The sequence below is a fragment of the Ylistrum balloti genome, unplaced genomic scaffold (genome assembly GCF_031769215.1).
Source record: "Ylistrum balloti isolate Yb309-2 unplaced genomic scaffold, AGI_CSIRO_Ybal_v1 Utg370298, whole genome shotgun sequence".
NCBI classification, from domain to species: Eukaryota; Metazoa; Mollusca; class Bivalvia; order Pectinida; family Pectinidae; genus Ylistrum; species Ylistrum balloti.
Genome location: NW_026782224.1, coordinates 867,829 through 1,003,733, shown reverse-complemented (window position 1 = coordinate 1,003,733; position 135,905 = coordinate 867,829). Strand labels below are relative to the sequence as shown.

The following is a 135,905-nucleotide window of genomic DNA, read 5'->3' as shown; positions in this document are numbered from 1 at the left end:
AATGTATATTGTTTCTCGATCATATTTTGAAAAGAAATATCTGTGCGTGTGAGTGTACTATTTTCTAATGTATTTTTCGATTTTTTATTTATTCCATGCAAAAATAAATAAAAATAAAATATTACACAATAATTCATCAAAATGTCGGTTATATATTGCCAATTTTTTTATACCAAACCACTTTGTAGGCGAATCAGAGATAGCTCATGTTTGTATGTCAATACAAAGAAAGGTTTCCGACATGCTATGTATCATTGCTGTCATTTGTCTGAGAACGAAATCTGAAATAGTCCTCGTTTTACGCTGATAAAGTCTCCGTTTTAATTGGTCTTTCTACGCATTGACTGTGTATTTTTAGCTCCCCTGGACACCGAGAGGACATACACGATAAAGCAAAGTGTAAATGGTGAAGTAAGATATTAACACTGGAAAACGGCTAAACTATAAAATGTTAGGAGGACTGTTCCTAGCTGTGTTGATAGCTTATGTTCTCAGGAAGTGTTACTCTCCTATTAGACGGGTTGAAACTGTTTTGTGTGATTCAGATGAATGTGTTCCATCGAGTTTCAGCATGTGTTACTTACATGTGTAATCTAGACACATCCTATTTTTAGTAATCGACTGCGTATATCTGTTCGAGAATTGATGACATTATTGAACGATAAAATGAAATCGATTAGAAATGAAGTAAACATCTTCTGACACTGTTTTGTTTTTACTCTAAGCTACATAGATATTTATGTAACATATCAAATACATGAGACATCATTGTGTCTCGATCGTATTTTCTAATTAGTGTATGTCATACAAGGACAATAGAAATGCACTTTCCGTCTGGATAACAGACGTTTATAGAAACTGTACCGTCCTTATATCTTATCATAGCGATATTCTTATTACACAGAACTGCATATAGACTACAAAACCATGATAGGGTCAAGTAGTCGCTGCCTTTTCTTAAACAACTATTTCAAACTGTGGTTATGAATTAGACAAGAACAATCCTGACAATGGTCCTTTATTAAAGATAGACCATTCCATCACATCGGTTCCATTGCATGGTTAGACATTACATAGAAACCCTAATGGATGTGTTCTGTGTCATCCTAACATCGGTCTATACCGGAATTTATAGTATAGATAAAGTCTACTATGTACAGTAGGGGAATCATAAAACAACACAAACTGTGTGTACAGATATTCATTTATTCTCTTGCCTCTGGTTTTAACAGTGAGAATTATGACTGGTCTGTTTCATCGCTGAGGTAATACCATATGACGTCCGCCAAGACATAGGAGAGAATACTCTCATAACTCTTTCGGATCCCATCAACAGACGCGCTAAGCTACCAAAGTGTCCCTGTGGCATGTCATCTCACGTCGACTAAACTGAAATAGAGTCTGGGTGTCGAATTTACATATGTACAGTAGGGAACAGAAACATTAGGAATGCCAGACATCAAATTTACATAATTTCTGTTTACAGGGGTTAAGTAGAAAGGTAAGGTTACGAAAACATGACATACCGTCTAAGGCTATCGGAATTAATTGTTTAGGCGAATGTTATTATACAAATACCTGTACAGCAGAATGTTAACAAGTTAATAAACACTCTTTATTAAAAAAGTTTAATGTTTTGGCGAAATATGTATGAATTCAAAATACTAATTTCTATCATGGCTTCAGAGTTGTCATTACCCTACTCTAGTCAGTGTCCAGATTACAGGAGGTTTAACATTAACAGATTTGTAACGCGACCCCTGTGAGATAGGTTTTATATCTTCTTGCGTTAAAGGTATGACACATTATATTCTGAACCCCATAAAGGTAACGTTCGTGAATGGTTACCAAACCTTTGAAGTAGAACGAGTTATATCAATATTCCCAGCGCACCATGGAAACCTTGACATGAAACATATCAACATCATTGACGAGCACCATGTGGGGTAATTCTGTCAAAGTGGTTTAATCAGTCAGTCCTATTGCTTTTAGTAACCCTTTCATCACCTCATAGTATTTCTAATGCTTGGCAGTTATTCAATTTCATCTTTGTAAGCTTCAGTTCAGCAGCTAAGAACCTAAGTGTGCGTATCATGAGTTGAGATATTTAGTACCCAGCTTACGGTTTGTGCTCAAGACATCTTATCAAAAGAGGGCGTAAAGCATATATTAACATTGTCTGTACATTTTATACTCGAATAGGCAAGTAAAGACTGGAAAATATATAATAATCAAGCTGCACTTTAATAATAATAAAAAATAATAATAATAAAAAAAAAAAACGAAAACGTTATACCAAAATCACAACGGAGTAAAATAAATGAAACTCTCAGTAAACAATTAGGACCCAGGTCTCCAATGGATAGCAGCAAAATGTCAAACATATATTTAATTTTGCCAGTGAGATATACATATAACTCTGATGCTTTGTTTTTAAGTCACTTGAGAAAAAGTCAACAATTTTGTGATTTTTCAGTAGTTAAGAATAATGCTTCTGCAGGCTTTCACCAATTAAAGGGTAGAATTCAGATGATCTAATAAAACCAACTTATAATAAAGCCCGAGACAACACTAAACTAGGAAACCTGAAAGGGTTGTTCACTTGAAATACAACATTCAATTCTATGGTAAACTTTCTCTGAAGTCAGCAAACAAAGCCAGCCAGGACCTCAAATCACCTTATCAGAAGTCAAACATATCCTCAGCTGAACGCCTTGAAAGTGGAGCTTTCAAGAGGATTCGTTTCAACGAAAGCGACAGCTATTTTCAGATCGCGTAGTAACGTTAAACTGTGTTTTTCATTTTCTGTTAGTGGCATTAATAAGTATCACTTTCTATGTGAAGATAAAAATAAATTATATCGAAAATTATATTTAGTTTTGTGTTTTTTATTTTTACATCGATGAAAAAACGGATTATATCTTGTCGCGCACTGCATAGTTATAATGAGAAAAAGTATCCGAGAAAAGTATAGTCAATATTTTACATTTATATCTGTTATAAATGGAATAAATACACACCGGGAAAATATATTTGCCATTACTGAAGACACTATTCAATATCTATATATAGCAACCCCTCCTCAATAAAAACATATAAAGGAAGAATTTGTTTGAAAATCTGATGTCTACTGAGTTTATATAAGAACCATATATCTAAGGTGTTTGTATGAGAACCATATGTCTAGTGTGTTTTTGTAAGAACCATATATCTAAGGTGTTTGTATGAGAACCATATGTCTAAGGTGTTTGTGTGAGAACAACATGTCTAGTGTGTTTGTGTGAGAACCATCTCTCAAAGGTGTTTATATAAGAACCATATGTCTAGTGTGTTTGTGCGAGAACCATGTCTCTAAGGTGTTTGTATGAGAACCATATGTCTAGTGTGTTTGTGTGAGAACCATATGTCTAAAGTGTTTGTATGAGAACCATATGTCTAGTGTGTTTGTGTGAGAACAACATGTCTAGTGTGTTTGTGTGAGATTCATGTCTAGTGTGTTTGTATGAGAACCATATGTCTAAGGTGTTTGTATGAGAACCATATGTCTAGTGTGTTTGTGTGAGAACAACATGTCTAGTGTGTTTGTGTGAGATTCATGTCTAGTGTGTTTGTATGAGAACCATATGTCTAAGGTGTTTGTGTGAGAACCATGTCTAAGGTGTTTGTATGAGAACCATATGTCTAAGGTGTTTGTGTGAGAACCATATCTCTGAGGTGTTTGTATGAGAACCATATGTTTAAGGTGTTTGTATGAGAACCAGATATCTAAGGTGTCTGTATGACAACCATATATCTAAAGTGTTTGTATGAGAACCATATGTCCAGTGTGTTTGTATGAGAACCATATGTCTAAGGTGTTTGTATGAGAACCAGATATCTAACGACTTTGAGTGAGAAATTGATGTCTAAAGTGATTCTGTGGGTACCTAGTGTACAGTGTGATTGCTTGAGAACTAAATCTATAGCGTGTTTATAGGAAAATATCTAATATGTTTGTATGATAACCCGGTGTCTAGTATGTTTGAGCGAGAACTTAATGTCTAGAGTGATTGTGTAGACAATTGATGCATAGAGTAACTGTGTGAGAACCTGGTGTTTAGTTTTTTTGTTAAAAAAACCTGTCTGATAAGTTTGAGAACTTGATGTGTTGTGAAAATGTGAGAGCCTGGGTCGAACGCAGAAAGGCTAAAAGTCGGTAATATTGGACGAAGAACCAAGTAAATAAATATATAAGATATATGATGCCTATTCTGTGAACCAGATGTGTAAATGCTAATGATTATGTTTGTCTTGACACTTTCTCTGTTTTGCCTTCATTTGAAAGTTTGTCCATGTGGCCTTTTTACAAGAGACTGCCGTGCGTTCTGCTCTCAAAGGAAAGTTGATTGAATATTTAATGCAAAGCTGTAACGTGAGGTGATTCTTTGGATCGTGGTATATGCTGTCGTTAAATAGTGTTGTCTCACAAAATACAATTTTGTCTAATTTAACGATTCCCGATATGAAGCAGCACACAGAAACAACTGATATAGAGTTTTAAGTGAGCGGTTTGTAGGATGATTAATTAAGTTTAATACTGAGCTGCTAAATCAAATCACTTCTACGTGTTCACGTAGAGGCCAGACCCAAATCATTGTAATGCTTGTGGATTACGCGACCATAAAGAATGCATATTACCATGACGTAAACAAAACAGTAAAACTATATTCTGCATCGACATAACTCTTAATCGTTTTTTTCCGACAAAGTCCGTTTCCAATGAAAACAAAACCTAGTCGGCCGGGAGAGGGAAATCAAGTATAGTTTGTTCCAGTGCATCAGACAGAAGTTGGTTACGAAAACCTTGTTACAAAACGTCAAACATGTCTCACATTTACTTATATCACCATTCGTCCTTCTTCTAAAGAAACAAACACACAATAGAAATAATTACATTGTAAGGCTTTCAGAATAAAGATACTAAAACAGGCAACTAGCCACGACAGCGGTCAAACGCTGTCTATCCAGCGGTAGTTCTGTATCGTTTTACGTAGGACTCGCTCAAATAAATCAGCCAATAAGCGACTCTGATTCTGGTGTGTCTTGTTAGAGTTCCTGTCTATATTGAGATTTTGCCGTCTTAGGTTTAAATTCTTAATCTATAATATCCGAAAAAAAATCTGCATTTATTTTACTTTACGAAAATGTATAGTTAAAACACATTTTAATGTATGTGAGGCGGATTTATTCAGGTGTAATATGTTGTTTTTGTTTGCTTAAGTAGGTAATTAGTTTCACTAGTAAACTTCCGGTTATTGACTTTTGAAGGCTATGCCGGTCAAAGACGTCGTTCAACCTGCTAAATTATGCCTTTCACAGGTATGTTTTTACAAATCTAGACTGTTATTACTAGTGCTGAACTTAATCGTTAATACTATTATGAATATTTTATTGAAAAATCAATTTCACTTTTAACCGGTTGTTGACTGGCTGGAGGCTCACAGAGCCAAATTCAGAGAGTCTTATCATGTTTACAGTCTCCAGGAAGCACGAGGCTATGTAAAACATACAGGTAAGTTAAATGTTTTGACAATCTATGCTATTTTAAAGACAATTTACATTGTACTGTAGATAATTATCTTATTTGAGCCTCTGTGACACGTTTACCAAGTTTCAGCACCAATTTACTCAACAAGGAAAACAATTTAAGAAAATACCAATATGTCTGCATAATCATAATCCAAACAAAAAATCCATAAACAAGGACAAATATGACCAAAAGAAAAAAAGTATCTTCTGCTTCATCGACGACACCACCGTTAAATCTTGGTTTATAAAAAATAATATATGGTACGTGCTCATCAACAGAACCAACAGGCAAACTTACGAGAACATGTCCAGCTTCAACAGCAAAGAAATATGACTTGTATCAATAAGACCACTATGAAATCGACCCTAAACTTCTCCAAATTTTTCATCAATTTGCACCTTTTGTACGAAAATCGTGATAATGGAAATAGGTCCTTGAATATCGAATCAACTGCAACATGTAAACATCATATGTTGAGGATGCAGGGGTATTGCTATCCGGAAATGGAAATTCACAAAAGGGAAATTTAAATCATGATGTTTATCTTACAGTTAAGTGGAAAGCTGTCCATGTTGGTTTCGTTGTTGAAAGAGATCGAGATAAACAGCCGTTGTAGAATATTGTCTTTGATTTCCAATTCTGGTGGATATATACGATGAACGTGGCCAAATACATTTTTTGTTATTTAAAGACAAGACGTCATCATTATATCTGAAAGAGACGTTACAAAGTAGTTGTGACTTATTTTGTTAAGCTCCTCAATTAGTCCAGTCTCGTGTAGAAACAAAAACGAGTTACTTCCCATAGGTATAACAATAGATCACCACACTCGACGAAGATGTTGTCAACCAGAAACTAATTCTTCTATGGTTTGGGCGTATTTTGACGAAATGCGATTCAGTGTAGGTCACTATTGTATATCTATACAGTTACTCGCCTTTCAACGAGAATGAAATTTTCATAACAAGAAAACGAACACATTCCTTTAGTTTAGAATGGAGCATTGTGATGTATAGGGTGGTAAAATCAAATGATGTTATTGAAGGCCTGTTTTTTAGAAGAGGGTATTAAACGTTGGTCAAAAACTCGTTGGAGTTTTTCAAAATCCACATTCTATTAATTCCACTTTTTGAGTAAACAGTTTCAAGATCAGACTGTAACTCAAGCCTTATAGTATTTAGAATGGTTGTCAGTAGTTGCTAGGGTAACAAGGATATATGTAACATGTAAATGGAGGGTATCGCGAATATATTTAGTCACGTAAATTACTTTCATCAACTGCTGACGAACTGTAAACCGTACGACCATCTCACTTAAATACATTGTGCTCAGTTGTAGTGTACCGTGGTTGAATATTCATATAATTTGAGTGACGAATTAAGATAATTTAGTTTGCATATTAATGATATGTACATGTATATGGACCTCCCTCGTTTATATTGGATTCTAAGCTTCATAAGTGTCAACATTGCAACTCAGGAAAAAATTATTAAAATGATATATTGTCTGGTAGACAATATCTTTTATGACTTTGATGGTAATATCTTCCACAAGACTAAAGGCGTTATTATTTTCTATAAAAAAAAGGCTGACTTTATCGAATAGCTTGCCATAAAAAGTCACAAAGGCATCACTTTCGGATATATTGAAGACGATGTCTTGTCCTGAAATGACAGTAAAAATGCGATGCCCTTGGCTTCTATTTTGTTGAATTTGTTTTTTTCCGGAACACCTGGTCTCAGTAACCTGTCTTAAGGAGTCTCCGTGTAAATGTTTCTTTTGTTCTTAATTTGCCATTGTTAAATCGAATTTGTGCTTGAATTCAGATTTTGTTACTTATCAAAACTGTTATGTTAATTTATCAGGCCAGAAACAAAAAAAGATCATACCGTTGATTTAAATACATTTCCCAATCACAACTCACCCTTCCACTTAAAGAAATATTGGAAGTCATATGCTAAAATTGATCTGTTTTTACTTTTAGATACATGTCGTTCCGTTGTGTATACACTAGTTATCCCAGCCAAATATATTCGTCATTTGAACTAATACGAATCATCATGTTCAATTTGACATTTGTAACAAGAAATGCAATTTACTTTTTTATTTTCTGATATAACGTATCCAATGAAAGTGCACAATTATATTTCTAGTTTTGTCATATTTACTAATGTACTTTTATATTTTAACCCATTTCGTTACATATCTATAAATTAGTCTGCCAGTGATATCTATTTTCAGAAAAGTGTGTATAGATCACGCTACTGATGATATACGTCAGCCATCACAGCAAGCTCGACTCTGTATGTATCGGGCTTCCTCCGCAGACTTATAGTCTACAGTTGTCAGATATCACAATTGTTACGTAATACCATGTAACCAATCAATTACATGATATAACATTTTACATTTTCACATAGAAACTTGTTCTGCGACTTTTAGGAACCAACCCCACAAACTCGTCTTTTATATGGCTTTGGTTTGTATATCTGTGAGTCTAAAGCTGATGGTAGAAAAAATTGTAAAGTACACATAGTATCATGAAATTTCAGATGTGAGGGTGCCTTGCAGCGAAGCATAATCTTACAAGCCTGTGTAAAATATCTTATGTGTTAAACCTGACATGTGGTCATTGTGAGGTGTTCTTGTGGAAGGTACTCAGTATTGTTACATCTTTATTGTAGAGGGATCGGGAACTAGAAATGGCACAACGAAGTGTCAAATTTTAAACATAATTATTCGGTTCTTTTATAAACATACTAGGGTGTCACCTTTGTCTTTCGTATGAGTAAAGAAGCTGATTTTCAGGAGTGCCATTTTCCTTCAAAGGAAACATTGAAGGGCTTCAATGACTTGCTATGAACAAAATGTGTGTCACATTTTTGTCTGTATATGCCGAGTGCTGAATAATGTCAGGTGTGCTTTCGCTAGACAATCTCTTAGGACCATATCACCTCGACACAGTTCACAAACAACGGTAAATTTGGACATTGCCGAGACATATGCCACAGAAGACGATACCTCTTGGTCTCTTAAGTTGTAAGATTTCTGTCGACACAACTGATTATCACTCAGATGCAATCCACTTAGGACGCAACCTCATAGTTTCTGATGCTGTAAGGTTTATGTTAATACAACAGAATATCACCTAGAATATATACCCTTATACACGCTACTCCATTGCCTCTGACAAAGTAAGGTTTCGATAGACAGAGCAACATATTACCGACATTAATTCCACTAAACTGCCTCCTTTAATAGTGTTTGTTTTTGGATGTAAATATAAACACATCTCCGTTTGAACAGTTTTAATTACCATATTTTAATAATGATATTTCACATTTGTATTTCACGTTTTTTAAAAGCTTGCGTTGCTGATTGTGTTACTGTGAAGGAGTCAGAGAGTCCTGGTAATATTCAGAGTCGATCCATTCAGCTATTGTGTCTGTCCAGTAGATGATGTATTCACTTCCCAGTATGTATACGTGTTGATATATGTTAGGTAGTAATGGGTTTGTCTTGTAGATGATGTTATGAATGAACCAACAAAGATAGAAAATTCAACTGGACATTGTGGTGTATACGAACACCGTCTACGGCGAGACCTGACATTCACCAATATCTTTCCCTCCTCCCCTTGCAAATACAAATCCCCACCCCACGGGCACGTAGATACATCAACTATCAATTACTGACAGACAGCAATGTAATGAAGTCTAGACCGTTTACATAGAGAGCACGCCGAGCTCTTTCCTATGTACCGACGAAACGGAAATACCATAATGGTTCCTATCAGTGTAGACTTCATGAAAAATATTATAAGGAAATTTATAGACCACGGAATATTCCACACTGAAAATATCTGTCTGGGCTAGATACACAGCGTGCTGAAGAAGACATAATGATAATGTAAAAAAAGCATCATAACAGAAAAATTTACTGTAAATAGACCGTGAACAAATTAAGTCCCAACACTTTCCCAAATGGACCAGTAAAACAAAGGAAATCAACACCAGCCGCCAAATCGAGGAATAAATTAAACTTGAACATCTAGGAATGGCATACAAACTCTTCCTCCATCCTCGTTATATCATCTTGATGTAGCCAGTGCAACGAAAATGTTTTTTTTCCATAGAAATTCGTTGGAAAAGGAAACATACCATACAGCAGCAACAATGTCCTACAGAAAGACTTGTTGACCTTAGAAATGCATTATGTTTTGATACGTTATCAATTCAATTGAGCAGCAATTTGCTGTAAAGTGCTGAACTATCTCTCCAATTTCAATGACTCAGTTCACCAGAGCTTTTCCAAGCATATAACAGAGAGAACGTGACTAGTTAGCATGTCTTCTACTGATATAAGACCTACTGCCATCAGTATCAAAGATTAAGCATTCTTTTTGTCAACACTACAGGACATATCCATGAACGAAACAGAGACCTGACGATGAATTCGATTAGAACGGGCACAGTACTGCCAGACCTCACCTAATCAAAATCACTTAACACTTTTGTATTCTTTATGAATATGACATAACGTTGATATGTGAACATGTTCGTATTAATATTTAGTAAATCCAGTATGTAGATATTTGTATTCAAGAGAACACAGATCTCTTTATCATGTATAAACTATCGAGAACTATCAAGGGTACATCGTATTCCGATTAAAGTAAATGTATGAAATACACACTGATTCACATATATGTACTCACCTCTGCCCCATTGAATTATGACGCAATGTCCTTTACACTTTAACAATTGTTTAAAAGATTCAGATATTATTATACATGTATAAATACCATTAGGCTTCTAACAAAAAACTTTCTCATAATTTGTAGGAAAATTTTAATCACACATTTGTCAAAGATGGTAAGAGGGATGAATTTATGGTAGGCTTATCAGTATAACTGTAAAGAAATGTTACCAAGGAGATATATTATTGACCAAGAACATTACTGTTTTGTTCATATTTTTATAGATTTACTTATAAAATATGATGGATAAGATGACCAACATTATACGTCATTTTCGCTACACTAATTCCGTCCTTTCAATGGCCACTGTAGTCATCTAGAAGGAAAAGGGAACAGGCTCGCTTTTCACAGTGTCTCATATATGGATGTGTTACGATATGGTCCGAAGTAGACCATATATTCACAACGCGGATATTTACACAATATTCCCCTTTAAACAATAATCTACAAACTGAAAATATCAAAGACAGGTTTATAGTGCAGAAATAACAATGTTTGTGTTATATCCTGAACATTATTCTCATCACTAGCCTGTAGTATATCTATTAATCTACTTTAACTAAGAGTCATACCGGTGGATATGGTTAACGTGTCTCGTAATTGACAATAAAATCAGTGTTCTATAAGCTCCTGGTGTTTAAGATAACCTATTAGGAAAAACGAACAAGGCACTAATTATTACGGTTCACTATCAGTTCTTTGAATAATAATCTACCATATGTATATGAAAACACACGACGAATGCAGGTGAAATGAGACATCGTAAACAGTCACGACAGAATGAATCTAAAAATCTCATAAGTTGTCTAGAGAGGGACACGGGTCAACGACATCCAGATACCATGAGCGGCCTTCAAAGGTCATGTAACTAAACTGATTATGGTCTGTACGTGCAGCCGTGTCTCCAAACCTCGCCGATAGCATGCAAATGAAGTATAAAGTAATTCTATATTCATAGGTGAATTTAAACAGTTAAATGATAATGTCAAAAAAGGAAAAAAGTCAATTTCATTCCAGATTATCGCTCATTAACTTAATAACAATGCAGTTACTAACATTCCATCTGAGTCTCTTGATTCAAATTCAAATTTGATGAAACGAGGGTAAACCATGAATAAAAGGACTGTTCAGATAAACAACAACGAATCACCAGTCTTACTAACGAGCATCAACCAGTCCAGTCCATCTTCATATCAAACAGATTTCCCTAAGAGATCATTATCATCACTACAAAACTTGTCTTTAACTTTCCACAACCTTAATATCTCGAAATTCCATAATGTGAGTTTTCTTTTCAGTAACCGTCATCTTGCACAAAAAGTGGGATATTGAAAACAGATCCATTAATATGGAACAAATTATGACATGTTTGGAATTTTGTCATAATAACTTACAGAGAGCCAAGGAAACTATGCTAGAGTCAACACAGACATCTAAAGCTGGCAAATATGTGCATGGAATGTGATTAATCTATTGAACTGCCTACATGCTAGTGTATAGGAAAAGATAGGACACTGCGAACATAAAGTTCTATCTGAACAAGGACGTATAGTATCACACGGTGCTGGTCTACATTATGGAAATATGCGTTTGTAACGAAGTGTTAATAGTGAATGCTTTCTTTGCTCCTGAAATTGACGACATCACCCTTTTATTTGCAATACCGATTTTATGTTAATACAAGGTCAAATTTCAAAGTCCAAATCATGTGCATAAAATGCTGACATGTTGAATTGAGGCATTTCTTGTCAAAACTTTGATTAAATCTCAAGGATTCATGAGTTAAAGTGTTGAAATCAATATTCTCGAAACACAAGGTCAAGAACGCAAAGGTTTCAAAACGATAGCTCCTATTATTGAATGTTTCTTTTCTTAAATGTGCATCTTAAATTTTCAATTTCCGGTTGTCTTGCTGTTTATTCCATCTTACTTTAATTAAGACTGCTCTGTTTAGTGTAGTCTGGAAATGAAAATTATTCTCACCACAGAACATTCATTGTAGTTGAAATCCGTATATTCTTACAGATTCAAATGGAAATCACACTGGGTAGCAATACAGGATTAATGTTCAAGTCTGCATTTAACTGGTATTGTTCGACCGTCGCTGAATACTCCTAGAACGCAGTTCAAACCAACGCACAAATCAGATTGGCTAGCGCCATGCATGCCAATAGGAATTAAATGATGGACGCGCCTGTCCTTTCCATCTAAGTCTGGTCTCCATCTCCCGCCATGATCAGGTGTCTTTCTATCCTAAGGGGTTGAGATATCACGAAGTCGTTCCCTAAGAGACCAAATAGACTGGACTTGAAGACAGTAATCGATCAACACTCGCTACAATGGACATCGATCATACCAATAATATGTCGTTGTTTATACATTCATACTTAATTACAACTGACAACAACACATTGACCACACCAATCATTCTACACGTATTGTTTTAACTGTCGTATCTAATCTTTGTAAAAAAGAATAGGCATTCTATAATGGAAGGGAGATAACTCGAAAGTCAAACCAGGTAGTTTCAAACCAATAGGATGTGTTAAAACGTATCAATCTAACAAATGAAAAACGTTTACGGCAGGGAGGTATGAAAGATAAGAAACCGTGAATATTAGACCAATGAAAAAATCCTGTTTTAAAAACAAACGAAAGGGGTGGTGAGAATGGAACAACCGGTGGACACATCGCCAATTTATACTCGAATCTAGTATGCTTAACAATTTGATCATGGAAAATCATGGATTAACATTCGATCTGCCAATAGTCATGAGAATCCCAATATTATAAACAAAAGCTGTGGAGACAACTGCTAAATGTTTTGATGTTACTACAGCTGTGGTACTGATGTCCTTGTAGTTATTTTAAAGGTTGTTGACTTGTTTCTGGAGATAAAATAACCCGTTTATGATACGGGATGAGAGAGTAGTATACCTGCCTGTTAAATGTTCTTACAAAGTGACAAAATCAATTATCAATACCCGCTGGTTTTACCCCAAGCTTTCATTAATACCACACTTAGTAAAGGTCACAATAGCACGAATTTATGTAAAAAAAATGGTCACTATCTCTGTCAGCCAAATTTTGATGTAGAAAAGACGGTAACGATCTTCGTAATTATTTAGACAAGACAGTCACTCTCCTTGTCTGTAATTATTTAGACAAGTTGGTCACTATCTTTGTCTGCCAAAATTGTTTCGGTATTCTGTTCTCTAAAAGACATAGGGTTGCTTCGTAAGCAGGGTGCCCTATTGATACTTATGTTTCAGCGTTTGATAACTAAACATATTTGGAACAATATGAAAGTATCCAATGATTTATCGGATTTCATCGCACATTAAGACCTCTCGCTCTCTTAAATCTTGGCAAACACGTGTGACTAGAATAAGTTTCGCAATTGTTGTAAAATAAATGTTATATTTGATATATCAGTATTTCATTACTTGTATATGTTCCCGTATTGCAGGATGCAGGAGAACAATTGTAAACACTTTCCATTGCATCAAGTTTTATTGGAGTTGTATAAAGTTAACTTTCCAACAATTATTTGGATCCACTGACGTGTGTCAATGTGGAGTGCATACTTCGATGGCTTGTTTGCAACACATTCCAAATAGCCTTTCTGCACGGCCGTCCAACACGGCAGAGGCATGGGTTCAAACACCCGTTTCATCGATATATCCAGATTTGAGTAAGGAAACTATCTTGTCAACATCAAACTATCATTTGCCCACGGAAAATAAGGAACTGTGGTCTGATGATCTACACACAGTTTAAATAGTCAAGCTGCAATCTTCAATAGGCAAATACCTATCTTATCCGTGATATTACATATCTGTGTACAATATGTACCCTTGTAAATATTACAATTTTTATTTCAGTGACGGCACGGCCCGATAGAGCACTGTCATGGCGTCCGCTCGTTCGTTGTACCCTACCCTTTCAGGAACACACGTCGTGCCTCACATTAGTACGCAAGCCTTACATATGACGCAAACCATACCAATAAAATTGCTGGAATATTTGTGATCGTGGTACCAATATGACTTATTTTGTTGGTTAGAAATCAACCTACGCATTGTGTTTTTTTAGAAACTATTACTGTAAACATGTGTAGGACACTTTATAATTTGATAAACGAAGATGAAATATTACCACACTAATATCGTGAAGTCTGTGAACCATCCATCACAAATCCCACGTGGATGTATCTGTAGTACAGACGACGAAGAGATTTGAAAGAAATTATCTCGATATCGATATTTCGGTTGCTAAACAAATTATACATACGGGTTACCTCACGTTAGGGAGTTTAAGTACTCAAACGTAGACAGCGTGCGGGCTTTTTCGTGACCGTTACGTACTGGTGTCACCAAGGATTACTCATAATATCTACATGGTATATAGATATATCACGTGACAGGTGTGCGGGCTTTTATTGTGCTTGTATTAGAGTTTGGAACCACACGACAAGTTTTCATAAACGGGTAAAAACAAGTATGAAATAACCAGTTTCTTAACCTCTGTACTATCGACATAGACGAGGCTAACATGAATAAGTCAATAAAACAGAGTAAGGCGAACATACTTTATTTTGGTGTTATGATTTATGTCTGGTCAAACAACTTGTAGATACAAACAGACGTTACGATCCGTGTGTTGCATACATTTGAATACGTTGATTTCTTTCCGAAGCCATTGTTTAAATGTAACCATGGTGCGAGTCGCTTACATCCCTACTTTTGTTTTATTGGGGCGGAGTCCTGAATTTCATAGACCCCAGACCATCATAGAAAGCGATAGAACGTCAGCAACTGTCGAACTGGCATGATGATTGTGTTTTGCTTGCTACAATAAGTGTTTGAAGAACATTTACCTGCTAGCAATATTGAAGAAAATTATTTTTGTTACATGCTTAGCACATAAAAGGTCTATATGACCATTCACCTGTAAACAAGACGACCCAAAAGAAAATAACACCAAACGAACTAAAACGGTGAAAGATACATATTAAAAATCTGATACAGGTATATCTTATAAAAATTCAAAATAGTAAATAATATTCTATAATAAACACCAGCCTCTTTCAGTTAATCAAGAATTTTATCAATCTAAGCTATTTCAAAACGGGTCTGTAGACTTGAAACATTGAAATAATTGTTTTCTCACGTAGACAGAAGGTCAATGCAGTCCAATAAAAACGTTTAACTGTAAATAGTTCATTACATGCATCGAGGGCCATCTTCGCCTTTCAGCATAGATTAATGTAGTGCAAATTGTATCCGTATGATTCGGAATGAAGTATTACTCTCTTTTTCAAGATTACATCCAATAAAAATATCAATTTAGGAACAAGTTTGTAGTTTTGTCAGGCTTTTTTCTACAGCTAATGCACATTCAACTACTTCAGATTTAGAAGAGATTAGTCATAACATGACAAATAATGCTTGACAATTAAAGTCAGGTCAAGTGAAAAAAATATCTAATGGGTTTGGATGAAACATCAATCATTTGATAGAAATACGGCATTCGTCTGACTAACATAATTGTTATGGTTTAAGGTTTGTCACAAACATCAGTTAGCATTCTGCTTCTTACTTTGTCTCGGTGGTTTTCTCGATAGCATGGAGATCATTCACCGATGAAAGTTTTTACTGAATGCAATTTGTAATCGGTATATTGATTCCATTCCTCCTGCCACTGAGCTCTTAAAATTGTTGATAAATGGTTTACAATCAGTAAAATGAAGTTAAAAATCAACAGGTGGAAGCGATAAAGCTTCCTTTGAGGCACAATCTGCGTTTTTGTTGCCTGGTATTGCTATGTGCTCTGGAAAAAATATGAAAAATATAGGTAAGTTCATGAAATAGTATTAATGTGTTACGAATAAAAAATATTGTCGATATTTCTATTGCAAAGACTCTGTAGTACAGAAAGAGAGTCTGAATAGATAACAGTTTTTATTACTTTGTTTGTTTGAATATGTTCAAGAGCGAGAGATAGCTCGCGCCTCCGCTGAGTAGACGTTGTTCAGTAGCCGGCATCCATAGACTTCATCTTAATTAATCATTGCTGTGGCAATTTTATCATTGTCTTTTGAACCATCAGTGTATTAATGTAGATTTAAAAAATATTTTGACTTCAATTTCGAAAAGGATAAAAGGAAGGTGTAACTATGAGTGTCTAATTTTACTATTTCATTTAGTGAAAAGTCAACTTCAGGTATATTCAAGCACGATGCTTGAGTTCCTGTCGTTCCGAGTGACTGAATGTGGTCTATATCAATATTTGCGTTTTGTAAAAGGGCGGAGATCCGAATATCGAATCGTGGAATGTTTAGAAAAAAATGTTTTTATTTTGGATCAAACTCAAGAGAAAAGTCTCTACATAGAGACTTGGAGTAGATGTAGTCTTAAAAACTGCGAGAACAAGCCTGAGACCTTGGTGATGAACACTGTCTAATAATTTGAGATGCGAAGGCCTAGTAGATCAATAAACCATGGAATCGTAGTCTAATTTTGATCTAATGAAAGCTCTATAAAGTCATTGCAAAACTTTTCTATCAGATTCGCAACCAGTGTGGGACACTACTTTTAGAATTTTCATTGTTTTAAGGCATTTGGCTTTAAGATATCTAATATGTGGAATGAACGATAATATCTTGTCGAATATTACACTCAATAATTTGGTTTGTCCAACAACCTAAATGGGTACACCACAAAGAGAAAGATTTGACCGTCGTGTTGTTTCTGCAATTGACAAAAATGCATACAAGCTGCTTTTAATTGTGAAAACTTAAATCCATTTTTATCTGCCCAAATTTGAAGTCGATTCAAACACTGTTTTAGTTGTCTTTCAATGTTGTTCATATGCTTAGATCGATAGCATATAATGAAGTCATCGATATCAAGGGCACCCTCCACTGAAATCACTGATTGAGAATTTGGTAAATAACCTCTGATACCTATACGTGCTGATTTTCCATCATGCCGTATTTCCACGTTGTGTCGTATGCCTTTCCAAGGTCGAAGGAAACCGCATCTAACGGTCCTTTATTTTAAAAAGCCCTAACGCACACAGTTTTCACGTCTAAACAAATGATCTTTGGTACCACGCTACGATCGAAAATTGTTAAACTCTCCATTTTCTGAAGGCTACACGCTTAATCGTGAAAAAGTGTTTCTTGTACTAGAGTGCTGTGGAATATTTGTCATAAAATTTTACAACCAGTTGTTATATTCAAGAAAGTATCATTTAAACAGATAGTTGTAAAATAATCTATATTATTTTTTTTCTTTAAAACATGTTTTGTCCAACAATTCTAAAATACTCACTTCCTGAAATTTAGATAATGATTACTATCTTTTTCCTTGAATCTTTATCAACTGTTTGTTGCTATATTGTGTCTGAGTGAATTAAAAGTTGATAAATTTGTCTTTAGTAGCAAAGTGAAGTCTAAAATTCTTATCAGCTCAGTATCGCGGTTGTAATCTGTATAATGTTTAGTGTGGTAAGGGGATAAGATGACTAACGGTAAGTGGAGCGAGATATTTCACATCAGATCTTCAATAACTCATGTTAATCTATCAAATTATATGGCGAGAAAATTAAATACACTTAATCGTGAAACTGCGAATTTGTTTATTTTTTAAAAATATTTTTTAAATTGCTCTACATCAGGAATTCTTGGTACCCGTTCATCCATCCTTTATGAATATTCACAGCTTTTATTATGCATGTCTTAACATGGTTATTATGACTCAACATTGCTTGACATATGCAAAAATGCAGGTGCCTCATTAAACCGGTCTTGTCAGTTGATCGAGATGGTGGTATGATCGGGATTGCCATGTGAATACGAATCATCTTATTATACATGTTCATAAGAATTTCACTAAATTAAGTATCTTACTTTTAAAGTGTTAATTACTGCTTTTTAGAATGCAGTAATCCAAAAATATGAATGTTATTCTTGAAGTAGCGTGGTAGCGTGTAAATCTGTCATCAATATAATAATTGTGTTTGTTTTATCATCATTCCTAATCCAAGTTTATCAGTCTTTATGAATTGTTAACACACATTGAGTTGGAATAGACACATATAACATAAATGTGTTAAAAAAATACGTAAAACAACATATGTTTCATTTTTATAGGTTTTTTTCCGATAAATGAACTAAAACGCCATAAAAATGTGTTTTTTTTACAGTCAAAACCTTCTGTTTAATTCACGGTCTATATTGATTTTAGAGTAGCACAAAATATACCTAGTATTCGGTAATGTTCTGATATATATCTTACAAATCCTAATTCATGCTCAATATATTTCTCCTGTTTCTTGTCGTAAGAGTATCAACATATATCGATTAAATTCCGTCGCAAAATTTCAATTGTTTTTTTTATTCAATATTCGTTTCATGGGAAGGCGAATGTTTTCTCGTACACAATAGACAGCTATTTATATATCATGTATGCTTTTGCTATTCACGTCACATTTATTGTTAACATCGCTAATTTGATAATAACAAAAATGCTGTTGTGAATACAGACACAGACTGGAAAAAGCACCTGCTTAGTACAAAAGGAACATGCTGATGATACGATCTGTTCCCATTATCACGATTTTCGTGCAACCGAAAAATACTCATATCAAATTTAGGCCATCAACTGCAGAGTCATTACAGACAAATATGGCGCCTCTTATTCGCACTTGGTCAACTGTGCGAGGAAAATATATGCATGCCATGTATAGACAGAAAAAAACCTTAGCGTCTGCAGTCATATCACGTTGAAAATTAAACAACGACGAGCCTGGTTAGTACTTGGGTCGGTGACCGACCGAGAATTCCAGTTGTCGTAATTTGTTTCCTTTTTTTTTTTTTTTTGATAATTTCGTTCTTTTAAAAAAAAGTCAGGCCTATTATTTATTAATGGTGTGAAGAATAGTGTGATAAATACGGATGAGCCCAAGATTTGGTTGGATGATTTGAAATGTGAAATAACGAGGTTTCACATGTGCATGGCAAGGTAATAAGAAGCATATGTCAAAGTGTTATAAAATTCATAAATAAGCTGCAGGCATTTTCTTGTGATATAGTGAAACGTTTAATTGTGATAAGTATGAGACAAAACAAAGTGTAGAATTAATTGAAAATGTAATGGTGCCGTTTTAAGGTAAAATGCCAAATTGGACTTGTTACTGGTTCATTATGCTGCTAAACTTCTAAGACTAAAGAAATATCGAAAAAAAATCTAAAATTGTGAGAAGATGTCTGATGAAAGTTTTGATTGTACATGTATAGATGTATCTAGTATTTGTGATGATTCCCATTGGTAACTTCGTTTACAAAACTTAAATGTTTATTTCATACTTTAAACCTTCGTATCCCTCCATTCCACATACCAAAATCAGTTCTTCTAGCGAAATCTGTCTGCAATTTCTAAAACATTGATCGTTCGCTGTCTGCATTTTCAAAACTAAAAATCATGACATTAGTTTTATTAACATTTCCGGGAACTGTAGTACATGTACTTCTATAAAATATGACAGTATCATCCGGGAACTGTAGTACATGTACTTCTATAAAATATGACAGTATCATCAGGGAACTGTAGTACGTGTACTTCTATAAAATATGACAGTATCATCCGGGAACTGTAGTACATGTACTTCTATAAAATATGAAAATAACATCCGGGAACTGTAGTACATGTACTTCTATAAAATATGACAGTATCATCCGGGAACTGTAGTACATGTACTTCTATAAAATATGACAGTATCATCCGGGAACTGTAGTACATGTACTTCTATAAAATATGACAGTATCATCCGGGAACTGTAGTACGTGTACTTCTATAAAATATAAAAATAACATCCGGGAACTGTAGTACATGTACTTCTATAAAATATGACAGTATCATCCGGGAACTGTAGTACGTGTACTTCTATAAAATATGACAGTATCATCCGGGAACTGTAGTACGTGTACTTCTATAAAATATGACAGTATCATCCGGGAACTGTAGTACGTGTACTTCTATAAAATATGACATTAACATCCGGGAACTGTAGTACATGTACTTCTATAAAATATGACATTAACATCCGGGAACTGTAGTACGTGTACTTCTATAAAATATGACAGTATCATCCGGGAACTGTAGTACATGTACTTCTATAAAATATTGATATCTAAGGTTATTTTCTCACACAAATTGTCAAGGTGAACACTACCTATTGGCATCATAAACACATTTATAGGGATACCCTCATACAGGACCACAACCAAATAAGAAAAAAGGATGATAAATAAGAGAAAAATAACGACTGCTTTAGGAAAATCTTGTTCAATGTAGATTGGTTTTACGAAATCTGGCCTGGGTTTAGATATTATACCTACTACACCATAGTTAATGTTAAGTCAATAATACATGCAATTATGTTTATCTAAACAGCTTATCAAAGTGCTTGCTCTGTTTAACAGTGTGAGCATTCCAATTGTTCGGTATATTATCAGTTTCAAATACCGAGTCGTAGTCTGTACTCATTTCCTTATCAATCAACGTTTCAGTATGTGATTTAAAACGTACTGATTTATCAACAATTTCATCCTTATTTATTTTATTGTAGGTAAGTCACAACAGGGTTCAAAAAGTTTATTCTGAAGTCAACACACATTCACAAAACTCACATCTAACTTATTTGTAAACTCTTTGTTTGATGTGTTCGAGTACCTTTCCTAGCGCCATGCAAAGTCGGGCTGTCGCTGACGTCTGTCGAGGGCGCGTGCACGTGTGTCACGTGAATCTGGATACAGGTTAGGCCTGATGGATGTTGCGAAAGCGTGTCCTGGTATGGATGCTTGTACGCGACATCGTTGATGTATAGGGTATCATACACCAGTCTCACCCTCTTTTTTCGGCTTCTGTCATTTTAGGGATAAGGGTGGACTTGTGTGGTGATTTTGTTGGGATATCTATTACACATATACAGTATTAAACAAAATGAAAGAAAATGACATATTGTGATACTGGCGATAAAAATAGCCGCTTTTAAGGCCCCTGAAGCTGAAAACATTAGCAAAACTTTATTGTAATATCTTAAACGTTCTTACGATAAATTAAACGTTTTTCGGTATCAATGAGGCGACGAGTTTCACATGAACGTCGTTTTAGGGAAAACTCAAAAAGATCGCCGGCTGTTGACTCACAAAATCGTTGTCAACACTTATGAGCTTAGTCTTCTCAGTGGTTGTGTCTGAATCACTATCGTCAAAAAGTCTACCATATTTTACACCTACATCTTTGCGGTATCTCTGAGTAATACGTTTCTTATCGAAAATCTGCCACATCAGGCACAGTCCAGTAGCGATGTACGAAACTAGAAGTACGCTTACAACGATGTAATAAACAGTCCTTGAGTCCTCCATGAGTACATCTGAACTTCTGGAAGCGCTTTGGCGATCCCTGGAAGGACCGTTCAGCTGTCCGTTTGGTTTAGCAGTGAAGGAGGCTTTTGACTCTTTAAAAAATTAAAAAAGACCATTTTCAAATTTAGCAATTTGAGTTATGATATAAATCATGATGCGTTTAAAATTCTGTTTCTGTGAAAAAATCGCCATATGATAAATTTGAGGACAGTATTGTAATATGATTCAACGAACATCACTGTATATGAAGGTTTTAGGCACAAACATACTTTTGATAATATCTCGAAATTCCTCTCGCGGAAAGTTGAAGTTGCCACACGTGGGGAAGTTTTTGGGAGTTGGTGGCATCTGGTCCACGTCCCCGACCTGTAGTAGGAGAGCCATTCCTGCGAACTGGTGACAGTGCAGGAACCAGAAACCTGAAATATTAACATACAATACTGGTAAGAGTAAAGACAATGGGGAGAGGGGAGGGGGGTAATGGATAGCGTATAATTATGACGTAACAGATTGGAATTATCTGTCATAATTGAGCACAGGCTTAAATATGTGTTCTGTATAAAAATTCGTATCTATCTATGTCTACATTGCGATCCAGGTTTTCAAATTACGCAATAGACAATATGTCATTATCGCCGTGTCGCGATTTTCTGGCTGTCTATTGATACCGCTACCAAACACCATTTAGTGAACAGCTGTAGAATTGTTTGGCTTAGCGACTTGGTCCTAAGTCAATCATTGCCTTTCTTCGTTAGTTTTGTTACTATGTCTCAATATTGGTCTATCAACATACTGCATCACATTCGGTATGTATTGATCCAAAAGTGTCACATTCGAATGAAATAAACCTGTATGATTATCTTCTACGAACTGCTACAGGTCGCCTTTTCACTAAAAATCAAGATTGTTTTATCCTTAAATCAAATAAGTAATGAAAGTCCAACGTCTTTAGCTAAAAAGCAAGGAAAATTATTGAGAAATTATGTCCACCATCAGAAACCTAATGACCCCGTTAATCATAGGTCACACTGAAATATAATATGAAGACAGTAAGATGTTTCAATACCAGGGTTATCAGCAATCATCCTAATAACTGTGTAACCATGCCGTGGGACCACCACTGTATCCTTAACGGGAGGGTCTACCAAATTCAACCCCGGAATGTTGTCTCCTCCCCAAGAAGTGTTTGACCACGAGGCTTTATCACAAAACTCCGAATTACACTTGATGTCAGCGTTCAAGCCGACGGATACTGCAGGAGTATTGTCCTCTGAGTAAGCGACTTTGAGCACGTGAAACGTGTGGCCATGCACGTGAATTGGATGTTGTAGACCAAGAAAGTCGTGGTCATGATTGGAACCTGTTAATAATAACAAATGATAAATCTTAAAAATGATCAGACCAAAAAGATGAAGATATGATATTCAAATGAAATTTGTACACGCATTGTTATAGGAAATGTTTAAAACTGACACGAAGAAAATCAATGTTATTTTTAGAGCAGAGCTTGAACATAAATGTTTTGTTTTCTTTTCGTGAATGCAAGGATATAGCTACTTACCTGGGTTGACCATAACGAACTGGACCGTACTACCGAGCTCAACTTTGATGATATGCGTACAAAAGCAGACTTCCTTATAACAGCGGAGGTCAGTGCTGTTACAATTCACCACATCGTCAGCCATATTAGGGAAAGTCTGAAAATGTATAAAGTAATTGAAATCACTTTCTTCACGATTTGTCTTCTTTTGAGAGGACAAGAATACTAAATTAATAAACATGTATTTGGTCAATATTGTGTGTGTAAACCATTTCCTTTATATTTTATGGCAGCATTGTAATAATTGTGGTGTTTTGACTGCCGGAATGAATACATCAAATATACTGATTAATTATGAACATTGTAAGTAGAATTCCCTCCCTTTAATTGGAACAAAATGTTACAATTTTGTGTTTTCAGAATATTTTGTTGTCATGGTGGTGTTGACAGTAGGAATTGGGCAACAGGCAGAGCCTATGAAAGCCCTCTCCTTAAATTTTGTGTTGACAAAAACAATTTCATCCGAAATTATTCACCTGTAAAGAGATTGACGGTTTCAAAAACCTTCTTCCATTTATATGAGCGAGGTCTGTGTTACCTTAAAAAACAACAAAAATAGTAAAAAATAAATATTTATGGATAATATGAGGAAAACTTATACTGACCAGTATGAAATACCAGAAAAAAATGACTCCTGGGTACAAACTATACTGTTTTCATCATGTAACAGAGGGTAATTTTGGGACATATTTACCTGCACGGAGATGTTCACTTCGAATGCGAGGCTTCTTACCTTGGAAATGTACACTAAGAAATATTTCTCTAAATGTCCCGTCATCTGTATATTTAGGTACAAAGTTTTCCTCGAGGTCAGAGCTGACTAAGCTGAGCTCTGATATTGATGTGCAAATGATATTGTAGTGTGGAGGGTACATTCTGAAACATGAATTCACCACTTAGTATTAACAATCACATCTGTAGTATATCTCAGAAAAAGGTTATTAAGCACTTAGTAAATCCGGATTTAACATCCTTGCCCAACAAGGACCAATGGTCTACTTTTAATTAATAAGCTAGTACCAATGTTATGTGTTAAAACCTGCACTCGCCTTTCACCTAACCGACCGGGGTTCGATTCCCGGAACGGACGTGAATAGGTGTGGGGTCACCTGCCCGACCACGTGGGTTTTCCCCGGGTACTCCAGTTTCCTCCCACAATAAGACTCCTCGCACGCTTACATCCGGGCCAACAAGAGTGATTAGTATAAGTTAACATAACTTGTTTCGCAATTGTTGTAAAACAAATAAAGTTTATATTTATATGTGTTAAAACAACAATTGAATACCAACATGTCAACAGAACAATAATACAAACTCTAATTCAACAAACAGGACAAAAATGAACAAAAGAAAAAATGAATACGTAGATTAATCAGAAAATAGATAGTTCTGTTTCAGTACATATTTAACTACATTTCATATCCATATTTTGATAAAAATTTGGGTAGGTATTCGACCAAGTCACGAGATCTTGATATTTCCCAAAATGTAAGACGTAAATTCTAAGGAAAACAAACAACATGAATATAATCACATGTTCTCAGATTTATATCAGGACCAAAAATGAATGTCTTTAAGTAACGTTTTTGCCTGTTAGAATATTAAAAGATTTACAACATAATCACAATCTGCATAGAGTGACTCCATATATTTCACAAAAGGCGCAGAAGAGAACGAATTTGACAAAAAAAAAAAAAAATAAATAAATAAAAAATACAAATTTTGTTTCTACATTGCAAAGTGCCTTTTATTTTTGAATGTCAATCTAAATTAATCCTTTTTCTATTTTGTACTCGGGAACGATGATGATGATGATGATGATGATGATGATGATGATGATGATGATGATGATGATGATAATGATGATGATTATTTAAAAGATGTATTAATGATGATGATGATGATGATGATGATGATGATTATGATGATGATGATGATGATGATGATTATGATGATGATGATGATGATGATGATGATGATGATGAATATGATGATGATGATGATGATGATGATGATATATTTGATTTTATATATTGTACATCTCGAAAATAAGCAAATCGAGATAATCAGACAGGTATCCTGATTTATACTCGAGAAAAGTTGAAAATTTAAAGATCTATCCTCGACAATTAATATGTAGTAATACATAACGAGAACATTCTGAAACACTAAAAACTCCTTCAGTCTACACCGGGCATGATCATAAACAGCTCAGAGTATTTACCGGTATTATGCTAACAAGTGTTTACTGAAAGATTAAATGGATATTTGTATCTTAGAACACGATTTTGGCTTACGTTCACAGAGCATAACATATCATTACATATTAAATAGTTAGACCTGACCCAAATCTTGTAAAGAGATTACTGCCAATCATTAATAAAGCTACAGGTATGCATGTTAGCATCTCCAATAATTGTCCTCAGTATTAAACGCCAACCCAACATGGCTGCCGACGATTAAGTTGTTGTAAAACTATATTTCGTCTACATCTTGTATGCTTACTTGACCATGCAATTGATATTTGTACAAGGATCCGTCTCTACACATCGCTTCCTGGAGGAGACAGGTACTCCTTTTTCCACAGTGTCGTACAGAACAATACCCTTCACTTGTCCAGCACCATTAGCCTAACAGACGAGATAGACACGTCACAACCAGCATGAGTATAAACAGAAAAAGAGGAAAAGTACACTGACATTTTATCCCGTTTATTTGCAATTGTCATTTTTTTCACTTTGATTTACCCAATAAAAGGCGATAAACTATTTGATATAAAAATACCTCCACGCGGAACCAGTAGTTATCTGGGGTTTGTGTTGCCCGTAGTAGAAAATCTATTCTCTCCCCAGGTACGGTGGTGATGAAATCTGACATTACCCCACGCACGCCTCGACCGTCTGTCGCTATCAATTCTAATTTGTGCTGGAAGACATAAATTATGCTTAAGAAATATTTCCAACGAAACATATTAATGCATGAAAAAGCGTTCGATTTAACTCATATGTGCTTTACAATTACAAGGAGCTCGTGACATCACCTTGACGACACATGGTAACTGATACCTATTCCTTGCCACCACTTACTATGCATATGACACGTGACACTTCAATATAGTCATGTTTTTAGACAAATAAAGCATATCAACATGCTTAATGATTTTTACTTAACATCGAACGATCGTACCACGAGTTATAAATAAGTTAGTGCAGATAAATATGCCGAGATAACTGATATAGGAAATAATATTGTTCATGTAGGAATATAACACAATTTGGCGACGCGAGAGACAGTAAATTCAGGACCTTACATCCGGGCCAACAATAGTGATTTGTATAAGCTGACATAACTTGTTTCGCAATTGTTGTAAAATAAATAAAGTTTCTATTTATCGATTAATTGTTTTCCTAACTGTTTAATGTTTTTATTTGAAAGTATACGGCTAGCGCTGGCTACTTGGTAGTAGCGATACTCACCTTATCCACTGACACCTTTAAAGTAAATCCATTGGCGGTATTGATGAATCGGAACCGGTATGTTTTATTACTCTTGACCACAAAGGTTTCGTAAGGTAAATTAGGGTACATCGGGGTATCACCAAACTCAGGGTAATTATGTCCTACAATGAAACATAAAAACACAAAACTAATGTCAATTATCCAAAAAAAAAAAAAAAAAAATACAATCTTAAATTGATGAAACGATAACGAAGCAAAGCGCTGCTAAATAATTATTGTTAGAAAAAAATTATCAATCCTTACAAAACGTCAATCAAAAGTCACAACAATGTGTATGTATATAAAAAAATTGTCACTTGGGGAGAGGGGAGGGGGGAAGGTTGTCCTCTAAAGAAAAGTTAGAAAAATCTCGAGCGCAGTGTTATCCATAGTAATTCCAGAAATGTGATTCTTTGTCGATTCTAAAAGTTTGTCTTAACAAAACGCCAAAAAACAATTAAAGACACTAAAGTACCACCTTTTAAAATGCTTAAAGAGATAAACAAAGCAGGCGACGAATCAGTCACTTGATAAACCTTTATGATAGGATATACAGAACAAGGAATTAGTGAACGTAGTTAAGACGGGAGAGAAAAAGAGGGTACACAAAGTATGATCGGTGTATACGACCCAGTACTAAAATGATATTTATATGAATTCTTGTGAAGTTTACGAATCCAATATAAACAGAGGAGGTCCGTGTCCTTATCATTAAATTATTAATCCGTCTAAGTGATTGTATTACTGAAACGTTGCATAATGTACAGGCGAGGTTTCCTTCATTACCAAACAAGTCCAGTACTTTTTATGTACAGGAAATGTAATAATATTTGCAACTAAGCCTTTCAAAAATTACTACCCATCATTCATCGTACTATCAAATCTGGTCTTCATGTGAGACTGCATACTGTAAAAAGTGGATTTCGTTAATGCGAATTTAAAGAACTTCAAAGAGCTTCGGACCAATCTTCAACATGCTCTCGCAACATTCGCTATCATCATATTTCACATCATTAAAAGAGTAAAAGTTAAAGGTAACAACATACTATTTTTATTTCAGACATGAACCATCACGGACAAAGTTGTTCACCTAACTCCATATATCAGTGTCCGCTTGTTGCTTCCTTTCAAATCAGATTTACAAAAAAAAAAAAAAAAAAAGAATATTTCACTGTCATTCATCATGTAAACAATAACGTTATATGAAGGTGTTTTTCACTATAAAACAATGTTGAACGTTTATCAATTGATTCAGGCGTGACCTGTGTAATAGTGTATATATATATATATAGAGAGAGAATTATTTTCTCTGTATATACGATACACAAAGTTTTTATCTTTTTAAATTATATATATATATATACCTCTCCCGTTAATGACCCCGGACTGAAAGACCGTTAACCCATCCAAGTCTTTCTTCACTTTATCGGAGGTTTCAGAACATCTTGGATCATCGGGACCGAATGCGTACCTAAAACAGAAAAAAATGTTCATTGTAATCCCATGGCGTGAGATGTTTATTGATATGGCAATAAGGAGAGTATAATGTCCCGAGGTCCTGTGACATATTATACGGGGATCGTGCTATTCAGAGAAATAAACATATATAATAGGAATCGGGTTTTGTTACATGATTTAAGTGTTTATCAGGTTTATACGAAAAAAAATGAGGGAAAAAAGAAGATATTATGTATATACGCTTGTTTATAAAAATGCCCCTGATGAGTATTAACCGGTAACGTCAACCATGATTTTTCCAGAGGTAGTCACTTCTGTATGAATCATATCTTCTTTTTTGCGATTATCTTATCATTGGCTATCATGTTAGTTAAATAAATGCTCTTGACCAACTTTCAATGTCACAGGGGTAAGTTTTATTGAAATCACTGTATGGCTTCTACCTAATAATCAAGAAACACAGGGTGACGATATTCCACCATCTTGAATGAACGAAAACAAGATGGCGGCGATAGCGACTCCATACCAAAGACCCTCTATCCTCCCATTATCACCAAAAGAGTGTGCGATATCATCAGTTACTTATCATTTCTGTGTTGTTTTCTGCAACGTGTGTTACACCACTGATCGCGTGGTTGAAGTGAAAGTGGATAAGGGCAGCATGGACTGAGTGCTTGAAGTGATGGTATGATATCATAAAAGAGGAGAACCTGAACTTAACAGTACATTTTAACAAAATAAAAAAAGAAAAACAACAATATTATTGTAAAAAGATCAATAGTTTTCTTTGTCTTTGCCTTAGCCTTTGCCTTTACATGTATTCTATTTCTTGGAGGTGTAGGCGTTAGACAGACAACATCATATTTAATTGAAGGAACCAGTGAATGTTTCTAAAACACCTGTTCAAATAAATATTTATTTTTTCTTTTCTACTTTTTATTTCTAAAAGCATGTGAACGAGAACTTTAAAAGATTGCGTACTTACCAGGAAACACTTCCGTTACTACCTACATAGTGACTTATGAAGAAATGTAATACATCCCCTCCACAAAGTGAAGCTTCTAGCCATTCAGCCTCTTCTAAAGTCTCCTGTAACCATTCACGTACACGCGCAAACCAAGAGTTGTATGTCAACTAATATCACATAAATCGTAGTACGTTAACTAAAAATGCAACCAATCGTATTAATGCAACCAAAAATGCAACCAATCGTGGTACGTCAACCAAAAATGCAACCAATCGTAGTACGTCAATCAAAAATGCAACCAATCGTAGTACGTCAATCAAAAATGCAACCAATCGTAGAACGTGAATAAAAAATGCAGCCAATCGTAGTAATGCAACCAAAAATGCAACCAATCGTGGTACGTCAACCAAAAATACAACCAATCGTATTAATGCAACCAAAAATGCAACCAATCGTAGTACGTCAATCAAAAATGCAACCAATCGTAGTAATGCAACAAAAAATGCAACCAATCGTGGTACGTCAACCAAAAATGCAAGCAATCGTAGTACTTTTATTAAAAAATGCAACCAATCGTGGTACGTCAATCAAAAATGCAAGCAATCGTAGTACTTTTATTTAAAAATGCAACCAATCGTGGTACGTCAATCAAAAATTCAACCAATCGTAGTACGTCAACCAAAAATGGCTTGGTTTGGATAACATCATTGGGCTTTGGTAGAGTATGTAATTTCTAAAACAATTTAGATGTTAGTAGCACAGAAATTATTTCAATGACGAAGGTAATAACATCTCGAGGAAAGAATACGGCAACGGCTTTAGTTTGATTCGTCCTGACGCCCGATCTTTCCGATGTAGGCACACTTCACCTTATAAAGAGTGGAAATATGTCTCTGGCAATTAATTTCGGTGGAGACTAGACTCAAACATTCAATATTATCATGTTTGCCGATAGACAGGTCTTATTTGATTTCAATGCCTCAAAAATGAATACTTTGGAGATAGTAATAACCCTAAAAAGATTTCACCTATTTTTTTAAAGGGGTCTATACCAGAAAGAGGTTCCCTCGTACATCAACGTCGCCATGATCGTTAATCTGTAATACTGTATACACAGACGAAGAAAGAAATGAAAAGTATTACGATCCGTTTGGATTACCCCCCCCCCCTTTCACGACGCTTTCGTTAACGTTTTAAACAAACAGTGTATAATGTTGACATGTAACTCCATTAGATTACAGCAACTTAACTTTCTAGGGTATGGCCAGCACTATATATTTGATAAGGTTCACAGAAAAAGAGGGATGACGATGTCTGACTTAACGGAATATTTTTATAAAAGATTTCGATGCAAACAGTTATTATGTAGATAGTTTCGTGATCAACAAGGTCACGGGGAATAACTATGTAAATAAATGCTCTATTAGACCATGAAACTGCAGCGGACAAAAATGAGTCGATTGGGCATCGGTCATATCCTTTTAATACGGGTTCTTTAGAGCTGCAAACAACCCAGGATACCCGTAGCCATCAAAAGCATATCACTGAATACTGGAAATTTCAAATCACAGATTTTGAGGCCAAAACTGATTTTTGGAAGTAATGTTTTCCTAAGTAAGAAAAAAGTTTTTTATCAGTATAAAATGTTAAATAGTAATAGTACGTTAGTAAAAATTGTACAATGTTAAAATTTTGTGAATTTAAAAGACCACAAACTCAGTGGTTGCATGTAAATACAAGCAAACAACAGAAAACAGCACAACAAAAGCAGCAAAACAGCAGCAAACAACAGCAAACAGCAGCAAAAAATAGCAAACAATAGAAACACAGCAGTACACAACAGTTTGAGTTTTTGGTCATTACTTTATAGTTTGAAAAAAAAATAAAGATGTAATTTTTTAAATGAAAATACAAAAAAAAAAAACGCTAATAGAAAATATCTTTATTGAACGAAATGTAATAATTTTCTTTTTCATCTTTTAAATAGTAATATTTTGTAGTAGAAACTGTAAAAATTAAGTTTTTGAAAGCAAAATTCCAACCTACTATGTGTAAGGGGAAAAGCTGTTTTGCATTGATGCTGATAACATATCACTGACAACTGTTCTTTTATATACATGTATTTATTTACAATGATATAAAATGGTCTAAAGTCACTTAACACCAGATTCTCTCACTTTTTCACTCCATTGATAGAACACAACAACATACATCAGTAAAGATGGGCGTGGTCCACACTTTCTATACAACAGTCTAACGACAAACACTAATGTCTCCAAATCACAAGTGGGCAGTAATCCACAATGGTGCACACTGACAGTCAAACGTCCTCACATTTACTAGTGGGCTGAGTTCCACTTTCAGTGTACTGAGTCCCTTGCTACTACAGCTACTCAAGGTACTCCACAAACTTAACCCTCCCAGGCCGAGGACGAATCCTACGTCAACAGACTCGAGGGCTGGACGATCATCCCAAATAACCATCCCCAGTTGGAGGACTACATGGACCCTGGTCTACATCACCGGTCAATAGCATTGGCCACCGGTCTGTAACACTCCGGAAACGTCAATATGAGACCCCACCGGCACCAACAATATCGGGTCAAACTACAATATAATTGACATACACTATTCACAAACAAAATATGGCCTATTATTCTTAACACATTGCAGTAAACATCTTACAAGAACACGCCATTACTAGCAACGCTACACCGTCACCCATTTTGCGTGTACTACTATAAGCCACAATAGATGTAACCACTCTATGTTACTCATTATAATTATTCATAATTATTCCAGCTTATAAACAGTAATTACTTAACTACTATTGCGTTTTTTAACAGTGTTACATATTATGCAATATCATTCCTTGAACAAAACAAATGTCGCGTCACCACCTTACTAGTTAACAATAACAAACGCGCACCTGTAAACATGTGTATACACCTGTGCAGTACAGTAGCGACTCTAAAAATAGAACAGGTAATGGCATTGTTTACGGCTGTTTACCGCACAGCAAAATAGGTAAAATAACTCATTAATTCAACAAAACATGTATAAACCTCTAATAGGTATGGCACTCACCGAAAGCTGCAGTTTTCTTTGGTGTTTTTCTCGTATTTATGTTTGTCAACAGGCCACGGTTACAACGCACCTGCTAGTATCCCATATTCTAATGTCCTCTCCTCGTTTCTGAGCACATATCCGGTACACGACTTTCTTCCGTGCACGACTAAACGCGCTACAAGTCATGTAGGCCTACTGTGCTATACACTGTACGGTACAGCCGAAAACTTCTGATGTCTCAAAACCAATCAATCAGTCGAAATGTACTCTACCATGGTCAAAAACATCAGTGACGTCATCAAAACCAAACCGTCTATTGAATAACATACTCTGCTAAAGCCCAAAACACAAATGACGTCAACACCAACCCGTCATTCGAAATATGATATATAAACAAAAATGATGACTTCACATACTCCTGAGATGATAGGAAAACAAAAACAATGACGTCACACATTCCTTTTTAGTTAACGTACTACGATTGATTGCATTTTTTTGGTTGGTTGCATTTTTGGTTGCATTTTTGGTTGCATTACTACAATTGGTTGCATTTTTGGTTGAAGTACTATGATTGGTCTAATTATATTTAACGTAGTACAATTGGCTTGCAAGTGTACGTGAAAAGTTTAGGAGACTTTAGAAGAGGTTGAAGATTCACTTATGAAGGGGATGTATACATTTCTTCATTAGTCACTATGTATGTAGTAACGGAAACGTTCCCGGGTTAGTATATACCCTTTTAAAATTCTCTCTCTTGCTTTTGAAAATGAAAAGTAGAGAAGAAAAAATAAATATTTATTTTGAATTATGGCACATGTGATTTATAAAAAATACTCGTTCCTTCACTCAAATACAATGTTGTCCGTCAAACGCATCGAAGAAACAGAATGAATGCAAGGACAAATAAGGCCACATATATTTTAATTGTATTTTGTTAAATTCAGATTATCTTCTTTCATTATATCTAATCATCTTCCTTATCTACTTCCCTTCAGGAACGCAATCTATACTGTCCTGATCCAATTATCCACTAAATCTATACTGTAACACACAGAATCCGAAAAAATGCAGAAATGGTAAGTTAAAAAAAGATTATTTCACAAACTCATATCATGAAAACTGGAGGATGGAGGACCTTTGGTTGGAAGTTGTTAGAGTCGCCATCTTGATTTCGTTACATTAAAATCCAAGATGGCGGATTTTCGTGGCATCCCTCCTTCCATATATCATCATTTGAGCTCTTCAAAGATATAAAATCTGATGGCTAAATATCAATATTCTAAACATTTTTGAATATGAAGTTTTTCAAATTTTGTTATGAATATATAGCCATTCTGAATTGTCACCCCTAACGAAAACCGAAATTTTGGCCGAGTAAAATATTTATACTTTTATCTATCGATAACTATAAGCCCAAGTATGTAACTGACGAATTATCTTCACCTTGTGTCTCTTAAATATGGGTTAGAAGCTATAGAAAGATTTTAACAAAACTTACCCTGTGACATTGAATGCTGGTCAAGATCATTTATTTGACTAATATGATAACCAATGATCAGAGCTTCTTATACCTAAATCTCAAGCCTATAATTTCAATTGTGTTAATCCGTTATTAAGTTAACGCATGCAGGGTTACACGGATATGATGTCATGGCGGCCATTTAGATTTGTTTTTCTTTTTATTATTTTTTGAAAATAACCACCACCACCCCACTCCCTCCCCAATCCTCACATATATCATCAATCAAGTTCAACTGTGTCTAGAATGTTGACATTTCACATGTAAGATGCACGGGTCAGTAGTGTTTTAAAGTGATGAGTATTTGCTATTTTAGGTAAATAACTTTGAATAACTTCTTTTTGATTTCCGTAAGATATAGAATCTTGTCATTTCACGTGTGAGATTAGCTACTAGGTTTGCTAATTTAAATGACATTGGGGTCAGTTGTGTTAAAATATTTAAATGGATTCTTTTCAGTAGCCAAGAAATACTGGCTAATGATATTTGGTCATTTACATCAATTACTTTTGAAAGCAGGAGAAAGTATTGTCAAAAGTCAGCTTCCGGTTTTCGGAAGAGGTCACATTCACAAAGTTCAATTTCGTGTTACACAAATAAATAATTTGAAGTTGCAAAAGTTGAAAAGTAATATATATATATATATACATTCCTTGAATAGTTGGCTTTTGTTTGTGGCAACAATTGACCTTTTATCGGCGAAATGCCCGCCATATTGTTGACCTACAATTTTTAGTTATGCATATATTGGTGATATTTTGTCTGCAATGATCTTCTTTAACCACAGTTAATGTTAGCAATAGGTACAAATGAACTTGACATCGTTTGGCTGGGTAAATCGACTGTAATCAAGGATGTTGACTAGTTTAGTCTCTAAAGCGTGTTGTCATCGGGACAGTTTTGAAATATAAATATTCAGGTATAAAAGTACACAAGGTGCATGGCTTAGCAATATTAACAACAAATCTGAAGTAAAAACGTAAAACAAATTACACAGTCAAACGACATCAACAATAGGTAAGTGGGGTTGGATGTTTTGCGTATTAGATGGTAATGTCCACATATATCATTACACAGACCATTACTTATATAGTCTACTGTAAATAATGCTTTCAACTGGTTATTATGACTCTAGTAAACCTTATCATTGGTATTCAAAGCAGAAACTGGCAATATCATTAGAATTTCTTACTTGCGGAGGTCCCAATTGACGTACTCTGTATGCTCTGTCGATGATTGGTGTAACCAGTCCTGTGCCAGCACAACGAATTCTTTTTCTATAGGTTCGTGATGATCAGACGCCTACAAATCATCAAATTACTTGTTACTACTTTCATGTAATATGCAAATTGCCTAAATCATTTCGTATATACAGATAACACCTGTGATGTTTGACCATCTTGATTCACACTTTCAACTCAAATTCAAGTTTAGATAATGTGAGGGAACGATATAAACAAGGGTGGTCGCTTGGCGCAATGGAAACGCACTCGTCTTTTACTAAGCCGTCCGGGGTTCGATTTACGGAATGGATTTGAAAAGGAATGGAGTCACCTGCCCAATCACATGGATTTTCCCGGGTACTCCGGTTTCCCCCCACAGCGGGACCCTTTCATCCAGACCTTCAAGACTGATTGATAGAAGTCAATAAAACTAACGCAACTGTTGTAAATTAGATAAAGTTTATTGATAAACAAGATATATACGACGAATGAAGTCCATTTTTTCACATTATCGTTTAACGTACCTTTGCATGTCCAGGTTTGGGAAGAACTATTAGGGCTCCAACCAAACCGTTAGTTCTTTGAACTCCCAGGTGTGAGTGGTACCAGTGGGTCCCAGCTGGTTCCGCAATAAATCTAACGTAGTACAAGATAAATGGGTCAGAAGTAATGAAATAACATCAACAATAGCTGTAAACAACACGACGGCAGGGCATTATCAACAACGAGTGATTACCATAACGCTTGTATAATAAAGGTGGCTTGTCATTTCAGTTAAACAAAATGAATTATAGTTATATAAAATGTAAGGAATTATTTTGATATTTAGTAAAAGTTTTCAATAACTGCTACTGTTACGGTTACCAGAGAGATACAAGTCGTCACATAGGACAAAACTAGAAAGCGTTACAGGTTCCTCATCTTATTAATTAAAGCTGATTTGTCGGAGCAGTTGTTCCAGCAAAGTGAACTAACCTGTATGTAAATGTTCGTCCGAAACTGATGGGACACTGACTGACCATGTCTTGTCCATCCATCCACGGAGTGCCCCTCTGATAGATACCATGCCAGTGGAACGTTATTCCTTCCATAAGCAGGCCATTTGTTACATAAACTACCACCTGTATTATTGGTTAATTTTATTGATGTTATACAATTTGGAAGCTTCATTATAGTTACGCTTGTTTGTTCCTAACGGTAACAACCTCTTATGCAGTGTTACATAGGACAATTATAGCATTTGTTCGAAAGTTTCAAAATGATGCTTTAGCACATAGTAACATGTCGATATAGGTACAGTCAGTGATCACATATACATGACCACAGTATTGAAAAACAAACCCGTATCATTAACAAATAAATCATTTCAAAAGTTGGAAGTCCTAAAAAATAATGGGAAAGCCCCAGGTTTGCGGTATGGTTATTGAAGAGCCTGACCTTGCCTTTATGTGACTGTTATGCCACCCAGTCAGATTTTGCCAATGTGTATGGCGATTTACGAAAGAGGGGAAGTATATTTTAGAATGATATTTAAGAAAAGTTTTAATATCAGTGTTTTAAACTAACTGCAGTCTTATGTTTAACGTTATTTGTATTTTACAGACATGAAGACTGCAGTGTTTTGACAAATAATGGATTAGAAAACATCAAAGCTGCCAAACGGAGATGATAATTAATTTCCATCTTTCTCGTTCATTTTTATTTCTTCTAATTTTGTATACAGATTCTCCTTACTCATTATGATTTATGTAAATTGGTATTTAATTTATGTAACGCTAATTTGTCCAGAAATTTCATGAAATCATTCATCAGCTTTATGCTGAGGTGATGTTACTTATTCAAATGTACCAAGGAGACGACTACAGTTGCAATGTGCCGACTATATGTTATGTGCCATATCGACTTAAAGCTACCACGATCCTTATGTCGCTAGTTCAGACTTCTCTCTATACACTCATCTCTTACTGTCATCCTTTATTCTTTTATATAGAAACAGAAGGGAACCAGAAGAATCCTGCCACACTGTTGTATATTATACCATACGATAGATAAATTGTAGGCACGGTAATTGTCGAGAATTTGACCGCTATTGACGACCTTAGGTCCTCGTACATTAGTTTTTTTCCTTCTAATTTTTCTTCTTTTATATATATAGATAATTATATCCTCCTCCCCACTAAATGAAGCCATAGAAAAAAATGCTTGAATGAGTCATTGATTTTTTTAACGTCTTTAATGTATGCCACTAACATAACAATAAGTGAAGCAGGACAATGCAGCTACACTTAGAACTCCTAATGTCCACAAAGCACCGTCAATCAGGTTGGAATGTGTTTCCGTAACTAGTAGAATTTGAGTTTTCCAGACCCGGAAGCAACATGGAAATCATTGTTTCCTCTCTTGTTTCGCTCTACTAGTGTAAAGGTCTTTATTGTCGTGTCAGTGACTAGTTTTGAGGTACATAACCTTAGTAGAGCACAATATCCCTTAAAGTGACTAAGGCTGACAATACAGACCGACCGATGGTTACAACGTTCATTACTTCCGCAAAAAAAAAAAAAAAAACCCCACAAACACCCTCACACATACACACAACACCCCCCTTCACCATCAACACCAGCACGCGTACCACCATCACCACTATCACCACACACACTACCATCACACATGAACACACAACCATCACCACACACACGCCTTCACACACCACACACACCCCATCACCGTCATCACCACACACACACCCTCACACACCACACACCACCATCACCACGCACACACACCACACCATGCACACCCTACTACCGCCATCATCACACACACACACACATATATATATACACGCACACCCACACACAACCACACACACACACACACACGCACACACACACGCACGCACGCACACACACACACACACACACACACACCATACACAAGACACTGGTGGAACAATACAAGAATAGACCGAGATAATCTACTGAGGCATCTGCATTCCAGTGGCATAAAGATGCGTCCCGTTGCGCTAAAAATGTTCCTTAATTGACATCTCGTAACACTCCTATGACGCCGCTAGGTGTGTGTTTACATGTAAAGATAGCGTAGCGCCGAGTACTCATCTCTGATTGGGTCAAAGTTAACGCTCTACCTATCATTGACAAGTTTGGTTGTGGTATCGTTATAGCGTGCGTGGGACACGATCCGAGATCGTCATACAATGGCGCTATGCCCAAGACAATTTTTGAAAATTGACAGACCAGACCTACGTCACTTGTAAACCTTTTAACAAACTATTGTCGAATAACAAACTAACGCATACTCGTAATTTAAATCGAGAAAATATATAGCTGCGAACCCTTAAGCATTGGTATATCTCGATCTCTTGCTTAAGTTCTCATTATGGCGAACTCTAAATTCATTGTGTCATCTATGAGCACAGGTGGGTATATTCAACTTTGGATTTTACGTTTTAAACGATACATACAATGAAATAACAAAAATATTATACGGAAATAGGAGGTTGGTTTCAGAATATACACATTTATACAAATCACGAAATTTTCTTTAATTATGAGGTCGCTGCACCTCCGTCTAGACTAGAGGAACAAAACAGCTGTATGATCGAGTTTAATTCATTGTTAAGCTCTACTTTATCTAATTCTAAACTATTCATAGGTGTTATTTACTTGTATGTTTTGTAATGCTTTGTTCCTTTCGTGTGTCACCTTCCTACACTTACCTCATGTATCTAAAACTGTACTAGACGTTACGCCATGTTTTGGTAAAACGGATATTAAAATAGTAAGAGGTACCATTAAGATGAAATATTGAACATCGACTATATAACATAGAAAGATGATGTAGATTTTGAAAAAAAGTCTACTGAGATAAGGCATGTTTAGGTTACCTTTGGTAAATGGAGCCAGCGTTTGTTTTCTTTACTTATACGGAAATTTATATGAAACTCAAGGAAGGGCTATCAACTAGAAAAGGGATAAAATAAGATTTAGCAAACATCAATGCTATGCTACCATTTTCTGTTTTGCTTATCGACAAATTGATTATTGTACAATGAAGTGAAATACAAAGTTAGAAAAAAAAAAAAAAAAAAGAAAAGAACCACAAAGTTGATGACATGGTTTCTCTGTCGCAGTAGAGTTGCTTAAATTTTCACCACATAAAATATCATATACTGATATCTAAAGATGCTGATGATAGATTAATGTCTTGCAAACACGTGTATAATGCATGGAAAAGCTCACCTCCTGTCCTTCATAAACAATTATTGAGGGTCCCGGAAACTTGCCGTTAATTGTGTAGAGTATCTTATAGGAGCCGTCTCCAGTCAATGTGTACAGTAGATCTGTAACAAAGGACCAATCGATTAGCATAATTAGCGTTTGACTTTCCAAATAATAAAACCAAAAGCAGAACATTGTTTCTTACCAAGTTGGTAGCGTCAATATTTACACAAACAGAATAAAACGCCTTCAATATATTGTTTTTCGTGCAATCTGCCTTGCTAATAACTTTCTGTCTTTTAAAAAAAAAACTGTTACTTCTCGTGCATTAGTTAGCCTCTCAATACGAAGCCTTCCCCACTGATTCCTATATAGTCAGAGGGGACGGAGTATTTCATGGTGCTGGGCATATATATATATCAGGACAATATATCTTTTCGTTGAGAGATACAGAGACTCAAAGTCGTTTCAAGTCAAAATGAAGTGTTGGTTATGTCGGTCAAACATTGTTTAATTGAAACACATTATATCGTAAGAATTGTACAAAAGATAGATGTGCAAAGCACCGTTTAATATCTTAAAGTTTGATACATATAGCCAAAAAAAAAAGAAAACAAACTGCATCACACAGCTGTTTTGTCCTTCTGTGACTCGTCAGTGATGCTACATCACACAGCTGCATCATCCTTTTGTGACTCGTCAGTGATGCTACATCACACAGCTGCATCTTCTTTTGTGACTCGTCAGTGATGCTACATCACACAGCTGCATCATCCTTTTGTGACTCGTCAGTGATGCTACATCACACAGCTGCATCATCCTTTTGTGACTCGTCAGTGATGCTACATCACACAGCTGCATCATCCTTTTGTGACTCGTCAGTGATGCTACATCACACAGCTGCATCATCCTTTTATGACTCGTCAGTGATGCTATGGGCCTTAATTTGGAAGCCTAGGAGGCGATTGAGGAAAATTCAAAGTGATCGAAAGAAAAGTTAAAATCTAGACGTACATATGCTCTGGCCCCCATAACTAAATAGATTTCGTAATTTTCATTTATCACCTAATTTCATAACAACATCAAGTGCATGCATTCTCTGTACTGTGCCTCTAATGGAATGAATTAAAACGTGGCATGCAACGATGTCGGAACTGGTTTGGTGGGTAGTAGCTGTCTACAATAATTTTTCTAGCAACTTGTCGCCTACTGTAGCATAACAATTGTAATAATTCAAAAGAATAAGGTGTCATTCTACATGATTTCAGGAGTTTTATAGTGATTTAGGTTAACTCGTATATTCTCAATATAATGCTGCCAAGTGTCAATCTGTTTGATGCTTTACAAATATGGATAAAAATTCAATAGACACAACATTTATTGCTTTGTTTACAGCAAGCTGTTTATTTCTTATCAAACCCTAATGTAGTCCTGAGAATACCTGATTACTTAAGGTTATTTTATATATAGATTCACGGTTTTAAAAATACTGTATTGTATTTCGTACCATAGCGTATCATATATCAGATAACTACGTATGAGACACAGATAAAATCATGTTTACTACCCCTGTATTTTCCGTATAATTTTCGAGATCGCGGGTCGCTGCTCTTTTTAAGAGCGCGCATACTCCCCAAAGTTATGGATGTTTCTTTCGGATATATGCACGATTAAGAATATGTACATGCACTTTACGTACTTCTAAAATTATTAGATATGTGTATTATGTTACAGGTACAGCAAAAGGCCATATTCCGTGTGATCTCATGTTGGTTACATAGGGAATTTATCTACTAGAAATAATTGGTGGGGTTCCTTTCAACATCACATAGCTTTCTATTTTCATTTCGAGGCTTTTTCGTATTATGTGTTCACCATAACTGATTTTATTTTTTAAAAAAGTCACAATTTAAGTTTTGGAATGCATCTTATATCCCAGGAACTTTTAATGAAACTAAAGAAAATCTGTATTTTTGCTTCAACATGAATTTTCACCCCTTATTTAGCCAACATTTTGGTAACCAACCCCAAATATTTATAAACATGGGCATACAAGTTTGTTTTTTTTTTAACATCTTTTGACAAAAATCAAGTTTTATCAATAATGATGTTACCGTAAATTGAATATTTGAAAAAAAAATTAATTTCCTTTCATTAGAAATTATTTTGGGTGATGAAAATGAATAAAAAAATATTTCCAAACTTCATAATTCTGTAAACTGTACTGGAGTAGGAACCTAAGAATACGTATATGTCAGAAATTTACTCATTCACAGTTGATGCCAAAACAAGTAGATAAGTCAACCACCAGAATATATACTAGGAATCTGAAAAAGCTTCTGTGATAAAATGTCAGAGCAATTTAATTTCGTTTTGCATTTTAAAGTTGCCGTGTCAACCAAACCTTGAAATTTCTTAAAAACATAAATTTTTATTTATTAAGAATTGAACTCGAGAAGCATTGAATGAAAAAAATATTTTATGCACATTTTGTAAGTTCTGATCTATTGAAGAAGTGTTATAAATGCAACTACAAGCATTGTTGAATATTCATTTTCAGATGTCAGGGTAGATAACTCAGTTTGAAAAAAACACAATTTTCAGAAATTTTGATTTAAGTTGATTCTTCCAATTTTTAATTATTTCTGTTGTAATGATTACAGCTGGACTTGTATTTTTCAAATAACGATAAAGACAGTGATGATATTGTTCATCAGACAGACATAAACTACATGTAGTAGAAATATAAAATTGATATCTCAACATGTTTACATAGTTGTCATAATGGCAAATAAGTTCAAACTAAGTTGGTCATTTGAATGTCTAGACTTCTCCACTTGTGGGGTTTCCTGTGGGGTTTTCTGTGTAAATACAAAAGAAAAGTTATATAGGATAACAATAGACACTAGTAAAAAAATACTCAAAATTAGACACAACAATACTCAAAATGTGTTCATTGTAGTAAGTATCTTATCGAAATGAAAACGTATATCTGTACATTTCTATCGAAACATTTTGTCTTTAAGAGTAATTATATTATTGCTAAAACCATGATGGTGTTTCCAAAACTAGTTACTTGCACCAGATTGAAGCGTCTTAATTGTAGCACTTACCAGAGGTAACAAACAACAACACATAGTTAAGATGAACCATTTTAATTTTTCATAAAGCTCCATAAAAGTAAATGGTGAGGAGAAAGATAAATGATTTTTTTTTTTGTCTCTGATGGCACTTGCTTAGCTTGGTTGTTCCAGTATCATCCTATTGTCCATGCTACAGCAGTCTGGTATTGATACCTGAAGTTAGCAATTAGGGAAAAATGTGAATATAAACATCCTTTTGTACACTTAAGAACATTTCAATCAATACTTCATCACAAAATAGTTGAAGATTTGAACAGAATAGAAATGTAATGTTCATGTTACAAGCTGTATCAGTAATACATGTACTAACAAATCTACTGACTGAGTTTATTTAAGAATATTGACATCAAAATCATCAAATGTATTATTAGTCAGTTCCTACATGGATAGCAATTCAGACAATTCAAATTTTACATGTATAATTTATACAAAACAAAAGTTTGCAGAAGTTCAAGCAAGTAAGGGTTGAGAATATCACTATTGAAATGTTACATTTATCAATGACCTGACCTTCAAAATACAATGTGTAAGACTCTAAACAGTGAAAACAAATACACAACAATTACTTTTCAATGCACATGTTACTTCAAAGATATATTTTCTTTATTTTTTTTTCAAAACAGCTGCCAAGTCTGTTCAGAATGTGTACATGTACAATGAGATATTTATGGTCTAGTGAATGTCTTTCAATCATCTTAGGCTGGGGTTTAAAATCACAGCTTAATTACTTATATGACTACTAATACAATATATTACAACTTGACCAGAATCTAAATATTTCATGAACAGTCTTGGCTAATTTCAATAATAAAAAAATTGCAACTAACACAAACAAGTTGTAGATTAGCCTTGCCAGAATTTGAATAGAAATAAAATGATACCGGGACCAAACAACAAGGATAGTATCACCAGGGATCTGAATAAGGCAGGAGCACCTTTATTCAGGTTATATTGTACATCTCTAATCACCTAGCATTCATATGTCCCCACTCCCTATATTATGTAAAGGTATCATGATATCATCCCTACTCTTTCTGATGAAGGCCGATAGGAACTGATCCCGGTAATTTTGTCCTTTCCATACAATAATGTGTATTTTGTGAATTCATCATATGTTCATCTAAACTTCAAACAATATATTTTACAGTAGTTAATAAATTATTTAGAATATATTGAGTACCTACCCAAAATGAGTGTAAAAAGAAGTTAATTCAGAGAAAAAAAATAACAGAACTTGATTTTTGCTGAGAAGTATCCTCAGACAACTGATATGTAATAAGTCATAATCAGGTAGAAAACTACAGTAGATTTTACAGTTGAAAAATATAGAAGAAAAAAGAACCTGTATCTCGTTTGGGATACGTAACATACAGATTGCCATCACTATTGTACAACATGTAGTGTTAGGGATCTATGACACGTGTCTTTGTATTCAAACAACACAGATGTATATATACATGTATATATCTACATGTACCAACACCATGCTTCAAGCAATTCAGATATCACAAACAAATTAATTTGATAAAATGAAATTTCTTATTATATTTACATGGCACAGTTTTGTATGTGATTTTAAGTTTTATTAAACATTACTTGCTGTATCTAGAAAACTGAGCTTTGTTCCTCCAATATCAGTCTGCATTGTTTGGTTAATATTGTAATAAATTAAAATAAAAACAGATATCAAATTATTTGGAACACTGTCAAAACCAGGAATAAAGTTTAATTCTATTTTAAAATTTATTTGTATAGTATTTTGCTCAATAAGCTGGTGATTAAGAAATGTTGATGAAATGAACGGTTGTTGTGTGGAGTACATGTAAACCTTTAAACATTATGCCTACTACCACCACTAACCTACCAAAAACTTACCCTGCGCATGCATCCTTGAGTTTACAGATTTTTTTCTGTGAATTTATATATTCTATTCAGTAAACACATGTAAACATTTACTTTCATGTGTCACATATATCTAAAACTTAATGTACAGGAAAACCGTAATTATCACAGATTGCATAGAACGAATACATTACTTACCTACGATATGATTTGATGGAACGCCTTGTTTATCTGTTTGCGATGGACAGGTTTACCTCATCACTCCATCATTTGCAAATATTGGCTTGTCACTGTTTTTTCCTTTGTTTCATGTTCAGACTAAACATGATCGAAAGTGATCACATTGGAAATACCCGAAGACTATAAATAGCCTTTGCCATCGATAATTACGTTTCTTCTTTTCATTTATCGTTATTTCAAGATCACTTTTATTACTTTTATCTATCTTATCCGAATAAAATCGCATATTGCTGGTAAAACTACAAATTACATAGCGTATTATAAAAACGACAGAAAGTTGCACTATGATCTTAATCGCACAGGTGCTTGCTTAGACACACGACGTCAACTTACTGTCATGTTTGTTCACATACAATCGGATTGTTTTTGAAAACTCGTGAATTCTTTGTTTTGGTATTTTCTGAAGGGAAAAATAAAGATTTTGACTAATTTTCAGCCTTCACATGATAATATCATTCAGTGAGTATTTTGATGCAATATCATTCGAATCTGCCGAAGGTGTATAGTGTAGGCTGACACGAGTCTGTTTGAATGGTATCGGATGCATTTTATTCGCCAAATCAAAATGTTCCCATTGAATTATGTGAAAGTGATGGAACTGGCATAAAATTGTGAATATTAGGTATATGGGTATTGTAATTCGAATGAAATATCTTGTTCTTTATGAACATAAATGAGGAATACAAAAGTTGGTCAGCGTTTTCTCCAGTTTCGTGAGATGTAATCACTAGATCAATATCTCCAAAAATAAGGGAGAACTTTTTCCCAACACCGACGTCACGATGCGTATATTCAATTTCTAATTTAGGTATGTCAAGACAGAAACAGATCTTAAAATTGTCCAATTCAGCAAGTTTTGGTGAGTTTTCGTCTTTTCGTTCTTGCAATATGGGGCATAAAAAACAAAATGGGCCAAAAGAGGGGCCCATGGATGTGCCAATAGTGTCTTTTGAAAGATCTTACCACCAAACTCGACCAAGATGTTGTCAACGAGAAACTTGATCATTTTTTTAAAGTGGACGTATATTTTTTTTTTCGAAAGAAGCTTCGGAATAGATCACAAACATATACATTATGTATTTATACTGCCATTCACCTTTCTTGGACAGGAAAGCTTCTAAAGTCATCTACATTCAGTTATTGTATCGTTTGTTTGTAGTTGAAAAGTTTTTTTCTGTTTTGGAAGTATCGTGGAATATTAGCCTAAACAGATTTCTGGCGTAAATTATTGCTGATGTCTGTACGGACAGGATTAAAGAGTCTGATTTGTGCCACACTATCAATAACATTATGGAGTCTCTAAGCTAGTTGCCACAGCTCATCAAAAGCAGTATAGACTGCGAGAGGAAGCGAAAACCACGTAGTTCGAGCATGATGGGCACCTATTGGTTTCTGTTAGGTATACATAAGGTTTTCAAACGTGACGGTATGTCCGCTAGATTTATTATAATGCCTTTGTCCATGGCCACAATAAAGTCTAGTCTAAGGAGCGCAAAAAGTCATAATGTTAGTGCTATTGCATTCAGGACAAATCTCCTGATAAATATTATGCAGTCTTATGGCGCAGCAGTGCCAAGGATTGTAAAATAGTGTTCCTCAAGATGTCTATGGTACGGTGTGCTTAGTTTTGTACAGCAGTATATTTTTAAAACACACGGACAGCCATCGACAATATAGGATGGTCCGTGAGATGAAAATGTTAAGATTTATTCTCTCCACGGTTCACTATTGGACAGTGATCATTCATATGTTGTCTTAACCCTTTTTTTCTTTCATCAACATAGATTAAGCCAAACAAATCATATTCAATACCATAAACAGCATTTGGCGTTTCACAATTAAACAATTAACGGGTTCAAAGGTTCTGCTACTAAAAAGTTATTCATTTATTTATCTTTTTTTTTTTTTTTTTTTTTGGGGGGGGGGGGGGGGGGGGGGTGGGGGTGGGGTGTTGTTTTTATTCCGAAGTGTCTGATTGACTAAGTAAATCCCAAAGGTTTATCTTGCACGGCTATAATTGTGATGCAGAGTCTGAATATTTACAGTTCAAAGCACTATCAGCGCTTTATGTAAAATTAGTACGTCCCTAAGGACAATCCTAAGGACAAAACTCGAAAATACGCCAAACGGTGGTTAAAATCCAATAAAACGATAGGCCCCGTACCCTTGGGACCTACTAAGGGAGTCCTTTTTTATATTGGACACCGACTTTTCCAGTATCTGTTTTTGTTATTTCCTTACCCTTGCTAAAAGAACTGGGTTAATTTTTAATGGTCCTATTCAGCTTCTATCAGATATTTCGCTTTGGCGGATGTTCGTACTTTCGCTTTGGCGGTTTTAAGTTGTATCGTTTTGACACTTTGTGGCCTTCCGGTTGAGGTACACAAGCAGTCACACCTATTTTGTTTGCTCACTGAACCGCGAAGTCGTTGGAGTTTTTTTTTATCTCCCTGTGTTCCAGTCGGCCAAAACATTGAACGCATTACAGCTTATCACCGTTTTCTGTCCCTTCTCTCCTCAGATAATATATTTCAAATTCATATAAAGCTTAGTGTTTATAAAGTTAAGTACCATTTGTACGCAACTCGAAAAAACGCCTAATTGGGGTAACAAAGACATCATTTCAACTTTAATCTTTGGCGTCATTTTCGCCTATGTTTGGCGTAGTCGCCGCTTATGATTTTCTCATATTGATTAGTTGGCTTTTTCAATAAGATCGCAATCGAGTCGGTTGATAAACAAGTCGTTTATGTAGACGATTGGAGTGCCGTAATCATTGTGTCATGATAACATAACATTGTCTCAGGGGAGTTGATGAGCCAGTGTAACACGGAACTTATTTTATTCATGCCAGTGTTCAAAGGGACTAAACTTATACTGACCGCCCGAACCACGCGAACAAATATTACCCTGCCCTATAAGTACAATTTGCTGGCTTGTTCACGGACTTTTTTCTCTGAAATATCTACAATATGTTGACTGGGATGGTACCCACTTGACTTGTTTTGTCCTTCTAGGACTCATCAGTGATGTAAGAATCCTTAGTTATCTTGCCACTCATCGCCTCCCTGTTTCATTATAATTGAAGTGTCAGTTTGTGTTTTAAAAATATAGATAAGAACATTGAAAAAAAATTATAGACGCAACGTTGAGTTTCATATTTATTGCTTTGCTTACAATTCAACATTATTTTATCAAACGATAATGCAGCCCTGGGAAATGTGAAATCGCAAGGCTATCTTTATATACATTCATCATTTAAAAAATATCGCATTGTATTTCGTACTACAGCGTATCATATATCACATTAACACGAATGGTTAACAACTAACATCATTTTTATAGCCTGTGTGTGTTTTTTGTTTAATCTTCGCGATTGAAGGTTATGACACTTCTAGTATGGATACACTAATCAAGAATATGGATATTTCATCAGGTTTTAACACCACGTAGCCTCCTATTTTCATTTGATTGATCGATTGAAAGCTATGTGGTGTTTGGATGTCCATTATTTCGGTACTCAATCTTCTTCTGAAGAGAAAATAAGACAAGTAACCTGGACGTAACACATGCCAAACAATGAAATAAACTGCGTCATACAGCTGTCTTCTAGGACTCGCCAGTGATGCTAAGGGCCTAAACTTTGAAGCTTATATCTGAATCTCAATACACAATTACTTAACACATTATGACTGTCAAACATTGAAGGTATTGCATCATACCACTGCCTTCTCCCCCTTATTTCAAAGGATCTATTTCAGGAACATTGAGGTTTTACCCACGCACCAAATTAAACAAAAGTAGGTGGTATTTGTAGTGCCTTGAGTGACTCCCCATGAAAAAGCATTAAAAAATTCAAACGGTCTCGCGACCATAGGAGTATAACAGGGTTCAGTTTTTCATCTGAAAAAGTATTCAAACGACAAGCGTTACATTACCAAATTATATACTGTTTGATTAATAAGGATCAGTTTGACAATATGGTAGTAAATACGATGTATGTATCAAGGTATTGCAAACAAAATAATAAAAAAAAAACGGATCATATCGTTTTTAAAATTGAAAAAATAAAACCAACTAAACTGACTAAAATTGATATGTGGTTACGGCACTAAATGGGTCATAGCACAGGCCCTATGAACCATTTGAATTTTATAACTCTAGTTCTTGGATGGTCACTGAAAGTGCTACGAGTACCAACCTCTTTTATCAATAGGTTCCATTGTTCCTGAAAAGGTCCATCTTTAAAGAAAACATGACTGTTTATAAAACTACAGGACCATTGATACGTCTTTTTCTTCACTAACTGATGTCTTTAAAGGATTGGGCCTAATTAAGGACATCAATATTGAAGTATAGGTTAAATTTCTGAATATGTTTCTATGTTACATTTACATACAAATATGATAATTTTATATGAGAACTTAACTCTCATTTGATAACTTATTCACTATTCAAACCCGCAAAAAAGATTATTACAATTTATAATGAAGAATACAATAAAATCTCGGTCATCTAATTATGTAAAATGAATTCTTTAGTAAAAAAAAAAAACAGGCTGGTATTCAAACCCGCAAAAAAGATTATTACAATTTATAATGAAGAATACAATAAAATTTTTAAATTTAGAAAAGACACTAGTGTAATAGGGTTAAGTTTTATGTATCTAATTATGTAAAATATATGTTTCTATATATGTCCAGTTATTGTCTCGTTTTCGTTCTTTGGTCTTTGTCTGTATTTGGCGGGTTTTTAGTGGACATATAGATAGAAAAACAGTAAATTGTAAGTCATATTTTACCTATTTCTTTGAAACATCAATTATTGTATTATATATCTTGTGTAACGTCATTTGTAATGATGTAGAAACTTATCAAAATTCATTATTGTATACGCTTATAATACTGCCGATCTTACCGGAAATATACAATGATACTTTGTAATTACTTATATATGCGTTGTTTTAATTACAGTAATCACAGATAGAAAGTTCACACAGTTGTTAATTTAGTTAAATAGAGTTTATAATTACATAATGTTCTATTGAAATTAAATAACGAACGTGGCAGTGTGTCGCTATTATCATCGTTATCATGTACATTGTGGAACAATTGAACTCTCTTTTGAGTAATTACAACTGTGATATTATTTTTATATTACGTGAGATATTTAATGTATTGTAAAGACACTAGGCTTAACAAATAACCACCAATTTTACACTAGGCTTAACATTAGTTCATTGAAACACGTTACAAATTACACAAATCTTCATCTTTAAAAAAAATAATTTGGAACTAGATGTCATTGCGGATAAGAGTAGTGCTTCTTCGCGGGAAAATGTGAATGCAGACAAACCTGTGTCTTGATTCCGAAACGACCTTGCCAGTCTCCAACCTAATATCAAAGGTTGGGAAACCAAAATTAATGCATTTACCAATTACTATCCCCTTTCCCCCTCCACACAGTTTTACCGCATCACCGATCTTGACCGCCGGCAAGTGACAGATTGTCGCTGTCAGCCATGTTGATGATGGACAACAGACGATGAAAAGAATCGCACGTGGCGAAAGCAGTTCGGGGTCACAAATCATGGTTGAGTCAAATGTTAATGCCTCGGCCAATAGATTTGGCTGTCACCAATAATACACGTGTGTATTATGCGTATGAATAAACAATGGATATGGTGTTAAATGAATAGTCTGGGCGTGAGATAAGATACGCAAATTACGGTACAAACAGATTTATACCTTTGATGATTCACATCCCTAAGTAACTTTCTCTATGTTATGGACCTTCCACGAAATACGCAAAATGGTAAAGACCGATAAATGTTAGATCAAAATGAAAGTTTTATTTTATGTACAAGTAAATGTTGCAACACAAACTACGTAATTCATTTTTTAAAACATTTTATTATTATTTCACTTTTTGTGTACAAACCTGAAGCATAAAAATCGTAAATTTAAGTGTATTGCGTTGATACATCGCTGGTTATTTCCGTCATATCTGTTAAATTGAATGACATGTTAATCACATCTATACAGTAGATACTTATCGTTTGTGGGAGGAGCCTAACCTACAATGCAGGCTGTCGTCCGTCCACCGAAATGTCAGTCACAACTGGATTTTCACACCGTGACAATTGCGCGACTGATTATCAAATACACTAAATCGCGCTCGTTTATTGCAATTTCTATCCGATTTTCAAGCTTTCCTAGTTCAAATATGCGTTTGTACATAGCAATACAGTATCTGTATTCTTCGGAAGAGTTTAGTCTCAGTGTATGATATTGCATTGCAATTAAACTTTTTTTATGCGGACCGTACAATGGAACCACCGTTTATTGATTTAATTCAACCCTTCAGTTATTATCATGCAGCAATAGTTTTTTTTCGAAAGAAGGTAATGTGAAAATGTGTCAAACACTCAACAGTACAATTATGACTCAAGTTGATATTTATTAACTTGGTGTATCTCTCGCTTTCTCAACGAAATAGATTATTGTCGTTAGACAATATGTGCCAAACACTCAAATACCCTGTCCATCTAACCATGGCTTCACCAATTACACCAGCAGACTTTGAATGGAAAGGCTAACTAAGGCACTAGAAGTGATGTACTTTCGAAAACATAAAACATAGTGTGAAGTGGTAAGATGCATACTAGTGCCTTCCGTGTCATCGGAGACATATGTTAACTTATGTTATGTTATACAGAAGCGGGATTCACATTTCACTTTCAAATTATATATGTTTTTTTTTTGTAATTTAAGGGGCGGTGCTCTAAATACTTTAATGCAACAAAACGAAAAGACAAAATTCCGCAAGAGCGAAAGATGGCAAGACGCCAAACCGATGTAAAAGACGCCATTTTTAACTTTTCGCTTTAACGTCTTTTTACCTTGGTTTGGCTTTTTTCGCAAGCATCAAAGCGAAGAGTTCATGTATATACCAATATAATTAAGAGAGTTGATTTTTTTCAGTTTTGTATATGGTACCTGAACATAAAAATCGTTAGACATAAAACAGCTGAAAGAGTACAATTGTATCGCATACCTAGACAATGATTACTACAAATATTGTACAATAATCCTATATATACCAATTTTGTGATAGTGTGATGGGATGGTAATAAAGAAATAAAGTGCACAAGGTAAGTAACAATGTATCGCAGTTGGCTACGCTTTGCTCTGAAATAAATTATCGAAATGAACGTTTATTACTAAAAACAAAAATTAGAGTTATTTTAGTAAGATTTACAAAGCAAGATGCATCCATATGGAAGAATTACTAAAGTAAACTCATAAAGACTTTTACAGTAATAATCATATTTACATGCTTTACTGTGAAAAATATTGCCATTCCATGTAACAGATGTACAGGTATGATGGAGTTCATTTCAGTGTTTGGTTGTACTGTATCTTACTCTAGGTTTTATTTGAAGAGCGCTATTTACAATGTCTTTTTGCATACCTATTCAAAAATGTATGATGGTGCAAAAAAGGTACCAGCCAGAATATATTTGACAACTGTTTGTCTTCTTTACATGTTCCCCAAAAGCGTTTTATTTGTCAACCTCTTGAAATTATTTTTCTCACCTTTGTCAGTCGCCTTTTCATTGAGATCGCAATCGAGTCGTTTGTAGAATGAATCCTTCGTGTAGACAATGGGGTAACTATCGTCATTGTAGTCATGATACCGTATCATTGTTTCTGTGTAGTTTATAAACCAGTGAAACTCACAAATTGTTTTATTCACGCCACAGCTTGGGATGACGTCATGTTCAAATGGAGCAAACCCCAATACAGACAGCCCGCCAAACACAATCAGGAGAGTAACTACACAGACAAACATTATCCTGTCCTATCAGTACCATTTGCTAGCTTGCGAACGGACTTCTGTTTTCGATAGAATATCTACATTATTTTGGTGGGGAGGGTACCTACATGGTTGTATCTACAGGGCAATGGTTTAGTGGGTGGCCTCTGTCAACAGTCATGTGGCTTTCTTGTTAACGCCTTCAAGCAGCATCATTACAATAATTCAAACGAATAAGCTTCTACGTCATCTCAGGATTTTTTTATGTTTTATTTTAACCTACATCCTAGCAATACAATGCTTTCAAGTGTCATTCTGTTTTGATGCTTTTCAAAATACAGATAATAACTTTAGAAATTCAATAGACGTAACATTCATTATCACAGGTATGGTTTTGCTGACAGTTAAGCGAATCATTTATTTCTATCCAACGAGAATGCACTCCTGCGAACATGTGATATCTGAAGGCTATTTTTATTTAAATGCATCAGTTAATAATATCCGATTGTATTTCGTACTGCAGCGTATTATATATCAGATTAGCACGGATGAGAAACAAATAACATCATGTTTACCACCTATGTGTTTTTGTTTGATTCAGACATTGCAGGTCGTTGAATACTCCAGAGCTGTTATACTCATCAAGATTATCCGAAACCTTCATGAAAACTTCCTGAAAATAGATGCACGATATGGAATATACACATATACTTGACTTTCTTCAAAAATGTTCAGATATGTTTAAAAATACGAAATTTCATGGGGCTAGTGCACCTCCTCATAGCCTCATGTGTCTCAATATTGAGACCCTTAGTATCCGAGAAGGACGAAACACCGGAAGCAGTTAATTCATTATTTGACTCTGCTGTATCTAATCATAAACTTGCAAGAGTGTTGGGTGCAGTGGATGATTCCATTCGATAGATCATTCATGATAGAATCTAAAATGGCAACAAAACACAAATTTGCTTTCGTTGGTCCTATGTCTAATCTACGCTTCAAACAAAATTTTATATGATAAGTGTATGCTTGAGCCTTCAGACTAGACATATAATAACTTATCTTATCTACATCTTTTATATTTCCTGCATACAAAAAGAGGTGCTTGGTACGATGAGAAAATCCTACTGTACCATTTTTTCCCTTGTGCAATCTTAACCTAGACATAATTGATGCTCGTTAGTACATCTGTTAAGCCGTTGTTGTTAACCGTGTTCTCACTTAGGAATGTGCGATTACCTACCTAGATTGAATAAGATTAACATGAGATGTGTTTTCCATGAAGCAGATGACAGCTACTCTTTCCGAAACACCTGGTCCTATTCTCTATGTATTTTGCCTTTGTGTTAATAAATTTGAGTTTGGATTATGATTCTGTTCACATGTCGGTATTTTCGTTGTTTTTTTTTTATTGAAATTGCTATTCACGTCCGTGCTTTTGTAAATCTCTTATTGACAGACTCCTATCTCGCTTCTAACGATAGTTTTATCGTTACCGACAGTAGGGTATTGTTTCGGAACGACGCTTATCTCTCTTATGCATAAAGCACTTCAAATATTAATGTCTATCCATTTGATATCAATTAATGGATAATATGAAGATTTTTCTAAGAGTTTTGGCACAGGAAGTGGCAGTACTCTTCATCTCGTCAATGTTAATATAAGGAATATTGTGCCTTTATAACAATAGACACTCAAGTGAAAACAAACATTTAGAATTTGATCTAATGAATAGAACTGTATCATATACAATGTGCGTCAATGCGTCCTTTTAAAATTCGTCATGCTGAGGGCCGAAAATTTGAAACCTATACGATGACTAAGGAATAAGTGCAGATTACAGAAAACGTATTGAACATTTAGTCTTCAGCAGTATCTACCGCCTACAATTATGTAAGTTGCACAAAAGACACACACGTGAACATACGACTTAATGGGGGGAAAAAAATCAAGGAAATACCAACATATCGACATCACCATAATCCAAAATCGATAAACCCAAGGGCATGATTTGAACAAAAGAAAGTTTTATAGGGAGATTTCTGACAAAGAGCAAGAAGAACAGGTGTTCAGCAAGAGAAAACGTCTTCTGCTTCATTGACAACACCTGCAATGTAAAATTTGACCTTCTCAACTAAATAATGTCACGTTCGCATATGAAAACCAGAAATACAACAACGGAACCAACAGGAAACCATTACCATATTGTGCAGCAGTGCCAAGGAGTCTAATATCACGTTAGTCACGTTGTTTAAGGAACTCAGTATGGGCTAATGTTTCGGTGGTAATTGTTTTGAAAAATACGAACACTATTCTATAGCACAGAATAATTTGAGAGGTTGAAATGTTCAACCACACTGAGTAAACTCAATACCTTAAACAACATTGGTAGGTTTGCAATTTAGGGGCTCAAAGCTTTTGATAGTGTAAACCAGTCAGAGATCTATTGTATTTCTTTTCAGTAATTAGAATATTGCAGGTTGTGCAGTTTACAACACCACGGAATGATTATGGTGTGATGCTGATTCTAACAGGATAATACCCGTAATGTGTAACTGTCCTTGCCTGCCTTTATCAAAGTGTTGATTAATCATAGTCCTTTAGATGTTGCAGATAATCTACAAATTACGTGATCAACCCATGTGTGAAGATTGCTGATTTCTTACAAAAATAAGCATTAGACCTGCTTGATATTAGTTAATGTTTCTACACGTGAAAATATATCCATATTTAAGATAAATAAATTATAATACATATCACAATTAATTCGATATTTACCAGCCTGTTCCCTTCATCACGATTTCTGTGCAGGAAGTTGTCAACCGACGGATAAACTCGTAAAACAGATGCAGGTTGATGAAAATTATGGATAATTTTTACTGTCGTCATAGTGATCTCATTGAAACACATTCTTTTTCTTAGTGAGATATGAAGCTGTGCGTGTTTGATGTTTGTTTATCTATTGGTTCTGTTGTTTTTCTATTTATTTTCCTTTGCTAAGATCACCACTATCTAACAGCGATAAACAACATACAGGTAGATATACTCAACATTACTTGAAGTAGATGATAGTATCTAAACTTCATCATCATAATTAGCTTTTTAATTGCATACATATTCTTTTTTTCAATCTCCACTTCTTTCATCTCAGAACATGTCATGGAGTATAAATCACACATTTTAAGAAGATACCTATCCTAATTTGTTGACTGAAAGGCGGCAAAGACTCCGATAAAGTTTGTTGAAAAACATGCAGTGTCAGCAAGAGTCCATTGTTTGTATATATTGCTGAGCAGCCTATCAACAGGCAGAGATATTCCAGGACCACCTCCCTGAGTATGTGAGTGTGGGATCAGTGCATTTCTTGAATATGTGTATTTGCGTTCACTTATATGTGTTTTGTATAGTCTTCTTCGATCTTGCAGGTGGTAGACAATGTTGTTGGGCTTTTAGTTCCTGATGTTTGCCTTAACCTACTTTTCACGTTTGAATTCATTCGAATAGCGACACGGTTCAAAATATACACATTTAATTGACGCTGTACTGAAATGATCTCATCGTCCACAACATTAGGTCCTTAGCATCACTGACGAGTCTTCCAGCTATTTGATGCAGTTTAAGTGATTATTTTACTCTACTGTATCTAACTCCAAATCTGTATTAAGAGATGTTATCTACTAATGTGTCCTGTTACAATCATCGTTTAAGCCTCCTTGAGATAGAGTAAAACTTAATTCTCTTGAAGTATGCTACCTCTAGTAGGACACTCCACATGGTCTAATTATAACAACAGATTATACTGTCGTTACAATGCAAAGTCGTTTAATTTCATTTCCAAATATTTGATAATATCTTGTTTTAAATAACAAGAGGTTAATTTACCACGTCTATTCTATCGCATATTAAACCCTCTAGAATTGCAATTCAAGAACACGACTCTCCTACATCAGCTCCATATCTCGATCTTTTCCTACAACAAACCAACATGGACAGTTTTCAATCAAGGTGAATGATAACCGTAATTATTTCAAATCCCTATTGTTAATTTTCCATTTCTGGATAGCAACTACCAGCATCCCCAACCTAAGGTGTTAACTGTCGCAGTTGATTAGATACTCCAGGGCCTGTTCGCATTAATACGATTTTCGTGCAAGAATTCGTTAACTGACAGACAATTCATAGCACAGCTTTTCAAAGATTCAGGTTGTCATAGCGATTTCACCATTTCTTTGTGGATACTAATCTAGATCGTGTTTGATGTTCGTTAGTATGGCTCTTGGTTTCATAGTTGTACAGTTGTACAGTTGTACACCTTGTTCGCATTTAAGATCGCGACATAACATACTTTGATTATGATTTTGATGGCTGGAGTTTTCAATGAAGATGCTTACTCTTCCGGAACACTTGGTCTTTTTTTCTTTTCGGGAGTCTGTGTAGATTTTTCATTTATTCATATTCCGCCCTTGAACGAGTGATTTCAAGTTTATGATATGATTATGTTGACATGTTTGTTTTTTTTCTTTAGGTTTTAGATTCAGAATGCGGATTTTAGCTTAACGAGCCTGAAGACTCTGTCCATGGCTTCACAAGCCATTGATTCTTTTGTAATCACGGCTACAGTTATAATAAATGTTTCTAAATGCAATGGAGAAATTGTGGAAAGTCCGCAGATGGAGTTAATAGTAAAGGGAAATTATGTGATACGAGGTTTAGATGCCGGTATGATATAAAATGCGTTCATATGTTGTATCATTCATTGTCACCAAACTATTTTAGATAGGTTTAACATATCTAAAGTTCTATACTTATACTCGACAAGCCGGATTCAGTTTTGCATTCATATTTCAAACATTAGACCCCAACGATTGGGTCTATGATGATGGGTCATCATGAATGTACCTGACGTAAATCCCAAATCTACAGCTATACAACTGTGTTTATTACCACCGTTCCGACGTTTAACTTCTTTTTAAAATTTCTTTTCAGTTGTCGTTATCAATCTCTCCAAGTCCGATGTTGTTTATTTAGATAGCCACATTAGATACAAACCCTAATTTATTGTATCAAATGCAATATCTATGCACCAGATGAAAGGATACGTTTATTGCAAGCAGAGATCACCATAGGTAAACGGCTGTTGTATAAGAGGATGTTCTTGATTTCCTGACCAATATCACCAAGAGACAGGCTAAAACTCGCACATACACGAGATAAGATGTAGCAACTAAATTACCACAGTTCGATGCACTTCAGTGCTTCTTTAGGACTTACCTTACTTTTGACTGACATAATACACCATTAACTCTAGCGACAGCGCTGATCATAATTGGACGAGTTCCCTATTCACTGGATTAAACAAGTCATAAAACTACAAAATCTTTATTAGGGTTTTATAACTTCCTTAATATTTCATTTTAGTCACGTCATATAAGTCGTACAATATATAAAATATTTAGATAGCGGTTCCTCAACGAGAGATGATTGTTTATCATGTTTATATAACCCAAGTTTATCACATTATTTTATATACCAAAACTGTACAGAGTTCTGCCCCAACTAGATTATGTAAGCCGCATCGCTTTACGAGAGAAGATAGTTAATAACGTATAGATATATATTTTAATGGTACATTATTATAAAAAGCATAGTGTTCGTGTGTTTTATAGGTAGAATACTCGATTAAATCACCCTGCGAAATGAACGCCATGACACACCGAGGTCGAACATCAAAGCTCGGACAGCTGAATACTGAACTAATCAGTCACCGGTCGGGTCTTGGACGTTGTAGGTATGTGATTATTGTTGATGGTGATATCAAAAGTTCCCTTTTTCACTTAAGGCACCGCAAAACAAACGTGTTTTAACAGTTTCGGGTGACCGTGGTAGAATGTTGAGGTTACTCCGTAACACTGTTATTGACACACGTGGTGATGTTGGCGGGGCTGTTATACTGGAAGGGAGACAACACGTGGAAATTGCTGACGGAAGTCCAACACCAAGATGTATTTATAATATACTCATTTTTGTGTCCGGATGTTTACTGTATATAAAATCACGAATTTGTTATCAACGTATGTATATTAATTGTGTCATGTTGTCTGTTGTTTACATAAGATAATTTATCATTTTATTGACTCGAGACAAATGTTCCAGAATGGAATTTTATATTTTTGTGTTCGAAGTATATTTGCAATAGATGTATGTTAAATAAGTAGATAGTGTTTATTTTCACGCTCTGTTGGCGAAAGTATACTACCTAGATAATAACTATCCCATGTCAGCTTAGGTTCAATACAATACAGAAATCATACATTGGTTGGTGTGTAACTTCTGATTACAAAAATGCCACACTGAAAGATTGTTCAACGGATTTCAAGTTTCTTTGTTTTGAAGATCCATGTTGAAGCATAATCTGGATAATCAACTTGCAAGCATTTTATAATTATCACAGAGAATCAAATCACGTGACTTCATCTAGATCACTATACGGACAATTTGAGACAATTTTGTGCACGTTAACACTGCAGTATCAAGCTGAAGTCCCTAAAGACATAAACAGTTTGTCAGATAATTGGTCTTTGTAATAGTTTGAATATAGTGAGGGTTACTCACTGTACAAGCTGATGAGCAGTGGTCACGTATATGTTGCCAACAAATCCGTCAGTATATGCTAGTTTGTATAACAAACAACTGTCTTAATTTACTTTGTTCTTTCCAGATATGAATGAAAAAAGAGCCATCTTAGATCAAACTATAAGATCATATTCAGATTGAATCGTTCTGATATAGTTTTTGTGTAAGATTAATGGATATAACTGAAGATGTGCTAAATTGTAAGTTGTTTTAATTTGGTTAACTGGGCAAATATTTCTAATTTTCGTGAGATCACTTATTATACACATGGCAAATCACCAAATTGTGTTTAGATGGTAAGTGGATCCTATACCCTATATATCTAGATTGTAGGCGGATCCTATACTCTACATATCTAGATTGTAAGTGGATCCTATACCCTACATATCTAGATTGTAAGTGGATCCTATACCCTACATATCTAGATTGTAGGTGGATCCTATATCCTACATATCTAGATTGTAAGTGGATCCTATACCCTACATATCTAGATTGTAGGTGGATCCTATACCCTACATATCTAGATTGTAAGTGGATCCTATACCCTACATATCTAGATTGTAAGTGGATCCTATACCCTACATATCTAGATTGTAAGTGGATCCTATATCCTACATATCTAGATTGTATGTGGGTCCTATACCCTACATATCTAGATTGTAGGTGGATCCTATACCCTACATATCTAGATTGTAGGTGGATCCTATATCCTACATATCTAGATTGTAGATGGATCATATACCCTACATATCTAGATTGTAGGTGGATCCTATACCCTACATATCTAGATTGTAAGTGGATCCTATATCCTACATATCTAGATTGTAAGTGGATCCTATACCCTACATATCTAGATTGTAGGTGGATCCTTTACTCTACATATCTAGATTGTAGGTGGATCCTACACCCTACATATCTAGATTGTAAGTGGATCCTATACCCTACATATCTAGATTGTAGATGGATCCTATACCCTACATATCTAGATTGTAGGTGGATCCTATACCCTACATATCTAGATTGTAGGTGGATCCTTTATCCTACATATCTAGATTGTAAGTGGATCCTATATCCTACAAATCTAGATTGAAGGTGGTTCCTATACCCTACATATCTAGATAGTAGGTGGATCCTATATCCTACATATCTAGATTGTAAGTGGATCCTATATCCTACATATCTAGATTGTAGGTGGATCCTATACCCTACATATCTAGATTGTAGGTGGATCCTACACCCTACATATCTAGATTGTAAGTGGATCCTATACCCTACATATCTAGATTGTATGTGGATCCTATACTCTACATATCTAGATTGTAGGTGGATCCTATACCTAGATTGTAGGTGGATCCTATACCCTACATATCTAGATTGTAGGTGGATCCTATACCCTACATATCTAGATTGTAGATGGATCCTATACCCTACATATCTAGATTGTAGATGGATCCTATACCCTACATATCTAGATTGTAAGTGGATCCTATACCCTACATATCTAGATTGAAGGTGGATCATGTATCCTACATATCTAGATAGTAAGTGGATCATATACCAAACATATCTAGATTGTAAATGAATCCTCTACCCTAAATATCTAGATTGTCGGTGGATCCTATATCCTACATATCTAGATAGTAAGTGGATCCTATACCCTACATATCTAGATTGTAGGTGGATCCTATACCCTACATTTCTAGATTGTAGGTGGATCCTACACCGTACATATCTAGATTGTAAGTGGATCCTATACCCTACATATCTAGATTGCATGTGGATCCTACACCCTACATATCTAGATTGTAGGTGGATTCTATATCCTACATATCTAGATAGTAGGTGGATCCTACACCCTACATATCTAGATAGTAAGTAGATCCTATACCCTACATATCTAGATTGTAGGCGGATCCTATACCCTACATATCTAGATTGTAAGTGGATCCTATATCCTACATATCTAGATTGTAGGCGGATCCTATACCCTACATATCTAGATTGTAGGCGGATCCTATACCCTACATATCTAGATTGAAGGTGGATCCTGTATCCTACATATCTAGATAGTAAGTGGATCATATACCAAACATATCTAGATTGTAAATGAATCCTCTACCCTAAATATCTAGATTGTCGGTGGATCCTATATCCTACATATCTAGATAGTAAGTGGATCCTATACCCTACATATCTAGATTGTAGGTGGATCCTATACCCTACATTTCTAGATTGTAGGTGGATCCTACACCGTACATATCTAGATTGTATGTGGATTCTATATTCTACATATCTAGATTGCATGTGGATCCTACACCCTACATATCTAGATTGTAGGTGGATTCTATATCCTACATATCTAGATAGTAGGTGGATCCTACACCCTACATATCTAGATTGTAAGTGGATCCTATACCCTACATATCTAGATATTAGGTGGATCCTACACCCTACATATCTAGATTGTAAGTGGATCCTATACCCTACATATCTAGATTGTAGGTGGATCCTATACCCTACATATCTAGATTGTAGATGGATCCTATACCCTACATATCTAGATTGTAGGTGGATCCTATACCCTACATATCTAGATTCTAGATAGTAGGTGGATCCTATATACCCTTAAATATCTAGATTGTAAGTGGACATATCTAGATTGTAGGATCCTATACCCTATATATCTAGATTGTATGGATCCTATACCCTACATATCTAGATTGTAGGTGGATCCTATACCCTACATATATCTAGATTGTAGGTGGATCCTATACCCTACATATCTAGATTGTAGGTGGATCCTATACCCTACATATCCTAGATCTAGTAGGTGGATCCTATACCCTACATATCTAGATTGTAGGTGGATCCTATACTCTACATATCTAGATTGTAGGTGGATCCTATACCCTACATATCTAGATTGTAGGTGGATCCTATACCCTACATATCTAGATTGTAGGTGGATCCTATACCCTACATATCTAGATTGTAGGTGGATCCTATACCCTACATATCTAGATTGTAGGTGGATCCTATACCCTACATATCTAGATTGTAAGTGGATCCTATACCCTACATATCTAGATTGTAGGTGGATCCTACATATCTATATCTAGATATATCTAGTATGTGGATCCTATACCCTACATATCTAGATTGTAGGCGGATCCTATACCCTACATTTCTAGATAGTAGGTGGATCCTACACCCTACATATCTAGATTGTAGGTGGATCCTATTCCCTACATATCTAGATAGTAGGTGGATCCTATACCCTACATATCTAGATTGTAGGTGGATCCTATTCCCTACATATCTAGATAGTAGGTGGATCCTATACCCTACATATCTAGATTGTAGGTGGATCCTATACCCTACATTTCTAGATTGTAAGTGGATCCTATACCCTACATATCTAGATTGTAGGTGGATCCTATGTCCTACATTTCTAGATTGTAGGTGGATCCTATACCCTACATATCTAGATTGTAAGTGGATCCTATACCCTACATATATAGATTGTAAGTGGATCATATACCCTACATATCTAGATTGTAAGTGGATCCTATACCCTACATATCTAGATTGTAGGTGGATCCTATACCCTACATATCTAGATTGTAGGTGGATCCTATTCCCTACATATCTAGATTGTAGGTGGATCCTGTGTGACCTTCCTTGGATATCCAGAAGATTTCAAGCCTTTTTTTATATGTGTCCCATTTCTATCAGAATATGTATTGTTACAGAAAGAAACTTCATGCGCTCTATATACTGAATTATGACCTTTATGGATTGTCAATGTATACACTGTATTATTGTGGTTAGGGTCAGTATTAAGGTATCATGCACAACGATATATCCCGTTTTTTAATCATTCTTTACCTTTGTTAGGAATTCTAGTTGATCAACTTCTTGCTGGTATATGATCAATTTCATTTTTACAAAGCCTACATGGACTCCGTTACAATAAAGCTGTATACAACACAAGTATTCGACTCTCCTTCCCAGCTACAGTTACCATGTCTTCAACTTATCACACATAGATGATGTATTTGACCCTTACATGTACAACACTTATCGTCTCTGCTTTTTTTCCTGTCATCGCTGTCGATTCAATGCGTTAAGCTTTGTCTGCTTCTATTTATGTCCTTTCGGAGAACCATTGAATCCGTTATTGATAGTTCATCTACCTTTACTAACAGCAAATCAACGACGTAAATGGACACTTACAATATTGTCTTCTTGTTTATTCCTGTCAAATAACTGATATAACATCAAACTAATCTTTTAGAACGCTCAAACGACCTTGAACTTACAACTAATTACAAATGTCTCCGTAACAAATTCATTTACAAGAATGCCTAATTTGAAATGTTTTGACCGTTGATAAATTGATTCAATCGAAAAATGTTGAGGTTGATTTTTACACACACGTGATGAACATACAATTCTTGATACCGAATTCTCAACATATTTACGGTAAAGTTGCGATAATTTTGTTCTCAAATTCTGCGGGATTGACCGATTTGCTGACCTGTCTCTCGTAGCCGTAGTGGAATCGCGGTGGATCGCGGAGGGTTCGCGGAGGTTCGCTGTGGACTTTTTTTGATAAATCGGTAGACCCAGCCGGCGCGGTATCGATATCGGGAAGGCAGGCGACAGAGATTAAGCTACTGTATACGGTTCAGACATGTGTACATCAGTCCATCGTGATATTTTAGCAATTGCCAAGGAAATGTGTAAATATAAACAATGTGAAAATTAGACAGAGTCTATACGATTTTGCAAAAACACAACAATGGTTCGTTTCCCGACGGTGCTATGTCTTAACGTGTGTGTAGATCCGAGAATCAGTTCGTATGGCAAAAGTATGCAAGTGAAATATATCATTAATATGAATATATTCAAGGCAATATCAGTGAAATGGTCCGACAAAAAAGTGTAATGAGTCGACATGGTTTACGGTGCGCTTCACCTTGTGTCAAAGGAGCCAAGGACGCCTCCATCGTAAGCGTTAGCATTCCTAAGGTTAAGCGATGGTCAACATCGAAACAGAGATGAGTTTAGCGGGATTGACCATAGTGGAACATCGATTACGTCAAGTGATAATACAGTTAACCGCCTAAAAACGGAAATCACCATAGCGCTGATGATCCAAATCGTGTATAAATCACCAATGTGTTGTAATTGTAAAAGATAATCCACGCTAACAATGACAGTATCACAGAATAATATAGAAAAATCCATGAACGCTGACTTGAAAAATATGAAATGTATTTTGAGGAGAAAATTGTTGAAATTGTGCAACTGAAAACGCAGTTAGAACAATTTCAGGAAATAAGACACAATCTGGAATCTGCAATATTTGAGAGCAATATATGAAACCGCAAAATTGGCATTGCTGTAGAAACCATGGTGCTGGATAGCCCCCGAAAAAGTTTCCTCCTGAGCAAGATAATGAATCTTTACTGAAAGATACTACTCATCGTTGTCCATCAAACAGAGGTCAAGAGAGGTCAGGGTAATATCATGAAACTGTCCTAATACGGAGTCTTCATTCGTTCATACAGAACCGGAAAACAGCTTCCTTAGATCAGAACACAAGGGAAATAGTTATGAAAGTGATAAACAGCTTACACATGATGGAGAGCATGACAGTGTTACTGGGCAACTTAGTGCTCTTGATATTGCACACTGGAATGATGCGCAACATAGTACAATGGATAACTGCGCAACAGTAGTAAAGCGCAAACCTAAGCGCTTTGATAAGGGTATGTTTAATGATAAAGAACCTGAACGAAGTAGTGGTCAGACAACAAACTTCAATGATTTAAAGTACGACCCCCAAGGAAAACATGGAGTTGTACCAAACACCAGTTCATTTACTAGTTTAGTGAGGCGACGCGTAATTCGTGTAGTTCTTTTGAGGTAGTTGAACAAAGAATTCGTAAACATTGTTGTGGAAAATGGTATAGTGGTAACATTTGTGAAATTACTGACAAGGAAGGAAGAAACCAGATTCCGTGTACCACCATTTACTGTTAAAGAGATTGTTGCTGCAAGAAATATGTCTATGGTTCTCGATCCAGATTTCTGGCCGAACGAAGTTACATACCGCGAACGGATTTCCCGCGGGATAAATGGCCACAGAGGAATTTCCTAATGAAGATGATCATCAAACATACATTTTATTTGTTCGTCATACCTGCACTCCTTCCAGCCATGTTAATTTTTTACATGGAATGCAATGGAAAAACACGGAACATCTCTCTTTGCTAACCATTTAAACAGTACATTTGTGTAATATGTGAACACTGGCTTAAGATAACTAATTTTGGGGTCTTGGAACACATTGATAAAGACTTTCGGGTTACTTGCACTGTAAAACGGGATAATGTATCATTGCATGGGTCTGGAGGAATAGCAATTCTATTCGGGAGATCAAAATTTACCACAATTCGTCTAGTCGATACTGACAGCATGGACTGTATAACAGCTATTTGTTTAGTTGGGAAAAATGTTGAGCATATATTTGTGATCGCAGCACTGCTTCCATTCAGCAACAGAACTGACAGTCAGTACTTTGAAAGTGTATACGAATTACTTGCAGTATATGGTCAATGTAACTCCTACGGAAAAGCCACTCCTCTGTCAAGATACTGTTGCTACGGATGACCGAAGAAAGTGTGATTTATGGGCGAAGTATAATGACGAATTGTTGTGTCCGGATGCAAATAATTTGTACGACACGCAGTTTAAAACTGTAATCGAAGAAAAAATATCAAGAGCTCCTACTATCACCTTCACCCTCCCATATGAAACATATTCTAGAGGACGGAATAACAGGAAAGGAACTACAATTTCAAATACGAAAACTGAAAACAGAGAAAGCCACTTGGATCTGATGGTATTTGTAATGAGAACTTGAAGTATGGTGGTAGAAACCTTGTCAAATCACTATGTGCTATTTTCAACTTGATCATGTCAACAGAATACGTTCCACATTCATTTCAGAAAAGAATAGTTATCCCGATTTTTAAAGGAGGAAATAAAAATTCCTCTGACTCTGCAAGCTACAGAAGCATAACATGGACGTCAAATATTGGAAAGTCATTTGAAAAGGTGTTGCTGAAAAGGATGGAGAAACAGTGACCCATAGCAACGTCAGTTTTCCACATCCTCTGCAGTTCGGGTTTAAGAAAGAGATGGGTGCTATTCCAGCTGTTTTTTTTACGTAGAAAGAGATGGTGTCTTTTTCACTGAAAGGAAATCATCGCTTTAAATTGCTTTCCTCCATAGCGAGAAAGCTTTTGACAGAAATAATTTTTATGCACTTAGGGATGTCGGTCTTCGATTTGGGGATATTACACCAATAGCATCTTCCGTAATCTGGGAACGCGTTATTTTACCTACGAGGATGTACGGGTGAAAGGTGTGGGAAGAAATGAGCGAGATTACACAACGGTCGAATTCTGCAAGAATTTGATAAAAATTCACTATCAGATAGCACCATTTAAACTCTTGGCCATTTGTAGACTGTCACACTTCATATATAAACAGCGATTATTGTTCATTGGAAGACTCTGTGTGGCTGATACACTCAAAATACATAACAAGTTGTTCAATTTTAACATCGGTATGTTTTTAATATTTGGATTGGCAGAATGCACGGAAATCTTTCGGTCGCTTATCATCACAATGTATAAATACGACCTTGATAAGTTTGTGAACAGTTTTATTAAATATGGATGTTTCCCCAGCAAAATCGCTTGGAAATATATAGTTAAGGATGCAATAACAAAAACTTCGGAATGTAACTGGAAAGAGCGCTTATTGAAACGGACTGATCTAACTCGTTTTCAGAATATCCATCCTAGCATTGCGACCTGCATCCCTCTCAATGGAATGGAACCGTCTATAGCGGTGTCGTTTATGGATAAGTGTCTTATCCTAACTCTAGCAGTTGAAAAGCGTCCAAAAGCTAAAATGAAGAGTTGGGGTCTGTCTAGTTTTGTTTAGTGTTAGGATAATTGTGAAATCCGTCTAATTTCTTTAAGATAATTATAAAGTCTGACACCATTCCAAGACCCCTTGACCGGCGTTACCACGCCTACTCTTTTTACGAAAAGTCACAGGAGGATCTTTAACGTGCAAGAGTGGGCAATTCTCACACGGGCCACCGTTTAAAGTCCCATCCGTCGGACTATAGGTAGTGGTCGGTTCGGTGCAGATGGATTTATAATGAACACTTGTTTTTTTGTTGTTGTTCCATCTTGAAAACCTTTCCAATCATATTGTTTAAGCTACTTTATCTCTTTACAACTGTATCTTGCTTTTTCTGTGATTCCACTTCATTCCTTCCGCATACACTGTTTCCTATTCCGAATTTGTGTCATTTCTTTGAATGTACTGATAAGTTGCGTTGAAGTAGAAAGTATTATGATAGTCTGAATTTATCTTAGATAGATTTAAGATTTTGGAGACAGAGAGATACTTAGGGTATGTATGGGTAGGGTGGCTGGATTGTGTTTTAGATTAGGTGTTTAATAGGAGTACGGTGTTAATTTTAACTTGTTACATTTGAGTTTGATAAAGAGGGATAGTTATCTTATGTGAACTATATATGGTTGTATGTTGAGTTTAATTGTGTTATCTTTTAAATTTCGAGTTTTAGACCCTATAACCAGTGTTGAATAAACAGCTCTGTATAATAACTATCGAGAACTGTATATCCCAATTGCCCTTCCTACCAGAGTTCCATATGCTACAAGCCAGGGTACAAGACCCGAATCCGACTGCAAACCAGTCCGAGAGAGTTTTACCCAGAGGTTTCCTTTATGTCTAATTTATACCGGACTTCAGGTCTTAAATGTGGAGTTTGTTTGTGCATTTTTCTTCCTTTTTTAGTCGTTTGTTTAAACAAATACTTGAAGTAGCGTGTTTACTGGTTTGCGTTGCTTTATTTATTTGTACAGTTTCAGATTATTTCACGAATGTGAATGCTGGGGGTGGGGCACAGAGGAGGACACCACATACCTCATGAGGTGTCCGTATGCACCAATGAATGAGAGGGGCAGTAGTAATCCTCTCTAGTACGGTCTCCCTGTGTATCCTGGGGATCCTACCTGTTGTGTGTGCTGTTCTGTATGTTTATGATGTTTGGGAGTTGTCTCCCTTCGACCTTTCTGTTTATCTTTTATATTTATTCTTAGGAATTCAATGAGCATTCTATGCACTAGTCTTTCATTTTCACGTGACATTAAAACCTGGTTGATGGATGCATATCGGATTTTTATTCTTTTAAAGAGTGAGATGTTTTCTTTCCTGATAGAATCTATTGCAATAAAGATTAATATATGATCTATTGTCTGTTCTGTTTCACAATGCGTACAGTCAGGTGAGATATCTTTAACCATTATAATGATGTTACTTTTTAATTTTGTGGTTCTTAATTTTAGCCTTATGATGGTAATATCTTCTAATTTATTTCGTCCTAAAGTTTTAGATTTAGTATTTGGTTTATCTATAATTTACCTTGGGTTGAATGATCTTTCCAAACTTTTCCATTTTTCTGACCATTTATTATTGATTGGTACTAGAATGTACTTCTGTCTGAGATAATTTCACCTTACATTCTATTGTGTTCTTCTGAAGAGTTATTTTTGGCTAGATTGTCAGCTTTTTATTACCCGGTATATCGACATGTGATGATACATACTCATAATTTACCAAATGTCCGTGTTGTTTTCAGTTTATAACTAGATTCAATATTGAGTTAAATGCATTACCTCTTTTTCTGGTCTGTATTGATTGAAATGAAGAAAGACTATCTGTAAGAATTACTGCTCTATTTGTGGACTTTTTGATGTTAATAAGTCTAAGTGCTAATTCTATAGCAATGATTTCACTGGAATAAACGGAGCCCTGATCTGTCAGTCTGAGTGATAATACAGTGTTGTATTCTCCGGAATAAATATCTAACCCTACTCTGTTAGTTTGTGGATTTTTGATCCGTCAGTATAATATTTGGTTCGATCATTATATTTCTCGTCAATTATGGATAATGCTTTTGCCCTAGTTTCTGCTGGCTTTTCCTGTTTTTGGTTTTGTCTAAAAAATTTTTTTCTAATATCGGGAGAGTCTAATTTCCAGGGCGGTGTTGGATTTGGAAAAAATACCTAATTATAATTTGGTGAAAGTTGTGCTCGACGAGAAGATTATTTCTTAAAAAGTTATATGGCTGTTTGGCCTGTTGTTTTAGTTTGTTTCTGTATTTAATGTGTTTTCTGGTTTTTGATTTTTTGTCCTAGTGTTTATGTTCTGGCTCAATATTGAATTATGAGCTTTTCACTCTTTAATCTTAATGGCAGTTTACCGGATTCAGCTTAAATGCTTATTGGTGCGGTGTTTTTTTAAAGTTTCTGAAGCTATTTCGAACCTTTTTAATGCATTCTCAGAAGCAGAATGGTAAACCTAACAGCCATAGTCAATTTGTTTGTACACAGTTTATTTCTGGAGACGTATCTTAATGTGTAAAGTGCATTTATACAGCGTTCTTTTATATTTTTGATGTGTGAATTCCGTGTTGATTTTTTTTTATCAAACATCATACCTAAGTATCGTGTTTCTTTCACAAACTTAATTTCATTTTCATCTAGGTATAATTCTGGACATTTTTCTTTTCTCGAAAAGGACATGGCTACTGTTTTTTTCTTTTGAAATTTTAAGCCCCCATTGGTCAGTCCATTCCTGGAAAACGTCTAAAGTGCCGAATGCTGACGTCATCCACAAACTGAACTATGTAAGCTATTTTTATCTTTTTACTTTTTTCTTTTAAATTGAGGTCTAATTTATTGATAAAATTAATGAAAATTGTTGGTGTTAAAACAGTACCTTAGGGGGCACCATTGTCTAGTGTAAGTTCATCTGACTGAACTTTACGAACGTAGATATGGACATAGAGGCATTGTTTTGCCTGCGTCCATTATTAACTTAACTTAACTTTAGGAAGTGGATGGTGAATCTTAACATGTTTCCGGTTATTCCTACTGCGTTAAGTGATAGTATTAGACCCTCGTGCTAAATAAGGTCGTAACCTTTTTCGAAGTCGGGGAAGACAGCTATAGCACAGAAGTATAGATTGCTTTTCATTTTGGATGTTATTCAGACTAACGAGTCTAATGTTGACCTAAGATTCCTGAAACCCCTTTTGCCACTCGAGCGGGATCGCGGGGTGGTTTTACTCCCTTCTGCTCGCCTATCGCTCGTCACTCCCGCAGGGTTTGAGAACCAAATCACCTCAATTGCATTGTGAAGTTGACTGTATCAAAGCTTAATTCAACAAGATAACTTGACTCATATGCATTCCAAATGAGATTTCCCTTCGACATAACAAAGAACGTTTATCAACAGCGTGATATATAACTTTATTAAAAACTTAAATGCATTGAATAAACAATTTTATTCTCAATATCAATGATTTTTGTATGTTTAAGATTCCCCTGACGTCTGAAATATATAAGTATATTCAATTGAATACAAAGTGTCATTGATAATGTGGTCCTTAAAGTGCTTGGCCTTGATATTGTCTCGATTTATGTCAACAAACATTAATTACATCGTATTAAATGTCTGATAATCGCAATCATTTGGGACCTTCCCTGTATAACCGTGAGAGGCTGTAAACATCAAATACTTATAACCCGAATCAAAAGCAAGACACGTTTGTTTGTCTAAACGCCGACAACATATGGTCAATATCATGACGATGAGAACCGCGCCCAGTATACATATAGAGATGATGTACAGGGTTTCCCTAGTTTTGAAACTCTGGACCTCATACCAGGTCGATAAATGTTTTCCCGTAACATCAGGAACTGATAGTCCGGAGTTGAGCTGCAATTTGTCCTCTGGGGCAGAGTTTTCTGGCAAACCCGTCTCCACTGAAACAGTCAATACAAATTTAACGTTTTCGTCTTCATCTCAATGATTGTATGTAAATGATAAACGATATATTTGCATTGATAACGAAGTAATATTGTAGCATAATTACTACATTAATGTCTACGTACAACGCGAGTAGGAAAACTTGTTTTCATCGATAACTTAGTAAGAAAAATCTCATCCTAAAATATCTTAGTTATAACTACGTGTAGTTCAGAGAGCTGTACATTATGACATTTAGAGGACCAGAAAACAATAAACACATATGTAATGATACATGTGAGGGAGAGAGGGCTGAGGACAAATTAGGGCTTTCTGTACAATATAACGTACCATTGATAAATTCTTCAAATTCCTCTTGCGGGAAGTTGAAATTACCACACGTGGGGAAGTTTTTGGGAGTTGGTGGCATCTGGTCCACGTCTCCGACTTGGAGTATGAGAGCCATTCCTGTGATTTGGTGTATCTCTATGTGACAATGTAGGAACCAGAAACCTGAAACAGAAGTAGTTCGTATTAGTACTTGTACGGATGTTGTGATAATATCCATGACGACGTGTTAAACAAAATATGTAAACCAGACTTAGGATGATTAAGAGGTAAACATTCTTTGGAAAATCCATGATACGGCGAATAGATTTCTGATATAAAACAACAGCGTTACTTTGGTTTGAAGTGCAGTGTATGGATAAATATTTAATCTACTGGAATATTTCATCAACACGTCCCGCAACATATCAAGGTTCAATGTTTAAATGTGATCAGTCTTAACATGTACATTGCAAATAATCAAAACATGATTTTTCAGGTTCTATTCAGTAGTGGTCACTTCATAAAGAAATTTTAAATACGTACTTTATTGGTCTAACCTACCCGGGTTGTTGGCAGTCATCCTGGTTACTGTGTAGCCGTGCCTAGGTACTAACACCGAGTCCTTTATTGGGGGATCCACCAAATTCAGACCAGGAATGTTGTCTCCACCCCAGGTGTCGTTTGACCACGAGGCATTGTCACAAAACACAGAATCACAATGGATATCCTCGTTAAGACCAACAGATATTCCGGAAGCATTATACTTTGAGTAGGCGACCTTGAGCACGTGGAATGTGTGACCGTGTAAGTGCATTGGGTGCTGCAACCCAAGTTCTACCATGTCAACCAAAGGACCTGATAAACAGATAATTAATCCCTTCATTAATATCACAATCTAGAATGTTTAATAGGGATTTCTAAACATATTGTTTTGCTATCAATACTTAAAACAGGTATTGCCAAACTGAGAGCGTGCATTCAATGCAAAACTACTATTTTCTTTTCATTTACAAATTCAAGGCACGTGCATATATAGCGAGTAAAGAGAGTACATACCTGGGCTGACCATAACGAACTGGACCGTACTACCGAGATCAACTTTGATGATTTGTGTACAAAAGCAGACTCCCTTATAACAGCGGAGGTCAGTGCTGTTACAATTCACCACAGCGTCAGCCATATTAGGGAAAGTCTGTAACAAATTATATATCAATGTAGGACGTAAATTAATGTCCATTCATTCTAGCAAAACACACTCTCAACCGACTTAAAAAGTACAAGTGTGCATGTTTTTTTTGTCTTAGTCATATGTTAGAACAACACATGGCAGCACAGTGTTTTTTTCCGGAAGCCATTAAAATGTTATATTACTATCAGGAATGATTTAGCGGCCTGTTAGTTCCATGTCTTACGAACTGTTTACTTTGAATAAAATGTTCAATTTATATAACGTAACAACACTCTATATTAGTACCCATAGATACTCACATGTAAAGCGCTGGTTGGCTTTAAAAAACTCTTTCCATTTATGTGAGCGAAATCTGTTTCAGCTACAAAAAGTATCAAACGCATATTTAGGTATATGCCTTATAAATTATCATGAAGCTTGTCAAACAGTTCCACGACAATGTGTTATCTATTCTCGTCAAGGAGTTTTTGGCCGACGTAATGAAACTTAAAACACTGATGGAATGACAGAAGATAATGCCAGTCGTGAAGAAATCGTTAACTTAGGAAGGTATTTGATAGCAAAGCAATTCTACTGCTGATATCGAGTTATGTGTTGGAGGAGTGGAGGAAGGGAGATAATCGTTATCATGTTACTTTCGTTATTTCGCTGAGTCTTATCATACATGAGGATAATTACTTTGGAAATGTACACTAAGAAATATCTCCTTGAATGTCCCGTCCTCCGTGTATTTAGGGACAACGCGCTCGTCACGTTCATGACTGGACAACTGAAGCTCTCCAATGGATGTGCAGTTTAGATGGTAGGTAGGTGGGTACTCACTTAAAAAAACAAAACACAAAATCGTAAGTCCATAAAACACTGTATAATTCTTCTAAGGCAAACTGAGTTAAGGAGTCCAAAATTCAGAAATGAGTTTCATTTTAGAAAGATTTTATATTAAGAAGACAATGGGTATTTGGCAACAGGTGAACGCCTATAGAAGTTATCTCCCTTGTGTGGACAAATGAATGCATATGAGACACATTACATACTGATCACATCTAGCTGTTGTACATAAAAGACGAGTTACCTCCCCTCTATCGTGGGATTTAATTTAAATTAAATCTTTTTCGGTAGGGCACGCCGATATTACGACGTACTGGATACTTTTTGGGTCATGTTACCGCTCTCGGGATATCAGCAAAAATGGTGGCCAACTCCTAAGTATACTGCCAAACTGTTTCCTCTACCTATTGTGTTGTCGTGTGGAAGTTGATTATAAATCCAAGGCTTGGAAACAAATGGGTCGGCAGTTGAGATGGGAGTTACAACAGGTGGGGAGAGATGCAGGTTTATGGAGATTATGCGAATGTTTTGTAGTCGTCGCCATGGCCCCATCGGTAAATATTTAATTAACCAGTACGTTGTTAGATTTAATGTGTTGGATCTTCGTAAATGTGGCTGATTCTTTCGTAATAGCACCTTTTCATTTTTTTGAGAATGTGGAACTTTTGATTCAGGATTTACCAGGCGATGATATATTGTATCTACATGTGAATATTTTTTGTTCGTTATTTGATAAATTCGAAGTGAACGGAAAGTATATAACCTCAACAATACACAAGAATTTGATAAAGTAGGCGTTATTGTAACACACAATAACAGACTACAACATACATATTCTATAAGGTGACAATACTTCATACACGTAGCAAACAACAAACATATTATACTTGATAATCGCCTTACGACAATAATAATTACAATAATAAATAAATAAAAAATGAAAAAACATAATTTAATTCAAACTCAAATTCGATGAAATTAAAGGAAAATATGAACCAAATAGAGATTTACATAGAGACTCGCGAGAGTGGGCAAGGGGAATAAAAATAGGTGTTCCTGACGGCTAGAATCTTCGGCTTCGTCAGGGGACAACCGCCAAGTAAATCTTTATCAATTCAAGTAAGTAATTATCTCAAATCGTAACCGTCTTGTCTTTATACCAGAGATGGTGAGCAATCCCTCGTATACTTACTGTACCATGCAGTTGATGTCTGTACAGGGATCCGTCTCAACACATCGCTTCCTTGAGGAGACAGGCACTCCTTCTGCTACAGATTCGTAGCGGACAATACCCTTCACTTGGCCGGCTCCATTAGCCTAGGATGATAAGAATGGGAAAAAAACAAAATCAGATCACTTAAAGAACCCAGAAAATAAAACATGATATTTATCACTGAAATAATATATTTAAGTATAATTGAACTGTTTAGTTATGATATCTATAGCCACAAAAGACACAAGAGCGTTTAAAACTCTCCGTACATGTTACTGTCTTTGTCCTGTTAGTAAGACGTAAGAAATGACCCTACTGACCCTATGGAGTGTATTAGTAAACTCGGAAGATATTTCCTCTCTTTTCTCAGTACCGTCTTATTCTTAATAATATTCCCTTTAACACTGCAACACTTTTGACCTTAGGTCGAGCGTTCGTCCCTGTGACTTTGTATTCCGTCCTCTGGCCAACACATACCAGAACTACTACAACCTGTTTCTCGTTCATCAGTTAGTGTAACGACTGGTTCACCAGTTGTCAGTATGATGTGACCGGATTGGCTGTCGTTTTAGAAGCCTACGGCGGAATACTTCACTTCGGCAGTATATAGTTCAGTGTGTTAGCACTATAGACTCACTTACATGAACATACCGCAGTCCTCAAATACACAAAATTCAACACATAAACTAAGCTCGCATACACAACGGGAGGCCGTCACTAAAAAACCGAAGTTATTATAGGATGTTAACCAAACAAACAATGTTGTTGTCTTATTAAGTTTTACACTAGATTTAAAGTTAAACAAAGATATGCATACGGACAGTGTTATACATCAGGTGAAAGGGTCATTTATGCCAACAATAATCACGCCGTTACGGTCACGTGGTGGGAGTCGTTTGTAGTATTTGTCTATTTAGAGTATAATCAAATATTCAAATGCAATTATAACGTAGGTTTCGTATTGTTTCCTGTTTTGAAAGCTAAAATATAAGACGAAATATACCTCCACCCGGAACCAGTAGTTATCAGGGGTTTGTGTCGTGCGCAGTAGAAAGTCTATTCTCTCCCCTGGTACGGTGGTGATAGCGTCCAACTCTACCCTTCGTACGCCTCGACCGTCTATCGCTATCAACTCTAGCTTATGCTGGATAAAGTTGATAATATAGAAATGTATAACGTCTTAAATCACCATATAGTGTTTCATCTTGTATATCTATATATATCCAGTAAATCGACTAGAATACTTCATGTTTAAAATTCTACTTCATCATTTACTGTTACCAAGAAGTTGAATTTCGATAAACAAGGAAACTGCAGATATGTCGGTTTTTTCTTATGGTAATCGATCATCAGCTTTTACAAATTCCAAAGTGACTTTTTTCCATGACAAAACAATATGAAGTCATATTTAATGGCCATATCCATTACAATTTTCACCAATCGGCGATTAAACTCAAAAAAGGCATGCTAGATGCTCGTTCTAGATGCTCGTTAGTTTGTCTGTTGGTTTTAAATGGTCGATGAAGCAAAGGACGCTTACTGTCCGCCCTTTTTCAATTAATTTTGGTTATGGGTACTAATCATATCAGAATGTTGGCATCATTTTTCTTTTCATTTTACATTATTATATTAAGGTATTTAAATTTGTCATTCTTAACAAGTGAAAAAAAATATTACAATTATCAATTTTCATTTAGGAATTCTTAATCGCATATATAACCTTATCCTGCGAAATCCAATGTCTGTAAGATAATTAAAAGTAAACAAAGAAAAAAACAAAAACAAAATGAATTTCAAGTCCCACGAACATGTTAAATTTTACAGTCGATAGTATTGAGAAGTTAATATTTGGCTAATTCACGACTGAGTGTGTCACTTCCTACCTTGTCCACGGAGATCTGTAGTGCAAACCCATTACCAGAGTTGATTAATCGGAACCGGTATGTTTTATTACTCTTGACCACAAAGGTTTCGTAAGGTAAATCGGGGTACATCGGGGTATCGCCAAACTCAGGGTAATTATGCCCTTAGATGAAAACAAAGCATATGAAATCGGGTCAATCGGTGTCAGAAACAACCTAAAGTATAACATAATGAGGCTATACTTCTGACAAAATGTCGGACAGTCCACTGCGTGAGACATGATTTCATCTGAACAGTTTTATAAATTATAAACTCCATGTAGGGGTAGATATTAGACGGACGACATGGTAGTTTTTAGGTATATGCTATAACAACAGATTAGTCGTGTGATAAGTGTTATAACACTAATAATACTTTAATTACGATATGGGTTTTGTTATACTGAAAACCATATCATGTGATATACCTCCTATCACATAACTACACTGTTATCAGTGTAATAACATCCATCAATTCACTACCCTATTATCAATATAATCACACAGATAACAGGGCAGTTTATTGGTGTTATTAAACTGATAACAGGGTAGTTTATTGGTGTTATTATACTGATAACAGGGTAGTTTATTGGTGTTATTATACTGATAACAGGGTAGTTTATTGGTGTTATTATACTGATAACAGGGCAGTTTATTGGTGTTATTATACTTATAACAGGGTAGTTTATAGGTGTTATTATACTGATAACAGGGCAGTTTATTGGTGTTATTATACAGATAACAGGGTAGTTTATTGGTGTAATTATACAGATAACAGGGTAGTTTATTGGTGTTATTATACTGATAACAGGGCAGTTTATTGGTGTTATTATACTGATAACAGAGTAGTTTATTGGTGTTATTATACTGATAACAGGGTAGTTTATTGGTGTTATTATACTGATAACAGAGTAGTTTATTGGTGTTATTATACAGATAACAGGGTAGTTTATTGGTGTTATTATACTGATAACAGGGTAGTTTATTGGTGTTATTATACTGATAACTGGGTAGAGAAGTGATTTGTGTTGTATGTTATTACACAAACCAAAGGAAATCTATTCCATAAAGGTATATATATATATATGTACCTCTTCCATTAATGACTCCGGACTGAAACAGCATGAAACCAGCCAGGCTTCCGTCACTCTTTAGTATATCTGAGGCAAAGAAACACCGCGGATCGTCGGGCCCGAATGCATACCTAGAAAACCATATTGCATCAACGTTATATCATGGTAAATGGAAGAGTATAAACAGACATGCTGTTCAAGGACAGACAGCGTCTAATGAAATGTTGAACTGTAATAATACGATAGGTTAAATACATCTATTAATTACAAATATATATATACTTCATTGTTTTTCTTCTATAATGGATAAATCCTCTGTTTCGTCATAAAAGACAAGACATACCTGCGGAGGTCCCAGATGAAATGTTCCGTTAACTCTAACGAGGATTTATGTAACCAGTCCTGTGTCAGCACTACGAACTCTTTCTCTATGTGCTCCTCAGTATCCGATGTCTGCAATATTTGTTATATATAATTAAGTATATATGTTGTTAATCTCTAGCACAGTACAACATTTTGAGCATTATTCTATATGTGAACTCGCATCTGGTGATCAGTTTTGATAAATTTCTTATATATGTTTCTATTACTAATCAATTTAAAGCAGTTTCGCACCATAGTGTAGCAGGTTGTTGAAATCCTATATTGATTATAGTACTATTCAAATGATAACGGCATACAGTATTAACCTTTGCTTCTTTAAGTTTGGGAAGAACGATAAGTGCTCCTGCCAAGCCGTCAGTCCTTTGAACTCCCAGGTGAGAGTGATACCAGTGGGTTCCGGATGGTTCTGCTATGAACCTGACAAATACAGATTAACAAAGATTGTGTGGTGAACAGTTCTGTTTCCGTATCATCAGTACAACCGACTACTGGATATAATAGATATGAAGGACAACCACTGAATTATCATACAAGAACGGATATTAACAACATTCTATTGTAGCGTTAGATTACATTTTAATCGACTGCAGTTTAAATGGGAAATGTCTGTTATTGCCAATATTTATCGCCAAAGAAAACGTGCCCTTTACATACTTTGAGAAACTATTTATCAAATTTAAAAACGACACAAATATTGTCTTACCTGTATGTAAATGATTGTCCGGGACTTATAGGACACTGGCTAATCATGCTCACTCCGTCCATCCACGGAGTGCCCCTTTGGTAGATACCATGCCAATGGATGGTCACTCCTTCCATGAGAAGGGCATTTTTAACGTGAACTACCACCTGATGGTATAGTACAAGATTATTTAATAAGATATACTTATTCTTGTCCCATTAATGATTCATAAAATAAAACAAAACATTTTAATGTGCAGTATACAGATATCGAATCACGTGGTAAGCTGTTCGGAGCCAAACGCAGCTGAAGATCTTGTTAAAAATTTGCACCTACATTATGCGTGCATTTTCCATGTACCTTCATAGAGTATTATATCTATGCAAAGTCATATCTAGTAGTATCTGATATTAATACTCCATAATTTAATGACACAGTGACTTTTAAAAGGACTTATATATCGCATTTTCTACAGTCTGAAAGAATTGATAAGTAATTGTAATTAAATAGTTAGGTATCGTGTATTTTATTGCTTTAACAACAATACTTTTCAGCTGCCTATCTATGTTCTATGTTCGTTTTAACAATAAACCTGCCACCTGTCATTCATACATTAAAATAAAATATCTATACTTGTGTATCCTCCACAATGTATCTATCGATATTGCTACTAGTTAACGGTCCCGTCATTATTTAAACCAGGTGTTAATGACCAGTATTTGTTTACATCCTTAAGACTTATATCAAAATAAAAAGAAAAATTTTTGAGGCATCTACATATGACATCACATGAAAAATTTATTTGTAAATTGTAAATGAAAAAAAATAGGTATAATTATTCTGTTGCCATGACGTTGTCCACTAGGTGCTTCCGTATGATATGGCTGTCTACAAATCAAAGATTATATCACTATGGTTTATAACTGAAATATGAGACATCTAGATGTACTGTTAGATTTTGATGTATAGGCAAAAGGTAGATAAAAAATAATGATTTAATTTTTTCATCTAAGGGTAATTTTTTAAATCTCGACTCCTTTTACTTATTCTAGTTAAGTATGGCTCTTTGATAGGCGATGTCACTGTTCTACGATGCGGATAAGATTTTTTTTAAATACGCCATGAAAGCCTGGAGATATTAAATGCTAATGAAATAATTCTTATCCAAATACATTGGGGTATCTACATATCTTATAGAAAAAGGCTGAACAATATTATAATTATTCTGCTATATAACTTTTTACTAGATACATATACATTTATAATTGCTTTCAACATCCATAAATTATGTCAAATGCCCTTTAAAGCAAACCCACCTCCTGTCCTTCATATACAACAATGGAGGGTCCCGGAAACTTGCCATTAACCGAGTACAGAATCTTATAGGAACCATCTCCAGTTAGGGTGTATAGTAGATCTGTAACCAAGGACATTTTGTTGAGATGCATTCTCATTTCCGTCGACTTTTGTTTATTTCATATCAAATATATGTTTGTGTTATTGTTTTGTAAATACGAGTCAACGTGAAACTGAATAGAAAAAAAAATTGACAAAAAGAAATGGACGACTTAGAAATAGTCATATCAAATTTCATCAACTCAGTATCGTAGAAAATACTGTTAATTTGCAACAATGTATCGTCCACTATCACATCGCTATCATCGATTGCATTTCAGACTGTAGATAGTATATCTATTAGTAACGCTTACCTTCATTCGTTGCCTTTTCATAGAGAGAGCAATCGAGCCGTTTATAAAACGAATCATTTCTGTAGACGATTGGGTTGCCGTCATCGTCATAGTCATGGTACCATACCATTGTCTCTGTGTAGTTGATGAGCCAGTGGAATTCACAAAGTTTTTCATTCTCGCCACAACTTGGAGTGACTTCATGGTTAAATGGAGCAAACCCTAATACAGACCACCCGCCTAACACTGACAGGAAAGCGACAGCGGTCACCCAGCCAGACATTCTACTATTAATACATCCTATCATTCTACCTACATTATTATGTATATGGGTATTTAGTAAATCTGCACTATAGTGTTAAATCATCTAGATATCTGCTATTATACAGCTTTATGTTTGTTGACACTGTCGGATGGATGTTTTCAGTCACGTGTGAAGGCGTTTCACGTGAAGACGTTCATGCAGTGTTAGTGTAACGTATTAATCAGTAAAGCTATTTCTAAACTGATTCAGCTCACAGGAATCATCAGCCTTTCAAGTGTTTGTGGAGTTACATATATCTAGTCCTTCACTTTGCATTACACCATACAATCACATATAACATTGATGAAAACTTACAAAAGATCTATACCGTAGCGACATGTGTATGTTTGTTAACAATAAATTGTTTTTGTAAGATACCAATGTTAAACTCTCCATTATCTGAAGGCCACACGATTATCTATTAAAAATTGTTTCTTGATGAAGTGATAACCCATTACCAGCTTAGTATCGCGGCTATTATTATTGTTATGTTTCGTGTAGTAAATTGCTGTTTCGTGTAGTAAATTGGGGTTTCGTGTAGTAAGGTGCTGTTTAGTGTAGTAAGGTGCTGTTTCGTGTAGTAAATTGGGGTTTCGTGTAGTAAATTGCGGTTTCGTGTAGTAAGGTGCTGTTTAGTGTAGTAAGGTGCTGTTTAGTGTAGTAAGGTGCTGTTTAGTATAGTAAGGTGCTGTTTCGTGTAGTAAATTGCGGTTTCGTGTAGTAAGGTGCTGTTTAGTGTAGTAAGGTGCTGTTTCGTGTAGTAAATTGCGGTTTCGTGTAGTAAATTGCGGTTTCGTGTAGTAAGGTGCTGTTTAGTGTAGTAAGGTGCTGTTTCGTGTAGTAAATTGCGGTTTCGTGTAGTAAATTGGGGTTTCGTGTAGTAAGGTGCTGTTTAGTGTAGTAAGGTGCTGTTTCGTGTAGTAAATTGCGGTTTCGTGTAGTAAATTGCGGTTTCGTGTAGTAAGGTGCTGTTTAGTGTTGAAAGGTGCTGTTTCGTGTAGTTAATTGCTGTTTCGTGTAGTAAGGTGCTGTTTCGTGTAGTAAGGTGCTGTTTAGTGTTGAAAGGTGCTGTTTCGTGTAGTTAATTGCTGTTTCGTGCAGTAAGGTGCTGTTTCGTGTAGTAAGGTGCTGTTAGTGTCGCAACATGCTGTTTCGTGTAGTAAGGTGCTGTTAGTGTCGCAACGTGCTGTTTCGTGTAGAAAGGTGCTGTTTCGTGTAGTAAGGTGCTGTTAGTGTAGTAAGGTGCTGTTTAGTGTAGTAAGGTGCTATTTCGTGTAGTAAGGTGCTGTTTCGTGTAGTAAGGTGCCGTTAGTGTCGCAACGTGCTGTTAGTGTAGTAAGGTGCTGTTAGTGTAGTAAGGTGCTGTTTCGTGTTGAAAGGTGCTGTTTATTGTAGTAGGGTTAGTAAGGCGCTGTTTCGTCTAGTAAGGTGCTGTATCGAGTCGTAACGAGCTCTTTCGTGTCGTAAGGTGCTGTTAAATACATCATGTTGATCTATCAAATGATATCACATTAAATATACTTCACTCATAAAACTGTCAATTTTTTCCTTTTTTATATTTCAAATCGTTCTACATCTGGAAGGGCTTCTTTGTACCTGATCATTCACCTTATCGTCACGGTTGTGTGTTGTCTCGACACGCTCCTCTTCAAACCGGTCTTTTCTGGCGCGTGACCAGGGCGGTCGTATGATCGGGACTGTCATGTGATCAGAAACGTCATTTGATTATACATGTTTATAACATTGTCACCTTTGTAGTGTTATTTCTAAAATGTTAACTAAATGTTTTAGAATGCAGCAGTGTAAAACACAAATGTTATACTTAAAGATTAACCACAGACATGTTCAGATTACAAGAGAGCTTTTCATTGTCCCCAGTATAGTATTTGAGTTTATTCTATCATTATTTCAAATAAAACTTTATCAGGTTTTTGTAGCTGTAAACATACATTGAGTGAGAAAAGGCACATCGTAAAACGTACTTTAACGAATGTTTATCCGCCAGTTACACGTGATAATAAGAAAACAGGCCCTTATATATGAAAGGGAAATTAAACGATAGGTTCAGTCTTGTATAAAACAAAAAACAAGGCAGCCAACAGAGAGGTATATTTAGTCCCCAAAGGTATGCTGATAGTTTGGTGGAAGATCTTACCAACATACACGTTTTTAAGACGTCGTCCTCCTTAAACTTCTTCTTTGATTTGGACTTATAATTCACGAAATATGCTGGACAATATAATTCATAACCGTTCAGCTGTACCATCTTATACTCACATACAAAATACCGAAAAATCAAACGTTCATATAGAAGACGGGCTTTTCTTGTTTTTTCAAGAGAGAGTGTTGAAAATTGGTCAAAAGCTTGTTGGAGTAATGTTTATTCCACGTCTTCAGTAAACAGTATCACAATATCTTCAGTAAACAGTATCACAATATTGTCAGTAAACAGTATCACAGAATCTTAAGTAAACAGTATCACAATATCGTCAGTAAACAGTATCACAATATCGTCAGTAAACAGTATCACAATAAGACTGTTACCTAGATTTGGTAATACCAAGAATGGTAGTAAGACTATTTGATACATTGGTAAAACAGCCAGACGTTCAAGCAATAAACTCCTACTTATATTGATTTGATAGTACTACGACTGGTGGTCAATAGTTTTGATAAAGTTTTGGTGGAACACTTAGACAAACCAGCAATAAAACGGGGAGGTCCGTATTCTTATCATTAGTAGGCGATCTAAATGATTGTAATAACGAACGGTGACCAGCCGGTATTTCGTCTTTGGAAATATTACATAATGTATAATGGTGTTTTCTTATTAAAAATGCTTAGTTCTTTTCGTGAACAGGAAATGTAACAATGGTTACAGAAAAATATCAACGATCGGGTGCCTTATCTACAGGTACAATAATATACTTGTCAGGTAAACCTAGAGGTGAGGGGTCAACAATAGGATCGGGTGACGTAGACCTGGGCTTTGTTTTCATCCTAGTGCTAACGGTTTTAACAATGGTGGACCGAAGGTATTCAACACACCCAGAAAGTGAACTCAATGCACCATGTTCTCGTTTTTACCCATTATCTACCATAGATTTCATCAGAATCCTTAAGTATCTTGGATATTCATATTCAAAATAACGGACAAGGTTTCAAGATACACAACTTATACCGCATCGTATATCCTGTGATACTAAATTGTATCAATATAACGTTTATCGGGAAAATATCACCGCAGGTTTGCTTTCTCTGTTTGCACATCGAGCAAAATTTAGAAAAAGTGGTCCAACAAGTGATGTCAACAGCGAAAGCTATGTTTTGTTTATAAAAGGGTAAATGCAACAAGACTTGACGAAAACGAACAGTTTCATGGGAGGACGAATGTTTCTCATATACTCCAAACATGTAGGTATATACCATACACAAATAAGGAAACTAGCTGTTTAGTACAATATGTACTGCTGAGTCAAAGTGTTGGGCTCATAAAGACATACACGAATCATATGTCTTACTAGCTGACAACACGTATAATTCTACAAAGAGGTCTTTAGTAATATTTCAATCTCAACGTTGACGTCTTGGAAGATTTTGTTCTCGTACAATGTAAATTTGGCTCTGATTCATGTTAACATCATAGAAATCATACGCTGGGATAGATTTTACCACTAAACTACAATAAATTAATATTATAATCGATGATTGCGTGAAAGGAAGGACAAACTTAATTTCATTCCTAAGTATCGGTATTCATCCCAATGCTTTGAACCCTGTAATAAGTTATAACATTATTAAAAACGTTGTTTACTCAAGTATGTTTATGTGTGTGTGCTTTGGAATACAGTGAAAGAGAGCGTACACAAAGATGCGCGTTGTATTGGTTTCCTTAAACTTCCTCCTCGGCAGTAAATGTTCAGTGTCTAGGAGCATTTGATATATGGAGCGAGGTTGAGAGACCATTGTCTTGGAACAAATTGTGTTGAGGTAGTTTTTGTAACTAGAAAATTTATGTTCATCAGTTTATGTAACAGGATTCCTGCATGGTACATTAAGTATAATGATTAAATCTAATATAGACTCATTCGTTGATGACTATGTCTCCAATATATACGTAATATCGACAATGTGCTGGTTCTATTATGTAAGATGGAAAGACAAACGAATACACGAAGTGAACTCAGGAGATGTGGGGCTATCCATTGTGATGTGGTAATTAACCCTTTGTTTCAAATACATGTAAACACCTAACAATTTTTTAAACAATATGTAAGGTGATTTAGTAGAATTATATCAATATTCTATATCCTGTAAGGAGGAAGCTATAAAATGTAAGAAATGAGTGAAAAAAGTAACGATATAAAATTGCAGTTTATTCTGTGTTGTCGAGGTTTAGTGTCAAAGGAGTGGGTTGGCGTGGCTGAAATATGGTGTTAAATATGGACTCTAACACTCAGTTGACACTTCTTTGGCTCAGTGGAAAGAGCCGGCCGATTCTCATATCGGCGATCTTGGTTCGACTCCTGGTCATTCACAGGAATGTGTGATTTCCCTGTTCTTTCACATACAAAAGATACGCAACACTCAGGACTAAAGAAACACACGCTGGGATGTGCATGCATAGGGAACACGGAGTGGGAGAAAACATACAGAAGAACTCCCTACTTAAGAAATACGCTGCTGTAGACAATGTACTTTACTGTAGGAACTTTAAGGACAATTATATATATTTAAAGATACGCTGCAAGTTGTAACCTCATACAGACGTAACATATTGCGGAACGCGACGAACGCGATAAACGCGATAAAACTCAATTTATTTCACGATATCAATCATAGAACTATCGTCAATCCTTAATGTATATTTTTTCCCGAATATTCAATGTATTAACAGACATATAACAATGATTCAATTTTGTAACAATATAAACATTTCTCTTACATCCTTCCGCACCAAGCCTCTTAAAATCAGGAAGTATTAAATCGCTTCAGAGAGAAAATTTCAGAGTTGGTGAAACTATATAGTTGTTTTGTTATATAACACGGCATTTAATATATATATTACAACTGCAGTGTACAAACGTAAAATCAGGTTATTTTTCTAGCTTGGGTTAATATGTTAATAATCTCCCGTGCAGGAATTTGCCAGTTTCAGGTTAAAATATAATATTGTTGAAACCTGTGGGAGACCTGTAGGCTTTTTCACAGCAGATGGATTTTCTGTCATGAAACAACGTATAAGGAATACCACTATGACGCTGCTTGCGGGAAAAAATAAAATAAAATAAAAAAAAAAAACAAACAAAACAAAAAAAAAAAAAAACAAAACAAAACAAAACAAAAAACAAGTGCATGGTTTCGAATATCGAATATTTTATCTCGACTCGCAGACACGTAAAAATGTGTTACATGAGGACATACTGAAAAACAGATGAAATTGTTTGGAGTAATTTTACCCAGAACATCCGGTTTAAAAAAGTTTTTTTCTGGAGTCCAAACACATTCAAAAAGCCCAAAATGTCTTCATTAACAAGCGTTTTGTTTAACGTGTTCTAGTACTTGTCCTAGCCCATGTAAGGTCAGGTTACCGCTCATGTGTATCCCGCGAGACCGGGTGCATGTTTGGGTCAGGTGGATGTTGATAACCCTGGTATGGAGGTTCGTACGCGACATCATTAATGTATAGGTTATCATATGATAGTCTCACCCTCTCGTTTCTAATCTTTGCTTCTTTCATTTAAGGAATAAGGGTGAACCTGCGGGTGGCGAGTTCACTGGAATTTTTCATCATACATATACAGTTATAAAATGTACAATTAGACAGACCTGTTGTGAGCGATATAGTAAGACGCTGTTGAGGCCTCTAAAGCGGAAAACATTCGTAAAAAGATACAGTAATGATTTCAAATGATGTTATGAGAAAGGAAACATTCTTTAGAATCAATGGAGCGACGACCTTTCACAAGAAAATCGTTCAAAGCATCGGAAAAGTCATGTAGGTCGGCGGCTGTTGACTGTCAGTATCTTGGTCAGCATCTATGAGGGTGGTCTTGTCCGTATCTGAATCACCGCCTTTAATAAGTTTGCCGTACTTCATACCTTTATCTTTGCTATATTTTTGAGCTAAACGTTTCTTTTCGAAAATCTGCAACATTAGGCAAAGTCCAGTTGAGATACATGTAACTAGAAGTGCGCATATAACGATGACGTACACAGTTTTTGAGTCCCCTCTGTGTGCATCTGAACTTCTGAGAGAGATCCGTTGAACACTGTCAGATGAGCTTAATTGTCCTTTCGGTTTAGTAGCGAAGGAGGCTTTCGAGTCTTTAAAAAAGAAAAAAAGACCACTTTTACGTTGGTTATAAAAGTATAAATCCTGATGCGTTTTTAAATGATATTTCTAAGTCAAAATAGCCTATATGAGAATAATGAACAATATTTGTAAACACTTATTCCAACATAACATCACTTAATATGAAGGTTTTAGGCATAGACATACTTTTTATGATATCCTCAAATTCCTCTCGGGGGAAGTTGAAGTTGCCACACGTGGGGAAGTTTATGGGCGTTGGTGGCATTTGGTCCACGTCCCCAACCTGCAGTACGAGGGCCATCCCTGTGATCTGGTGTATCTCTATGTGACAATGCATGAACCAGAAACCTGAAACAGCAAACACTATTCAAGCATAATGATATATACATGTAATTATTGTATAAATATCTTTTTTACCTTAGATGAATGTATTTTCTTTTTGTATATAGAGTAAGAAAGCTTCATTGGGGCACCTAGTCGCACCTGGATTATCTGCTTTCATCCTGATGACAGTGTAACCCTTTCTCGGTAAAAGTACAGTGTCCTTGATAGGCGGATCCACCAGGTTGAGGCCAGGAATGTTGTCCCCACCCCAGGAGGGGTTTTTCCATTTTGGTTTGTCACACCAGACTTTTGTCTCGCATTCAATATCCTCATTCAATCCAATGGACTCGCCTGTTGAGATGTTGTAGTTGGAGTATGCTACCTTCAGCACGTGGAAATCGTGACCATGTATATGGGTCGGGTGCTGTAGTCCAAGAAATGGAACAGCCAGAAAGGGCCCTGTTGAAAAAGCGTGGTTGAAATTATGCATTAGCTTTGTCGAGCAATCGTGCGTCTTGCTCTTACAATGCAATTAACTAGAAGTTATTTTTGATATTTCTGTTTGTATCTTTTATATGTTTGTTATTTGGAATATAAATATGAAAATAAGTAAACACTTTTGAAGAACCACAGATTAAAAATTGTAAAACATAAGAATTTTTTAGCAAATGAAATAACAAATATGTTGACATTAGAGGGTTTGTTCGGGGTCTTTTTTCCCCTGAGCATATCTTACCTGGGGCTACCAAAATGAACTGTACGGTGGCCCCGAGCTCGACTTTAATGATATGAGTACAGAAGCACACCTCTCCTTTACACTTAAGATCAGTCTTGTTACACGACTCAGTGGCACTGTCAATATCTGGATAAGTCTGCAATCATTGGCATCAAGTAAATAAAAGGTTAAGTCTTATGAGGTCAATTGTTAGAACAGAACTCAAATATAACAAAATATTAACCAGAAAATAAAGAGATTAAATAACACAAAAAGACTCCCCATGTCTTTCCTTATCATGTATAGAGATACTTTGATACATATTTATCCTGATCTTACCTGTAATGGGGAAGTTGGTTTGACGAAGCTTTTTCCATTCATAACAGCAATCGACGTCAGTGCTAAAAGATAAGAATTTTATCAGTGCCTTTTCTTCGCATGGTAAGGGCATCGAAGGGTAGTAATTGTACTGCTTGATAGTGTTATGTGTTTTTTAAAAATAAAATTGTTTCAGCAATTATAAATAATCATATATGGAAATTTAAGGAAAACAAAATGTCGGTGAAAACTCACTTTTGTACCGGCTGCTGAGCATGATTTCAATAGACTTGCCATCATCTGTGAATTTCGGCACTTGTCGCTTATCCTGATTTGTATCCAGACTTAGTGTGTGCAGTGGAATGCACGTGAGGTTGTATTCGGGAGGGAACACTCTGAGTAATCAACAATTATCATACACTTGGAAGCTGAAATTACTTTTGTTATGACGCAATGTAACTGATTACTTGTTATTCATAGCAATGCTTCAATTATGATTCGAATCCTCGACCCATGCCTTACTAGTATGACACTCAACCGATCGAGTGATAAGTTCTCTCTAGTCGAGCGGCATATTGTGTCTAGTATTTCACAATTTAGTATATACTGTATTACTCCTACTAAATACACGCAGAGAAATGTTATTTACGTTGATGTCCTGTTATCTGGCATTATTGGGGTAGGCCCTTATGGTTGACCTTATTCAGGGCGTTTGCTGTCACATCTATTACATCGGTAAAATTCATTGGATTGTCTCTTACGTGTTTGAAGAGTCCTCGAAGGGAAACAGTTGTATGATGCTCCTAATAATATTTGTTTGTGTATGCTATATTGAAAACTACTGGATATGTTTAAAGTTCTATGTTTAATGTTTAAAGGTTTTTTTATGATATTACTGATAACATTGAACATCTTGATACTATTCACACATACATACTGAATCATACAGTTGATGGCTGTACATCCATCTTCACCAAAACACGTCTTTCGAATGGAATTGGGGGTACCAGCTGGTACAGTGTCGTACTGCAGAATACCTTTAACCTGACCAGCTCCATTTCCCTGTTGCAGTTGAAAAGAAAAATGATAAAAACATGATAAAGATATTAAATTGGAAAGATTCATATAACTGCACCTCATTTTAAACCATGGAAGGAGTTTTGATGAGCAATGTCAGAAGTAATAGTTAACTCTACTAAGACAATACCGTACATTATTGTAATTAGTGCACCATACAGTGAAAAGAATTTACAATCTCGTTCACATGATAATATATATAAATTGAGGTCAAGAGCGATTGAAACGCGACAATTGCTCCACCTGTTGACAAAATTCCAAGATTTGTTTTCTTGTTTTTTTTTCTTCTTTTACAAATGCCCTTAATTGTAATGGTGAATGTATTTGAAATTGTTTTAGATATTTGCCGGGAAGAATATACATAGACAACGTTACGCTGATTATATATGTATTTTTTTTCAAATTCAGTCTCTAACCTCGACCCGGAACCAGTAGTTGCCAGGGGTTTCTGTCGTGCGCAGCAAGAAGTCTACCCTCTCTCCAGGTGTGGTTACAATGAAGTCTGTTTTAACACCTTTGACCCCGTGACCGTCTGTAGAGATAATCTCTAACTGATGCTGAATGACCAATCAACGACAAATATGTATGAATTATACAATATAAAATGTTATTAATAACAATATCATTTCGAACCAGCTCTATTGTCATTAACTAATGGTTCAGTCCCAACTTGTTTTAACATTGGCGACAATAAAAATTTAGACAAACACGCAGTAGCATTCTTTTATGTTATGACGAAATGAATTCAAATCAATATCATTTCGAAACGTAATGACTTTGTTTAATAGGAAGAAGATCTATTGTAATGAATCATATCATCTCTGAATGGTAATCATGATTAATATGAACATGTTAAATATTTAGACAACCCTATCAATTTATTATCGTAACTTCTACTATAAGTTAATACCTGGTCGAAAGATAGAATTAGCGTAAATGCGTTTGCGCTGTTAATTACACGGAACCGATATGTCTTGTTACTCTGAACGACGAAGGTCTCGTAAGGCAGTTTAGGTAACTTCGGCTTGTCACCAAAATCTGGGTAATTGTGACCTGAAAGAAAGTTGTTAAAAATCAATTCTTTAGTGGTGATCTTCAGTGAAACGACGTCGATACAAAACCGTGAAACAATTGACGGTGATGATATATCCATAGAGACTGACAATGACCCATCATACACATATAGATTATAACGATAAAACGTTATGACTATAACTGGAATATGAAATAAACACCAACCTCTGCCGTTAATGAGACCACTTTCAAATAGCATAAAACCAGTGAATCCATTGTCTGGCTTTCTTATTTCAGATGAAATAAAACAGCGAGGATCATCCAGACCATACGAATATCTAGAAATGGAATATTTAAATATGTATAATAATGACTAAAGTTAGCATTTCCGAAAAATTCTAATAAAATAATCTCGAATTCAATTAAACTAGGGCAAAATATTGACAAAAAGAAAGGAATACATAGTTTAGAACTCAATAATTGTTTCATAATACTAAATATTAACATACTGCTATTTGAAACGTTATACATGAAAAACAAAACTTCCTCCCATACAGTTACATATGATTAAAAAGATTAATAACATGTTGTCTCCATTATTAAAAACATACAGAGTAAACCATGATTTCCGTGTAAGTATGAGAGTGGAACAATTAGATTTATTCCTTTGTGACTTGGTATATAATTCACTTATATTGATATTTATTCTTTTGTACTATGTTTTGTTTGTTATATAATTCACTTTTTTCATTAAAGAATACCGTTGCTAAACTATTTGCATAAGATTTTCCAAATTTATTTTGTAATGTTATTTGACTCAATGTGGATGACATGCTTATCATTGTAATGAGTTCAGCTGTTTGGAATATTTCTAATATTTGCAAAATGGGTATTAACGTGTTTTAGAGGTGTTGGTACCCACGACCTAATAAACTATACCTTCGAATGTCCCAGACAAACATTTTCAGCAGCTCTAGTGAAGTGAAGGTAAACCAGTCCTGTGTCAATACCACAAACTCCTTTTCTATTGGTTCAAGGTCTTCCTTCTTACAATGATACAATAAAAATTGTAATTAAGAACTCAAACACGACATATGACAAGTAACAGAGTTAGATCTAACGACAAGGTAAGACAAATGTCATTTGATCAGTTATTCATCTCTTCGAGGTTGAAACTTTGAAAAGAAAGACGATAACGACATTTATATTTAGAGATGAAACAATTGAATCACGCCCTGATTCTCCTCAAGTTAATGTGTGAACTAAACACCAACTACTCTTTGTTTTATACGTTCAGTTAATGAAATATTATTACATGGAACGCAGTGAATAACAAAATGAAAAATGAAAAAAAACAACAAAATTTAAAAAAAAAAAAGAAAAATTAACAAAAAATAAAAAAAAAAAAATAATAATAAAAAATTAAATAAATAATAATAAAAAAAACAAACAAACAAAATCCCACATTTTCATCGCTTGACCGGGGTAAGACAATTAAAGCTCCGGCTAGACCATCCGTCCTCTGGACACCCAGATGGGAATGATACCAATGTGTCCCTATTGGTTCCGCAATAAACCTAAGAATGAATGAAGATATCATTCATAACTAGAAATAGTGACGAAAATAGAAAGAATCATGTTATCCCTTTAAGCTATGCTATTAGTTAAAATTTGGTTTTATTACATGTTTATTTTAGATAAGAGACCTGAAAATACATTTTAAACTTTGAAGGTTGCTTAGTCTAACGAGTTATTTTTACCTATATGTAAATGATTGTCCGGGACTTATAGGACACTGGGTAATCATGTCCACTCCGTCCATCCACGGAGTGCCCCTCTGATAAATACCATGCCAGTGGATTGTCACACCTTCCATTGCAAGGTCATTTTTTATATGGACGACAACCTTTAAAAAATTGGAACAATATTACGTCATTAGAAAAAGGTTCACAAAACGTCAATTGTATACTTATATTGTTAGATATGGATCCTATCTTTGCTGTTTATGTCGTGTTGAAATTTGTGGGGCTCTGATATATCATATTGAAAATAAATTAATGATACACAAAACTACGGTGGAGTAATTTAGAAGTACATTTTGTATGTATATAGTTACTACAAATATATCATTTGCACCTCTTTATTTGTATAATACTCTTTAGTTTGGTCGTCTCCTTCAATACTAATGGTGTATTGTTTAGTTAAATTAATCGTTTGGCAATACTGTTTAAGGTAAATCCGCATCGAAATATTCCATTTATTTGTGTCTCTCTCCTAAGATCATTAATGGTTATTTTTAATGCTCAGACTACGAATAATTTCTGTGCTAATGTGTCTTTGAATTCAACGCATATACAATTCACACCGTTCAAAGAGGACGAAACGTTTGGTTAACAAGAAACAAGTAAATAGATATATTCAGTCAGAAATCTGTACACTTCCAATCATGAAGTCTATTAATTTCTTTATTGATTAAGAAAGCAGACTCGCTTTTGAATGATATATCATGTTGTAACAAAGCAAAATAAATGGGATAATAAGATAAAAAGATCCCTTCAGTTTAGCCGAAAACATTTTATCTTGCTGAACAAATATACATAAATGTTTGACAATACCTGCTGCCCTTCGTAGACAACTATAGAGGGCCCCGGAAACTGGCCATTTATGGTGTACATCAGTTTATATCGACCGTCAACAGTGATGGCGTTGTTTATCTCTACAGTGTATAAAGAAAATAGCTTAACATGTCAATCATCAGCCTTCACATAGATATCATAACAATGGAGGCATCAAACCAAAGACAAACACTGTAAAACCACACCATCGTTTATTCATCATTTGAACGAGTGTATATAATTATGTTATTTACTGTACTTTCATTTGTGGTTACTACCGAACACATGGAATCAAGCCATAATCAGAATTCATCTGTTTGTCTCTTGCATCGATGTCAATTTGGTTGCGGTAAAAATGACCATGTGCGTGGCTTCTATCTCTACTTATGATAAATAGTGGACTGGTGGGTTGAAATCTCATTTATTTCACTGTAATTATATCCTTATAACATTTGTTGTCTCTCTTGAGAATATCGACCCTCTAAAGTTTCCTTATCGTTATTAATTCGTAGCTGAAAGACAATCGACTTAACTTATTTGCCACATAATTTCTGAACAATTGTGATGATGTATTCTCTAGTTCAATTTACTGAAAGTAGTGACCTCCTCCGTGGTATGTATCTTTTAATTACTGTGTTCATTGAAATAAGAACAAATAAAGAAGTTAAGTGATTATTACATTCTGATGAATAAATATTCTGAAATTCTGTAGAACAAAAATATTGTACACTTACAGTTGATATAATCCGACGGTAACGTTGTCATATTTTAACACAAGTCCATGAGGACGTTTTCACGTTAAACCTTTATAACCAAATGTCCATTTCCATCATATTATATTTGTTTTACTTCCTAGTTCAAAGAACCAAGAAACGCGACATACCATTTCTACAATTTCTAACAAAAGTTGATCAAATATTGTCGAACTGCAAGATTTATCTACCTTGAGGTCTCTGCCATTATAGAGACCCCATTGTTTGTACTGATCATTCATAAATGGTTCAGCAAAGCGTAAAAATTAAGTTCTCTTGTTATGGATCAGTACAGGAAAGATAAAAAACATCAGAAAAACGCCAACCTGTCAATATAATCATAATCCTAACTCATATTCCATAAAACTAGGGCAAGGTATGAACGAAAGAAAGATTGACACAGAGACTCCTGAGAAAGTACGAGGAGAATAAGACCAGGTGTTCTTTCATGTAAACCTTGGTCAATCTAAGCAAGGAATGTCACGTTCTCAAATGAGAACAAGGTAAACAACAATGAAACCAACAGGTAAACTAACGTGCATGTCCAACGTCATATCTCTCAAAGAAGTATGGCGACCACCAACCTGCATCTTTTGAAACCCTGTCTTACAAGTTTGGCCGCGAATCGAATTGTAATAATGGAAGATATCGGCAACTGACAAACTTAGATACAGGATTTCGAGAGATGGAGGTGGATGACGATAATAGGGAAGTTTTAGGGTCGTCATGATGATTTCGTATGGAAATAGTGTGATATTCATTAGTATGGCCGGATGTTGCATCGTTATTAAGCTTGTTTTACTTACATGACGGGTTTCGTCGATGACGCTTGCTCCTTCGGAATGTCTGGTCGTATTCCTGTACTTCCTCATATAAGTTTCTATGCAACTTTTTTCTTTTGTTTATTATTTTTTCACATTTTAATTTATTAGTATTATGGTTCAGAATATACATTGATGAAATCTTTGGGCTTGTACACTTCTCCTAGATTTCGACTGTCCTTTTGATCGCTATGGATTTTTTGCAGTCTCTCCCTAGACGTCAAAAGTACGATCCTTATCAACAAAAGGACGAAAAAGCTGTATTTTGCAGTTTAATTAATTCCTTGACTCTACAGCATAGAAATTGGTATTAGACCTTGTATGGCTATCGTAGATTCTTTGAATTAGGATTCTGTTGGCTTGCCGGTAATTTCTTTGTGGTTTTGCAGTTTTAATACGTGACCCACGCCACGCGGAAGCCCATTGATCTTAATAGGTTCTTTAAACATAATCACTGATTGATTTATGGTAATGTGTAGTCTACTTTACATATCAATAACTCACTAGACTTACCTTCTCTAGTAGCTTCCTCATACTCGGAACAGCTAAGCCGCTTGTAGATGGTATCGTTGGTATACACTAAAGGCTGGGAACCACCCACGGTGGTACTGTTGGGGTACACCATCATTGATTCCGTGTGGTTAACAGTCCAGTTAAACTCACAAATGTCCTCATCTTCACTACAGCTGGGTTTTACTTCGTGATCAAAGGGTGTTTGTCCAAGTACTAAATATATACTAACAATGACAAGGACAGTGGTTCTTGACCAACGGACGTACATGTTACCTGAACAAGACTCGATCTCCTTGTGCAATGAAGTGCTGTATTATGTCGGTTAGACCAAGTTTGTAAACGATGGTTTCTTGTGATATTGTGATGGTTCAGTGGAGTGCAGTGTTACAGATTTAAGTTGTAATGTTTCATTGTAACGTCGTATAAGGATGCAGTCACAAGATACATATATCATGTATATCTAAACCATTAGTTAATTGTTGACAAGGCATCCATACTACATGTACAAGTACTCCATAAATAAGTCAATATCACTGTAACATTATTGATTTTCGTGTGTGTGTGTGTGAATGTGTGTGTGAGGGTGTGTGTGTGTGTGTGTGTGTGTGTGTGTGTGTGTGTGTGAGGGTATGTGTGTGTGTATCTGTGTGTATGTGTATCTCTCTGTCTGTGTCTGTGTGTGTGTGTGTGTGTGTGTGTGTGTGTGTATGTGTGAGGGTGTGTGTGAGGGTGTGTGTGTGAGGGTGTGTGTGTAGGGGGGGGGGGGGGGGGGTGAGAATTTAAATAATGACAAAATACTCCACGATATTAAATATTGTAATAAGTAATTTTGAATACAATATGTGTGAGCAGAGTAACAGGCTTAGTATAGGTAAACAAAGCAAATCCTTGACGATATCAGAATGCAAAATACACAATAATTATACTCTTCCTCCTAAAATTATAAATAAAATATCTACAGCTAGTGATCTTCCTAAAATACATACATCAGTATTCCTCTTGTGATAACTAATGATAACTGCTAGTAATATTTCCACAATAACTACAGCTCGTAATCTGTCTACAATAACCACTACTAGATATTTCCACAATAACTACAGCTCGTAATCTTTCTAAAATAACTACAGCTAGTAATCTTTCTACAATAACCACTGCTAGATATTTCCACAATAACCACTACCACTGCTAGATATTTCTACAATAACTACCGCTTGTATTTTTCCTAAGATAACTACTGCCATCATAGGATTCTTCCTTCTTCCTGCAATAACTACTGATGAGAAAAACGAACTAATTTTGAGAATTATCTTGTTTCAGCATATATCACCATTCCACCTACGATTCCCCATGATGTTTTCTTACAAACTGTTCCCACTTCATTTTCCTCTAACTCGTTCTTATCCATAAAAGTGAGTTATTCAAATCTTCTTTTTAAACAAAAAATAAACAAGTTTTCCGACAAAGCCCGATAACTCACAAGTCATAGAGAAAACAATACACGAGATATACATTTCAAAATCAAAAATTGGGTCAAATTATACCTTCATTATTAGGGGAATCAATCTCTTAATCAGTGAGTTTATTGATATTAGTCAGACCGCGTATTCAAACTTGATGGCATCCAATGTATATTTATCTATTTAGGGATAAAAAAAAACAATTTTGTTGACAAAACTAAATCATAAATGTGTCATTGGCAACACTAATATATTGCTGATATAAAGCTTACAGTCACCCGATAGTTATTGCTACTTAACAAGAGTGTAGATCATGTGCTGCAAGCACATCACGCGCCAAGTAAAATGCACATGTTTGTATTTTTGGATGAATATTGAATTACTCACATCACGAGAATGGAATATACAAAGAAAACATCCAAAATGTATTGGGAAAGCGATGTTCAGTGTGCCGAAACGTTCTACATCTTGGAGAAAACATCACATGGTTTGCGGTAAGTCACATGAGTAGCAAAAAGCATCATTAATCATCTCTATTAGCATGTCTTCAATCATAAAGTTTAAAAATAAGTTAAAACGACTGCTTGTCCACGTGATTCCTAAATGCTTCTGCTTCCGTCCTTTCGTTGATCTCGATGCGCTTATATCTAACTCTGTTATTGTAACCCTTCTTGGCTGTACACTTTACTGTAATATACAGCACAACAAGTGTTACGGCGTTGAATATACTCAATACAGATATCGCCGCCACATATTTTGCCTTTGTCTTTTTGAAGTATTCCAAATATGTCACTGATCCACACGGCTGTAAGGTCGCTGTTGACGATAAAATAATCACTAACCATAACCAGTTTAGAAAGAGTAGCTTACGTAACGCTTGACATGTTACTGATAGGAGCTACATAATAATCTCGATAACGTGCTTTAAATATAGAGTCCGGAACAAGATCAGACATATACATTACGCACAACCCGCATCAGATTATAACTACGTTGTTTGGGTGTTCTATTCACTATTAACATTATAGTATATCTGTATCTGGTGTGTTCTGTTACTCTCTACTAAAGCTGGCATATATCTGGTGTGTTCTGTTACTCTCTGTTTAAGCTGTCATATATCTGGTGTGTTCTGTTACTCTCTGCTAAAGCTGTCATATATCTGGTGTGTTCTGTTACTCTCTGTTTAAGCTGTCATATATCTGGTGTGTTATGTTACTCTCTGTTAATTCTGTCATATATCTGGTGTGTTTTGTTACTCTGTGTTAAAGCTGTCATGTATCTGGTGTGTTTTGTTACTCTCTGTTTAAGCTGTCATATATCTGGTGTGTTCTGTTACTCTCTGCTAAAGCTGTCATATATCTGGTGTGTTCTGTTACTCTGTGTTAAGCTGTCATATATCTGGTGTGTTCTGTTACTCTCTGTTTAAGCTGTGATAAATCTGGTGTGTTCTGTTACTCTCTGTTTAAGCTGTCATATATCTGGTGTGTTTTGTTACTCTGTGTTAATTCTGTCATATATCTGGTGTGTTCTGTTACTCTCTGTTAATTCTGTCATATATCTGGTGTGTTCTGTTACTCTCTGTGAAAGTTGTCATATATCTGGTGTGTTCTGTCATATATATCTGGTGTGTTCTGTTACTCTCTGTTAATTCTGTCATATATCTGGTGTGTTCTGTTACTCTCTGCTAAAGCTGTCATATATCTGGTGTGTTCTGTTATTCTCTGTAAATTCTGTCATATATCTGGTGTGTTCTGTTACTCTCTGTTTAAGCTGTCATATATCTGGTGTGTTCTGTTACTCTCTGCTTAAGCTGTCATAAATCTGGTGTGTTCTGTTACTCTCTGTTTAAGCTGTCATATATCTGGTGTGTTCTGTTACTCTCTGCTAAAGCTGTCATATATCTGGTGTGTTCTGTTACTCTCTGTTAATTCTGTCATATATCTGGTGTGTTCTGTTACTCTCTGTTTAAGCTGTCATATATCTGGTGTGTTCTGTTACTCTCTGCTTAAGCTGTCATGTATCTGGTGTGTTCTGTTACTCTCTGTTTAAGCTGTCATATATCTGGTGTGTTTTGTTACTCTGTGTTAATTCTGTCATATATCTGGTGTGTTCTGTTACTCTCTGTTAATTCTGTCATATATCTGGTGTGTTCTGTTACTCTCTGCTAAAGCTGTCATATATCTGGTGTGTTCTGTTATTCTCTGTTTAAGCTGTCATATATCTGGTGTATTCTGTTACTCCCTGTTAATTCTGTCATATATCTGGTGCCTTATGCTACTCTCTGCTACTGCTGTCATATATCTGGTGTGTTCTGTTACTCTGTGGTAAGCTGTCATATATCTGGTGTGTTCTGTTACTCTGTGTTAAAGCTGTCATATATCTGGTGTGTTCTGTTACTCTCTGTTAATTCTGTCATATATCTGGTGTGTTATGTTACTCTCTGTTAATTCTGTCATATATCTGGTGTGTTATGTTACTCTCTGTTAATTCTGTCATATATCTGGTGTGTTCTGTTACTCTGTGTTAAAGCTGTCATATATCTGGTGTGTTCTGTTACGCTCTGCTAAAGCTGTCATATATCTGGTGTGTTCTGTTACTCTCTGCTTAAGCTCTCATATATCTAGTGTGTTCTGTTATTTCCTATATGTGCTCTCTAATAGCTGATGTGTTTTATAACTCTCGTGATAATCACTCGTGTGTTATTTGACTCCGTCATATAGCTGTTGTGTTTAATTGATATCGGTTTGTGCCGTCATGTAGCTGTCGTGTTCTATAATACTCTGTTAGTGTCGTCACTTGTAGCTGTTTGTTCTGTTCCCCTTGGCTAGTTCCGTCAAGTACTTATTCATAAAACTGGTTACATTGTAGTCGATCACGCTCTGTTATCATCGTAAAGTCTTTGGGACAAATTGCTTGAGAAATATTTTGAAAACTATTACATTTTCTTTCCTTGGCTGTCTTGCGTTTTTATGATACATATCTTTTTCGTTAAAGGTCTGCAGTGAACAGACAACAAATGAGATATGACATTAAGGCACTCTTTGCTTATTAGCGATAGCGTCTGAATATGTGTTCACTGTTAGCGTATTTGAAATATTTACATTTCATTATATAATATATATATAATGTTTTCTTTCTTGTCATGCAGTCTAGCGTAAGTTACTATGCATAAACATGTATATCGAAATACAATTACATTATATATACTTTCTCTAATATCACGCCCCAGTTACATGCAACCTACATATGTATACCTCGTATCTGATCTGAAGGCATGGCGTTTTTCAGAAGGCTGTTCTTGGCTTTAGAAAGATCTGCTGAATCCATATCTGAGAAGAAATTACCGCAACGGGGTAGCTTTGCAGGAGGTCGTGGCATTTGTCCAATGTCGCCCTCTTGAAGAATAAGTGTCATTCCCGAGATTTGGTGGGGTTCCATATGACAGTGCATATACCAAAAGCCTAAAAGTAGGGTATTTCAGTAGATAGGTAATATAAAGGTTAATTACTTTGAAAGTTTCAAACTTAATGTAAAATTGTAAACCTGTACTATAATTACAATAAAAACGTATTACATTTTTTTAATTCAAAAGCGATGAAGGTCAGAGTATGAGAATAAAAAAATACCTGGGTTGTCAGCTTTAAACCTCACCACCACATATCCCTGGCGCGGCACTAAGATTGTGTCTTTTAACGGTGGGTCTTCAAAATTGGCACCAGGCAACTGTCCACCTGACCAGCTTTGGTCTCTCCAGCTAGCGTTGTTACAAGTCGGTGTATCACATAGGATGTCAGAATTCTGCTCACTAATCCTACCAGTAGTACTGTTGTAGTTTGGGTAACCGACCTTCAACACATGAACGTGATGGCCGTGGATGTGTATGCCATGACTTAGACCATTTCTACTTTCATCTGCAGATTGACAAGACAAAACGGTATCGATTTATTATAAGTATTGAGATATCGGTATTATTGCACAGTCTCGTTTTAGTTTGTTCCTAAGATTATAACTGAGATAGCGTTACGTGATGTTAAAACCCACACTTCATGGTTTGCACTACAGGAAAGTTATTTATATAAATAAGGGTTAGTCTATGAGATAATGATAAAAGTGGAGTTAATTGAACGTGGATTTAAGAAACTTATGAGACTTTGTGAACCGAAGCATATTTCGTAAACAATATGTCCAAATTAAAGTAAAAATATAGAAAGAATAAAGGAATTTCTAATTTTCAATCTTTTCGTCGAGTTTGGTGGCAAGATTTTCCTACAGACATTTTTTGGCATATCTAAAAACACGTTATGTTTCTTTGCAAAACAAATAAAAAAACCAATGGTAAAATCGTGTTTGTTAAAATATTTTTACTGAAAATGTTCTGGTTTGTTTTAATTCGAAGCAAACAAAAAGAAAGATATGCATTCTGGACGGTGTAACCAATTAGGTAGAAAGACACTTTGGTGTCACGTAAAAAACGATGACGTCATTATTTTCAACGTAATGGCAACATAGATATCTATCCGGTGATTTTTCATATATCAATCGGATTAGTTTCATTGTAATGCAAAGTGTACACACGTACCCATGTTGTGGAGAACCAGTTGGATGGTGTTGTTGATGCCTAGTTTGACAATATTGGTGCAGTCACAGATGTCCCGACATTCCACGTTTTCACAGGCGATGTATGTATCGTTTGCCGTGGGAAGTAACTATCAAATAACATTAAAAATATCTGTGGCATTAACATCAAATTTAGAGTAGTCGTAGTTGAAATACCAAAATGCGGGACACAACATGACAACGGTATCCTAGGAGACCGAGATATAACAGTAAAGCTTGACAGCATGGAGAATCAGGAAGATAATACCACATATATTATCAACAAGCACAGATAAATGAGACGAGCTACAAACTCTAACGAAGTAAACGCCACAACAGACAATGCGACGAACTGAAAAACCGCAAAATCATATATAAACACAGGGAACGAAAGGTAGGATGTCTATGCACAAAATCATAAGGATAACTTATATAAATATGGTTTATCCAATGCTTTCAGGAAAAGAATCATGACAAGATGTCTTGTGAAATCTAAACTTCGCAGATATAATAAAAAAAAAATAAAGTTGAAATAAAATCTTCAATATCTTTATCAAACATCAAAAACACGCATTACTGATACTGACCTATTTAATCTGATTAATGTAAGTTGAAAAATACTTGCTTCGTAATTGTTGTAAAATAAATAAAGTTTACTATTACCTGTAAAGGTACAGATGGTCGGATAAACTTCTTCCCACTTACAGAAGTTGGGAACGGGTATGAGGTTCCGCCTGCATTTAAAACAATTAGGGAGAAGATGAGAACATGATATTTTTTAATATGTCCGTCAACGTTTTATACATAGTAATACAAAAATACAACGCCCAAATTCACGAAAGCATTTTCAGAATCAATGTGATTAGAAACAGGATTATCACATCAATTTGACAACAAGTTCATAATTGTTTCGATAAAAAAACGACAAGAGAGAGGGAGGGATTCACATTTACACAGAAAATTTGGCAAACCAACGCCATTATGGTCCAGGACTGATTGACGAAATACAAATCTATAATATTCCCCATATCGGAGCAAAAGTGTTATAAAAATATGTACTGATTACAAATGTAGGTATGCTTGTACATACGGGTGTAATGGAAGTTTAGAAATATTTCCTGGAATGTATCTAAGGACTCCGCAACAGAAACTGGATGTCGTTTAATTTCCTCTGGTGTCGATTTCATAGCACCAAGTGAAACACAGTCGGTATACAGGTCATCCGGGTATTTCCTGTGCACATATAATTAGCTATATGATTAGCACGAGAACAAGATTAGAAATAAGTCTACAAAGGTATAGAGAACATTTTATGGTTTCCCGTTTTTTATATTATACATAGTATGAAATATATTATTAACGAGCGATTTTTGTTACTTTTATCCAGCAACTTGTCATTAGCGTAACGTCAATGCCAGGTAAAAACACAGAATATTTAAGTTTCAGTAGTCTGATTTTCAATCAAAGTGGCAGCATCAATAGAATACATGGTCAGTGTTTTAAACTATAAGCTATATTTAGGTGAGGGTGAAGAAAGACAAAAGTGGCGAGCCGGAGACTAATTTAAATTCAGTGATTAAAAATTGTTGCTCTGGCTGGTCAAAATTACGACTAGATACTATTATTGGTAATGTTTAGTCATCGCCTGTGATAGTATAAATTTGATAAGATGGATAATTTTTTTTAACAAATTGATAAACGCCTATATTTCCTTTGCAAAACTATAACAGACATTAAGAATTGTACTTTGTTTATGTTGGCAACCGGTCTATTCATTGACAACCAGGATATATAATCTTTGTATATATTCCATTATTTATCTCATATCTAAACTACAATTGTAGAATTATACATTTATCGTTAAAAGACTAATGTATGTGGGATTACCGCAAGGTATTAATTTAAAATAAACCATGGAATATGTAATTATAAAAACAAGAAAAAATATACATTTTTATCTACAGAAAATAAGCATATGAAACAAAACTTATATAAGATATTAATAAAAAAATAATGTTTATCATTGGCTGTTGTATTTATACATCAACAAATCACAATCCTCGTTTTGAAGTTCAGGAGCATTAGTTAATATTATGAATGTTGAAACCTGAAACTCGATGTCAAAGTTCGACATCCAATTATCACTTACAAGTTTATTCTTGGAAAGTAGTAAAACAATCCGAAATTTAAGAACTAACAAATGATGCATACAAATCTTATTGTTAATTGATAGAAAATATCAAAACATTTTAATGAAATGCTTGAATCGTTACTAAAGTGAAAAGGATTTCAAACTATAGCTATGCCACATAAATATACATGTATATATATACGTAAACTAAATTATTTCAAATCTTCTGCAGTTTAAAAACATTTATGCTTTCTAACCGAGTCAAGGCCTACATAAATTACAAAAAAGTACCCAAAATATATAGCAAGTGTCATGATGTGAATACAAGAACAATTATTCTGGAAATTTCTGTAATTAAGATCCATTCCGAATTTCTTGAAATACAGGATCAGGTTACCCGAATAAACAGTTGACAACTCGGCATCGCCTTGTAGCGTTGCACTTAGTCGACTCCGTAACAGGAAGAGTGGTATCTGATCCCTCATAGTGTAGTAATCCCAGAGTCTGTTAAAGAATGGAAGAAATTTCAATGTTATAGAACAATATTTTCCGTTTTTAAGTTATTTGTAATTTTGGAATGATGTATTACTTTTCAAATTTTTTATATGTTTTTTTCATTTTGAACGATTGTACTACGAACACGCATTAATTCCATATCACCTTTCCATACAAATTAAAAAAAATAAGTATAGTCATACTATGAGGTTATCGCCATCACTCCATTCTTTCTGGGTCGCGTTAGATGTGCTAGGGCATAACAAGTTGAAATTTAAGAACAACTTAAGGGAATGAACGAAAGCCGAAATCGATCATTGATTGATTTAGAAATGAAGAGGTGTGCTTTTCTTAAATAAAGTTTCTACAGATATGAGGTTGCCAATCTTGTCTATCCCGATTTATCGATGTCTATACGTAATGGCTACGTAGCGTTTTCGTCCTTTTTCTCCGTTTTATTAATTTGCTTGATAATGATAATATCTTTATGTTGTTAACGAGAAAGTGTATTTCCCCCGTTAGACTTTTGTCAAATAATTAAAATTATCACTACGCCCTTTACACAAATGTCGGGATACGGGACACACAACGCCCTCTACACAAAGGTCGGGATACGGGACACACAACGCCCTCTACATAAAGGTCGGGATACGGGACACACAACGCATTCTACACAAAGATCGATATACGGGTCCCACAACGCCCTCTACACAAAGGTCGGGATACGGATCACACAACGCCCTCTACACAAAGGTCGGGATACGGGACACACAACGCCCTCTACACAAAGGTCGGGATACGGGACACACAACGCCCTCTACACAAAGATCGGGATACGGGACACACAACGCCCTCTACACAAAGGTCGGGATACGGGACACACAACGCCCTCTACACAAAGATCGATATACGGGACACACAACGCCCTCTACACAAAGATCTGGATACGGGACACACAACGCCCGCTACACAAAGGTCGGGATACGGGACACACAACACCCTATACAAATAGATCGGTACACGGGACACAACTCGTGTTGTCATGAGCGACAGAGAAGTGAGTTGGCTACACTCACGTGTTTGATATTAAGTATGAATTTAGAACAAGTATGTACACAATGCAAAACATGTGATAGAAACCATTAACCTTAAATTCACCGGAAAATGTGTATATCTTCGGTAGCATTACAAACAGAATTTAAATAAAAATATAAAGCCACTGTATAAATTGCGTCTGCGCCTACCTTGTCGGGTTGATTGTTCGCTAGCGTAGACACTCTGATCCAATAACTTGAGACCTGTTGATAAGTACGTATCAGCATGTCCAATCTCTCCCCAGTATTGATAATTACAGCATCACCCTTCACACCAACGATCTCATTCCCGTCCACAGCCACAACCTCCACCTCATGCTAGACAAAAAATGTACACAACAACTCGTGTTCAATCTAATTCTTTTTATCGGTAATTATTCAGCGTTTCTATAAATATGATAAGTAATATGAAGGGATAATGTTTTCAATTTGATAAATAGAAGAAAACCCATGTTTTTTCTTTTGAAAGAAATATCTTTACTTTAACACTCTTGCTTTGCACTCATAAAAAGGAATAGATAATATGTCATACTCGTGAAATACAGGGTATGTATAATATCTATAGCCAATGAATTTTCTTTTTATTACATCTTAAAAACGAAAACCGATTAAAAAGGGGGAAATATTGGCACGCTCTTCCACGTCAGGAGCCGAGTGTTCAAAATGTTAATAAAAGTTAACCAGTGATTGGCGCTGATCAAATTTGTTGTCACTGAAAATACAACAATGTTACAGATAAAATTAAAAATCAAAATATATTATCTGACCAGTGTAAGCAGCTGTAAAATAATTAAAAAAACTGTCCCTAATGTCAGTTCATGTTTGATAAGTTTCCTAAACCAAATCTTTACTCTAACTAACATTAAGCCAACCAGGTTGAAGAAGGCTGGCGTTAAGGTTGACAACAAGGCCAAGCCTGTGTACTCTTTGAAATAAATGACAGAAGCAAAGTAAAATAGGAGACTACATGACCTGAAAGCACAGCTCTGATTGGTCAAAACTACAAAAGTTACATTGTCACCAAAGCTCTGATTGGTCAAAACTACAAAAGTTACATTGTCACCAAAGCTCTGATTGGTCAAAACTACAAAAGTTACATTATCACTGCAGTGGTTACAAACTCAAATTAATATAGCTTTCTGTTTCACTGGAAAATGAGATTAAGTATTAAAGAACAATCCGCTATTGTGTTAACAGAATATTAGCATTTATAAAGATTTCTCAGAAACAAAGAACATAAGACTTCAATGGAATGTAATTATGGGAGGACAACACTCAGGTGATGAAAGTGTTGACGAAAGGTAGGCTGAATTGATCTATTTACCTATATTTATGATAATCTATTACGTACTTAAAAACTAGAAAAAACCAGACATCAGAGAGATTCAGATTGGTAACATAAAAATATGTAACAAAGTTCACCTTGAAAGTGTAACTTGCTTCACGTACGCATTCATGTTGAAAAGAATGCCAAAAGAAACACGACACGTAAGTATGTCAATTGTTGCACACGACACGTATGTCAATTGTTGCACATAACACGCTCAGTAAATGACGGTTGTCAGTACTGTGTAAAACTTCACATGTATCTGCACTCGATTTTATAAAAATTCAAGCGTGCATTACTTTGTAGAATGGCTATGACAGGAGACAATGCCGCTTGGAGATATAAGCCATAGTATACACGTCATGCGTGATGCATGAATTGCAATATTGCGGCGAGCGAGTAGCGTTTATCTTTTAAGTTCACGAATAAAGTTTTAATAGATCAAGTTTCATTCCTTCTTAAAAGTTAGTATTATATTTCTGTTGTTCCAGTTCTTTTAATTAAACAAGGATGATGTATTGATTTTACACAATACAGAATTTGAAGACAAGTTATTTTACATAGTCTATTTGGTTGTAATGCAATTAGCGAAGTGGCGTATCAACGCTGAAACTTCCATTCGTTTTACGCGTGCATTACGTATTTTCTACGGAAGCTATTCTGTCAATAATTTGGAACAAAGCTATTGTTTTACTAACTGGTTTAGCATGACACTTGTTTTGGCAGCATTTCGGTGAAGCTGATAATCCTTGTTTCACTCAGATTAGACTATTGAAAACTCCCGGCAGTGAAATCTGTATACGTTAGAAATTCACCTAAGTAGTGAATGAATAATGAAGATGATACAAAAATGGTCATGAATAATAATGATAAATTAAAAAATAAAAAAATAAAAAATGAAAGTTTTGTTTATCTTCAACAACATCATAAGATTATCGAAAAAATGGTTAAATTTCGATGCGATAGAATATAGAAATATAACAATATGAAACCATTAAAATGTCCCAAAATTTAGCTATTTTTTCAAGATGTGTTTATTGTGTTAAAAACTATTTAATTCATTTAGTTGTTTACACATCACTGGAACATTAAACTTCCTCACAGCCAATGTAAATAAAATCTTAGATATCGTCGAGAAGTTTTAATCAACAGATGGATTTACGTTTAGGTTAATGCAAGCTACGTTTATAAATGCTAATTATACAGCATTAGCATCGCACGGAGCTACAGGACAATTGTGATATCAAGCGGCAAATAGCTGGCTGCTTGCAGGTGTGAATTCTTTCTGATATTAACGATTTTTTGGTTATTTTTCTTTCGATGTATTTACATTCCTATGACGGTAGTGTTGAATAAATCAACCTCTTATTCTTATCAAAATATAAAAAATACCTGTTTACGCAGAATTTGATGTATATCACATTTATTTATGTAAAGTTTAGTTAAAATAAAGTTAATGAAAAATAATTTGTAATTCGCTTGAAATCAATATTAAAGATGGAGAAATGAAATCTAGTATACCGTGAACACACTCTCTTTTTCTCCTATGGTAAGAAAATACATGTGTATACAAAACAAGAGTGACTATATCTCAAAGTAGAACGTTGTAGTTAATTGTCCTTATCATCGTTATTACCGCTTAAATCTCCAACTAATAAACCTTACTCCTAAAAGATACTTTTGCTAACTTTTCGAACGGTTCAACAATAAAAATGAAGTTGTAAGAACGGATAAACAAGTCGTACAGACAAGTTAAAAAGTAGTTCGAACGAATTACTGATTCATTCGAACGTTTATTAGCCAGACATTCACGGGGTTACCAGCCCCAATCACCCGTCTAGACAGGAATTCACGGGGTTACCAGCCCCAATCACCCGTCTAGACAGGTATTCACGGGGTTACCAGCCCCAATCACCCGTCTAGACAGAAATTCACGGGGTTAACAGCCCCAATCACCCGTCTAGACAGGAATTCACGGGGTTACCAGCCCCAATCACCCGTCTAGACAGGAATTCACGGGGTTACCAGCCCCAATCACCCGTCTAGACAGGAATTCACGGGGTTACCAGCCCCAATCACCCGTCTAGACAGGAATTCACGGGGTTAACAGCCCCAATCACCCGTCTAGACAGGTATTCACGGAGTTGGTATTACCAGCCCCAATCACCCGTCTAGACAGGTATTCACGGGGTTACCAGCCCCAATCACCCGTCTAGACAGGAATTCACGGGGTTACCAGCCCCAATCACCCGTCTAGACAGGTATTCACGGGGTTACCAGCCCCAATCACCCGTCTAGACAGAAATTCACGGGGTTAACAGCCCCAATCACCCGTCTAGACAGGAATTCACGGGGTTACCAGCCCCAATCACCCGTCTAGACAGGAATTCACGGGGTTAACAGCCCCAATCACCCGTCTAGACAGGTATTCACGGAGTTGGTATTACCAGCCCCAATCACCCGTCTAGACAGGTTATCACGGGGTCGGTATTACCAGCCCCAAGCACCCGTCTAGACAGGTATTCACGGGGTCGGTATTACCAGCCCCAATCACCCGTCTAGACAGGTATTCACGGGGTCGGTATTACCAGCCCCAATCACCCGTCTAGACAGGTATTCACGGGGTCGGTATTACCAGCCCCAATCACCCGTCTAGACAGGAATTCACGGGGTTAACAGCCCCAATCACCCGTCTAGACAGGTATTCACGGGGTCGGTATTACCAGCCCCAATCACCCGTCTAGACAGGTATTCGCGGGGTCGGTATTACCAGCCCCAATCACCCGTCTAGACAGGTATTCGCGGGGTCGGTATTACCAGCCCCAATCACCCGTCTAGACAGGTATTCGCGGGGTCGGTATTACCAGCCCCAATCACCCGTCTAGACAGGTATTCACGGGGTTGATATTACCAGCCCCAATCACCCGTCTAGACAGGAATGCACGGGGTTGATATTACCAGCCCCATCACCCGTGGGTTGGTAATACCAACCCCAATCACCCGTCTAGACAGAAATTCACGGGGTTGGTATTACCAGCCCCAATCACCCGTCTAGACAGGAATTCACGGGGTTGATATTACCAGCCCCAATCACCCGTCTAGACAGGTATTAACAAGTCTTACCTGGTCTACAGATAGCAGTAGTGGAAATGTCATGGCAGCGTTGACCAGTCGGAACCTGTATGTACTATTAACTGTCACGTGAAAAGTCTCTAATGTCTGCTGCGCACTGTTTGTTGTCATATCTGTTAGAAACGTGTTCCCTGAATGAACGAAATATAATACACTAATTATGCTTGCTGTAAATGTCAAATTATAGAGGTTGCATTGTATATCACATTCTGTTATATTTGAATTATTTCATTTGTAAAACACTAAAATGAGATGCTGTAGTTGGTTGTAAATAATATCTACTGGTATGACATCAGTCATAACAACATTATTGACCAAAATACAACGTTTACGTAGTGTTATTAACAAATGACCATTTCGGGAGATCTCAATAAACGTTGGGGAGAAATCACTCTATACTGATATTAATCACATCCTAAACTAAAAAATATGGGCCAAACTCGGTTTGGGTACGATCACATTTTGCACTGTAACTACCAAATCTTGCAGAAGTACTTTCATATCTTATCCAAGTACGTCTATATCCTACCCAAATATTTCCCATATCCTACCCAAATATTTCCATATCCTACCCAAAAGCTTTTATATCCTACCCAAAAGCTTTTATATCCTACCCAAATATTTCCATACCCTACCCAAAAGCTTTTATATCCTACCCAAATATTTCCATACCCTACCCAAAAGCTTTTATATCCTACCCAAATGTTTCCATATCCTACTCAAAAGCTTTTATATCCTACCCAAATACTTCCATATCCTACCAAAATATTTCCATATCCTACCCAAATACTTCCATATCCTATCCTAATACTTCCATATCCTACCCAAATGTTTCCGTATCCTAACCAAATATTTCCATATCCTACTCAAATACTTCCATATCCTATCCTAATACTTCCATATCCTACCCAATAATTCCCATACCCTACCCAAAAGCTTTTATATCCTACCCAAATACTTCCATATCCTACCAAAATATTTCCATATCCTACCAAATACTTCCATATCCTACACAAATACTTCCATATCCTACCCAAATATTTCCATATCCTACCCAAATACTTCCATATCCTACACAAATACTTCCATATCCTACCCAAATATTTCCATATCCTACCCAAATACTTCCATATCCTACCCAAATATTTACATATCCTACCGAAATACTTCCATATCCTATCCTAATACTTCCATACCCTACCCAAATACTTCCATATCCTACCCAAATATTTCCATATCCTACCCAAATATTTCCATATCCTAACCAAATACTTCCATATCCTACTCAAATACTTCCATATCCTATCCTAATACTTCCATATCCTACCCAATAATTCCCATAACCTACCCAAATATTTACATATCCTACCGAAATACTTCCATATCCTACCAAAATACTTCCATATCCTATCCCAATGTTTCCATATCTTACCCAAGTTCTTCTATATGACCTACAATATTGTACATACCTTTTCCATTTATAAGTATAGCGTTCAACGGGATGAAGCCAACGTTCTCCTGGTCTGCTCCAAAATACACCGTGGAACATTGGTCGTTATCCAATCCGTAGAAAAACCTTAAATCCAGATACAGTACATAGACTTTAGAATCCATCTCATACCTAGATATCATACTTAAACGTTTTAACAACTTAACAGGACATAAGTAAAAATAACCTCATACCGAGGTATCATACCAAAACGTTTTAACAAACCTTAAATAGGACACCCAAGTAATTCTCAACCTCATACCGAGGTATCATACCAAAACGTTTTAACAAACCATAAATAGGACACCCAAGTAATTCTCAACCTCATACCGAGGTATCATACCAAAACGTTTTAACAAACCTTAAATAGGACACCCAAGTAATTCTCAACCTCATACCGAGGTATCATACCAAAACGTTTTAACAAACCATAAATAGGACACCCAAGTAATTCTCAACCTCATACCGAGGTATCATACCAAAACGTTTTAACAAACCATAAATAGGACACGTAAGAATAATCAACTTTTAACACAGCTGTAATTTACAATCGTCATACAGTTCCAAATAACCTATTTCGTGGTGAATTATTTGTTTGGTGTTTTTATGTGATATTGATTTAATGATTAATGTGTGTTCACTTGTGTTACAAGAAGCCTGGCCTCTTTACTCAGTGTTAAGCCTTACTGTATCATGCCCCAGTCCAGGAACTTGTTTAATTCTGTTGACGATCTATGGAACCAGTCTTGCAGGAACATCAAGTACTCAGTCTTTTGTACCTGCTCATCTTCCTAAAAAAAAAAAAAACAAAGTTAGTCAACATGTCTACCAACTTACAAACTTTTTTCTGTCTTAAATCTTTACACGGACAAAGATATATACAGTTGTGGGATAGCACAACGTTAACGATGTGCGCACGATGTCGGCACGTTGTGCGAACGATAGGAAAATCGGACGAAATATGCTATCGCAAATGTGTGCGTACATTGTGCGGTTCTATCGCACAAATGTGCGATTTTATCGTGGTTAATATAAATTTAGAAATGACTTATAAAGAAGTTGGTTTATTTTCTACATCTATAGGAATACAACTAAGTATAAATACTTATTGAGCCATTACTGTATAGGTAGGACACCAGTAGATATATATAAGATACACACTGAATAGTTAGATACACTCGTAATTTTCGGAGTTCTGTTTACAGAGAGTCACACGTGACCGGTCTTATTTTTCGGGCGCACATTATATATACATCTTATAGGTAAAAATTGATGGACGTCTTTTTTTGTCACAGCTGTGAAGCATTTAAAATCTCCTATCGTCACAAAGAAAATGATATTTTTATTACTTCTGTATGACTAAAACTATATGCGTAAGTTGTGTTCTTACACGTGCGACCCATCCGATACGGGTCCGGACCTGCCTTGTATATTTACCCGTATACTGGTAAACTTTTGTTTTCCGATGGACCACTATTCGCCAATGCAGGTCCAGTGTTATTTCGGAAATTGTCGAATTCAAAATGACTTTTATGATCTCCGAACAATTTTAATGTTCATGCGATCGCTATTTAGTAATAATTTCACGAATTTCCGTTTAATTTTCAATCCTTAATATTGGCCAACCATTTTTACCAAACTGCACAAAATGTGCGATCACATCGCACAATTGTGCGCACGATACTTTATCGTGTGAGTGTGCACACGATGTATGCACGATGTATGCACGATCTGCGCACGAAGGTTTTGGTGCGTTGTGCGTTATCACACCTGTAAGTATGTGATGTAATATATTGCCGGTGGTGAACAAGGAAACACCAAACCTTAAATATGATGACACATAGGTTCAACATTCCCCTTATAGTGACACACAAATCTTTTTTTAAAACAAGATGTATTCACATTATTACATTTGATAAGTTTACTGTAAAACCATAAATTACCTCCCCTGCCTGTTCCTCCTCTTGCTTCTTAAGCACTATCAACGCCCCCGCAAGTCCTTCCGTCCTCTGCGGTCCGTGATGAGAATGATACCAATGTGAGCCGACGGGATCCGCCAAAAAACTTGGATATCGTAAATAACTTACATATTATCTTTTTGTTTGTTGATAATAAACGTATTATCATGAATAAGGATGTTACAAGATCGGTGTCAGAGAATAGGGGATTATTTATGTAACACTGTTACAGAGGATTGATATTTGCACGTCGTAGTTATATATGCAATACCATCATGTCATCGTAATCTTAATCTAAATTCAAATCCAAAATAAAAAGAAAATACCATCATGTCAACATAATCATAATCCAAACTCAATTTTATAACACAAGGGTAAAATATGAACAAAAAAAAAAAGACTCTGAGAAAATACAAGAGGAAAATAAGGCATACGTTGTTACAAACGGACAAGGCCAACAAACTTTGTGTTCTAATGTTCATCAGGTTGATTTGGGGTACAACAGGCATTGGCTGCTAGAGGTAAGCATACTAAAATGGCAATATTTAGGTATTGTATTAATTAGTTTGATTCTCACCTATAAACGAACGTTTCCATTGGATTGATAGGGCAGTGTGACAGTGATCCGACGCCGTCCATCCACGGTGTCCCCCGTTGTATAAGGCCGTGCCAGTGTATTGTGACGCCCTCCGAAAGTAGTTTGTTCTTCACCACCACCTCTACCTACATACAAGGAAATCCCCTCAATCTATGTGATTATAAACATAATTAAAGTAAAGAGAAACCCGAAATGAATAAGTTATACGATGTTTTCCTATGCACACATACAAGTACCTGTATGTACTTTACGTTTAGTCATTTTTAAGGTAACTAACGATCGATAAACTGTGGTAATATTCGAAAATAGGCAATACATATGCTTTAATGATGGTACATTATTGCTATAATAAACATCAATAAAACTAAAGCCAAAGAAAGATTTACACGGAGAATACCGAAAATGTACAAGGGGAATAAGACCAGGTGTTCCGAAAGACAAACTTCTTCTACTTCATCGACGGCACCCGCCATGTAAACTTTGGTCAATCCAAGTTAGTAATGTATAAAAGAACAGAACCAACAGACAAACTAACGAACATCAAATACGTCCAGCTTTATATCGTACAACGGAACCAACAGACAAACTAACGAACATCAAACACGTCCAGCTTCATATCATACTTCGGAACCAACAGACAAACTAACGAGTATCAAACACGTCCAGCTTCATATCATACTTCGGAACCAACAGACAAACTAACGAGCATCAAACACGTCCAGTTTCATATCGTACAACAGAACCCACAGACAAACTAACGAGCATCAAACAGTTTCATATCACACAAAGAAAGTTTCAATGTTTGAACTAAGTTCTTCGGAAATCTAACCTGTTGTCCTTGATACACCACGACGGTTGGTCCAGGATACTGTCCATTGATTGTGTAGATCAATTTGTGGAGTCCATCGGTCAGTAATACATTTTCCAAGTCTGAAAAAATCTCAATAACTTTTACAAGAAATTATTTTGCTCAGATATAGAGCAATCTTTTACTTTACATAACTGCACAAGTATTGTAAATGACGAAGTCCTCTTGCTGGTATGAAGGAATAGCTGTAATTAGGACCCCTATATGTTACATATATTTGCAGGAAAAATGACATTTATCTGGCTTATGGTAAATCTACTTATTTCGACAGTTAATTATTTACGCAATTAGGTACTCGAGATTTCATTAGTATTACACACAGAATGTTCGTTATGTGGTGTCGTCTGTTCGAAAGAGCATCGTTTTCTCACAAAGGTAGGGTTTAAAAAAGCACCTATCCTCCGAATTATTTTTACAGCTTTGCTGTACAGTGCTGATTTTAGAGCACGCTAAAGCACCTGACAATGTCGTTCCTTTTTCAGTTGAGAAATATAAATAGCCACCAGTTTCACTTTACATCTGTAAGTGGCGCAAAGATACCTATCGTCTACATATTTTTTTTATCTGAAGTCATCAAAACATTATGTCATAACTGTAACCTTGGAACACAAATATATAAAACTAATTTTTTTCACCTGAATGAATGTATCCATTGTACACACAAGTAATCTAAGTTAGATTCGGGAAGATAGTTTCTAGCAACAAAAGTTATGTTAAACATTCGTGAAGTCATTTTGATGAAACATAGACCTCTATAATCCATACTAACCAGAAAATAATGATATTTTATGGGAACATGTCAGAATATTATATCCAATTAATAATAATGGTTCTTATGTATTGTAACTCCTCGGTTGCGATTAATGTTACAAGATATCAGTCTCTGCTGAGATACCCCGATCGTGCTCAGGTAACAAATTTTATTAGTGACTGACTAGTTTTCTGGTCTCTATCTATTTATTTTCGTAGTTTGCGTGATTTCTAAACGAAATACGTAAATATATTTCCACTAGCCTCAATAAACATGTAGCTGTTTAGATCAACCAAGAATATCTCATCCGGGATCGAAAAAATATACCTGTTTGAAAGAAGTCATGATCGGCAACCTGTCGGAAAATCTTTTTTATTTTATTTGGGAATATAACTTACACGAAATTTGCATCCTAATCTTACACAAGTTCCGCCTTAAAATCATACTGCTGTATTGAACGTGTTGTATAAATTCCATTTACAAATGCATGGGTTGCTTTGTCTTTTGGTGTCAGCTAGGCGTAAGGTATATCCGATTGCAATACTCAAGTGTTCAATGATTTAGTATCAGTCTTATCATACTTATTGAATATATAGTGTGGACACTGGTATGGGTTGGGATTAGCCTTTATTTAAATAATACACGAGCATGTGCAGTGAGGGATGTGTAATTATTTAATATGTTTACATGTTCTTCTACAAAGACAAATATAGCTATTCATTTTAGTTCCTATTTAACTTATGTTATTGAAACATTTGGGCATTTTCATGCAAAATAAGGCGACATTAGCTTTCTAGGGACAATAAAGTTGTGGGATCAAACAACATTACAAAGTTTAAGACGTGTTAACAATGTCTACAGGATGTGCACATGACAAGTCTAAGCGTACAGCGATCGTTATATGTATCAGAAAAGTACACTTGAAATGGACCTTTTTTTCTCGACAATGTATCATCTAAAATCTCACACCATCATAAAATTATTTTATTGTCATCACTTCTGTAATTACTCCCAATTATCTAGCGTTTACTCCGATAAAATGTATTATGCTGGTTACACGGCAGACATAATCGCTACGAACTGTCACGTATATGACTAACTAGCGCCGGGTTCACTGACATTTCGAAACTTGTCGAACTAAAATCAACCCTTATAATCATTGATCATTTTGATATGCCTGTGATCGTTATTTGGTCCTAATTGCACGAGTTTTCCGTTTAATTTTCAATCCGTAATATAAGTCAACCGTTTTTACCAAACCGCACAAAATGCACGATCCTATCGCACAGTTGTCTAGAGGGTGTGTGCGGATGATGTATGCACGATGTGCTGGCGATGCACGCACGGTATGCACAAGGAGGGTTTGGTGCGTTTGCGCGTTACTACAACTGAAATGCTTAGCAGAACTTGTTGATGTTACGGTTTGATCTTCCCGTGCTCTATGAGACTAATATTTGCAATCAAAGATTATTCAAATATATTCAGTGACAAGTATAACTCAGATGATGGAAAACACAACAAATGTTAAACTTTTTAAAAAAAAAAAGTAAAAGAAAAAATATGCTGTTCCAATTATTTCTGTATTATATTTTGTTCTAATGAACTTAACAAATTATATGTAATATTTATACCGATCAAATAATTATGTAACTATGCTGTCCCTTATCTCTCTAAGTTACTTTTTCTCTCTCTGTGAACTGAAGATATTCTTCTTTAATCCAAATCCATCAGCCTTTATATTTAATGCAATAGCCTGGTTTTTAAAATGTTAAAAATCCACTTTTCCCCTTAAACTATCTGTATATCAATTTATTTATATAAATTTGATAAAAACAGTTATGAATAGTGGTTCAAGATGGAAGCAAATAAGATATGAATAGTCATACAAACTTAAGTCATTTCACTGAACATGTGATTTCGACTGTTTGCAGCCAATCATAAACGGAACAATGAAATGTCATAAGTTTGAGAACTTAACCTTAGAAAATAACTAAGAATTTGGCAGTTGACACACCCTTTAACATTGGTAAACAACGACACAAGGTGTGTTTTTGGCGGACACACGGACTGACAGTGAGTCCACTGCAAGACTTTCGTCACAATGTGACGGGCCCTAATTAACTGTTTAATGTAGATGAAAGTTCAGAACCTGAAATTGTGTTGGAGTGATCATTGATAGATAAAGATACATTCCAGGGTTGGCTATGGCAGCGTAAATGATTTAAGAGGAATAAAGCTCAACACTGTGTTAAACCAAATCTTTAAAATCTAACTCTATTGATTTATCAAATTAACAGCAATGATGTAGTTGAAAATCAGGATATGTGAAATGTGTGTTGGAATGCTCATATCTAGATATAAATCAGGTTTAGTTATGATAGCTGAATTACTTAGAAAGAAGCTCAACAAAGCCTATTAAATCAGCAAATTCCAACAGTAAGATTTAAGTGAAAAAGGGAATCCGAAAAGTGCATTGGAGTGATTATATAAAAGTGCGTTGGAGTGATTATATAAAAGTGCGTTGGAGTGATTATATATATATATTCGAGAACTTGTTATGATAGCACCAATACTTTCAGATGAGTAAAGTTCAAAACCAAGCTAACTAGAAAACTTAAACATTTAAGTCAATTAATTGACAGTAAACTGTAGTTAAAATAGGAATATGTAGATAATCACACAAAGATTAATTCCAGGTTTGGTTGTGACAGCTTAAATACTTAAATGTAACTAAACATCGAGCTTAACAGAGAACACTAACATGGCCCAATCAATTAACAAGTCCAAAATTACATTAAATTTTAGGTGAAATTCTAAATCTGAAATGTGTTTTCATGGTTTTATATATAGATATAAGTATATTAAAAATTTCCTGAATAAAGCTTATATACTCAATTTGGAACTGGGCGCAACACCTTAACCATATCACAATTAATTAAGTCCAAATTTTAATCAAACACAAAGGTTGACGACACCATCGGAAACGTTTTACTTTTGTTTCACTCGGCGAAAAAAACCCAAATAATTGAAAATGCAGAATGCCATCTTAACATTTCCTGCAAGTGCTTCTTTTTCTTCTTCATCACCTTATTATTATTATTATTATTATTATTATCATTATTATCATTATTATTATCATTATTATTATTATCATTATTATCATTATTATTATTATTATTATTATTATCATTATTATTATCATTATTATCATTATTATTATCATTATTATTATTATTATTATTATCATTATTATTATCATCATTATTATCATTATTATCATTATTATTATTATTATTATTATTATTATTATTATTATTATTATCATTATTATTATTATTATTATCATTATTATTATTAACATTGAACATGTTTGGAGTCCTCATAACACATTTGAAAATGGCACCGTCAAAAACAGGGAATGCTTAACGAATCACTCTCCAGACAAAAAATTACATAAAAAAAAAAACGGAAAAGTACGTGTATACCGTTAAAACAAAATAGTTACATTTTCGTAAATTGTTGGCAACAACACGCAAACGATTCACTCGTGTGAAACGAAACATTAAGATAACTGGAAAAGACAACCAGGTGTTACATGTACTTCTGTCATTATACATTGTGTTCAGTGCTCTAGATTTGTGAATTGACCTCGAAAGCTCAAAACTATAATATTCTATGTTAATGTACATGAACATTTCACGTTAAACCAGTCCGTAGTTATAAATATAATGAAATTTAGGTTAATTATGATAATTCTAACAACTCAGAAATACAATCTTTCTCCGACGATAAAAAAAATCAGCAATTGTTATTTATTATAACAACTGTTCACTTGTCTTCAACAAATCCTTGTTTATTATTAACGTTTATATCCGGACAGTTTTACAAAATAGAAGGCTTTATGGTGCTTTAGTTAATTATAACAAGGCTTTTGATAGTGTATCACACCAGATTTTGTGGTATAAACTATGGAAAAGCGGTATAAGAGGACGATTACTTAACGTAATTAAATCAATTTATAACAATGTACGTTCGTAATTAAATCAATTTATAACAATGTACGTTCATGTTCATTTTAAATTGTCCGCTATGTTTGATATACATATCGATTTATTACAAAGTGAATCTTTGTCGCCGATGCTTTTTTGTTATTTGTAAATGATATGGAAAATGAATCTATAAATTCTAACTGTCAAAGTTATGTATCACAATTGATTAACCGTTTTATGCTAATGTATGGGGATGACACAGTTTCATTCACTAAGGACGCTACCGATCTTCAGCATGTGTAAGATAAATTACAAACGTATACTGAAAAATGGAATTTAAATGTCAATACAGACAAAACAAAGATTGTTGTCTTTAGAAAAGGAACACGACTTTTGCCTTTTGAAAGTTGGACTTTTAATGGTAAATCTATCGAAATAGTTGATAAATTTTGTGATCTTTGTTTAGTTTTTAATTAAAATGGAAGATTTACTGTTGCACAAAGTACATTAGCATGTCCAGGTAGAAAAGCATATTACCATTTAAAAAGGAAAATGAACGATTTTCCCCTTAATACGGAAACAAAATGACAATACTTTTTTGCAAATGTACACACAACGTGTGCATGACGTATTTATTCAAGAGTTACGAAGTGGTTTTGATGTATCTTCCAAATGTTATCTGTACAATCATCTTGTGGATATATGTGGTATTCAGTTTCACCTTAGTAAGCCCATTAATGTTAGATTAAAACAATTACTGAGTCAATTTCGCATGCAAGGACACAATCTTAACATTGAATCATGTCGTTATAATAACATTCCAAGAAGTCAGAGAATTTGTACAGTTTGTGATCAATATGATATCGAGGATAAAATACATTTTATACTACTTTGTCCTACATATTCTGATTTAAGAAGTAGATACATTAAAAAATACTATTATCGCCATCCAAGTGTCTATAAACTAATACAATCATTTTCCTGTAAAAGTGTGAAGGTTTTAAACAAACTTGGTAAATATCTTTTGCATGCTACAACTAAAAGAAAAACTTTCCTCGGTCAATAATTGTTACTATGTTGGAATAATTTCTGGAAAATTACTGTTGTTGGATTAAATGTAATAGACTTTTAATTTTTGTGAATTGCATACTGAAAAAATACTTTAAATCAACCCTTCGTGTATTTTTGGATAATGTAGTTTCTGTAGTGGTGTTGCAATTGTGTTACCAAATTTCATAACGTCATGTTTATTGCTATGTTGTTTGTTTTCGAATATTTGCTACAGTATTTCTGCCATGCTGTAATGAATGAAACGTCTGTACATAATTATGTCTTCGAATAGAATTGTCCTCCGCCATCTTGTACATAACTTACGAATTTGACACAATTAATTCTGTATATTTGTATCCTATATGCTGTATTGCATTTGGAATAATTAAACTTGTAAACTTGAACTTGTAAACGGTGATTAAGAGACTGGTATTTACTTGTTTATGGTGACTATTGACAACTTTAGTTCGACAAACAATTTACTTGTTTATGGTGACGATTGACAACTTTAGCTCGACAAACAATTTACTTGTTTATGGTGACGATTGACAACTTTAGCTCGACAAACAAAAACATGTGTAAGTAAAACAAAATAATGATGTGAAAGAAAATCCGAGATAAAAAATCTGATTCTTAAAATTTATAGATAAAAAGCCGAAGTACATAACATACATCGTTGTGCGTATTTTCCCAAGTTGACACTAACATTGTTTATATATTTATATAGACAATTCCTCATTGTAGATATACATTAAAATGTAGTTTTGTGACTAACGAACTCCATTCATTATGTTTATTTATGACAGAGAGCAAAACTGCATCACAGTTGCCAATGTCAATATTATTCTTGCATCTCATCCTTTATGACAGAGTGTTTTCCAATCGCTTAACTTAATAGAATCACATAGTGCAGTTTCATAAGCCAGAGTCCTTGTTAGATCTCAATGTACAATTTGTATGACTATTTGTTCTTAAAAATTCTACGTCTTCTAGTTATTACCGTAATACCCTCCGAAGTTAGAAAATGTTTGAGCATGCATGCAAATTGCAAGTATTGATAATTTTGTGAATTAGATATGAAACTTAATATGTTGCTGCCAGTAAATATAACAGGTCCAAATTTGTATTTGTAGGCTGACATGATAGCAATACATATTATAGTCAATAGTTTTCAACAAAGTCTTATTTATACACAAAAGACCAAACATTTCACCCTTGGATCTTTATCGTTGCCGATTAAGGTCTCTAGATTGGGATGGGTGATGAGTGGCTAATTAGTATAATAAGCATGATAATTTATTTTATGTCATACTGATGATACTATCTATTTGCCTAATTACATGGTAACACAAATGATGTTATTTGTATAACTGTAAATATCAATATTTTTCATAATCATAAGTATTTGCTTGCATGCGTGCATATTGGCGGTAAATTACCGCATTCTGATTTTACATCCACCTATGTTCATGTGTATGTTAAAACGTTGTCTATCAAAAAATGGAAATTAATTTAAATAGTACTTCTTATAGATCCTAGCCAAAGCTAATATGTTTAAAACTATATTAAAACTTGAGAGGGCTTGTATAGGCATTGTCTGTGGCCTAATTATATTTATTCTTTTGATAAAAATGATTTGATAGAAATAACCTTTACCTTTATTAGGAGAGCTCTGATTAAAATATCTAATATTGTTAAATATAATTTTAGAGCGTTCTCAAGTTCAACTTGTTGCCTTTGTTACTTTGGTAATTAATACAAATGACATTATGAACTAAGCATTTACTGTGATTTATCCATTAAGTCAGATCTTGGAAGAGCGTACTGGATACTTAAACTGCTTTGTAAAATTGTTACCAGCAAGTTTTTATGTCCGTATGATCATCGGTTGTAGGAAATCTCAAACTGGATTAATATCATAAAATCCAAACCTAAGGGTGCATATTTTGACAGAAGTAAACAACCTTCACACCTACATAAAATTCTCAAACAATATAAATGATATAAAAATGATGTAAAATAAATCTAAATTACTCATCGATATAAAGTGAAATATATAATAAAATGTGTTAAAAGTAAAAAGTATTGATTTTATAAAGGTAAATGTTTACGACTGGATAATGGAAAGATACTTAATGAAACTGCTGAAATGGACATGAACGAAATAGTATAAAGTCAGTTTGTGAGAAATCTAACATGCCCAGAGCCATTCTACATGTTCGTGAATCACATCCTTAAGTTCTTCAGAAAGACCTTGTCGATGTTCAATGCATGGAATTAATTTTAAGATATACGTGCCTTTTTCTGTCGTTGGTTTGGATGTTTGACATGTGTCCCTGAGGCGAAAGGTTCCATTGTTGGACACTATTGGGTGTCCAATTCCGTCAGATCCGTAATAAGTCATTGTTTGCTTGTAGTCAATTGTCCATTCCAGCCTGCAGACTTGCACGTCCGGAGCACAATTAGGTGTGACAATGTTTTGAAATACGTTGATGAGAGTGCAAACAAGAAAATAAAACATACACAGGATGCTTTTCATGGTCGTGGTGGCCATATCGAGACTGTTTTATTCCATTTCGGCGTATCTTATATAAACTGTGTTGACCGTCACGTGAACAGACCAGAAAAAATATGTATCCTCATAAACACATACAGGAAAATATAATCTTGACATGGATATGTTAACACGTGAACATGTGATTGTATAACTAGAAAAAAAAAACATTTTTAAATGAGATGACCTTGGAATTTCTAATAAAACGGTCGTTACTTATCAGACGAAAACGATTGGTGCAATGTCAACAACTCCTGTGCGCACATTTGTTTATTGAAACGTGTGATGTAAACACGTAAACATGCCCTTGTATAATGATCTGTTTTTAGACGTGATTGGCTGCAACAGAGCACCTGTTAATCACTCAGCCGCGACTTGGATTGAACTCACGATTAATACACCAGTAACATTCATACGGCACTTAAAACTTATTCAAAACCAAACTTTTGAAAGTAACATTGATCACATATCTATATTTGTAAGTGGGTGTGTGACTACACCATGTGAACATAATTGCTAACTTCTGAAGGGCCTGTCTACACCGGCTACTTACCTGCCATCGGTACACACATGACTGATTGCTCAGTGTGGACCTTCATTACCTGACAGACCTAGTGTATCAGCGGATGACAGTCGGAACAGATTGACGTAGTCTAAAATCGAAATCTAGAGAGCTATGATGATGATAAAATCACGCAAAATTGTACTGTTTGTGACCACCCAACAACATATACAGGCATAGGGAATTTCTTTACCGGATTCTTTATTTACAAAAGTTAAAACAAATACATGTAGCAATGCAATAAACTATTATTATACATGTTCAGAGTAAACATTCCTATACCATTAGCGTCTGCATTATGGTGAATAGAATATACCCTGATTGACGAAGCTATTTCTTATATCACTTCGTCTATGATAGATGTTTCTAGGTCTGATAGTTCCACGGATAAAAATTGCTAGCTGAAGTATATTAGCCTCGTGTGTCCGTGTTATTTGGCGGTTGCAGAAGACAAAATACTTTCGTCCTTTCCATTTTCACAGATGTGGTATCGCACAACCTTACAATGTGTGCGATGACCGAAAGATCTTTGCACGATTTGCACACGATATGCACGTGATGTAAGCGAGATGAAACAGAACGAATTCAACTATCGCATATTTGTGCGCAAGTTGTGCGCGTCTATCAATGATGATCTAAATTTAGGAACGAGTTATCGATAGTGTTTGATAGAGTTAATGAATTTTATAAATACACAAGAATACAGCTAAGTAGATTTTCTTATTGAGTTTTTATATCTATTTGTCGAACACATGTAGATCTATCAGATACAGACTGAATATTATTTTCACTTGTAATTCAAAGTGTTTTCTTCAATGAATGCAACAAGTGATCAACCTTGGTGCACAGACATTCATTATATATACACTATATGTACGTAAACATCAGATGAAAGTGTCATTCTGTCTCGGAAATGAATTCTAAATTTTAATACCCCTGTACTAGCTATTAAATTATATCTACACGAGTTTTCCATTTAATTGTCAATCTGTAATCTAAACCAACGATTTATACAAATCCACACGAAATGAGGGATCCTGTCGCCCATTAACATGTGACTAAAACATTATATAATTACTATCGGACATTTACTGTCGACTAAAACACTACACGATTACTATCGGACATTTACGGTCGACTAAAACACTACACAATTACTATCGGACATTTACGGACGACTAAAACACTACACAATTACTATCGGACATTTACGGACGACTAAAACACTACACAATTACTATCGGACATTTACGGACGACTAAAACACTACACAATTACTATACTAAAACACTACACAATTACTATCGGACATTTACGGACGACTAAAACACTACACAATTACTATCGGACATTTACGGACGACTAAAACACTACACAATTACTATCGGACATTTACGGACGACTAAAACACTACACAATTACTATACTAAAACACTACACAATTACTATCGGACATTTACGGACGACTAAAACACTACACAATTACTATACTAAAACACTACACAATTTCTATCGGACATTTACGGACGACTAAAACACTACACAATTACTATACTAAAACACTACACAATTACTATCGGACATTTACGGTCGACTAAAACACTACACAATTACTATCGGACGTTTACGGACGACTAAAACACTACACAATTACTATCGGACATTTACGGACGACTAAAACACTACACAATTACTATCGGACATTTACTGTCGACTAAAACACTACACAATTACTATCGGACATTTACGGTCGACTAAAACACTACACAATTACTATCGGACATTTACGGACGACTAAAACACTACACAATTACTATCGGACATTTACGGATGACTAAATCACTACACAATTACTATCGGACATTTAGGGTCGACTAAAACACTACACAATTACTATCGGACATTTACGGACGACTAAAACACTACACAATTACTATCGGACATTTACGGACGACTAAATCACTACACAATTACTATCGGACATTTAGGGTCGACTAAAACACTACACAATTACTATCGGACATTTACTGTCGACTAAAACACTACACAATTACTATCGGACATTTACTGTCGACTAAAACACTACACAATTACTATCTGACATTTACGGTCGACTAAAACACTACACAATTACTATCGGACATTTACGGTCGACTAAAACACTACACAATTACTATCGGACATTTACGGACGACTAAAACACTACACAATTACTATCGGACATTTACGTACGACTAAAACACTACACAATTACTATCGGACATTTACGGACGACTAAAACACTACACAATTACTATCGGACGTTTACGGTCGACTAAAACACTACACAATTACTACCGGACGTTTACGGACGACTACAACACTACACAATTACTATCGGACATTTACGGTCGACTAAAACACTACACAATTACTATCGGACATTTACGGTCGACTAAAACACTACACAATTACTATCGGACATTTACGGACGACTAAAGCACTACACAATTACTATCGGACATTTACGGACGACTAAAACACTACACAATTACTATCGGACATTTACGGTCGACTAAAACACTACACAATTACTATCGGACATTTACGGTCGACTAAAACACTACACAATTACTATCGGACATTTACGGACGACTAAAGCACTACACAATTACTATCGGACATTTACGGACGACTAAAACACTACACAATTACTATCGGACATTTACGGACGACTAAAACACTACACAATTACTATACTAAAACACTACACAATTACTATCGGACATTTACGGACGACTAAAACACTACACAATTACTATACTAAAACACTACACAATTACTATCGGACATTTACGGTCGACTAAAACACTACACAATTACTATCGGACATTTACGGTCGACTAAAACACTACACAATTACTATCGGACGTTTACGGACGACTAAAACACTACACAATTACTATCGGACATTTACGGACGAGTAAAACACTACACAATTACTATCGGACATTTAGGGTCGACTAAAACACTACACAATTACTATCGGACATTTACGGTCGACTAAAACACTACACAATTACTATCGGACATTTACGGACGACTAAAACACTACACAATAACTATCGGACATTTTCGGTCGACTAAAACACTACACAATTACTATCGGACATTTACGGTCGACTAAAACACTACACAATTACTATCGGACATTTACTGTCGACTAAAACACTACACAATTACTATCGGACATTTACGGTCGACTAAAACACTACACAATTACTATCGGACATTTACGGACGACTAAAACACTACACAATTACTATCGGACATTTACGGACGACTAAAACACTACACAATTACTATCGGATATTTACGGACGACTAAAACACTACACAATTACTATCGGATATTTACTGTCGACTAAAACACTACACAATTACTATCGGACATTTACGGTCGACTAAAACACTACACAATTACTATCGGACATTTACTGACGACTAAAACACTACACAATTACTATCGGACATTTACTGTCGACTAAAACACTACACAATTACTATCGGACATTTACGGACGACTAAAACACTACACAATTACTATCGGACATTTACTGTCGACTAAAACACTACACAATTACTATCGGACATTTACTGTCGACCAAAACACTACACAATTACTATCGGACATTTACGGTTGACTAAAACACTACACAATTACTATCGGACATTTACTGTTGACTAAAACACTACACAATTACTATCGGACATTTACGGTTGACTAAAACACTACACAATTACTATCGGACATTTACGGTTGACTAAAACACTACACAATTACTATCGGACATTTACGGACGACTAAAACACTACACAATTACTATCGGAAATTTAGGGTCGACTAAAACACTACACAATTACTATCGGACATTTACGGTCGACTAAAACACTACACAATTACTATCGGACATTTACTGTCGACTAAAACACTACACAATTACTATCGGACATTTACGGTCGACTAAAACACTACACAATTACTATCGGACATTTACGGACGACTGAAACACTACACAATTACTATCGGACATTTACTGTCGACTAAAACACTACACAATTACTATCGGACTATCATCATTTAAACCCGAATTCTATATAACTATGGCAAATTCGGATAAAAGAACTCATGAGAAAAGAATAAAGAGAATAAGACCAGGTGTTCAAAAGAGTAAGCGTCTTCTGTTTCATCGATGAATACCTTCATGCAAATCTTGGTCCAGTGTAGTGAGTAATGTCGTGTTCTCAAATGAGAACAACGTACTGGGTAAAATAACGAAATCAACATGTAAAATTACCCCAACCCTAATCGACCTTAATTTTTAATTTGTTTTTTTATTTAAATTAGATCACTATGACTACCATAAAACCCACATCTCTCAAAATCCTGTCTTCTAAGTTTTTCAGTTATCGACGTCTTACAGGAAATGCGTCATATTGGAAACAGGTGCTTTAAAATCAACGTTCAAACACCATAGTTGACATACTGTATCTTACATATTTTTTATGTTCAGATAATGTACCTGTTGTGTTGTCAATATAATTTACCTGTTTTAATGTTAACATTATATACCTGTTTCGTCACTGGTGTTTACTATATTGATCATGAGTTATTTCCCTTAGTGGAACTCTTCCTTGTTTTCAGTTATTGTACAGACTCTGGTTGAGTAAAGATCGGTTTGATCTCACCGAACTGTTAGGCGTTCATCTCATTAATTATTGGCGTGGTGGCAGCGGTGGGATCAGAGTTCCACTAAGGGAAATAACTCATGATCAACATAGTAAACACCAGTGGCGTTTGATGTTGATATAATGTACCTTTCTTAACAAAGTGATTTTATTATATCATGACTTTGTGAATATGTATATTGGCTCGTGATACTTGAATACATTTGTGGATCACAGATGGATAAGTGTAGAATAGTGTTTGTTTTAAACATATAAGAGAACAACTACATAAATTTCCTGATTAAGCCATATATTTGTAGTTTTAACAAATGTTGATCTATTAGGTACAAAATAGTTAAACACAATTGTGATTAAGAGTGTGTTGTTTAGAGAGAGTCACAAGTGACCACTCTAAGTGCAAAGACTCTCATTATATATGTGTGTGTGTGTGTGTGTGTGCGCGTGCGTGCGTGCGTGCGTGCGTGCGTGCGTGTGTGTGTGTGTGTGTGTGTGTGTGTGTCTGAGTGCGTGCGTGCGTGCGTGCGTGTGTGTGTGTGTGTGTGTGTGTGTGTGTGTGTGTGATTTTGGCGGACAAGATGCAATATTTTTTTCAACATAATGCCCTTCAGTATATACACCTTTACCGGCGATATTTAAGGGCCTCTATGACACTTTTGAAGAACTCCTTTACTTGATCATTCCGAAAATCCTCCACTGCATGCATGCCGTCATCATCTGACCAAAATTGGGTACTAGTAATGGCCTTTTTCAATTTAGGAAATAGATGAAAGTCTGATGGAGCGAGATCAGGCGAATAAGGCGGATGCTCTATCAATGTAAAGCCACAATAGTTAATGGCAGCCAGGGCAATGACAGACTTGTGAAGAGGGACATTGTCTTGGTGGAACAACAAACCTTTAATGAGTTTTCCGCAGCGCTTGAGTTTAACATTTTCTCTTAACTGCCTAAGAAGTGATGCATAATATTTGTCATTGATTGTTTGTCCCATTTTCTACCGTCAAAATAACACCAGTATCCAGGAAACCAGAGACCATAACCTTCCAGCTGATGGAACTGCCTTTGCCTTTTTTGGCAGGAGTTAACCAGGGTGCTTCCATTGTTCAGACAATTGGTTTGCCCCTAGGGGTGAAATGATTGACCCATATTTCATCCATAGTCAAACTTCTACAGAAAGTTAGCACGATCTGCCTCTAAAAGTTCAGATCCGCACGCGACAAAGTCCGTCTGGTATGCTTCTGATCAACTGTTAAAGGTCTTTCTCATTACAAGACCTTTTGTAATAATGGAATGTATTCTTTCATGTGAAATCCCTAGTGTGCTGGTTTTATATCTTTCTGTAACTCGCCTGCCAGTCATAAGAATAGCATGGACTTTCTTAATCATCTTTTTTGGTTGCAACAGTAACAAGCCTTTCCATGACGGGCATCATCCCCAATGCTCCGTCTGCTACGCTTAAATTCCGCCACGCACCTTTTTGCAAAAGTCACTTGCCTTGATTACTTTAGAGTGCTACATCTTCGACATAGACTGACCAAGTGACACCAGTCTTCGGTAACACGGCCTCGGGGCACAGTGGAGCTGAAAAAGAAAATTCCTGCTTACCTTCTTCAATACAAGGCTCACTACTTATCAATCAGCTTTCGTAGGTGTATAAAGTTGGTGCAAATATTTAATCGTGTTAGTGGTTTTGTCATATAATGCACACATATAAACGGTCACCGTTACATAATGGTATTTTAAAAGAAAAATGGATTTGAGATATAGATTTTCAGTTCCACCACCCTTAAATGACCCTGGCTATTAAAAGAACGTGAAACAAAAAATAAATCGAATTCTGATATTATTTAAGGAAACATTAGACTTCAAGCACATCCAGATAACAACGTTCTTGTTATTAACTTCTGTCCACGTATACGCATCCTGCAAACTTACCCAAGCCATGTTAATTGTTCATTACTATTTTACATTTATGGAAATTTCTACATGTAATGTTAATTATACATATATTCTATACAAAAAGAAGCTGTAACACAATATTTCCTGACTGGTTAAGTGAGTCAACGTTTCACCTACACCAGAAAAAAACCGATAAAGAACAGCTGTCGAGGTTATGATATTCAGTAAATACTCGTGATGCTTTGTCAGCGGGATAGCAGTGTCCTTTAGACGAGTGATGCTATGTCGGAAATATCGCGATAGTAATAATGTAACGTAATCCGAAATATCTAGACAGGCAGTAACATTATTAAAAATCACCGTCATTATGTCCATGCACCTCTACCGTTCATTCAAAGCGACATAGAAAATATTTCTTCCCGACCTACCCCCCCCCCTACATACACACACACACACACACATATATAGTATACATTACACAAGCGTGATCTCTTATCGAGGAAATAAAGTACGTGTATGCATTCTTTGTGTGGTTGGTTTTTAAACATCCCATATTACAGTATAAAATTACTCTTTCAGCATGGGTTAACGTTTTTCATGAATTATGTATAATCCTTACAAAAACACATCCTTGCTTTAATTCTTTGTTACTGGCTGGTGACATCTTATTTAATGAAATATAAACAAGTTCATTTTATCACTTTACTGTGTTTCAACAATAATGCAAAAAGGGTTTAATATAAAATGAAAAGGTAATAAGTAAATCTGCAGTTGTTTATGTTCCAATCACTCACAAATTAAAAACTAACCTTTATAGTCCTTGTTAATTATTTTTCTTTATCATATGTAGTATCTGATCTAGCGTAGACCGGAGATATCGGGTTAAATCTAATTTGTATAACTAAATAACTCACAGTTTGGACACAGTAACGTTTAAATGTTCCATTTTGAGACAAAGACACTCCCGTCGTCCTCCCTTAGGTGTATTTCTCATATCGTTTATCGTTATCTTGTATGTTGGTATAGAGTCATTAGCATACATGGTGCTGTTCCGCTTAAAATTCAATGCTACGAATGAAGCAACCTATTGAGAATTGTACAAATTAAAAACTAACTACGTAGCAATATTTTAGCAAAATAATAAAAGGAAAAATGAAGCTGGAATATGGGAAGATTTTGAAGCTAATTTTTGGTGTAGTGGATCTGTTTTTCATACGTTCAATATACGTTACCTTTCTCATGATACACAATGATATCATCTAACATTAACTGGGAGCAATTATTTGAAAGGGTACGGAAACCGAATTTGATAATCACAATTTACGAAACGTAATACCCGACATTACTTTGCTGTCTGATTTCGTTAGGATTCTGAAAATAGTGTTTTTTTAAATGAATGGATTGAAACACCGCGTTTAAGATTTTTCCTGTGATATATATGGAATACAAAAGCAGAATTTCAACACATCTTCAAATCGAAGCCAAGTTTGATTTTTCTGGCACTATGGTTGTCTCCAATATTGATATCGATGTGCTGAAGAGTTCAGTCCGGTTTCAAATCTGTGGTCCGAGAAGAAACTCGGTTACCCGTTTCGAGTTTTTTAGGCGTGAGGCACCTAACTCTTGGTTTGCTTCAGCTGCCACAGTAGACAGGATCCTGGAGTCTGGCACCATAGAGCGAGATTACTTTTCCCTCCAGCCGCAGCCGTGCGACCGTCGAAAATTGACCGTACGTGTCCAGTGGTTGTCCTCCTGGATGTCCGACGACGGTATCATCTCCCATTTTGACGGGTTCAATGGTAAGGTGGTCCATGTCTACAGAGAAAAGACGGATATTGGAAACATTTCCCTGGAGACAGGTACAAGTGTCATCACCATTGTGATCCAGGAGGGACGTCATTCCACACAAAATGAGAATTTTTGGCAAGACGGTCTTGATCTTTGTGCCAGGTCAAACCCCCACCCCTCTCCCTTTGATAAGATTGGTGGTAATCACAATCGTTGTCTTCCCAGTAGTGTGTCGTTAAGAAGCCTTTGTCGTGATTTTAAATTATTTGATACTTTTAGATCACTTTTCCCTGGTGTCGTTTCTACTACTTGGCATGGTAGTGGTGTCTCAAGCCATTTAGATCGTTTCATTTTTCAAAGAACATCTATTGGAAAAATAAGGTTCTCCCATCTGGTGGTTCAGATCATGATTTTGTATTTCTGAAAATTAAACTGTTTTCGGAGGCCAAGTTTGGGCCCTTTTACTGGAAATTAAATAACAATATTTTGAGCGATCGGGCTTTTCAGATTGCTTTTAAAGACTTTTGGCTTGACTAAGTTGATAATAATCCTGTTTCTCTAGACCATTGGGATGATTGCTCAAAGTCTGCTAACATTTCCCTTTATGCCGATCACAGTACTGGTATTTGCTGTTCTGATTCCTCTATTTCAAAATTATTCTACTGGTATGACGTGTACGACAAAGCGTCAGGGGCAAAGTTGAATAGGCAGAAAACTAACGGTATTTGGCTTGGGAAATGGAAATTACGTTCTGACCATCCTTTTGACATTAGCTGGGTAGAAAAATACAAGATTTCAGGGGGTTTAAGTCGGTAATAACGTCACCCCTGACGATAATTGGCAGCCGATTTCCTATTTGTTATTGAATATTGTAAACGTATAGCTAAAGTTAAACGATCTGTTGTTAACAAGATAAGTACAATAAGTTGTAGACTTTAGAAAAGCAGTCGCCTGGCCACTTTATTGATCAAGTCCTGTCTATTAAGAGACAATTACTTGATTTTCACACTGATTAATTCAGGGGCTCTATGATTAGGTCCAGAGCAAAGTTCTTAGATTTTCACGTTACTTTTTTAAAATGGAAAGTGAAAGTGAAGAAATTCACTGAGAAAATTGATTTACCAGATTCTGCCTCTCTTACTGATTCTAGTGAGATTTTAGCTGCTTTTCGGGATTTTTATATTACACTATTGCTATTAAGTGTATGCAGAACACTAAGTCCCCTTGTAGTGGTGGTCGTACTGAAGAATTTTATCTCAACTTTTTTATTTATTAGGTAACCATCTTGTCACTTTATACAACGAAATATTTCAGAAGGGAGAGCTATACGCTACTCAGAAAATGTCGTATGTTTCTTTACTGTGTAAAGATCCAAGTAATTCCACCAACATGAAAAACTGGAGACCTAAATCGCTCCTTGATATTGATTACAAAAGTTTATGTAAGATTATTACCAATCGATTAAGTAAAGTTATTGACAGACTTGTTGGCATTGACCAAACTTGTGCTATAAAGAAAGGTATACTTTTGAGAATTGTCACTTGTTGCGTAACATTGTTGATTATGTTAATAAAAAAAATTAAATGTGTTTTTTTATTTCTGGACCAAGAGAAAGATTTCGATAAAGTGAACTATACCTTCATGCTTATAATTTCGGTCCTGATTTCATTAAGTGGGTGAGTGTTTTATACAAAAATGTCTGTTCATCAGTTATTGTAAACGGGTTTATTTCTGACCCTTTTAGTGTCACTCGTGGTGTAAGGCAAGGTGGCAGTTTATCTCCCCTTTTAAATGTTTTGGTCTTGGAACCCTTTGCTAAAAAGGTTCGTGATGATCCCGAAATAACTGGTTAAAACTTCCGGGTCGCTCAAAGTCTGCTAACAATTACCTTTATGCCGATCACAGTACTGGTATTTGCTTTCTGATTATTACTATTTCAAAATTATTCTACTGGTATGACGTGTACGGCAAAGCGTCAGGGGCAAAGTTGAATAGGTAGAAAAGTAATGGTATTTGGCTTGGGAAATGGAAATCACGTTCTGACCATCCTTTTGACATTAGCTGGGTAGAAAAATACAAGATTTGTGGGGTTTAAGTCGGTAATAACGTCACCCCTGGCGATATTTGGCAGCCGGTTTTATAAAAAATTATCCAGGACCTTGGATTTATGGGAAATGGGGCATATATCTCTAACATAAAAATCTATTGTTATCAAGGTCCTGGCATGCAGCAAACTCTGGTATACTGGTACTGTCGTTATCATACCTAGGCATTATATAGAACTTTTTCAGAGAACTCTGTTTAGGTTTCTATGCTAAATCAGAGCCACTTTCGGGCTCTGGTGCCTATGCCCCCGTCACTAGTTGTAGACTTGTTCACATTAAGTCTAAACAGGCTTTAAACATGAACCATTGCCAGAACTTTGTTATTTAAGATACGGAGGTCAAATGGAGGTTTTCCACCAAATACTGGCTCTCCTTACATTTTCGTGAGTATTTTGCTGTTGACAATACTTTCCCGCACAGTCAGTGGTGTCCAACCTTTTATACAAGTATTCTTAAATGTATTCAAACATACAGAAAAGTCTTTCCAAAGTCTAACTTTGAGTCTGTTAGTACTAAAGAAGTTTATGTTACCATATTATCTGGTGTCATTAAGCCGCCCAGAATTCTAGAGATTTTCCTGTCAATTTCAATTGTGTTTTCCTCAATATTTCAAACAAGTTTTAGATACTTGCTCACGTGATGTTGTTTTTAAAAACAGTTCATGAAATATTAGCTGTAAATTTTCGATTGTATGAATTTGGCGCTGTATCCTCCAAACATTGCACTTTTGCGATAAATTTGAGACCATTCCTCATTTTTTTAATGTCCTTTCATTCAGTCGTTGGTATCTCTTGTAAATTCCTGGATACACCAGATTTCAGACAACCAGCTCCCTACTGATTCGGCACTTTGGCGTTTTCATTCTCCAGTAAGCCACACTCTTCAAGTAAAGTGTCTTGTCCTGTTTCTTGTGGCGGAAGCTTTATCGTCTATTTTGCAAATCCGTTGTATTAAAAACTATGACAGCAAGTCTCCTACTTCTGATTCCCTGGTCTGTCACTTCCTTAATAATGTTATTCTACGTATTAAGACTGATTTTACTCGCTTCCCTAGAACTACATTCTCTGATTACTGGTGTACTACTGACATATTGTGCACTGTACATGAGGATGAACTTATAGTAAATCTTCCATTGTGATCATTACGCCATATTAAATCTCATTTTGTTTGTATAGTTAATTTAACTTTCTATAGTTACTCTGTTTAATCAGGAAATATCTACATTGTCCATCCTACATTGTAGAGATAATTGCACCTTACCGGGGCTAACGCTTTGTACATCAGTTTCCGGCGTCATAGGAGTTTGTCCTATGTCGATTTTACCTGTATATTTGTGAATAAAATTTTATCAAACTTAAAAAAAACTGGGTTGACACATGACCAAAGCTCTCGAAAATAGTGCTCTTTTTGTCCCTGTATTCCTAATTGCTTTTCAGAATTCGGAGGTGCAATGGCCGTTACGCTCTGCTGAATTTCGATACACACTTGAGGTTTTTGCGTAGGCTTGTAAAACTTGTTTTTAGTCTGGTATCTATCAATTTATTTCCATTTTTTCTGTGCATAATGTTTATCTGTATACGTGGTTCCAACAGGCTTTTTTTAATCCGTTTACTGAATTTTTAAATAGAGTAAATTGCATGCGGTCGATATGTGGTATGATTTAGGGACATTAAGTAAGGGTGTTGATCACATTAGTTCATATAGATATATTTAATATAACCGATAAATTGATGACATCACGGCAGTATTTGTTCTCTTATTACTGAGAACATTCTGTTTTTGTATCACGCGCACACACAGAGAGAGAGAGAGAGAGAGAGAGAGAGAGAGAGAGAGAGAGAGAGAGAGAGAGAGAGAGGGGGGGGGGGGGGGAGGGAGAGAGAGAGAGAGCCAGAGCCAAAGAGAGCCACCGCCCCGTGAAACTAGCGTCGGTCAGTGATACGGGAAACAAAGACTGCTGAGATTGATTACAAAATAAAATGTTTATTTACAATACACAATAACTACAGTTCATGTAAAGTAGCTTTGCCACGTCAGTAACTCCAATAGCGACCAACCGCCGACACAAACATGAAGGGACTCCTAGCCGTCATGTAACACCCAGTCACTAGAATGGTCCCAGACGCTCAATCCAGAGCAGCAAGCAATACCATGCTTTGGAAAGCAAAGTAGGCTGTATCACCTCAGCCAACTCAGGCAGAACCCTGCCTGGGAACACCACAAACCTCAGCTCCCAGTGTAACACGTATGAGGCAGGGATGAACGACGTCCTCTCAAAGCGCAACACGCAGCCTGTGCCACCACTACGATACCAGTCGCTGGCAAGAAATCATGTGTAGGT

At 35.5% G+C, this 135,905-nt stretch overlaps 4 protein-coding genes across 4 annotated transcripts; all 4 read right to left on the bottom strand.

Moving 5' to 3' along the window:
* Positions 1-21,504: 21,504 nt before the first annotated feature.
* LOC132553118 (uncharacterized) lies at positions 21,505-44,364 on the bottom strand. The gene is made up of 15 exons (XM_060217330.1): positions 44,352-44,364; positions 39,355-39,455; positions 36,071-36,216; positions 35,620-35,731; positions 35,065-35,174; positions 28,224-28,330; positions 26,839-26,981; positions 26,147-26,287; positions 25,868-25,992; positions 24,057-24,238; positions 23,839-23,900; positions 23,324-23,459; positions 22,829-23,122; positions 22,032-22,181; positions 21,505-21,854 (listed from the first exon to the last, which is right to left on the bottom strand). The coding sequence occupies exons 1-15, from the start codon at positions 44,362-44,364 to the stop codon at positions 21,505-21,507; spliced, it is 2,172 nt and encodes a 723-aa protein (XP_060073313.1).
* Positions 44,365-70,178: 25,814 nt separating this feature from the next.
* On the bottom strand, positions 70,179-80,511 carry LOC132553117 (uncharacterized). The gene is made up of 16 exons (XM_060217329.1): positions 80,250-80,511; positions 79,857-79,933; positions 78,562-78,707; positions 78,164-78,275; positions 77,818-77,927; positions 77,493-77,605; positions 76,384-76,526; positions 75,504-75,644; positions 74,480-74,604; positions 73,138-73,280; positions 72,759-72,820; positions 72,327-72,462; positions 71,832-72,125; positions 71,292-71,453; positions 70,858-70,957; positions 70,179-70,335 (listed from the first exon to the last, which is right to left on the bottom strand). The coding sequence occupies exons 1-16, from the start codon at positions 80,509-80,511 to the stop codon at positions 70,179-70,181; spliced, it is 2,283 nt and encodes a 760-aa protein (XP_060073312.1).
* A 5,998-nt stretch (positions 80,512-86,509) lies between these two features.
* Positions 86,510-95,109, bottom strand: LOC132553116 (uncharacterized). Its single transcript, XM_060217328.1, has 15 exons — positions 94,998-95,109; positions 92,912-93,012; positions 92,057-92,202; positions 91,762-91,873; positions 91,236-91,342; positions 90,522-90,634; positions 90,193-90,335; positions 89,699-89,839; positions 89,143-89,267; positions 88,461-88,600; positions 88,227-88,288; positions 87,909-88,044; positions 87,332-87,631; positions 87,035-87,196; positions 86,510-86,859 (listed from the first exon to the last, which is right to left on the bottom strand). Exons 1-15 carry the CDS (start codon positions 95,107-95,109, stop codon positions 86,510-86,512), a joined length of 2,250 nt encoding a protein of 749 aa, XP_060073311.1.
* Positions 95,110-97,025: 1,916 nt separating this feature from the next.
* Positions 97,026-122,486, bottom strand: LOC132553115 (uncharacterized). The gene is made up of 15 exons (XM_060217326.1): positions 122,231-122,486; positions 114,104-114,204; positions 113,254-113,399; positions 112,662-112,782; positions 111,406-111,497; positions 110,699-110,805; positions 109,221-109,360; positions 104,921-105,088; positions 103,579-103,685; positions 102,141-102,283; positions 101,714-101,784; positions 101,034-101,160; positions 100,081-100,365; positions 99,709-99,915; positions 97,026-97,291 (listed from the first exon to the last, which is right to left on the bottom strand). Exons 1-15 carry the CDS (start codon positions 122,484-122,486, stop codon positions 97,026-97,028), a joined length of 2,337 nt encoding a protein of 778 aa, XP_060073309.1.
* Between the last annotated feature and the right edge of the window lie 13,419 nt (positions 122,487-135,905).

Bases quoted from the DNA above. Each gene is read 5' to 3' on its own strand.
- LOC132553118 (XM_060217330.1), bottom strand. The intron at 26,982-28,223 runs GTATATATATAT...GTTTCATTGTAG, and splicing joins CGGGGTCATTAACGGGAGAG to GACATAATTACCCTGAGTTT. The intron at 25,993-26,146 runs GTATTTTTATAT...CTCGTCTGTTAG, and splicing joins ACTACTGGTTCCGCGTGGAG to GCTAATGGTGCTGGACAAGT.
- LOC132553117 (XM_060217329.1), bottom strand. From the start codon at position 80,511: ATGTCTGGCTGGGTGACCGCTGTCGCTTTCCTGTCAGTGTTAGGCGGG. The intron at 78,708-79,856 runs GTGGGTTTGCTT...CTATACCATCAG, and splicing joins TTGTATATGAAGGACAGGAG to GTGGTAGTTCACGTTAAAAA. The intron at 72,126-72,326 runs GTATGTACTCTC...TCTGTTTATCAG, and splicing joins GTTCGTTATGGTCAGCCCAG to GTCCTTTGGTTGACATGGTA.
- LOC132553116 (XM_060217328.1), bottom strand. From the start codon at position 95,109: ATGGTGTACCCCAACAGTACCACCGTGGGTGGTTCCCAGCCTTTAGTG. The intron at 90,635-91,235 runs GTATAGTTTATT...TTCCATTTCTAG, and splicing joins TTTGTCTGGGACATTCGAAG to ATATTCGTATGGTCTGGATG. The intron at 88,601-89,142 runs GTATGTATGTGT...TTGATTACTCAG, and splicing joins GCCATCAACTGTATGATTCA to AGTGTTCCCTCCCGAATACA.
- LOC132553115 (XM_060217326.1), bottom strand. From the start codon at position 122,486: ATGGCCACCACGACCATGAAAAGCATCCTGTGTATGTTTTATTTTCTT. The intron at 103,686-104,920 runs GTAGGCGCAGAC...ATTCTTTAACAG, and splicing joins CGAACAATCAACCCGACAAG to ACTCTGGGATTACTACACTA. The intron at 102,284-103,578 runs GTAACCTGATCC...ATATGTGCACAG, and splicing joins GTTGTCAACTGTTTATTCGG to GAAATACCCGGATGACCTGT.